This window comes from Ornithorhynchus anatinus, chromosome 12 (assembly GCF_004115215.2).
Source record: "Ornithorhynchus anatinus isolate Pmale09 chromosome 12, mOrnAna1.pri.v4, whole genome shotgun sequence".
Classification (NCBI taxonomy): Eukaryota; Metazoa; Chordata; class Mammalia; order Monotremata; family Ornithorhynchidae; genus Ornithorhynchus; species Ornithorhynchus anatinus.
Genome location: NC_041739.1, coordinates 21,291,254 through 21,435,432, shown reverse-complemented (window position 1 = coordinate 21,435,432; position 144,179 = coordinate 21,291,254). Strand labels below are relative to the sequence as shown.

The 144,179-nt window shown below is 43.8% G+C and overlaps 1 protein-coding gene across 1 annotated transcript; it reads left to right on the top strand.

Moving 5' to 3' along the window:
- The first annotated feature begins 35,321 nt into the window (after positions 1–35,321).
- On the top strand, positions 35,322–138,100 carry FHIP1A (FHF complex subunit HOOK interacting protein 1A). Its single transcript, XM_029077160.2, has 12 exons — positions 35,322–35,409; positions 71,231–71,454; positions 72,352–72,978; positions 83,323–83,481; positions 85,152–85,238; positions 111,543–111,710; positions 113,489–113,568; positions 119,507–119,697; positions 121,913–123,082; positions 128,880–129,058; positions 130,038–130,176; positions 136,749–138,100. The coding sequence occupies exons 2-12, from the start codon at positions 71,350–71,352 to the stop codon at positions 137,000–137,002; spliced, it is 3,159 nt and encodes a 1,052-aa protein (XP_028932993.1). The 5' UTR covers positions 35,322–35,409; positions 71,231–71,349; the 3' UTR covers positions 137,003–138,100.
- The last annotated feature ends 6,079 nt before the right edge of the window (positions 138,101–144,179 follow it).

Below are 144,179 nucleotides of genomic sequence, written 5' to 3'. Positions count from 1 at the left end.
AATGATTAAGTAAACTGGTTATATTATTCAGTTTAACTTCCCTTCTAGGAAGAAATACTGAAAATAACATCAAAGACCTCATGCAAATCTCCATTTTGCCAAAGATTTCAATCCCACCAGTAGATCAGAACTGTAACAAAAATGAATTGATTTTTGGAAATTGAGAGAAGTTGGGCTTAAAATTTTAAGGGACTTTTCCTCACCCCTCTCTTCACTCTTAATTTTTTTTCTCCCTCTTCTCAAACTGCTCACCTGGTCATACTTTCCAATCTGTTGGGTCGGAAAGGGCAAGTCCTTGGCAGCTGGCAGCAAATCACCTCCTTCTCATTAGACTGTTCTGTGAGTTTCATAGATCAGTGCCCTTGAAATGTACATTGCCTGGCCTTAAAATTGCACCTAAAATTTGCTGTGGGAGGATAGCAAATGTAAGATAAATTGAGAAGGTTAAGGGGAAAACTGTGTTAAGAGCTTCTCGTAAATGAATTCTCATCATAAAAGCACAGCATTTCTCCAAGTGATCTATTATTGTGATCTATGCTTTGCATTTCAATGATGTTGAGTAGGGTAATTCCATTTGTGTACAGGGCAGAGGTCAGCACAGAAACTGATTCAACTTTCTCGTTTTTGTTTTGCATTTTAAAAACAAAAGCTACTCAAAGCTTTATATGTGGATATTTCATTTATCTTCATTTTGCAAATGCAATGTGATGTAATTCAGCTGGTAGCCAGTCATTATTTTTTGAACCAACTTGGAATACAAAGAAGTATGTGTGCTGGAGTCTGCCACCTGAGGTTTTGGAAAAAAATATCTGTGGATGGAGAAAAGTTATAAAAAATATCTGCAGAAAGTTGATCTTCCAGGAAACAACTAGGGACATGGGGTTGGGAGGTCTAATCAGAACTTAACTGCTAACACACTGTCTATTGAATGGGACTAATACTCAGAGGCCCATGTTAGGCCAAGCCCAGGGGTTATTTTAAATGCCTTGGTGGACCAGGGGTGAGGTGTAATCCATAATTTCTACACCCCAATCTGAATGAAAGTGACATTTACTTATATCTCACCTTTACTGCTACATCAGCCTCCTCACAGACTTCCCTGTCTCTCCTCACTCCAGTCTTTACTTCACTCTGCTGCCCGGATTCTTTTTTTGTTTTTTGTTTTTTTTAAAAAAAGTTCATTTCATATTTCCCCACTCCTTAAAAACCTCAGTGGTTGCACATCCACTTCTGAATCAAACAGTAAGCACTCAGTAAATACCATGGATTAATTGATTCCGTTTTATTGGGGAAGAGAGGAGCAAAAGGTAGAGGAAGACCCCCAACTCCCATGGCTTCCCCAGGTGTCTCAGCTGGATTCCATCTGTCCGCTCATATTTTCTTCCCTCTCGAATATAAGCTCTTTTTTTTTATTTTATTTGTTAAGCACTTACAGTGCCAGGTACTGTACTAAGCTCTGGTGTAGAAACAAGCTGATCATTTTGGGCACAGTTCATGTCGGGCTCCACAGTCAATCCCCATTTTACAGATGAGGTAACTGAGTCACAGAGAATTTAAGTGACTTGCCTAGGGTCACCCAAAAGATAAGTGGCAGAGCCAATTGGAAGCCAGGTCCTCCTAACCCCCAGGCCCACGCTCTATCCACTAGGCCACACTGCTTTTCTATGGTCAAGGAACATATCTGCTAATTCTGTTGAATCATACTCTCCCAAATGCTTAGTACAGTGCTCTGCACATAGTAAGCTCTCAATAAATATCACTGACTTTTCCTCCTCTCCTGGATTTGAAGTTTTTCTTTGAGTAAACACTCACAGTCTATTCAAACTGCATTGGCAACTTCACATTTTTTTGAATTTGTTGAGCAATTACAGTTTCTGAAGTAGTCTGGTAAATTTTGATTGTTGATCTGATCAGTGTGAATCAGGAAACATGGTATGCCCAGAAATCTATTAAAAGAGTACCTGTGAGCATTTACAGGGACCTCTAAAGAATATCTTTGTCCAAAATCTCACATGTAGGATCATCTGGACTAGCAATTCTGTGACCCACACCCTTTATAAATCCTATTTATTGTTGTGGTACTTGTTAAGCTCGTACTATCTGCCAAACACTGGAGTAGTTATAAAATAATCAAGTTGGATGCATGCCTTGTCCTACCTGGGCCTCACAGTCTAAGTAGGAGGGACTAGGATTTAATGCCCATTTGACAGAGGAGGAAAAAGAAGCCCAGAGAACTTAAATGGTTTGCCCAAGGTCACACAGTAGGCAAGTGGCAGAGCTGGGAATAGAATTCTGGTCCTCTGACTCCTAGGCCCGAACTCTTTCCACCAGTCTATGCTGCTCCCTTTCCTCCGTTCCTCCTTTAAGATCTCTTTCCAAATTACTGATTCCTTGGGTACAAATTTATGTAGATTCTGTGTTTACCTGGCTTATCTCCATATTTGATTGTAAACTTCTTTAGGGTAAGGACTATGCCCATTGTTTTATTGGGGCTCACAAGTGCCAAAGACCATTAGTACTGTGCTTGCACAGGGGAAGATAAATCCTTGTTCCTGTACCAAATGAAGACTCATTCCATTTTATATTGAAATGTAATCTCCTGAAGTCGGGTTCTCTATTGGATCTTTAAAAGTGTGATTTTAATGTAGTTTGGATTTCGCATTTCCAGAAAAGATCATCTTTTTCTTTGACCTCGTAACTGGATTTGTATTATAAGCCCCATGAATCTTTAGAAGGAGATGGGGGTGGCAGATAAAGAGATGTTTCTTGGTTCAATAAACTGACAGAGTGTAGGGTCTGTATGGCAGCAAGCTTGAGACAAGACTGAAAATTTGTAGAGCAGTGGTAAACTCCAGTTGTAGGGCTGTGAGATCTAGATGTATCAGAAATGCTAAATTAACTCTTAAAGCAGTTCTGTCAGGGTCACCTACCTGCTTAATATCAAACAGCAAGATTGGGTCATAACCACAACAAAATTGTGAAATGCAGCCAGTCCAACATCAAAGCAGTATTGCCCTGCCACTATTTCAACATGTCTGTTCTTGTGAGAATCGATGACCAGCAGATACCCAAGCAGCTGCCCTGTGATGAAGTGAAATGGAGAAATTATGATTCAGGAGGGCAGAAAATATATTTTAAAGACATAATGAGACAACGTCTGAATATGGCCTAAACGTAGACAGCTGGGAAATTGTAACAGCACACAGACCAAGCTTGCATCCAGAGCCTTTAAAGAATGGGGAGTTGTTCTTAGAACAGAGGCTTTGAGGAGGGGTTTGGCAGAGAGGCTGAAAGGCTGGCTAGAAACCCCGTGAGGAGAATCTGCCCATTCTGTCTTTCCTGCCTTTAGGAGTAGATTAATGGTAGGGCACACAGGAAGTAAAATCGGGACCTTGAGTTTTTGAACCAGCCAACCCCTAAAATCACACCACCTCTTGAGCTTATCACTATAGTAGCTGGTGTATCATGATGGAGTTCTCCCAAGACCACTTCTGGGCCTGCATGTCCCCAATTTATGGTTGAGGAAACTGAGCCACAGAGTGGTTAACTGGCCTGTCTAAGGTCACTCAGCAGGCCAGTGGTAGAGCTGGGACTAGAACATAGGACTCGACTCTCCGTCCTCCACTCTTTCTACCAGCTCATGGCCTTTTGTGGTGACTGATGGCAGGCAGTTTGATATCTCTCATTTGCCTCTTGGTTTGGCAATGACTTTGTTTTGCTCTAAAAGTATCATTATAATAAAGCTCATTCATTCACTCATTCATTTATATTTATTGAGCACTTACTGGGTGCAGAGCACTTTATTGTTGTATTGTACTTTCCCAAGTGCTTAGTAAACAGACACATTCCATGCCCACAACAAGCTTACATACTGGTCTCTGCTAAGGGGCTTGAGCAACTTGAAATGGAGGAGCTGGTCTGGAAATAAGTATTGGGTTGATTTTGGCTAATGTTCAACACTGTAACAAGGGAAACAATGAATTTGTTTTTACAAATCACAAAGTGGATGTGAAAGTTACCTTTTCCTTTTTTTGCACAGCTAGATCAATTTCCCCAAACTTTATACACATTCCATTCATTTTGGGGATGAAACTACATGAAGAGAAATATTTAGAAGGTCATAAAGTACAGGGAGAAGTACAAGATGTAATAAAAATCCTCTTGCACCATAATCAAGCCATTAATTGTATTTATTGAGTGCTTACTCAAGCAGAGCACCGAATTAAGCATTTGAGAGGGTACATACAACAGAGTTGATAGATATGTTCTATGCCCATAAGGAGCTTACAGACATGAAAATAAATTGTGGATATGTATATAAGTGCTGTGGGAGTGAGGGTGGGGTAAATATCAAGGGCTTAAAGAGTATAGATCCAAGCGCATAGGCAACACAGAAGGCAGAGGGGTTAGTGGAACTGAGGGTTTAATCAGAGATGGAGACTGTGATTTTAAGAAGACTTGCAAAGTGGGGGAGAAGGAGTTCCAGGCCAGAGATGGAGCTGGGCAAGGGGTTGGTTGTGAGGTAGATGAGATTTAGGTATAGAGAGTAGGCTGTCCTTAGAGGAGCATTATAAGAGCAAAGTGTGCAGGCTGAATTGTAATAGGAAGTTAGTGAGGTGCAGGAGGAGTGGATGATCAGATTGTTTTACAGCTGATGGTGAGGAATTTCTGTTTGCTACTGAGTTGGATGGGTAATCACTGGAGGTTCTTGAGAAATAATGAGGTGTGGCCATAATGGTTTTTTGTAAAAATGATATGGGAAGCAGAGTGATATCGGAACCAGTGTGTGGAGAGATGGGTGGCAGTAAGGAAGTTGATAGAGTAGACCAGGTCGGATATTGGATCAGCACAGCTGTTTGGATGGTGGGGAAAGGGCAGATTTTAGCCATCTTGTGAAGGTGGAATTGACAGGATTTGGTGACATGGAATAAGTGGGTGAAGTGAGCTTAGTGGACAGAGCATGGACCTGGGTTCCAATCCTGGCTTCATCACTTGTCTGCTGTGTGACCGTAGGCAAATTACTTTATTTCTCTGTGCCTCAGTCACCTCATCCGAAAATGGGGATTGAGACCAAGCCATGTGGGACACGAATGGATTGTGTCCAAGTTAATTAGCTTAGCCAGGCTTTTTTAATTCATCAGTTCATCACCCTTAGTTATACCCTGATGGCAAAATTACTGTTCAGTGCTTCTTGCATTGTAACCAAATAGCACATCATGAAATGCCAAATTAACCTATGGTTTGAAAATAGAGAGTTGAAATGAGAACACTTTTCAGTACAGCCTTCAAATAAGAAATCTGAGATGTGGGGTGGTTTTTCACTTTAGTTTCAGGTTTGTGGGTGGGTCAGGTCATTGTTAGGGCAGGGGCGGGTGGTAGAGTTTAACCTCTGGGCAGAACTCAGATGGCAAACTCAGTAGTTTTGTTGCGTTCTGGGAGTTGGCCAAGGGAACACTTTGTGATCAGCTCTTTTAGAACAACCAGATCCTGGGAGTCTCAACCTTCCTGTTCCTGCCCCTCCCCTTCTCTTCCCTCCCCCTCAGCACACATACAAAATCAGACCTAATAGGCCTCCCCACCACTTTTGTTTTTTAGAAACAGAATCCCCTGAAGTGGAGTTTCTTAGCCTGGAGGATTAGGGTTCAAGATGGGGCAATAGCAAGATCATCGTGAAGTACTTAGTACCAGGCTCTGAATGTAGTAAATGCTTAGTAAATATGATTGATTGTTGTGATACTGACCCTTCTCCATATGGAAGGAGGAAGATGGGGAAGGATTTGAAGCAGGAAAGGGCGGCAGAGGTGCCAAAGAGAAAGAAATCACTGCAAAATCAGGAAAGAATACTGAGTAAAGCAGGAGTGTTTGTTGGCCTTCTATAAAGAGAAATTCCATTCTAAGTAAGATTCATGAACTACATTTAAAGTCCAAGTATGCCGATAGAACCACCAGTTGGGAACAATAGATATTCCTCTGTCTTGGGACTTCTGTGCCAAGAATTTACACAGAGGAGTTGATTATAGTGCTAATGGCTTGGTTTCCAACAGGTTTCCAACAAGGCAAGGAATGCAAAAAGTAAGCTGGTGGGCAGGAGTATAGCACACTGCACCCCACTGCACATGTGGTCTTCTCCCAAGATAACTGGCTAAAAGCTGGCAGAATTAGGACTAGAGCCCAGGTTTCCTGGCTCCCAGAACCATGTTCTTTCCTCTGGACCAAGGTCAGGGCTCCAAGTGTGTTAAAAAATTTGGTCATTGATTAATTTAGTCTGGGATTGATACTTCTCCCCAAATCTCCTAATTTTATTGATGCTGTACCTTGTGGAGATGGGGGAAAGGAAATATGTGTGATCAAGGAGAGAATTTCAGAGAGAGAATGGAATATGAGGTTTGCGGCTTCAATAAAGTAAACCAATCATTAGACTAAAATAGTTTTATGGGGTCGGAGGTGGAATCAACTGAAACGACTCGGTGAGGTCTGATGATTATTTCAGGCAGACAACTTATCAACCGAGGTGCTATCATTAATAGAAGTAATAATAATAATAATACCCTAAGGTTTTCACATCTGTCATCTCAATTATCTTCATAGGTTCTTTAATTAAAGGTTTTACAGGAGCAACTTGCCAAATATGTATGTAATAAAAATATGCTATAAAGCAAAATGTTAATTTGCATCATTCCCTGATAGTGTGGGGATTATGTTCTTGGTGAACCTTGCCCGATTTCAGGTAACCTTCTTTTGCAGTACATGTGCCTTAGCCTCTGCTGAGTAGAACTGTTTCTTCCAAGATCTCATCTTATTCTAGGCAGTCACAGACACCCAACCCTCATATTCCCCAACAATGTGCTATCCAAAATGTATAGTGAAAACTTGCCTTGTGGGAGAGGTAAGTGCAATGTTTGGATTTATGGTGGCACTATGCCCATTTTATTGCTGGCAAAATTGAATCACAGCAGTTAAGTGACTACCAAGCCACCAGGCAATTGGTCGCTAACAGAATGGGCTGAAAAGCCGGTTCACTGTTTCTTCCACTAAGCCTCCCTGATGAGCTGCTATCAGGAGAATACTGACTGCTCTCCAGACTGTCAGTATGATCCTACACAGGGGCCTCTGGAGTCTCCTGTGGCAGTTTACAGCCCTGACCTGTCGCTCCTCCTGGGTGCTCTGAAGTAGATTCTGCTCTCCCCTTTATTCTCTACACTCGGTTCCTCTTAGTTGGGACCCAGTGTAGGAAGAAATGAGAGTGTTGGAATGGCTCACACAGTCTGCTGGTGGCCAACCTTGCCCCTCCCTGAGGATCCCAGGGCACCCATGGAACGCTGCTTCAGCCTGGGGAAGGATTTGACTAGTGGCGACTCTTGGGCTGGCCTAAAAGTCTCCTTCTCTGACCTTTAATCTGAGCCCTGAGAATCCTGAAATCCTGCTGCTTTTTTTTATGTTTGCATCCTCTTTGTCTTTTGCATTTTCATTTGCCTTTCCTTGCTTATGTCTGTCACCAATACCACCAGATCAATTAATTGTTCAGGAGTACTTACTGAATTCTTACTGTGTTTAGAGTACTGTACTAAGTGCTTGGAAAAATACAATACAGTAGAGTTGAGACTTTCAGCTTTCAGTCTACAGGGGGAGACAGACATTAAAATAAATTACAGATAGGGGAAATAGTAGAGTATAGGATTATGGATATAAATCCATGGGGCTGATGTGAGAATCATTCTTAGATTGTGAGCCCCTTGGGGGTGGGGAGCTATGTCTAAATAAATATCAATATCAAATATCATTCAATAACATTTATTGAGTGCTTACTGCACACAGAGCACTGCTGTAAGTATTTGGGAGAGGACATGAGTTGGTAGGGACAATCCTTGCCTTCAAGGAGTTTATAATCTAGACAGCTCACTTGATTGACTGCCTGAGGCCTTCTCCGAGTGCCATGTAAAACAAGGTGCAATGGGGCTGACCCATCCGTGGCCCAGCCAGGCACAACCCCGCCCGGGGTCTGACAGTGTCCAGGCCGGCTCCTATGCCCACCTCTGCCGTCCCACCCTGGCACCCAGCTGATCACTCCCTCAGAATCTCAGAGTCGGCAGTGTGGAACCCCTGGCTCAAAGCCACCCGAGGGGAGGTCTGTCACCTGAAGGATGGGTCCCTGGGCTCCATGCTGCGAGTAGGAGGGCCACCGGGCAGGAAGCACATGAGCCTTCTCTAAGGCTGGAACCAGGAGGCCCTGCCCTTCCTTCGCCTCCCCTCACACTCTGGAGGGAGCAGAATACACCAACTGGTTTCATTGTTCATCGCCCTGGGACCCAACAGGGGCAGAGCCACTTCAGCATCTGGGCCAGCGGACAAGGCTTCCTTGTTTGTACCCCTCACCCCTCCCACCCCAGCACTGCCCATGCCATCACCTCCTGTCCCCCTGCCTCAGAATGCCATGCTATACTCCTCTTACTATTATTCTAAAATCAGTGTTAGAAGGGGGGATGGTGTGCGCGCACCTCAATCAATCAGTGGTATTTACTGAGCACTCACTACGTACAGAGCCCTGTACTAAGCACTTAATAATTTTGGTATTTAAGTACTTCCTCAGTGCCAAGCACTCTGCTAAACACTGGGGCAGATATGTTACAATTAGGCATAGTCCCTGTTCCACATGGGGCTCAGTCGAAGGAAAAAGGATAACAGGTATTTAATTCCCATTTTACAGATGAGAAAACTGAGACACAGGGCAGTTAAGTGCCCAAAGTCCCACAGCAGGGATGTGGCAGAGTTGGGATTAGAACTCAGGACTCCTGACTCCCAAGCCTGTGCTCTTTCCACTGGCTTTTCTGGAACACCACAAGGAAGAAGAGGAAGGAATGTGGGTCAGCTCCATAGAGTTTCTGGCAGGCCACTTTGTTAGAACCTAGTGGGGAGCTGGGAACTGTTGGAAGGTAAGTTGGAGGTTCTCCTGTTGACCCTAGAGGTTGAATTTTCCAAGGGGGTCCTCCCCATCCCATGCCTTTTAATCCCTCTTTCTCATCCCTTGGGTGAGTTGTGTGTAGTGTCAGACCCCCCACCACTGCTTCTGATTTTAGAGTGGCTACCCTCAGCAGCATTGAGTTGGATTTCCCCATTCTAGGTTCAAATCCCGGTTCGGCCATTTGTCAGCTGTGTGATTTTGGGCAAGTCACTTAACTTCTCGGTGCCTGTTACCTCATCTGTAAAATGGGGATTAAGACTGTGAGCCCCACGTGGGACAACCTGATTCCCTTGTGTCTACCCCAGCGCTTAGAACAGTGCTCGGCACATAGTAAGCGCTTAACAAATACCAACTTTATTTATTAGACTAGAAGCTCTTTTTGGGTGGGGAGTATGTCTGTTTATTCTTACATTGTCCTCTCCCAAACTCTTAGTACAGGGCTATGTGCACAGTACTTGCTCAATAAATATGATTGAATGAGTTAATGAATCACACTGACATTAGTGAACGATCTGGGGTCTCAATCAATCACCTAGTCATAGTCAAGTATGAAAGTAAAAGTACTAAAATGGCCTAGTTCCAGCCACTGAGTGAATAATGCATGGCAGAATTGACTAGTGGTTCTTAGACAACACACCCTGATTTTTGTTGCCCAACAAATACTTCTGGTTCAAATTATGCCAGCTAGCAACTCATCTGAAATCAGTGCAGCCATGGTCTGAGTAAACCTCTGCCATATGGAAATCAGTGTAGATTTTCAGCTTTATATTTCAGTTGTTCCATTGATGCGACCCATGTGAAACACTATTGCAATGAAGAATTGTGAAGTCAGAACCTAACATTTATTGATCTGAAATGAAATGGTCTTTTAAGAAGAATGGCACTTTTCTTGGGAGAATGGAAAAGAAATATTTAGGTCCTTCTACAATCGTAGGGGAAATACAATGGATTTATCAATCAGTCAGTGCAGAGCAACATATTGAGGGCTTAAGAAAGTACAGTACGATAGAGTTGGTAAATGTGATTCCTGCCCCCAAGGAGCTTATAGTCTACAAGGGGAGACATATTAAAAGAAATTATTTATACATATGTAAATCGTCAACCTGAGGACTTTGTCATCATAGCAGTGTTACCTTGAGTTTCATTCTGGGTGTTAGAGTATGCGAATCAAGAGAGATGGAGTTTTGATAATTTTCCTTCTGGGGACTGTGGTTCAGATAGATAGGAAACATACTGTTGCCTTATGCCCATAAGTGTGGACAGCTGGAAAGGAGAGACGGTAATGGGCAGTGTGATGGAAGGAATGTTTCTCATGAATTAGGGATGACTTTTCATAGTACATGAGCAGCAACATGGAGCAGTACTTGAAATCACCAAAAAGCTTGTGGAAGCAATCTGTAATTTGTAAGAGGCAGATAGGAGAGTCCTTACACAGATACGCTATACATGTCCTTGTTGTGGACATCGTTTGTATGGAGAGGAAGGGCCAGACTGAATTGTTATTGGTAAACCAGCAAGTCAAGAATTTGGAAGTATATCTAGAATTGGTGGAAGGAAAGACATACAAAACTGGAATAACGGTTTTCTGTGCTGCCTGTGAGATCTCAGTTTACTCTCAGAGTTTCCAGGACTTAGGGGAAATTTGGAAAAAACCTGACTGATACTTTTTGGGAATTCTGGGAATTGTTTTGAATTTAAATCAAGTTCCCTATACAAAATGTATAGCAAGTACTGTCATTCTTCGGCCATGTCACATCACATTATGGTTATGTAGAGGTTACATCGTCTGTGAGGACTGTTCCCAATCTGGAGGAAAGCCCACCTCAGATAAGATACACTCCATAGTGACTGGGAGTGGGAGAGAAGGAGGACAAATTTGAGGTCAGTATTTGCACAATATTTAATATCTGATGATTCCCCCCAGTCTAAAATTTTGGGAAGTAGACTTCAGGGGATTTCCAGCTACACAGTACAGTCCTCCAGAAATCTCTTCCACTGAGGCAGCCTGCAACATTTACTTCACCCCTTCTCTCTGCCTGCCTCCTTCCACCCCACTCTGCCCCATCCAGCAGTTTGGTGAGGCTGTCTTTAATATGAGAGGACAGGATTGCAGGTAATAATCCCCCTTTTCTGTCCACTTTTTCATATGCCTTTCATGATGCTAAGCTACTCGCTCTATTAAATTCTTTTCTTCAGTACCTGACACTATTTTGGCTCTTCCTTAAGAGGCTGTTCCTCAGTCTCCTACTTTCGTGTACTGCTGCTTTTTGATGGTTTCATTAAGTACAAAATTTTCAGATCAAGTCAATATTTTCTTTGTTGATTTCAGTTTCTTTGAAAATATGCAACTTCAGAAGCAGTTATTTACACAAAGGATGAGAGAGGTTCAAGCAGTTATGTGCATGTTGAGAATTTCCTGATAGATATTACTAGCTTGAAATTGAATACCAGATATCATAACGTTGTGTCTGTTTGAAATAGCTCACTTTTTGCTCTGCTTTGTACATTCAAGTGCCAAATATCCAATTTAAAACAAATTCATTCATTCAATCAGTCATTTATTGAGCACTTACTGTATGCAGAGCATGGTACTAAGCGCTTGAAAAGTACAATTCAGCAACATATAGAGACATTCCCCAACCAACAACGGGCTCACGGTCTAGAAGACAGATGGCACTGCCTTTATTGTCCTAGCGCAGTGTTTGTTACTCTGATTTGGAAGGGGGCGGGGTGGGAAAGGAATAATTTAGGTATTTAGGGCTTCTGGTTCTATCTCCAGGTTTACTTTTAATCCCACTGATATCCAAATCAGGGAGTGAATTTGGATACATCTTTTTATCCTGCTGTTGTCCACCACATGGTAGCAATAGTACTTATTGAGCATCCACTGGGTGCAAAGCACTGTACTAGGCGCTTGAGAAAATACAGTAGAAGCACAAGGCACACTGTGAGAAAACAGATGGAAAGTCCTTCTGCCTATACACTGGGAAATTGAGAGGTTGTGAAATAATGTTGGAAAGATGCTCTGAAATCCTGAGGTGAAGAGTACTTATATAAACATGAAATAAAATTGTGATTTTTAGTTGCATTCATACTCCCAGGTGATCTGGGCTCATTTGTTGTCATTTTACTATATGGCAGACTTGTATTAAAAAATGTTTATACAATTTTAGAGAATTTTATCTATACTGTATGTTACTTTAATCATTGAGAACATATGTAGAAGTGTTTTGGCATGTTATATTTAAAGTTTATATTTAAAGTAGAAACAATATTTAAATTAGTATTAACCGTAGAGTTTTGTTTTCTCTAGAAATACATAAATTCAAAGGACAAATAATGCATCAGTATTTTTCAGGGATTTCATTATGTACATCTTCACAGGATGTGCAGGAAGAGTGGGAAAATAGGAATCGTGAAGTGAGTGAGTTTGAGATCATTTTAGTGGAACTCTGATGTATAACTTCTCTATATATAGAGAGAAGCAGCGTGGCTTAGTGGAAAGAGCCAGGGCTTGGGAGTCAGAGGTCGTGGGTTCTAATCCCATCTCTGCCTGTGTCTGCTGTGTGACCTTGGGCAAGTCACTTAACTTCTCTGTGCCTCAGTTACCTCATCTGTAGAAATGGGGATTAAAAAATATGAGCCCCACGTGGGACAATCTGATTACCTGTATCTACCCCAGCGCTTAGAATAGTGCTCTGCACATAGTAAGCGCTTAACAAATACCATAATTATTATTATTATTATAACTTCGCAATGCTTCTATTGAAGTTGAAGAGTTCAGTATGTGCCAGTTGTGTGTCTTGTTCAGTTTAGGATTTTCTCATCAGAGTTGGGGCTTTTTTGGTGTTTTCCTGGAAACCACTGTGTGGCAAAACGAAGAAATAAAGGTCTGCTTTGGCAAGGGAATGGGAGTTTGGGGGGCGTTTTTTGTGCCCAAGCACTTTTTTTTGGTCATGGAGTAGAGAGGAGCTAGAAGGATATAAAGAAGCTCTTTATGGTATAGATGGTGAAAAATCCTAAGGCTCTGAACTTGATTCTAATAACGCTTAGTGGAAAATCAGTCCTTGGAACAATATGTGAACATTGTCCAAAATGAAGTTGTGGCAACAGACGTAATTATTGGCATTCTGGGATCCTAATGTAGTGGGGCCCTCTAGTGGATGGTAAAAGGCAACTCTTTGGGGGTTAGGCCCACTTCACAACCAATATGGAAACAGTGGGAAGCCACCAGTGGTTATGAAAATAACCATTTTCAAGCCATAACCAGATCGGTGGCCTAGTGGGAAGCTGAAGGGCCTGGGAGCCAGATGACCCACGTTCTAATCCTAGCTCTGCCACTTGCCTGTTGTGTGACCATGGGCAAGTTATTTAACTTTTTTTTTAAATGATATTTGCTGAGCGCTCTCTTTGTGCCGGACACGGTACTGTCTTGGGGTAGATAGAAGATAATTGGGTTGGATACAGTCCCTGTCCCACAAGAGGCTCACTGTCTTAATCCCCACTTTACAGATGAGCTAACTGAGGCACAGAGAAGTTAAGTGACTTACCCAAGGTCACACAGCAGATAAGAGGCAGAACTGAATTAGAACCGAGGTCCTCTGACTCCTAATCCTGTGTTCTTTCCCCTAGACCATGCTACTTCTCACTTCTCTGGACCTCTGTTTCTTCATCTGTAAAATGGGCATTGCATACATACCCATTCTACCTTTTACTTGTATTCATTCATTCAATAGTATTTATTGAGCGCTTACTATGTGCAGAGCACTGTACTAAGCGCTTGGGATGAACAAGTCAGCAACAGATAGAGACAGTCCCTGCCGTTTGACGGGCTTACAGTCTAATCGGGGGAGACGGACAGACAAGAACAATGGCAATAAACAGAGTCAAGGGGAAGAACATCTCATAAAAACAATGGCAACTAAATAGAATCAAGGCGATGTACAATTCATTAACAAAATAACTAGGGTAACTAAAATATATACAGTTGAGCGGACGAGTACAGTGCTGTGGGGATGGGAAGGGAGAGGTGGAGGAGCAGAGGGAAAAGGGGAAAATGAGGGTTTAGCTGCGGAGAGGTAAAGGGGGGATGGCAGAGGGAGTAGAGGGAGAAGAGGAGCTCAGTCTGGGAACGCCTCTTGGAGGAGGTGAGTTTTAAGTAGGGTTTTGAAAAGGGAAAGAGAATCAGTTTGGCGGAGGTGAGGAGGGAGGGCGTTCCAGGACCGTGGGAGGACGTGACCCAGGGGTCGACGGCGGGATAGGCGAGACCGAGGGACGGTGAGGAGGTGGGCGGCGGAGGAGCGGAGCGTGCGGGGTGGGCGGTAGAAAGAGAGAAGGGAGGAGAGGTAGGAAGGGGCAAGGTGATGTAGAGCCTTGAAGCCTAGAGTGAGGAGTTTTTGTTTGGAGCGGAGGTCGATAGGCAACCACTGGAGTTGTTTAAGAAGGGGAGTGACATGTCCAGATCGTTTCTGCAGGAAGATGAGCCGGGCAGCGGAGTGAAGAATAGACTGGAGCGGGGCGAGAGAGGAGGAAGGGAGATCAGAGAGAACGTTGACACAGTAGTCTAGCCGGGATATAACGAGAGCCCGTAATAGTAAGGTAGCCGTTTGGGTGGAGAGGAAAGGGCGGATCTTGGCGATATTGTAGAGGTGAAACCGGCAGGTCTTGGTAACGGATAGGATGTGTGGGGTGAATGAGAGGGACGAGTCAAGGATGACACCGAGATTGCGGGCCTGAGAGACGGGAAGGATGGTCGTGCCATCCACGGTGATAGAGAAGTCTGGGAGAGGACCGGGTTTGGGAGGGAAGATGAGGAGCTCAGTCTCGCTCATGTTGAGTTTTAGGTGGCGGGCCGACATCCAGGTGGAGACGTCCCGGAGGCAGGAGGAGATGCGAGCCCGAAGGGAGAGGGAGAGGACAGGGGAGGAGATGTAGATCTGCGTGTCATCTGCGTAGAGATGGTAGTCAAAGCCGTGAGAGCGAATGAGTTCACCGAGGGAGTGAGTGTAAATGGAGAACAGAAGAGGGCCAAGAACTGACCCTTGAGGAACTCCAACAGTTAAAGGATGGGAGGGGGAGGAGGCTCCAGCGAAGGAGACCGAGAATGATCGGCCAGAGAGGTAAGAGGAGAACCAGGAGAGGACAGAGTCCGTGAAGCCAAGGTGAGATAAGGTATGGAGGAGGAGGGGATGGTCGACGGTGTCAAAGGCAGCAGAGAGGTCAAGGAGGATCAGAATGGAGTAGGAGCCATTGGATTTGGCAAGAAGGAGGTCACGGGTGACCTTAGAGAGAGCAGTCTCGGTAGAGTGGAGGGGACGGAAGCCAGATTGGAGGGGGTCTAGGAGAGAATGGGAGTTAAGGAATTCTAGGCATCGATTGTAGACGACTCGTTCTAGGATTTTGGAAAGGAAGGGTAGTAGGGAGATAGGACGATAACTGGAGGGGGAAGTGGGGTCAAGAGCGGGTTTTTTTAGGATGGGGGAGACGTGGGCATGTTTGAAGGCAGAGGGGAAGGAGCCCTTGGAGATTGAGTGGTTAAAAATAGAAGTTAAGGAAGGTAGGAGGGCAGGGGCGATGGTTTTAAGAAGGTGAGAGGGAATGGGGTCCGAGGCGCAGGTGGAGGGGGTGGCACTTGCGAGGAGGGAGGAGATCTCCTCTGAGGATACTGCAGGGAAGGATGGGAAAGTAGGGGAGGGGGTTGGTGGGGGCGAGGGGAGAGTACTGTGAGCCCCATGTGGGACAGGCACTGTGACCAACCTGATTGTCTTGTTATCTACCCCAGCGTTTAGAACAGTGCTTGACACATAGAAAGCACTTAACACATGATATTATTATCATCATCATTTTTATTATTATTAATAATATTGTTATCCATAGGGAGGAAGACAGGGAAAGGGATGAGGAGGGAGTTGAATGTGTGTACTGCCATAGAGTCCCTTTAGTTCAGTGTCAGGGAGAGAGTGCCCTCCTGGTCATGTTCTCTGAGACTCTGCCCAGCCTCTCAGGGGGTTGTGGCTATGAGGAAGGGAGAAGTCCCTTTTCCTTTTGAGGGAGTGAGGAAGAACCTCGATTCTACTGGGACTTTTTCTTGGGCCCCCTGCAGGACCCTAATCTTAGCCGCACTGTGATCACTGAAGGGATTGGGGTTGCCTTAGTGACTGCATTTCCAAGACATCGGCAAAGTTGTAAAGTATGTTCAGGTGGTTCTCTTGAGCCCACCTCAGCCTGGTCTCTTGGGCAGCAGGAGCAGAGAGCTTTAACTGATCCCCCCTGCTGTTTTGGGTAGGGGTGATGGATGGGATGGACTCCAGGCATTCATTCATTCAATCGTATTTATTGAACGCTTACTGTGTGCAGAGCACTCTACTAAGTGCTTGGAAAGTACAATTCAGCAACAAATAGAGACAATCCCTGCTCACAACAGGCTCAAAGTCTAGAAGGTGGGAGACAGACATCAAACCAAGTAAAAAGGCATCAATATAAATAAATAGAATTATAGATATATAAAAATCATTACTAAAATAGAATTGTAAATATATGCATATAGGTACAAGTGCTATGGGGCAGGGAGGAGGGTAGAGCAAAGGGAACAAGTGAAGGCAATGGGGAGGGGAGGGGGAGCAAAGGAAAAGGGGGGCTTAGCACTCATCGCAGTAAGATCACTCAATCAGACATATTTAGTGAGCTCTTACTGTGTGCAGTGCTTGACTTAATACAAAATAACAGAGCTGGTAACGAGGAGTTTACAGTGTAGAGGAAGAGGCAGCCATTAATAGAAATAAATAAATTACAGATTTGTACATAAGTGCTGAAGGGCTGAGGGTGGGGTAAATAAAAAGTACAAATTCAAGTGCAAAGGAGAGGGAGTACAGGAAATGAGGGCTTAGTTGGGGAAGGCCTCTTGGAGGAGATGTAATTTTAATAAAACTTTGAAGATGGGGAGAGGGGTGGTCTGTTGGATATGAAGTGAGGGGGAGTGCCAGACCAGAAGCAAGAGCATGAAGAATCAAGCTTCGCCGGTGCTGGACCTGCTGACAGTGCGATGGGGAGTTGAAGATCAGGTTCTGGGCATGAACACAGCGAAGTTTCATGGGGCAAGAAAGGGGAAAGGATTGTGTTTCCCAACAATACTGTACTCTCACATGTGCTTCATGCAGTGTCTCACAGTAAGTACTTGATAAAGACAGTCGATTAATTCACTCCTAAAATTCCTGCCCCAGCTTACTGCTGCTACTCTTAAAGTGGAAAAGATGACCTCCCTGCTTTAACTGCTGCACCTGGGCCCTGGAACATTTACTAGTAATAGTAATACCATTTGCTAAGTACTCACACTGTGCTGAGAGAGAGTGCACAGGTGGAAATTAGATATGGTTCTCAGCCTTCAGGTGACTCATCTAAAAATACAAGAGTGGGGGCCTCTGGCGACAGACACATAAGGAAAGTGAAACAAAATACTAAGGCAACATAAAACTATGCATAGGTACAAAAATGAAAACAAAGATCAGTAGGGTACTGTGGTCAGAGGAGCAGAATTTCAACTTGGCCACATTCCTTAGATTTTTTTTGCTTCACATAAAAAATGCATATTATGCTAAGATATGTGCAACTGTGTAATGCAGCTCTGGGCTCTGCAGCAGCAGGAAAGATTAATTACCTAAATCACCAGCAGGAGGAAAAGCCAAAACAAGGTAGAAGTTTCGATGCACATTTGACCCCTTTCTTTCCAGCTGCCCTTTGCTGCTCACCTGACAGGCAGCAGGAGCCCAGCCAGAGGTTGTCCAACTGGGCCAAACTGATGTGACCTGGCCACCAGGCTCCCACCCTGCAAGGGGGATTGGCTCATTTTCATTTTCACTGGGGTTTGCATATTAGGGGTCTCTTTCTTCCGATTTTTACCTGCTATCTCTTGGTCCCAGGGCGTTGATCCTTAGTTATCCTACTGAATGGTCAGCTCCAATCCAACAGTGGTATCTGTGGAGCACTTACTATGTGCGGAGTTCTGTACTAAGTGCTTGGGAGAGTCCAACGCCGAAGAATTAGCAGCAATGTTCCCTGCCCTTTACGAGCTTACAGTCTGCCCGGTCTACAGTCCCAGAACTCATTGCCCATTGGCTCAGACTAGAGAGGTTCCTTTGCAGCTGCCGCCTCCCTTCCTTCACCTTTCATCCCCATCTTCACAGTCCCCCCAGGGAACTGGAAGGGTGGGAGGGAGGCTCAGCAGGGGACAAGATGGGGATCTGAGAGTTATCCATAAGGTGAGAGAGGGCACTCATTCTTTGCTTCAGCCCAGCAAAACCTAAAATTGATCCTACCCAGCCACTATCTACAACATTTCTCTAAATAAAATCTGCGTGGTTGAGTGACATTAAGGATGCCTATCCTAAGTGGACCGGGCTCATGAACTCCCTCAGAAAAATTTCTGGGTGGATAATCACAGGACTACACCATGATACAGTATCTTCCCCAAGGTAATGCAATATCTTCCCCAAGGTAAGCCTGTAATCTGATCATTTTAACTGGTAGTTTCTTCATATATATATATTTTTTCCATTTGCTCCCACTGTGACTTGATACATGGGCTTATTCTCCTGAATTCACTTACCAGAGTCCATGCTGATCTGAGATATTAGCTAGTTTACCACTCTAAGCTTGGGCCATTAACATTCCCCTCCCCTCTTGAAAGCTCAAGTGTTTTGTCTTTTTTTCCTGGAATCATCCAAACAACCCAAAATAACCAAGACATTTATCAAAAGCTCAGGTATTTAGCAAGGGAGATTAGTTGTAGGTGGTAAACTCTGAGGCAAGTATCTGCTTATACCTGTCATTTAGCTTCTGTAAAGTAGCATGTACAGTTGTTGATAGTGTGGTATAAATATTTTCATTATTTTTGAGAACTGCTTTAAATAATACAGTCTGTGAAACCAGCCAGTGACTAAAGCAGCAGCAGAGGGACTATGAAGCAAAGTATATTTTTGATCTGAGAAGAAATTAGACAAGGAAGAGATATACTTTAATATTTAGAAGAAGGAAGGTGTTACACAGGGAGTTTTAAGGTAGTTTGGAGCATGAAGAGAGGCTTACAGAATCATATTAAATTCTTGGGATGACAGGACTGTCTTAGATAAACATCTAAGGGAGACTTGCAAAATTCGGTATGAATGGAGGTGGATAAGTGAGTTGAGAATGTAAAATACAGTGTGATGTGATAACATGGTTTTTGAGCATTAGGGAGAAGAAAAACAAAATGATATCTGCCCATCTAGGTAGATTCAAGAGAAAGTCCTGGGCTTTCTGTATAGTGACCTGAGGGGACAATTGGAAAGATATTTGGAGCAGTAGGCTTGGTTAATTATAAATCCTGAAACCAAAGGAATTAGGTACTTGAAAATGTGAATGCAAAAGGCAAGATATAAGCTGCATCATTGAAGACAAAACCCTTGACATGTAAGGCTATGACAGAGAAGCAGCGTGGCTCAGTGGAAAGAGCACAGGCTTGGGAGTCAGAGGTCATGGGTTCGAATACCGGATCTGCCACTTGTCAGCTGTGTGACTTTGGGCAAGTCACTTAACTTCTCTGTGCCTCAGTTATCTCATCTGTAAAATGGGGATTAAGACTGTGAGCCTCATGTGGGTCAACTTGATTACCCTGTATACCCCAGCGCTTAGAACAATGCTTTGCACATAGTAAGCGCTTAACAAATACCAACATTATTATTATTATTATTATGACATGGGTGGAATTTGACAGCAGAATGCAAAGAAGTGCTTCTTGGGACACTGATAACTTTCATGATAGGGAACTACAAAATTTGCAGACCCACCAGACCATGTTAGTCCTATATCTCTAGACCCTGTTCTGGCTTTGGGACTACTTGGAGTCTGAGTGGACTGCATAATGTCAAACAGTTTCTCTGGGCAGGCTTCACAACCCAGTCCATCCGGGTTGAGACACTCAGAATTTGATTGTGGTTCTTCAGGGTTTCTTTGTCTGGAGCCATCTCACTCCTTGTCATCTAAAATTCTTGTTCAAGTAGTAAGGTTGGTAGCTTGGTTAGACTTTGTAAATATACAACAAAGGGCTGAGCATTTTTTTCAGCAGGTGATTGCGTGTTTCCAGGGATGTAACCTGGAATATTCCCAGAGCAACTTTGCATGAAGTTAGTGATCCATTCCTTTGCTTTTAAAATATAATTTTTTACTAGTGTCAAGCAGCCAAAAGGAAATTATGGAGATTTTAAATATCTGAATAACAATAATGATTGTGGTATTTCTTAAGTGCTTATTATTTGCCAAGCACTGTACTGAGTGCTGGGGTAGATACAAGGTTATCAGGTTCTGCATGGTGCTCACATTCTAAGTAGCAGAGAGCACAGGTATTATATCCCCATTTTACGGATGAGGGAACTGAGGCACAGAGAAATTAAGTGACTTGAGCAAGGTCACATAGCAGACAAGTGGTGGAGCCGATATTAGAACCCCGGACTTCTGACTCCCAGGCCTGTGCGCTTTCCATTAGGCCACATTGCTTCAATCTGGAACACTAAACACCTTCCAAGTACAGGGGACTGTACTAACTTCAAGCACCTAATAGCATATTAGGCCCCTGTTGAAATTGGATAAATATTGTTGATATTTCTTGAACATTCAGAAAAGGTATGACAAGAATATTTTAATTTTCAGCTATTATTTTATTATTCTTTTAAACATCTAACACTGAATCCTTAATGCTGCTGCTCTATTTAAAGAAGAAAAGGAACTGCCAATGACCATGTACTGCAGTTTCTGTCACATTAGACTTACATTTCTATGTATTTATTTGGAGATGTTTCTCCTTGGCAGCTTTGCAGTAAATGCAGCTTTGTCAATTGAAACAGAGCAAATTAAAATCTAATATGTCCCCTTTCACTGTCAAAGTAAACCACAGTTCTCACCTAAAAACAGAAGCAAATCCAGTGTGAAATTCTGAAGCCATCTGACCCAGGGTTTTTGGGTTTGAGAGTAGCTTCTAGACATTAGTGTCACCTTTCAGTAGGTTGCCAACTTTGCAGGGGGATGATTTTGCCCGCTGTAGCTGGAAATGTATTTCTCATTTATCAGATGTGTTAGGCAGACACCAAGAAGTCAATGATTGTATATGGATTCTTGGGAATGAGTGCTACTTCAAAGAGGTTAAAAATGATTTCTAGTTTTGCTTATCATTCGGCACAGGAACTGAAACTCTCTTATAGTACAGAGATTGAAGATTTACAGAGGAACATAAGGAATGCCGTTTCCTTTGGGATTTAGGTATTAGTGATGCCAACAGCTGTTACAATAGAAATGCGGATCCAAACTAAGGTCACTTTTGGAAGAGAAAAAAACTAAAAGAAAATTACCATTCTGTATTCACTGCTTACCTTTCTTTGCCCAGTTAAGTGCTGTAAATACTCCAAGTATAAATGTGTAAAGATTATTTAAGATTTTCTTTCCCCATAGGACAATTACAATTTCAAATGAATGGAATTTTCCAAGTTGCTTTCCCAAAATTACAAAGATCTTTGAAGATTCGTTTTTCTTTTATTTTCACTTTCTGTGTGTGTGTGTGTATGTACATGTATAAACACAATGGTAATGATAGTGCTGTAATCAGACCCAATACCCAGTCCTCATCCCCCTGGGACTCATGGTATGAGAAAGGGAAAACAGGTATTTTATCTCCATTTTAGAGATGAGGAAACCACAGCACAGAGAAGTTAAGTGTCTTTACCGAGGTCACACAGCAGACAAATGGCAGAGCCAGGACCCAACTCTCCTGATTCTGACCCATGCTCCCTTCACTAGGCCAATTGTAAACACACACACACACTCTCTCTCTTACACACACACCACAATAAATTTATTTCTGAACACCTGTAAAAGGTTTTTCAACATCTTAAAATAGTGCAGGAAACTTGAAATAAACCTAGTGTTTTAGAACCAAGATAGCATATATCAGTTTTATTTACTGAGAGCATACTATATTCAGAGCACTTTACCTAGTAGATAGACCCAGGCTTGGGAGTCAGAAGGACCTGGGTTCTAATCCTGGATCTGCCACTAGTCTGCTGTGACCTTGGACAAGTCCCTTAACTTCTCTGTGCCTCAGTTACCTCATCTGTAATGTAGGGATTAAGATTGTGAGTCCCATGTGGGCCAGGGACTCTGTCCAACCCGATTTGCGTGTATCCATTCCAGAGCTTAGTACAGTGCCTGGCACATATAAGCACTTCACAAATACCACTAAGTGCTTGGGAGAGTACGGTATAATGGAGTTGGTAGACAGGATTGCTGCTCAGAAGGAGCTTGCAATCTAAGGGAGAGATGGATATTAAATTACAGAAGGAGAAATGGGAGAGTATAAGGATTTTTGTGTGCTGAAGGTGGGGTTTCTATCAGGTGATTATGGGCTCCAGATCCATGTGCATAGGCAATACAGAAGGGAGGATGTAGAGGAGAAATGAGGGCTTAATCAGGAAAGGCCTCATAGCGATGTGATTTTTAGGAGGATTTGGGAAAGTGTAGACTGTAAACTCATTATGGGCAGAGAATATGTCTCCCAATTTTGTTGTAGTCTCTCAAGCCTTTAGTACAGTGCTGTGCACATAGAAAGTGCTCAGTAGTTACCATTGATTGATCAATTGACTGGTGATCTGTCTTATTTGAAGGGGAGGAGTTCTGGACCAGTGGGAGGACACAGGTAAGGAGTTGGCAGAGAGATTGGTGAGAGCGAGGTACAGAGAGTAGGTTGTGATAGGAGTGAAGTGTATGGACTGGACTGAAGTAGGAAATTGGTGAGGTAAGGTAGGTGGAGGAGAGCTGATGAGTGTCCCAAAGCTGATGGCAAGGAGTTTCTGTTTGATGCGGAGGTGGGTGGATAACCGTTTGAGGTTTCTGAGGAGTGGGGAGGCATGTGAATTCTTTCCTCAATAAAGTGAATTCCTTACCACCTCTGAAAATGGTTTAATTTACATATATCACCCAAATCTGAGAGCTACTTGACAGAAGATTAAAAAATAAATAAAAGGAGGAACAGGTGCTCCATTGATCTTCAAAATATTTATGTGGTTGGTCTCTACACAAGAAAAAAATTTGATTAATACTATTATCTATGACATTTAGGGGGTAATGACTCTGTGTTTGTGTGTGTGTGTGTGCGTACGTGCGCTATTTGTGCCTTCATACCTCCAGTCTTGTTGTTTAAGCAGACACTGATGAATTGTGTTGCAGGAGCACTCACTGGCAAATACTGCTTCTGTCAGAAACACTTCCATGAAAGCATGGGATGGCAGTGTTGTCTAGGCTTGGGTTTATCCTAGGGAAAATGACATGTTAAATTCACACTATCCTTAGAGCTTGTCTGGAAGAATTCTTTCCTGATAGATAATGGAGCTCAATCTTCGAAGATCAAATGAGGAAGAGTGGCAGTTAAGACGTGACCATTTCAGAAAAAAAGGGAAAAATAATCGGAATGAAATGTTGACAAATTCCAGGCAGCCTGGTATTCATTTTCAGGCAGGCATGGCTGTCCCCAAGAGGGATTCAAGGCCTGGGACATAATTGGCTGGAGTGGGGCAGGCAGGGCTGGGTGTCGGGGAGAGGGTTTAAAGACTGGATCTACTTCCCGGTGCCAGGGCGGCAGTTCCGTTTTCCCTTACCCCAATTGAATCCATGAGCTATTGTTTCTGGGGGCTGATTCAACCCTGCACTGGCTGAGGTCTTTTCGCCCGGGTGGCATGAACAGGTCCCTGTGAACCCAAGACAATTGCTCTGAGTTGACCGATGAAAATGACGATCCTCTATATGATAATAGAAGCTGTAGTAGACAAGACGCTGAGAGATTTTGTTTCCAGTCGTCTTCCTTCTGTCGACTCAACCATCTGACCCCATGGAAGGTTTGAATTTTCATAGTTAATGATAGTAATAATGATGGCATTTGTTAAGTGCTTATTATGTGGCAAGTACCGTATTGAACCCTGGGGTAGATACAAGATAATTAGGGCAGACACAGTTTCCATCCCACAGTCTCAGATGTAGATGAGAAAATTGAGGCACAAAGAAGTTAAGTGATTTTCCCAAGATATCAGAGCCAATAACTGGCAGAGGGGGGATTAGACCCCAAGTCTTCTGACTATCAAACCTGTGTGTACTCTTTCCATAGGCTACACTGCTTCTTGTTCTTGTAAAATGGATGGAACTTATAATGTCAGTACCTTGTAGGGTTGAGAGGTGCTCCAAGATCATGTTTGTAAAGAATCTTGTTTTTTTTTAAGCAAAAGAGTCATACACCACTCTTTCATGGTAGTGCTACTGAATTTTACTTTGGTTGAAGCACTTCCCTTCCCCCTCCCTTTAAAATATTTTGACAAGTGACTGAAACACATTTCAGTATAGCCTTTGATAATGACATCTATGTAGCATAAATAATGGCGAATTTCTGGTTTGTAAGCTCAAGGTGCTTTTTGCTTGCAGAGGATGTGAGAGATTGCAATTTGAAAATTAAGTACTGCATTTACCAAAATGTCTAATTCAAAATCTTTCATTATTGGCACATATTTACATTGCATCTTCATCTTGTTTCATCAGTGTAAAATATATATGTATATCATTTCATTCAATTTTATGCTTCTTGGGAACATATTATTACACTTAACATTTGCTTAGTCAATCAGTCATATTTACTGAATGCTTACTGTGTGCAGAGCACTGTACTGAGAGCTTGGGAGAGTACAGTGTCACAAAATAACAGACACATTCCCTGCCCACAATGATCTGATAGTCTAGGGGAGGACACGCATTAATATAAATAAATTATGGATATTTACATAAAATCTCGGGGATAGTGAATAAAAGGAGCAAGTCAGGGTGAAACAGAAGGGAGTGGAAGAAAAGAAAAGAGGGCTTAGTCAGGGAAGGCCTCTTGGAAGAGATGTGCTTTCAATAAGTCTTTGAAGGTGGGGATGGTAATTTTATGTTGGTTATAAAGAGGGAGGGTGTTCCAGATCAGAGGCAGGATGTGGGTGAGGGTTCAGTGGTGAGATAGACAAGATCAAGGTACAGTGAGTAGGTTAACTCTATTTTCTTGGAACTAACTAAGAAAGAGCATTAATATTAAAATTATACACAGTAGATGGTACCTCACCTACATGTTTCTGTACTTTATGTTTATCTGTGTCTATATATTTAAGCACTGGTTTGTTCAATTGTTTTAAAGTATAAGAGTCTTGAGCACTGGCACAATGTCTTGTTCTACCTTTGCCTGGGATTAAGAAGAAATTGATTAGCTTTAATACTCTAAATGTTAATATCATTAATGGACTGGCCAAAATGATCCTTTCGAATTTCTTTATTCTAAAGATAGAAAGTCCCATCCATTGCTAAGATGGAACTCTTGAATACTCTTCATTAATAATAATAATATTAATAATGATAACAAAATGTGTTAAGTGCTTACCATGTGCCAAGCACTGTCCTAAATGTTGGGGAAAAAACAAGATATTCAGGTTGGACAAAGTCCTGTTCCACATGGGGCTCACAGTCTAAGTAGAGGTAATGCAGTGAGGGCAATGCTTAGTTGTCAGAAACTTTCGCCTGCTGTTCAGGGTTTCAGACTGTCAGTATCTATTCCCTGCGAGTTTGCAAAGGGCTGGAAAGAAAGCTGTCCTGGGTGAACTCTGGTGGGGAACGTAAGGGTCCTGGGTCTTTGCCAGATGCAGGTCACTTCAGGAAAGGCCCAGCCATGGATCTACTTCTATAGATGAACTCACATCTCAGCCTTTCAACTTTTGAATGCACATTTGTTGCATGCACACCATGGGCAGTGAACTATATAAAGTGTAGTGGAGAATGAAGGACAAAAAGACGCAAAGAATCATGGTCACTCACCTGGTATTACCTTGTGAGGCAGACAAACCCAAATACAGTTACATCATCAACTCTAACAAAACCCCCGGGAAATATACATATCCAGTTGATGTGCTTGGAATGATTCAGGACAAGTGGAATTAGGCCGGACAAGCTTCATGGAAGAGGTGAGTTTCGAGCAGTGTTTTTGGAGGAGGCAAGACTTTAGAGTATGATTTCTAGTTAGGGATGAGAATGCTGGTTTTCAGACAGCCAGGAGATAAATATTGACCCTCTAGCTTTTAATCAGCCATAGAACTCTCTACTGCCTTCGATTTAGACTGCATATATTGGACTGTCAACATAAGTGCCCTTTGACAGTGATCACGGGATTTACAAAGAGGCAAATCTTTCCTTTCCCCACCTGCCACCTGCTGTTTTCAACCTGGAGAGCCCAATTCTGCCTCCTCTCCAGGGGGTTGGGTTGTAGACTTGTAAAATGTTCTTTAGAAAATTTAAAAATTTTGAGAATAACAGCATCCAAGATTTTTAGAATCAATCCATTTATATTGTTACACTCTCCACTCTCCTCCTCGTGGTGCAAACCTTCACGAGGCCTTCTCTGATTAAGCCCTCATTTCCTCTTCTCCCACTTCCTTCTGCCTCAACCTTGCACTTGGTTTTCCTCCTTTTATTCACCCCTCTCTCAGCCCCACAACACTTATGTACATATCTGTAACTTATTTATATTAATGTCTGTCTCCCCCTGTAGGTATAAGCTCATTGTGGACAGGGAACCTCCCTACCAACTCTGTTACACTGCTATATCGTACTCTCCCAAGCACTTAGTACAGTGCTCTGCACATAGTAAGTGCTCAATAAATACATTTGATTGATTCTTCTTGTCAAGTAAGACATAATCAGAAGGAAACATCCAATTACAGAATAATAGAAGAAGGCGAAATGCAGTAAGCCTAAGCCTCTTTCAGTGTTTACTGGGCATACATATTCACCAGGGATATCCTTATGGCAAAGGTTGAATGGAAACATGGATGATATTCTTCTTCTTGTTGTGATTGGATGAATGATAATGATAAATGATTTAACTCAGTCCATTCCTGTTGTGAACTCAATAACAGGGCTCTCAGTTCTTTTAATATGCAGTGGATTGACGACAAAATTGGCTGTTGTTCAAGGCCATCAGATAATAAACTCAGTAGCCGGGAAGGGAAATCTGTTCTTGTGCAGGATCCTTGGCTCAGAACAATTTGGGGCTTCTAAAAATGTTAACCAGTTTAATAGCCTTCTGAGCTTTAGGCCATCTGTAAACCAGTTTAATTTTTCTAGGGCTGGAGGCTGAGAATATCCACAGTCACACACTTGAAAAGCTCTCTTGATAAAGTAGGACAGATTATGCTGTATTCCACAAGTTGAAATCCTGCCAGATTTGGTCAGCTCCCATTACTTAAAGGTATTTTACTGAACGGTTACCGTACAGAGCTAAAGGCTACATCTCAAATTTCAATACACGTCTCCATTAGCAAATAATTATGTTCTTGAACTGGGGAAGATGTTATCTCTATAAGGGAGGGAATTTAACCAGGCTGAGGATTCTCTTTGTGTGATTGGCCATGGTATATTAACTGCAAAATCTTCCGATTACTGCCTAAGCCCTCAGTCTTCCTGACCTCACACAGGGTAGGCCAGGTCAGAAATCCCCCTGAAGAAAACAGACTGGGCTCACCTTTTCAGGATTTAGGGCTGCCAGTTGGTTAAAGTGAAAACAGTTTCATAAGCTCTTCTTAGGCACAGAGCTCAGACTCTGGAATTTATTTAAACAGACCCATGGATAAATAGGTGTAACTTTTCCAACCCAATGAAAATAATTCCATAGTTTCTGGGTAACGGGTAGCTTGGGTGGTCACTCAGAGATGCTCTGTATTACTGGCCTCTAGCTGGCCCATAGTTCTGACAGATTAATTGCAGCATTATCACCTCAGCTGATGTTATTACTTTTGGGGAGGGATGGAGAAGAAGGAAAGGAACGTCAAAATATGTTGTACAGCATTTCTGACAGCCAGAGTCCCCTAACATCATTGCCTCCTTCCTCCCATTCTGGGAGCTAATGTCTATTCATCAGGATTTGTAGCTCTATTTTCAAAATGATATAAAATTGATCTGTGTGTTTATATTTTCCTCTGACTGCCCATTAAAGTGGGTCTTAAATCACTTGGGATTGCAAAGAGTGCCTGGTTCGTAACATTTTTTTGAGTACCAGTGGGAAAAATGAGGAGCTCTCCTGGATGGCACAAGGAAAAGTTGAATATAATAGGGATTTTTAGTAAACCTTGAAAACCTTATGTTAGCCCTCCTTTTTCTTGGCAGAGGTTGTAGTTCCCTGTTGGCAACATAATTTTATCACTAGGGCGAAGGTATAAATATGAGAAGAGTGTTGGTATGATGTTAGTCGGTGGCACAAGGTGACCCAACTGTGAAGTAAAGCTGGATGTGGGCAGTGGAGAGAGGTAAAGAAAATAAAGGTGAAATACATATGTGGTGAAAGGAAAAAGTTGCGCAGATTTAGACATTGGCTGAATGCATGTGAAAGCATCAGCTGGGTAAAGCTTGTCCTTAACCTTGTTCTCTAGGGCAGAGAACTGGGGACACATTGGTCTATGGGGAAGAATCAACCCTTTCAGTTCAGCGGCTCAGTTCAGTATCAGGTAGAAAGAACATTTGAGTCACTTGAGCCCATTAGGAATGCTTCAGTGTGTGTCACCTGAACCCAGACTCTTGCAGCCCAGAGAATGTAGCAGAAAGGTTACCCCGTGGAAGTCCATGAAATTTTCATTTCTTCATTATTTCTCATCTAGGGAATTCAGGATTCTCTTTCAATTCCAGGGCATACAGGGGACTCTGGTAATCCAGTGAAATTTTGTCAGACTCACAGGTATGAGTTTTTGTGCCAGAAGTGCTGGTGTTTATTCACAGGCAAAATTCTTTGTTTTTGTGTTTCACTTACATCTATCATTCTATTATACCCACAGATGTGTGCTTGCATGCAAATCAGAGGATTGAAAGTTAGAATTTGACATTTGATCAAATATTTTATGGCATTCAATCAATTAAATGAGACCCTTTCCTGACTCTGCCACTTGTCTGCTGTGTAATCTTGGGCATGTCAAGACTGTGAGCCTGTTGCGGGATTGGGACTGTGTCCTTCTTGTTAACCTCGAATCTGTCCCAGCACTTAGAACAATGCTTGGCACTTAGTAAGCACTTAACTAATACCTTAATTATTATTCCTCCTTTGCCTCCACCCCTATTCCTGCAGTGGAATGACAAGAGCAGATCATCATTCATCCACCCAATGAGACAGGTCTGGTTCAGCGGATCCAGCCCAGGGCTAAAGGTTTTGGGGTAACCTTTCTAATCCGGAGCAGGGAGGGTTCACCTGACACTGGTCATTTTTGGTTCCCAGAGGATCTAGGCTCAGGGACCTGGGGTCATTCATTCACTCATTCATTCAATCAGTCATATTTATTGAAAGCTTACTGTATGCAAAGCATTGTTCTAAGCACTTGGGAGAATACGATGTAGCATCAGACATATTCCCTGTCCACAGCGAGCTTTCAGTCTAGAGGGAGAGACAGACATTAATATAAAGTCATCAAATACATACATTGGCTGCAACAGAATAGAAGTTCATGATCAAAAAAAGTTTCAAAGGAAGTGTTTCATAAGAACTACCTTCCACTTCCTAGTCCTAGGAAGAAGTTGATGAGGATGACCAATATCAAATGGAACACAACAGAATGCACACAAGTCACCACTCTGTGCCCTGACATCTCTCCCAAAGGCCAGTCCACTTCCAGCTGAGCACCACTGATCCTGAGGAGCTTCGGGAGGCTGGCCCAGACACTGGAATAATGTAGGGTAGGAATGATCCCAGAAATGAGAACTGTTTCAGGTCTGAGCCAGTAATCTTAGCCACACTGAGATCCCCAGGGCTATTTCCAGCCTTTCCTGGAATGACCCCAAGTCCCTAAGCCTGGATCCTCTGGGAACCCAAAATGACCAAGGTCAGGTGAACCCTCCCTGCTCTGGATTAGAAAGGTTACCCCAAAACCCTTAACCCCGGGCTGGATCTGCTGAACCAGACCTGTGTCATTGGGTGGATGAATGAAGAGCTGCTCTTGTCATTCCACTGTAGGGAGAGGGGTGGAGGGGAAGGAGGAATAGTAATTAAGGTATTAGTTAAGTGCTTACTAAGTGCCAAGCATTGTTCTAAGTGCTGGGACAGATACAAGGTTAAACCACTGGAGATTTTTGAGGAGGGGGGTGACATGCCCAGAACATTTCTGTAGAAAGATAATCCGGGCAGCAGAGTTGAAGTATAGACTGAAGTGGGTAGAGACAGGAAGTTGGGAGGTCAGAAAGGATGCTGATGCAGTAATCCAGTCAGGATATGATGAGAGATTGTACCAACAAGGTGACGGTTAGGATGGAGAGGAAAGGGCGGATCTTGGCGATGTTGTGAAGGTGAGACAGGCAGGCTTTGGTGACGGATTGGATATGTGGGGTGAATGAGAGAGCGGAGTCAAGGATGACACCAAGGTTGTGGGCTTGTGAGACAAAAATCTGGTAGTGCTGCCCATAGTGATGGGAAAGTCAGGGAAAGGATGGAGTTTGGGAGGGAAATAAAGAACTCTATCTTGGACATATTGAATTTTAGGTGGAGGAAGAACATCCAGGTGGAGATGTCCTGAAGGCAAGAGGAGATGCGAGCCTGAAGGGAGGAAGAGAGAACAGGAGAGGAGATAAAGATTTGGGTATCATCCACATAGAGATGATAGTTGAAGCCATGGGAGCGAATGAGTTTGCCAAGGGAGTGAGTATAGATGGAGAATAGAAGGGGACCAAGACCTGACCCTTGAGGAACCCTTACATTTAGGGGTTAGGGGTTACAGTTAGGGAATGGGAGGAGGAGGAGGAACCTGTGAAGGAAACTGAGAATGAACAGCCAGAGAGACAAGAGGAGAACCAGGAGGGGACAGAGTCAGTGAAACCAAGGCTAGATAATGTGTTGAGAAGGGGATGGTGGACAGTGTCGAAGGCAGCTGAGAGTTTGAGGAGTATTAGAATGGAGTAGGCGCCATTGGATTTGGCAAGAAGTAAGTCTCCGGTGACCTTTGAGAGGGCGGTTTCAGTGGAGTGGAGGGCAAGGAAGCCAGATTGGAGGGCATCCAGGAGAGAGTTGGAGAAGAGGAATTTGAGGCAGCAAGTGTAGATGACTCGTTCCAGGAGTTTGGAAAGGAAGGGTAGGAGGGAAATGGTAGGAGGGAAATGGGACAATAACTGGAGGGGCTGTGGGGTCAAGGGAGGGTTTTTTTAGGATGGGGGAGATGTGGGCATATTTGAAAGTAGAGGGGATGAAGCCATTGGAGAGTGAGCAGTTGAACATGGAAGTTGAGGGGAGGAGGGAAGGGGAGAGATATTTTTATTAGGTGGGAGGGAATGGGGTCTGATGCAGATGTGGAGGAGGTGGCACTTGAGAGAAGGGAGGATAGCTCTTCTGAAGATACTGCTGGGAAGGATGGGAAAGTAGACGAGGGGGTCAAGAGGTGGGGGGATGGTGGAAGGGAAGGGGTGATTTTGGGGAGTTCAGACTTGATGGTGGTAATTTTCCTAATGAGGTAGGTGGCCAGATTGTTGGGGGTGAAGGATGGTGGGGGGGTGGAGGGAGGGCCAGGGGGCCTGAGGAGGGAGTTAAGTGTCCAGAACAACTAAGGAGGGTGATGGGCATGGGTGTCAATAAGGGAAGAGAAATATTTTTGCCAGGCAGAGGAGAGGGTAGAATTAAGGCAGTGAAGGACAAACTTAAAGTGGACAAGGTTTTCTCCAGCAGCGTTCAGCAGCTCGAGCATAAGCGAAGGAGGTGGGCAGTGGAGGTGATCCAGGGCTGAGGGTTAGTGGTGCAAGAACAGTGAAGGAATAGGGGAGCGAGTGAGTTGAGTGGAGAAGAGAGGGAGTTGAGAGCATCTATTTGGTCATCAAGAATGGGTAAATAAGTGATAAATGTTATTTTTATGACAGGTGGGAAGATTTAGTGCTCATAATCACTCTTAAAAGTCCTACAGTGAAGCATGGAACCAAGAACATTCAGTTCTCCTTTTCTCCATCCTTTCTAAGAGTACAGGTTTCATTTGTGATCCATTTAGTTGTCAAGTATTTACAATTTTTTTAAGAACTGACACTCACAGCTAATGAATGTGATCATTTACACAGTGTCACTGTGGTATAGGCATGTTAAATAATTTAATGGGTTGTGGCAGGTAGATAGCTGTGCATGTAGTGTCTTTGTTGCTATGGTAATGCATTTGGTTAAGGCAAAAGGTTTGTCATTTGCAGTGTGTGAATCTGTAAGCACATGACATTACTTTTGGGTGGTTGAAGGAGGCGGAGAGGAAACCCATTTAGGAGGAGGTAGATTTTGGAGTAAATTTGTAGATATTTCTTTAATATTAAGGATTTTTTCTTCAGATCTGGCCTGATAGGTTTTGTTTTATCCTTTTCTAGAATCTTCATCATAAATCATGACCTGTAATGCAACTGATAATCTGAGATGAGGATGATGCGACTTGGAGTTGCATGATAATCTGTGGTGAACATCCAGTTTTCTCAGCAGCATGCTGACCTCAGTACTTATAACCATGAAATTCTACATAATTATGTAGAAGCAGCATGGCCTAGTGGATAGAACATGGCCTGGGAGTCAGAGGGACCTGGATACTAATCCTGGCTCCACTACCTGTCTGCTGTGTGACCCTGGGAAAATCACTTCTTTGTGCCTCAGTTATCCATCTGTAAAATGGATATTAAGACTATGATCCCATATGTGACAGGGACTGTGTTCAACCTGATTTGCTTGTATTCCCCCCCCCCCCCAGTGCTTAGTACAGTGCCTGACACATAGTAAGCACTTAACAAATGCCACAGTTATTATTATTATCTTCATCGTTGAAGTGGTGGAAGTTAGGATGGTGAGGAAGGGGCGGATTCTGGAGATGTGAAGAATGGATAGAATTTTGTGACTTAGTGTCTGAATATGAAAGAGAGAGAAAAGTCAAGGATAATGCCAGGGTTGTAGGGTTGAGGGATGGGGAAGAAAGTGGAGTTGTCTACAGTGGTAGGAAAATTAGAGGTGAGGATTTGGGAGAGAAGATGAGTTCAGTTTGGGCATTTGGAAGTCCCAGTGGGACATCCATGTGGATGTATTCTGGAGACAGAAGGAGGAGGGAGATAGAGAAGGAAAGAGGTCAAGACTAGGCAAGTATATTTGGGAGTCTTTCACATAGAGGCAGTAGTTGAAGCTCCCCTTCATGAGAATAATCAAAAATGAAACATATAGGTTTTAAGATGGATCAGTCAATCAATTGATGATATTTATTGAGCACTTACTGTATGCAGTGCAATGTATTAAGCTCTTGAGAGAGTACTTAGCAACCGATTATTTTATGGCATTTGTTATGTGCTTGCTATGTGCCAAACATTCTACTAATGTGAAGCAATGGGGTAGATATAAGATAATCAGGTTGGACATAGTCGGTATCCCACATGGGGCTCATAGTATTAATCCCCATTTTACAGATGAAGTAACTGAAGGACTGAGAAGTTAAGTGACTTGCGCAAGGTCACAAAGCAGGCAAATGGTGGAGCCAGGATTAGAACCTGCCTTCTCTGACTCCCAGGTCCATGTTCTTTCCAGTAGAACACCTTGCTTCTCAGAGCGACAGAATTGACAGACCTGACCAGTTTTAAACATCCACAGCAAAACCAGTACTGAAGCTCTTGGAATCTGTCTTCAGTTTTAATCACAAGGATGTTGAATTTACATTTCCCTTTAATTGTCTCATTATCCTTTATCCACCCTAAAGAAGAATAACTTCAACACCTCCCCCCACACCCTCAGTTTATCCCTTAAAAATTCTCAAAGTAGCTTTGAGTTTTTTGCTGCATAACTATTAAATATGGGGAGCATCCATTTTGCTAGTAGCTTTCTATAAAACTGCATGTACTGAAGTAACTTGTGGCCTTGCTTCTTTCCCATGCCCTAAAATTCACATTTAAGACTCAGCCCTGCTGGAAAAATGAATTCTCAAAGGTCAAGATGGAAAATTTGCTGTGCTTTCAGGATGCCTGAAGAGTCAGAATACAAGCTTTGCAAGCTGGAAAGCATTTCTTAATGAACTCATTACCTCCGGTGCTAGCTTAAACACTTCCAAGGTGCAAGGGAACTAAATAAGTTTTAGAAGTGGTGAAATAGTAGGAATGCTGGCTTTGAAGATTTCATGGGCTACATGATCACATCCAGTGAAGCTTCTTGGGATTTGCTGCTATATCACTCCAGAGTCAGGAAGCATGGAATTCCATGCCCTGAAAGAAGCTGGGCAGCTCAACACAATCATCGTTATTTTTGGCCTGCTGGTTTGACTTAAACCAGTGTCTTATGTCTTTGTTTTCTATCCAGAACCCCACTCATACAACTTGAGGGCAGGGAACGTGCTTACCTACTCTGTTATATTGTACTCTCCCACGTGCTTACTACAGTGCTGTGCACACAGTAAGTGCTCAGTAAATAGGATTCATTGATTTGAGTGATTGTTGGGACAGAATCTGGATGGGAGATCTGTTTTGTTGGTAGCTGGAGTTTCAGTCCCTCACCTGTAGTGCTTTGGAGATTTACAGTGCTCAAGTACAGTGTGACATCTAAGTAAATCTGGGTAAATACTAATTTAATGTGTTAGATTATGCCTTTGCCTCTGCAGGTTTGATAGATGCAGTTCTTTTCTGCTTCCTCTTTCAATATAAAGCGAGCAATTCTGTGTTCCACGCAGATTTGAGAGAGGCAGTGAAGCATTTGCCTCTGAAAGGTACACCAGAGTATGCACTAAATTCCACTGTCCATGCTGCTGATATATAGAACTCTCTCTCATTTAAACTAGAAACATGAAGTGGAACAAATTGTGTTGGGAAGTGGGTGATAAAAACAGGTGATAAATGGATAGGGGACACAAATGTGCGTCAGAAAAGTTGGCAGGGGCCAGAGGGCTGGGCCAGGGAGTGGTGGTTGTTGAAGGAAGGCTGCAGTTAATGGTCCATACATGATTTAGTTGCCTCGTTTTATCCACTGTCATTTTCTAAATGTGCTATTTTTTGGATGCAGGGATTTGAAAAAAACATAATCTATTTTGTCCTTTCACAATCTATAATGGAAGCTCAATCATAAGCAGCAAATCTTCAAAAATATGGCGTCATTGTAATCCCAAATACCTGGATGGTATTAATTTTTTTCTGTGGGACATCCAGATGATGGTATATCTATACCATCAGCTGGATTTTATTTAGGAGTTTCAATTCTATGGAGGCAGTTTATTAAATGTATTTTAAAATTTTAGTGCTGATTTTTATTAATAAAAGTAACATTTTATTTCCATTAGGGGCCAGAACAGCAGAAGCACCAGTGGCAGGAAATTTTTTCTCGTGGGCTCGTGATTGGCAGTTATCAAATCAAGGTTGCTTCCTTTTATGAGGTGAGTCATCTGAAATATACACTGAGTTCGCCTAGCCCATCGCCACCCGCCTAGGGACTGAAGTAGAGTTAACCCAAAGCCTATCCTTCTTTCATGTGCCCCAAATGGCACCTTTTACCCCACATTTCAGCTCCTTGGCACATGCATCTGCTAGCTTTCTTAGCTGTTCCCATTTTTCTTATTTCCTTACCTCCACCTTCCTCACCACGTTCAACCAAACAATAAATAAATTGATGGTATTTATTGAGCATTTATTGTGTGCAATCAATTAATCATTATTATTGAGTGATTACTATGTGCGAAGCACTGTGTGAAGTACTGGGGAGAGTACAGTTAAACAGAGTTGATAGACCCATTCCCTGGCCACAATAGGCTTATAGCCTAGAGGAGATAATGGGGGTGGGACACAGTCCCTGGATAAGGCAATTGAGGCTTAGAGAAATTAAGTGATTTGCCCTAGGTCATACAGCAGAGATGGGGTGGAGCTGGGATTAGAATCCAGGCCTCTGAGTTCCAGGCCTATACTCTTTCCACTAGGCCATGCTGCTTCTCAGAGCGCTGTACTAAGTGCTTTCGAGAGTGTAATAAAAGATGATCCCTGCCATCAAGAATCATAATAAACCTCTTCTGCACCCCTGCTGAATTATGCAGGGAGATCTCTAGGAAGCAGTTGGGTCTCAGAGCTATGGCCAGTGTGGGGTGGCATTTTGGCTTCTTTTCTCTGACATTCCGAATTCTTTGTTCTGGCATTCTGGGTTGTTTGCTCTGAGTTGCTCTGAGTATATCCTTCTGTTAACCACTGTGGCTGTATTGTGTCTTAAGGGAAAGCCCAGAATGACGGAAGAACAGGGGACAACCCATGAAGGTATCTCCTCATCTGCCCACCTCCTTCCCAGTGCCACTGTACCCAGTTTCAAGATTGCTGGAGGCTTCTGACACCAACCCCCGACTCTTCCCTTGCTTGTTCTGAAAATCCCAGTTTACTCTGTTGTGCAAAATTGTCATTCCCTTTTCATCTCTCCAGTGACTCAATGAACCGAGCACTAATTTCTGGAGCTTTGTTAACCCCGTGAACTATAAGCTTTGGGAAGAGAAAGGAGAACACAAAGGCTCCTGGCATTTTCCATCTGACTTTTTCTACTTGGATTACTTTTCGTTTTTTCCTTTTCAGGGAAGTTAATGCTTCTTATTCCCAAAGGGGGAGCTCTTATCTTCTAAACTACCGTAGCATGGTAATGAGTATGAGTCTGAATATCTCTCTCTCTCTTTTTTTTTTTTTGGTATTCGGCTGCCATCTGCGTTTCAGCATTTTAAGTGTTTAAGGCAAATTCATCCTTAAGGTCGTTTTCATGGTTTAAAGTAGTTGGGAGATAAGGAGCAGGAGGTAACATTGCATTCACAACCTTTCCAAATTGAGTAAAGTGTACATTTTAACTTCTTGGCTGTTTAGCCATGACTAGAGATATTTGGAACACACAGGAGTGGTGCCTATGATGAAGCAATCATGATTGAGTGATTCTGGGTCCCACCTTCAAGTCTGACAGCATTTTAGAGTACATGCCTCTTAACTACTTGTAACAGTAATAATAATAATAATTGTGGTGTTGCTTAAGTGCTTACATACCAAGCACTGTACTAAGCTTTGGGGTAGAAACATGATTATCTGTCCCTCTCCTGCATGGGGCTCACCCCCTAAGTAGGAGGGAGAATATGGTACTTAATCTCAATTTTACAAAAAGGGAAACTGATGCAGAGAGAAATTAAGTAATTTGCCCAGGGTCACAGAGCTGAGATTAGAACCCAGCCCTCTGATTCCCAAGCTCGTGCTCTGTCTACCAGGCCACACTACTGCTTTTGATTCCATTGTAATAATGTTGGTATTTGTTAAGCGCTTACTATGTGCAGAGCACTGTTCTAAGCGCTGGGGTAGACACGGGAATCAGGTTGTCCCACGTGGGGCTCACATTCGTAATCCCCATTTTACAGATGAGGTAACTGAGGCACAGAGAAGTTAAGTGACTTGCCCACAGTCACACAGCATATAGCATATAGTGCATATAGCATATATAGCATAGCATTTAGCATATAGCATATAGTGCATATAGCACAAAGCCAGCTGTGAGACCGTGCTGATATTCTAGGTTTAAGCAACACTTTCACCCCCCTCATCTCTGTTGAAGAATTTATTGAATGGAGATTTTTTTTTTCCCGAAACAAAATGTTAAATCCACTTGCTAAGTTATGTAGTCCAAAGGAAAAAAAATTCAATAATTCTTCAAATTAGTCATTTCAACAGTTTAAACATTCCCAAAGGGTCTCTATGTGGAGTTGGACCTGTGCCCATGTGCAGCTTTTATAACTATAGCAAAATATATGACTGAGATCCCCTTTGAGGTTATGTTGTTTAATAATGATGGTATTAAGGACTTACTATGTGACAAGCGCTGTGCCTTGCACTAGGATAGACGCAACAAGATAATTAGATCAGATCCAATTCAATGCCACACGATGCTCACAGTCTAAAATGAAGGGATGGCAGGTATTTTATCCCCATTTAACAGATGAGTAAACAGAGGTAAAAAGAGGTTAAGTGACTTGCCCAAGGTCCCAGAGCTGGGAATAGAACATGGATCTCCTGACCTGCAGCTCCATGCTCTTTCCACGAGCTCATGCTGCCTCCTCTGGAGAGTTCCCTCAGGGCCAGTGCTGACCTGGGGGGCTTCGGTTCTTGATCAGAGGGGCTGCTTCACTCCCAAGTCAGAGATCACAAGAAGAGAAATTGGCTGGCACCATCATGGGCTGCATTTTTGGAGCAGAATTCCCCTCTGCACAAATGGAGCTATCAGTGGGCCCTGGGTCATCCCAGATGCCAATTGATAGTAAAATAATCTGTGATGGAGTAGACCCAGGGGTATGGGATAAAGGAGAAGACACAGGACAGAGGTGAAAAGGTCTAAGGAAGGCATAAACTGGAAAATGCAGTAGCAGAATAAGTGGATAAACGCCCAGCAGCCACATAATATAGCACAGCATAATTCTGTGTCTGTGTTCACTGATCTGTCAAAATGGAAGCACTCTGTGGGGGACTTGCTTAACCTTTTTGTTAATGTAACATCTAAACCTTTCCGCAGATTTGCAGACACTTATGGCTCCAAACAAGCTTAGTTTTTATTATTTGAAGTCTGATTTTTTTTTCCATATTCAGATTTCCATTCACTGCCTTGAGATGCCACTAATTTTAAACCCCGATACTGCCTAGTATTACAGCTTTAGCCATTCCAAATTTGTTCTCCTCTCCTTACCAGTCTTGAGGACATTTCCATCTAAGCAGCGTTTGGAATTTTGTTCAAATTCCTAGAATCTCCCCACTAGGAGATTCCTGAAGTTACCATGGTAGTGGGGTGGGGGAATATCTCTACTAATAATTATGGTATTTAAGTGCTTACTATGTGCCAAGCACTGTACTAAGCACTGGGATGGATACAAGCAAATTAGATTGGACACAGTCCCTGTCCCAAGTGGGGCTCACAGCCTCAATCCCCATTTTACAGATGAGGTAACTGAAATACCGAGAAATGAAGTGACTTTCCCAAGGCCACCCAGCAGACAAGTGGCAGAGCTGGGATTAGAACCCAGATGCTCTAATTTAGGCCTGTGCTCTTTCCACTAGGCCAAACTACTTCCTTAATAACTTCGCCAGTGATAAAAGTCCTAGCCAGAAAACTCCTTGTTAGTGATAGAGACTTGGAAAGGAGGAAATGGCAAAAGTAACAGGAGGAAGAAGAGAAAGAGAAAGAAGGTCAAGGAAAGAGCAGAGTTCAGTGAAGAATTTCCTAATCCTCCTCCTTCAGGTGATAGGGAGGCCCAGCCAGCCATAGAGGATCTGGCTAGAGACTCCTATAATCTCTCTATTTCTAATTGAGTCTGTAGGAAGACCCTTTTTCCCCTAAATCAGAACTTGCCTAATTTGTGCCAGGCTCTGAATATTGTAAAGTACTGGCCCCTTGCCCAGTGTCTCCTTCTGGTTGAAAGTTTGAGGAGTTGGTGGAGGTTTTGATTTGAGGAGTGGAAACTCTTCCACTTCCCGATCCCTGAGCAGGGAGCTTCTCTACTTCCAGGTCCATGAGCAGGGAGTGGTGAAGAAATCTCTGGATTTAGACATGTTCCTGCTGAGCTGCTCTGGAGGTCTTGGGCCTCTGCCTATAGATTCCGGCACAAAGTCAGCTCTGCTACTGAGAGGTTGTGGGTTGCAGTTAACTGACACCTCAAGCATTCAATCAGTGGTATTTATTGGGTGCTTATTGTATGTAGAACACTGTACTAAACCCTTGGGAGAGTACAGTACAACAAAATTAATAGACACATTTCCTGTCCACAACGAGCTTACAGTCTAGAGGGGAGACAGACATTAAAATAAATAAATTATGGATATATTCATATGTTCTGTGGAACTGAGGGTGGGGTGAATACCAAAGAGTGCCCAAAGAGTAAACAAGTTTTGGTCTGGATCAAGACTGTCCCTAAGACTCTAAGTCCTTTGTGGGCAGGGAACATATTTGTTATATTGTTAAATTGTACCCTTCCAAGTACTTAGTACAGTGCTCTGCACACAGAAAGCTCTCAATAAATATGATTGACTGGATCAAATGTTCAAATTTGGGGGTGTGATTCTGGCTTGATTCATTACATTTTATTAAATGATAAAAGCAGTTCAGTGACTTGGACTGCTGAGAGTCTGTGGGAGAAAAGAAACTGGTGAGGAAAGTTTAAGAGCAGAAAAACAGACACATTTGACCCCGATGTGATTGAACATGCAACCTTTTGATCTGGAGGTTACTCTTAGTATTGCTCCAAATGATTACTGTTAGTATCCGCTGTCACTTGTCTCCGGGTCAACTTTTTAATTTGTCCATGTGCCCTCTTCCTAATGCACCCAGAAACCTTTCATTATTATTAGTATAATACTAATATTAATTGTAGCTTTATATGCTATTTGTTGGGCACTTACTATGTGCAAGGCACTGTACTAAGCACTGAGGTAGGTAAAAAATAGTCGGGTTGGATACAGTTCCTTTCCCACAGAGGGCTCACAGTCTTAATCGCCATTTTTACAAATGAGGTAATAGGCACAGAGAAGCTAAGTGACCAGCCCAAGGTCACATAGCAGACAGATGGCAGAACCAGGATTAGAACCTAGGATCTCTGACTCCCAGGCCTGTGTTCTTTCCAGTAGGCCACACTGCTTCGTTATTAAGCACTTACTATATGCCAGCACTGGGCTAGGCACTAGGGCAGATTCAGTCCTGTCAGGTGTCCCACTTGGGGCTCGCGTTCTGAGAAGTAGCTTGTAGTCAGCCATTCCTCCACCCCTGAGCTGGATGTAAAAATCCTTGCTACGGAATGTAACTGAAAGAGTTCTGATTTAGAGATCTTCAATGCAGAGCCCTGATTTAGGCAGATCTACATCATCGTATGTACATTTTGGCTCAGAGATTTAGAAAGCTTATGCTGCAGGTGGCTGTAGTGAGACAAGTGAACTGAGTGGCTTGATGAAGTCAACAATTAATGAAAAAGTGGGAGTGTTTTGCCCAGAATAAATAAGCCATGACCGACAATTAACCCTTTGGTAAAGAATTTATATTTTAAATGTCTTGTCATGTTATAACCATTTGGTTCAGACTATTTTTAGAACTTAGACATTCAGTAATTACTTGCTGGGTGAGGTCAGAGTTTTACTATCCTGCATTAATATGCTCATGTTAGCGATGCTTACTAAAGTGTCTGTGCAGCAGCACGTGATGCCTTTTAATTTGAAGAGAATTCCAAATTCCTTGTGGCAGTACAATTGCATATTATAAGCCATAGTTTATGAAAATGCTTAGAGGTTATTACAAATTGACAAATGATACCATCTCCAAGTTCAACCTGTGATTGTGTTTCCTATTTTATAAGGCAACAGGTTTGAAAGCTTAATTTATTAAAGAGAAACATCCAGAATTTCCATTTTTATCCATTGACCCAGTTTTCTGATAGTTCACAATAGCATCCATACTTCATTTTAGTTCAAATTTGATGTCTTGATCCTGGAAGTACCACATAAACATCATTGCTCCTAAGAGAACTGTGTGAAGGAATATATTACCTTCCACATGTGAGAGAAGAACCAGTCACATGGAAATCAATTTTTGTTTTCTGGTGAGCAACATCTTACTGAATTGATAAAGTGTAAAGTTATATCTGACTCCTACCTGAAACACCGAAAAAGTCAGCATAGCGCAAGCCTGAAGAAATTTAGAGATGGGAAGGAAAGGAAGTGCTTTAGAAATGTCATTCCCTTCTCTTCATATAGATTTTGAATAAGTAGCTTTTTGGATAAGTAACATATGTACCTTCAGGAGATGCTGTTTGGTAATTTCACACATTTTTTGGCATTGTTTTTCTTTTATGTTGCTTTCATGAAAAACTCATTCCTGCGAGATTGAAGCAGGATGTCCTAGTGGATAGCGCATGGGCCTGGAAGTCAGAAGGATCTGGGTTCTAATTCCCACTCTGCCACTTGTCACTTGTCTGCTCTGTGACCTTGGGCAAGTCACTTAAACTTCTCTGTGTCTCAGTTACCTCATCTGTGAAATGGGGATTAACACTTTGAGCCCCATATGAGACACGGACTGCATCTAATCTGATTAGTTTGTATCTTCCCCAACATTTAATACAGTGTATGACACATAGTAAGCACTTAACAGATACCATAAAAAAATGGCTTGTGTTCTGTCTAATAATATTTATCGTCCCCCTCTTGTTAAGCCCCTCCTACCCTGATTCTTTTTAATGAGTGAATATTTGGACCAAAAGATAAAGCTTTCATGTGACACTGTTTCATAGTTGAAGGAGTAATCTGTGAATACACATCATTTGGGCCCATTATTTATCTTGGTTCAGAAGGTTAATAAGATCAGTCCTATTTGTTGGCAAAATATGTGCTGTATTTTTGAACAAGACCAGTTTGCCTTTGTGCTTGGTGATAGCAGAGCTGAGCCATTCTGCAATATTTACAAATAGTTTAGCCTTTATCTTGAGTCAGTAAATAACAACCTCAGTTTATTCTGTGACTATTTATGTTGTTTAATTGCTTGATGGCATTATCTTCTCCCTGAATATTTGCTACAGAAGAGAGGTTTGGTGCTTTGTTAAAATGGGCTTAACGATTAGGTTTGCTGGACAAAACTTTCTTTGAAAAAAAGTGTATACAGTGATTATAGGCTTTGAAAGAAATGGTGAAATCCTCCCCTAAGCTGCAGAATTGCTGCCTGAACTCTGGTTTATCAGTCAGTGGTATTCATTGAGCTCCCACTATGTGCAGAGTGCTGTACTAAGTGCTTTTTTTAGTGGCATTTATTAAGCTCTTACTACGTGCCAGGCACTGTACTAAGCACTGGGGTGCTTACAAGCCAATCAGATTGGACACAGTCCCTGGCCCATATGGGGCTCACATTCTTAATCCCCATTTTACAGATGAGGTAACTGAGGCACAGAGAAGTAACTGACTTGCCCAAAGTCACACAGCAGTCAGTGGCCGAGTGGGGATTAGAACCGAAGTCCTTCTGACTTCTGGGACTGTGCTCTTGTAACGTGGCTTAGTGGGCTCTAAGCCTGGCTCCGCCACTGATCAGCTGTGTGACTTTGGGCAAGTCATTTGACTTCTTTGTGCCTCAGTTTCCTCATCTGTAAAATGGGGATTAAGACTGTGAGCCCCACGTGGGACAACCTGATTACTTGTATCTACCCCAGTGCTTAGAACAGTGCTTGGCACATAGTAAGTGCTTAACAAATACTATTATCATTATTATTATTATTATTATTTAACCCACACTGCTTCTCTGGCCATGCTGGTTTTCTTGGGAGAGTACAATACAACCAAATTGATCGACATGTTCCCTGCCCACAACAAGCTAACAGCCTAGAGGACTGTCAAATCATAGACAGATATAAGGTGGATGCTCTCTTTCCATCTATGTGCCCAGCCCTCTTCCAGGAATTGATTTTGATCCTGCCTGTTGCTAAATATGCCCGTTTCAAGTCCAGCTATAGGTCCATGAGCCACCCGAAGTTTTGCTGCCTAACTCTGTGGGATTCAGTAAGGGAGCAGGTGAGAGTTTGGGAGGGAGGGGACGTCCTTGTATGTTGCTTTATAGTAGCTACAATTAACCAGGTCACCACAAAGGAGATGGTAGGTGACTGTCATCCAGCGATGCATCTCCTGCCTGTGGGTACCTATTTCATGGGGGGCAATGGCCTTTTGAGCCTTTGGGCCTCGCTCATCCCAGGTTTCCAGGAAAGCCTGAGAGTTTACTCATCCCCACTAAATTCCCCGCTCCGCTGCCTCCACACTTAAAATGAAAAGTTGGTATCTACACTCCAGGCCTAAACTCTTATCTTTTCTCTAGTCCTGAATTTTTTGCTGCCTCTAGGACACGTATACTTAGGTGCCTTGCTTCATTCTAAAACTAAACACGTTCATGTCAATGGTACCATTACCTTTTAGTCTTCCAGTTCGTAGATTCTAATCCCGGCTCCGCTACTTGTCTGCGTGTGTGACCTTGGGCAAGTCACTTCACTTCTCTGTGCCTCAGTTACCTCATCTGTAAAATGGGGATTAAGACTATGAGCATTATGCGGGACAGGGACTGTGATAAACCCAATTTGCTTGTATCTACCCCAGTGCTTAGTATAGTGCCTGGCACATAGGTAAGCACTTGACAAATATCATTACTGTTGTTCCACATTTGTAATCTCGGTATCACCTTTGACTCCCTTTTGTCCCCCTTTGTCATTCACTCATCATATTCCATCTGTCTCCCATTCCTGTTGCTGCTTGATAAATTATATTTCTCAGGCTTCCCTTCCTCCATATTAACTCAGCCCTGACCCTGACCTTAGTCAAGGCTCTATGACCCTTCCTCATGGCTTCCCAGCTGGATTCTCCCTGGAATCTCCAACTGGATTATTGATCAGAAATTTCAATTCTCTGCATGTTGGGAGATTGATACATCAGGACAAGAAGGGAAGATTAGGTTCTTAGATGGGATAAATGATACTTTTCTGGACCCATTAGTTTTTAGGGAACCCAGATGGAAAGATTACCTGCAAAGCTTGGTGTTTTCAGGTTTGATTTGGGGATTATGGTAGGGTTGCATTCATTTGTAAAACGAGGTACGTTTTAAAATCCCAAATGGGGTTTATTTTAGGTTCTATTTTTATGATCCTCATATGACAAGAGTTTCTTCCATAGCTTTATCTTTTATGGCATTTGCAAATGACTCAATAAATCAATGGTATTTACTGAGTGATGACAGTGTGTCAAGTACTCTATTAAGAACTTGGGAGAGCGCCATACAACAGAGTTGGTAGACACTGTTTCCTGACTGTAAAGAGCTTACTGTCTAGAGGGGGAAAAAGACAATAAAGCAAATTAAGGGTACATACGTTAACATAAGTGTTAGGGGGCTGAGGGTGAGGTGAATATCAGGTGCTTCAAGGATACAGATCCAAGTCTGTGAATGATGCAGAAGGGCAAGGGAGTAGGGGAAAAGAGGGGTTAATTCGGGGAAGGCAAAATAAGTGCCTAATATAGGGCATCATACTCCAGTGTCAATCCAAAACTTTACAATATGCCATACTTGGTTTTGAAGTAAAAGCTCCATTCAGCAGACCACTACTCTACCCATCCAAAACCTTTCTAAAAAAATCACATCTCCAAGAGGCTTTCCTGTTAACTCATATTTCCCCATGCCCTACTACCACTTCAGCACATCTGTATTACCTCTGCACTAGGTGCTCACCCCCTAAACACTCATCCCAGTAACATATATGTACGCACTTTTTAAACTCTGTTGCTTCCCCCTACCTGTAATTTATTGGTCTCCCCCCGCCCCCCGGCTATATTGTAAACTCCCCAAGGGCAGGGATTATTTTACTAAATCTACTGAATTTTTCCAAGCCTTGACGGTATGTGGCACAGAGTCAGCTCTCAGTCAGTCAACCAATTAGTCATATTTATTGAGTGCTTACTGTATGCAGAGGACCGTACCAAGCACTGGAGAGTACAGTATAAAAGAGATGGTAGAAATGTTCACTGCCCACAACGAGCTTTCAGTCTAGAGGGGGACACAGATATTAATATAAATTATGGATAGGTACATGAGTTCTGTGGGCCTGAGGGAGGTGTGAAGAAAGGTTGCAAATCCAAGTACACGGGTGACACAGAAGGGAGTGGGAGAAGAAGAAATGAGGGCTTAGTTAGGGAAGGCCTCTTGGAGTTGTGCCTTCAATAAGGCTTTGAAGGTGGGGAGAGTAATTGTCAGATATAAAGAGCGGGGACATTCCAGGCCAGAGGCAGGTTGTGGACGAAAGGTCAGTGGCAAGGTAGAGTGAGTAGGTTGATATTAGAGGAGTAAAGTGTGTGGGCTGGGTTGTCTAAGGAAATCAGCGAGGTAAGGTAGGAGAGGGCAAGGCGATTGAGTACTTTAAAGGAGTTTCTGTTTTAAAGTAGAGTTGGATGGGCAGCCACTGGAGTGTCTTATGGAGTGGGGAAACATGGCTTGAACATTTTTCTAGAAAAATAATCTAGGCAGCAGAGTAAAATAGGGACTGGAGTGGAGAGAGGCAGGAGGCAGGGAGGTCAGCAAGGAGGCTGATGCAACAATCAAGGCGGAATACAATAAATGCTTGGATTAATGTGGTAGCAGTTTGGATGGAGAGGAAAAGGGATTTTAGTGATGTTGTGAAGGACAAACTGACAGGATTTGGTGACAGATTGAATATGTGGTTGGATGACAGAGATGAGTCAGTAAAGGCTTTTGATTGATTGATTAGTTAAATCTACTTGACTGTGAACTAGGGGGAATTCATACATCAATTTAAGTCTATTTGGGCAGTGAAAATGTCATTCTTAAAACTGATATGTCTGATTTCATTTTCCTGGAGTGAATACCAGATCCCACCTCCAATCTGTCTGGGATTGGATCGCCCCATGTTCTTTCTGGCAGTTTGCAAAAAGTGAATGGTTGGGGTGAGGATTGCACTACTGTCAGGCTACTATCCTGTAGTCTGAAGGACTTGACAATGTCCTGGTCACCCAGAATGAAAGGAAGGATGGTGAGATAGGACTTCTCAAGGCTAATTCTGCCTAACAGGGCAGTCCCCACTATTGTGCTTGGCTCCTAATGGGAGTTTGACTCCAGGCACTGTTAGGTAAAGAATGAAATTTCTACCAATAGATTCGTCCTATGCTTGCCCGATGCAGACACAGTCAGTGAATTGAACAGATTGCATTAATGCTTTTATTTTCAAGGCAAAGTTTGTCTCGGGAGGAGAAGATGGAGCATAAAACCAATCAATTTTTGGTGTGACTGCTGTTGCCATCAGGCTGCGATGTATATCTGCAACCTTTACTCCGAGCCATCATCTGAATGCAGTCTTGCTTTACAAGTTCAGAGATGTGGAAACCATTTAATGCCCACGAGCATAAGCCGTCCTTTTTGTTCTCACATTTCATTTAAGAGAACTCGCTTTTTCCCGAAGGTCAGGGCAGCTTAGAATAATACGTACATGTCATACATATAAATAATAAATAAATAAATAGCATGAGGAGAAAACTCAGTGCAACAGATTTTGCCTTTTGGATCTTTCTTGGTTACTATGATTGCCATAAAATTGCTAGATGCTTCAAGTTGAAAGCACTTGTTAAATTTCAAACTCACTACCATATGGCTAGATTGAATCTTCCAAGGTGAAATATTGTCCCATTTTTAATAGACCAGAAAAATCAACCCACTATTATTTTTTCCTAGTTAAAAAACCTTTGGACTGATTCTGCCAATTGGAATTCTGTTGGGATAATTAAAAATCTCTCTTTACAACAATCAGGATGCTGGTTTTAGGAAGGGTGGGTTCAGATGTTCCTCTGATAATCTGAGTCCAAATCACCCCATGGAGTAGGACCTCAGAATTCCCTTGGTGAACTCATTCGCTCTCAAGGCTTTGACTACCATCTCTAGGCAGATGACATGCAGATCTACATCTCCGCCCCTGTCCTCTCCCCCTCCCTTCGGGCTCGCATCTCCTCCTGCCTCCAGGATGTCTCCACCTGGATGTCGGCCCGCCACCTAAAACTCAACATGAGCAAGACTAAGCTTCTCATCTTCCCTCCCAAGCCCGGTCCTCTCCCAGACTTCCCTATCACCGTGGATGGCACGACCATCCTTCCTGTCTCTTGGGCCCGCAATCTCGGTGTCATCCTTGATTCGTCTCTCTCGTTCGCCCCACACATTCTATCCGTTACCAAGACCTGCCGGTTCACCTTTACAATATCGCCAAGATCCGCCCTTTCCTCTCCACCCAAACGGCTACCTTACTGCTACGGGCTCTTGTTATATCCTGGCTAGACTACTGTGTCGGCCTTCTCTCTGATCTCCCTTCCTCCTCTCTCGCCCCGCTCCAGTCTCTTCTTCCCTCCGCTGCCCGGCTCATCTTCCTGCAGAAACGATCTGGGCATGTCACTCCCCTTCTTAAACAACTCCAGTGGTTGCCTATCAACCTCCGCTCCAAACAAAAACTCCTCACTCTAGGCTTCGAGGCTCTCCATCACCTTGCCCCTTCCTACCTCTCCTCCCTTCTCTCTTTCTACCGCCCACCCCGCATGCTCCGCTCCTCCGCCGCCCACCTCCTCACCGTCCCTCGATCTCGCCTATCCCGCTGTCGACTCCTGGGCCACGTCCTCCCGCGGTCCTGGAACGCCCTCCCTCCTCACCTCCGCCAAACTGATTCTCTTCCCCTCTTCAAAACCCTACTTAAAACTCACCTCCTCCAAGAGGCCTTCCCAGACTGAGCTCCCCTTCTCCCTCTACTCCCTCTACCGCCCCCCCTTCACCTCTCCGCAGCTTAACCCTCTTTTCCCCCCATTTCCCTCTGCTCCTCCCCCTCTCCCTTCCCATCCCCTTGGCACTTTACTCGTCTGCTCAACTGTATATATCTTCATTACCCTATTTATTTTGTTAATGAAATGTACATCACCTTGATTCTATTTAGTTGCCATTGTTTTTACGAGATGTTCTTCCCCTTGACTCTATTTATCGCCATTGTTCTCGTCTGTCCTTCTCCCCCGATTAGACTGTAAGCCCGTCAAACGGCAGGGACTGTCTCTATCTGTTGTCGACTTGTTCATTCCAAGCGTTTAGTACAGTGCTCTGCACATAGTAAGCGCTCAATAAATACTATTGAATGAATGAATGAATGAAAGTGTGAAAATTCTGTGTGCCCTTTACCTGGAGCATATGATGAAGATGGGATACTTCCCAGTTTATCCCTTCTCAGGGACGATCGAGCACATCATTACTTTATCATTTACCCCTTGTGAGTGCTCTCTATCCATGCACCCTCTTTTTCTTAAATCTTAATCCTCTGAGGTTGGATATGCACACAACTGGGGAGCATTTTTTTGAGTCTTAAATAAGGTGTCAGCTTCACCCTGTTTCGTCCATCCCATCTCTATTCTTTTCTTGCTTGATTGCCCATTCCAATTCCAGCTCTTTGACAGTCTTGCTTCTCCTGGCCGCTAAGGTGGCCACTGACAGCCACACTTTGTGTTGTACAGGCTACACAATTGTAATTACAGTTTTTATTAAGCACATACTAGGTACTGAATAATAATAGTGTTGGTATTTGTTAAGCACTTACTATGTGCAGAGCACTGTTCTAAGTGCTGAAGGAGATACAGGGAAATCAGGTTGTCCCACGTGAGGCTCACAGTTAATCCCCATTTTACAAGATGAGGTAACTGAGGCACAGAGAAGTGAAGTGACTTGCCCACAGTCACACAGCTGCCAAGTGGCAGAGCCGGGATTCAAACCCATGACCTCTGACTCCCAAGCCCAAGCTCTTTCCACTGAGCCACGCTGCTTGGTAGGTACCAGGTACCAGTTCAGACAGTAGCTGTTCCATATGAGACTCACAGTCTAAGGTGGGGGGAGAAGAAACATGGCCTAGTGGAAAGACCACAGGCCTGGGAGTCAGAGGATCTGGGTTCTAATCTCAGCTCTGCCAATTGCTTGCTATGTGACCTTGGACAAGTCACTTAACTTCTCTTGCCTCAGTTCCACTTTTCTCCTTCCTACATAGATTGTGAGCCCCATGCGGAATAAGGACAATGTCCAACATAATTTAACTTCTGTCTGAATAGACACAAGTGCTTAGAATAGTGCTTAGAACAGTGTTTGACACATAGTAAGCATTGAACAAATACCATATGGATGATGAAAGTGAGGCCCAGACTGGCTCAGGGGCATGCCCATGGTCATACAACAGGCCAGTGTCAGTGCTGAGGCAAGAACCCCAGTCTCCTAGCTAGCTCTATGACACCATCCTCTTTCCATTTCTTCTGTGGTCTTAAGAAATCACACAAAATTTAAAATCTGCAGAACCCAGAGGAAATCACAGGGGGAATCTTAGCTCCCCAGCTCTTCTTTGCTCCAGCTGCTGCATTCTCCTTTCAGAACCTATAATCATGATCACTGCTTCCAAGCCATGAGACTTGGCGGCAGGAGCCAAGACAAAGGCAAGCTGGGCATTTAAAATAGAAATACTGGCCATAAAGTGTCTGGCAGTATATCAATCTGGCAACTCCTTGTGGGCAGGAAATACCAACTCTATTATATTATACTTTTCAAAGCACTTATTCATTCAGTAGTATTTATTGAGTGCTTGCTATGTGCAGAGTACTGTACTAAGCACTTGGAATGTACAAATCGGTAACAGAGACAGTCCCTGCCCTTTGACTTAGTATGGTGCTCTGCACACAGTGAGCACTCAATGGATACCACTGATTGATAGATCAATATCAGACAAGAAGCAGACCAAACTGATATAAAACAGACAAATGGAGTCCCTAACTGTAGAACAGGCCCCCTTCACCTCAAAATTGTAATTGCTCCAAAGCAAGCCCAAACTGGTTCTAAAGTTACCTGGAAAGGGAGCTGTGTTGTGTACGATTTTACCCAGGGGCAGCCTTGAATGCCCTTGGAAGGGAATGAATATTCAGCTGCTTTCTGGCTGGTGCTATGAGCTCACCCCTTTAAGGGGAGGTGAACAAGGGCAGTGGTAATCAAGATATTTGTTGAGCACCCACTGAGTGCAAAGCACTTGAAAAAGTACAACATAAGTAAAAGACCAGTACTTAGTACAGTGCCTGGCACATAGTGAGTGCTTAATGAATACCATAAAAAAAAAAGACAGGGTAGGTGAGAAGTGAAGAGCTGTTGGAGTCTGGTTGGGTTTGGTTTTGTGCCAACTCAGTCCTGAGAACTCAGCTCCCATGAGGTCAAGATGATTTGATCCAGAAATTTTGGGGACAGTCTCACATTTTGCTTTAGGTTTTTGAGACACAATTGTGTCACGAAGAAGTTTTAGAAAATAGTTGGCTGAATTGTATGTGCATCACAGTTGATGAGAAGGCTTGACCATGAGATTTGCACCTTTAAAGGGAAAGAGGGCCAGGAGTGGAAGGGTGTGGTTGGGGGTGGTTGTAACCACACCCTGCATAACCCAGGCCTTTGGCTCTCATGGCTCTCGTGGCTGCAGTTGCCTTATGGGAACTATTTAGATTTTTCTGAATTTGTTCAGGCCTATCATGTCTCTTATGGTAAGGGTAGAAGAACTTCTAGAGGACAGTTGGAGAAATTCAGGATTCATATAATATAGTTACCTTTTTCACATCCATACATGTGCGCATGTTTATGAAAATACACCAAGTATGGGAGAGAGAGACTGAAAGGTGCCTTAACTGTCATTTGGTCATAAGTGAGTTGAATATTGATCTCTCTAAGTCCGTCCCTGGTGGCCTGTCTTGAAGCATGTAAACTATTTTTAAAGATTTCTGGAGCTAGTATTAAGGACTGTCACTTCCTGGCATCAGCTTCTGGGAAAGAAGTAAAGAATCCATGGGCAAAAGGACTGTATTTTCTGCGTTTTAAAATGGGCTTCCAGAGAGAGAAGGAACACATAAAAACATGGGTTGGTAGGGGACGGGGAGTACAAGAGAAGGGAGAAAGGTGGTCAACAGCGGGACAGATCCACAGAGTGGGAGACCCACATATCTATACTCCCTCAGACATAATAATAATAATAATAATGTTGGTATTTGTTAAACGCTTACTATGTGCCGAGCACTGTTCTAAGCACTGGGGTTGACATAGGGGAATCAGGTTGTCCCACGTGGGGCTCACAGTCTTAATCCCCATTTTACAGTTGAGGGAACTGAGGCACAGGGAAGTTAAGTGACTTGCCCACAGTCACACAGACGACAAGTGGCAGAGCTGGAATTCGAATTCATGAGCCCTGACTCCAAAGCCCGTGCTCTTTCCACTGAGCCACGCTGCTTCTCCAAGCATGTTCTCCAAGACATACATGTTACAACATGATCTCACCCAGGCAGTCATGTTTGATACAGAGATAGGTGCAGCAGTAGCCAAATACAGCTGAGGGCTCCCCTGCTGCTTGGAGTATAGGGTTTTCAGAATTTCCCATAGGCAACGCGGTCTGAAGCTAGCAAAGTCCAGAGCCCCGGGTAGTTAGCAGCAGTGGAAGCTGCAGTCTGTCAGTCAATCATATTTATTGAGCGCTTACTCTGTGCAGAGCACAGTACTAAGTGATTGGGAGAGTACAGTCTAACATAACACTAATTACAGCTGTTGTTTACTTACTTTAACTTTCAAAGCTTCATTCCTCACTTGCCTCTCTACCACCACTGCCCTTGTTGTGGCCGAAACTGAGGTTTGTGAGCCCTGATGGCCTTTTGCGAGGTGGCCGAACTCAGGGAAAATAATCTGGTGCTGTCCCAGCAGGGATGGGGCAGGTGACGCTATTAGCCATGGACCTCAGGGTGCGGTCCTGGAGGTTTGGGAGATGTGAAATCAGGTTCCAGATTTGAATCTGAATTTGGAGTTGTGGGAACAGTCACTAAATCTGTCCAGGGGATTCACTCACAAGTCTGAAATGAGCCAGTCTGCATCTTGCCCTAGGAGAGACTCAGACTGTAGGCTCAGCATCTGATTGTAGTCCAGCCAGGCCATAAATGATTGGAGGGGATCAGCCACAGATGTGAAATGACCTCTTAAGGACTCATTCATTCATTCATTCAATAGTATTTATTGAGCGCTTACTATGTGCAGAGCACTGTACTAAGCGCTTGGGATGAACAGGTCGGCAACAGATAGAGACAGTCCCTGCCGTTTGACGGGCTTACAGTCTAATCGGGGGAGATGGACAGACAAGAACAATGGCAATAAATAGAGTCGAGGGGAAGAACATCTCGTAAAAACAATGGCAACTAAATAGAATCAAGACGATGTACAATTCATTAACAAAATAAATAGGGTAATGGAAATATATACAGTTGAGCGGATGAGTACAGTGCTGTGGGGAGGGGAAGGGAGAGGTGGAGGAGCAGAGGGAAAGGGGGAAAAGAGGGTTTAGCTGTGGAGAGGTGAAGGGGGGGTGGTAGAGGGAGTAGAGGGAGAAGGGACTGTGGTCCCGGTAGCCAAGGGGACGACTGTTCATGTGCAAAAATACCTGCAGAGAATCCCAGTGAGCATGGGCATGTTTCTGGTTTGGTAATGCCTCCCGTGTGGTGCTGTAACCACTCCTTCCCATCCCAAAACCCCTTGTGGGGGAGAGGTTGCAGAGGTGCCCTAGGGGCACCAAGATCCCTGAACCCAACCAGTTTGACTTTGTGCTAGGCCCAAGGCTAGGCCTATCCTGTGCTGGCCACTACTACTCTTTTGGAAAATTGGAAAAGTCAGTTTTTAAGAATAAAGAGCCTGGTGTTTTCACATGTTGAAAGGGTGTAGATTCAGTGTGTTGGATGCTGGCAGTATAGGCACATCACCTCTGCCTTCAATTTTTCCACCTACCGTATCGCCTGGGTCCATGTTATTGAATTTAAATACCCTCCAGAATATGGGAAAATTGAATCGAATGTTTGCAAAGATTTGATATCCTTAGATGGAAGGTGCTGTCTAAGCACCAAGTATTATTAGAAGTCTGGCAGGTGCCCCTGAGACATCTCAAAGATTGTATTTCCTTTCCATTCCATTCCTTTCCACCAGCTATTTATATAGGGCACGTCACTGAGGCACCCAAGTGTTTTCCAAAACAAAGTCAAACACAACTCTGGGAGGTTAGTATCGGCTAACCGTGTAGTGAAGCATTGCTGATGATGCTAGATTCAACATATGCTACTCTCCATGCTGTTAAAAAAACAAGACTCCCCTCAGTTTGAGAACTACTAGGCCATTTTTTTCAACTGTCAAGACTGATTGCAGCACACTCTTGTTTCTAGGAACTGAGCAAAAATAGCTTACAGTGTGTAACAGTGAAGCAGGCCCTGACATTGAGTGACTTAGCCTATCACCGAAGGAGAAATTTTATGCTAATTGTAATCAGTGCAGAAGGGACTTGTAAGCCTTGGAAAATCACGCATCATCCTCTTCAATTATAAAGGAGATAAGTAAATATGTGTATATGCTCTACTTATATATCTATAACCTTAATGAAGCTATGGGGCGCTTTTCCCTGAAGGCATTTCCCAGAATAGAATTCTGCTCCCCGCATTAACAGGGATGTGAGAAGCAAGCAGGAGGTTCTCGAAACCTGTCAGCAGCAGTAAACAGATGCCCAGCAGTTTGTCATCTGGAAGGCAGCAACCTGATCTGTTATGCCAGAGCAGCAGTGGTGGAGGTGGATTTTAGTGGTTTTTGTAAACTAGTAGTTGCTTCTTAGGAATATTGCCCATAGATTATAGAGTGTACCCCTGGTGCGGTGGTTCAGGGGGAAGATCCAACAGTAAGATGTAAGCATTTGGAATTTGTTTGAGACAGTAAGATCCTTAATGGGCATAGAGCCTATCTACACACTTCTTTTGATGAGCTCTCCCAAGTGCTTAGTAGAGTGCTCTGCACGTGGTAAGTGCTCAATACATACCATTGATGGATAGAATGTTACCGCAGAAAATAACTGGAGGCTCATGAAAAGTCCAGATGAAATCATGCATGTGAGGGCTATGAGAGGTTATCAGAAGAAAAGTTAGTTAAAAGAAATTAATCATGAAGACAGTTGTCAAGGAGGGTATAACTATCTCACTGTCCTTATTCATCCCGTGTCCACTGTTGGAAACCGAATAATGACATTTCTTGTGTTCTTATGCTGTCCTGCGGGAGTCTCCTCAACTCATAATGTGGGCAAGTCACTTAACTTCACTGTGCCTCAGTTACCTCATCTGCCTCATGTGGGACAACCTGGTTACCCTGTATCTACTCCAGTGCTAAGAACAGTGCTCTGCACATAGTAAGCACTTAACAAATACCAACATTATTATTATAATGATCAGAGCAGGCTCTGACCTGGACGCCAATAAATATCTCTATATTTATTGTAGGATAAAAGCACACATACTACAAAGTAGAGAACATAGTGGAAAGAACATAGGACTGGAAGTTGTCCCAGCTCTGCATCTGGCCTGTTCTGGAACTTTGGACAAGTCACTTGACCTCCCGGGGTCCCAGTTTCCTTATTTGTAAAATATGAATAAAATCTGCCTATTTTCCCCTGTCTCTTAGATTATGAACCTCACTTGGGATGGTAACTGTATCTGATTATCTGTCTCTACCTCCAGTGCTTATCATAGTTTTTATCACATAGTAAATACTTAAAAGCTATTGTAATGCATATGTGCATGTAGAGATAAAAGTTTTTTGTAGTAATAATACTTTTAGAGGTTTCATATTTTTGGTGAATGCATAGAGGTGCCCTGAAGAAGTCTAGAAAACCTGCTCGAAATATAAGTCAAATTAGTTGGTCAAGAGCATACAACACCCATCAAAAATAGAATGGCTGTATATCAGATGCATTTTTGGTTTTTGAAATTACTACCAATCAATCAATCAATCATTTATTGGGCACTTAGTGTGTGCAGGTCATCTGTATGTACTAAGCATTTGGGAAAGTACAACACAGTATGACAGACACATTCCCTGCCCAGAATCAAGCTGGGCAACCCCATTTTAGTAAACCCATTCTCTACACCAAAGATTTGACCTTCTCTGGAAAATCAGAGTGGTGTTGTTGGCTGTTTCTTGGGAAGGCATTCCCATAAAAGCAAAAGCTAACACAGTTATGCAGTAACCTGTGCTTTCATTATATATTTTGTATAGAAGAAAATTAGGGCATGTTTTTCCTACGGAGACACCTGCCTGCATTCAGTATGATTTGGTGTTGGAAGAAATGGCTTTGGGTACGCACACAGCACTAGTCAAGTTAGGTACTGCAAGGCAAATTTTCTGTAATGTGAAGCTCTTGCTGTAGTGTTCTAGAACAACTGAATATCCATTTTTAAAAATTGAGTACCAGGCAAACTAGAAATATTGGGAAAAATATTACACCTTCAAATGGTTTTCATCTCAAATCCATGGCCATGTAGCAATCACAGAAAGTCCTGTGTGTCCCATTATACCCTGAGGCTGACTTTAAAAACTGTTCAGTAAAACAGAATCACCTAAATCTGGAGAGTTGGAGTGGGAACTGTGTCCCAGGTTAAATTCATTCTGGTAATATTGGAACTGTAGTTGCCTAATAATTAATTGTGGCACTTAGTAAGCACTTACTCTCTGGAAAGTGCTGGCGTAGATACAAAGTTATGAAATTGTACTTAGCCCTTTTTCCACACGGGACTCACAACCTCCTAATTCTATTTTGCAAATGAGGAAATGGGCCCGGGAAGGTTAAGTGACTTGCTCAAGATCACCCAGTAGGCCAGAGCAAAGCTGGAACTCAAATTCAAGGTCTTCTGACTCCCAGTGCTGACCTTTTTCCCTTAGGCCACACCTCTCTAAACTGTCCCTTTTTATTATTTTGAACATTTCACTTTTGTGGGAGAATTTTTTCCCCTAATTTCTTTGTTCCTTAGGCTGCAATTCAATTGCCTTAAATTGAGTGAAAGGGCCGATTTTGTTGTTTAATTGTAATCTGTGTAATTTAGTGACCAGAAAGTGATGAGATGGAAGAGAAGATAATGAAATGATCCTCATGTGGTGCGTATGTGCATAATATTATTATTATGGTATTTGGTAAGTGCTTAGTATGTGTCAAGCACTTTTCTGAGTGTTGGGGTAAATATAAGTTAATCAGGTTGGACACAGTCGCCGTTCTCCTTGTCGTTTACTGTCTAAGTAGCAGGAAGGGCTGGTATTTAATCCTCATTTTACAGCTGAGAAAACTGAGACAAAGAGCAGTTAAGTGACTTGCCAAAGCAATTGACAGAGCTGGGATTTTACCCAGGTCCTCTGACTCCGAGGCTGGTGCTCTTTCCACCAGCCCAGGCTGCTTCTGTGAAAACACTTACTGAAAAGTATGGGTGCACGCTTCTTGCTCACTTTATAATGATACGGAAGCCTATAGTTTGCTTAGAAGTTTTTTGCTCATTAAAAATACTCGTGTTCCTCCCGCTCCTAATAAAACCCAAACAAACCCTGTATATATTCAAAGAAAATTGTGCCCCAGTTTAAAAGCTATGGAGAACAGGAAAAGCCCAATTAGCTCATTTTAAGAAGTATGACCACTAGAAAGACATAAATCATGAAATGCATAAATTCAACACATTTATTTACTTTAAGACTCCAACTTAAGGTGTGCACACTGTCCTGAAAACAGGCAGATTTTCCTTTGGGAGGTTGAAAATATATATCCCAGGTTGAGGCTGTTATGCTAAAATCCTTGAGCTAGATGTCCCCACATCCATGTAAGTCGATGATGGGGAAGGAGGGAAGGGAGAGCTATGGGTAGGAGGCACCGAAACTGTTAGTGGTGGCAGGCAAAGGAAAGGCGATCTGGGCCCATCTGGGTCAACCTTCCTGACGAGTTTTTGGTGTGGTAAGAAGAGGCAGGGACTGCTGTGGTGCTGGGAGAGGGGAGAACCAGAACTAGGCATGTCAAGCCCAGGAATTGGTTGGGGATGAGTTAGAGACGGATGATAGGCTCAGGCAGGGGTTGAACCAGGTGGGCAGCAAGACATGACAAAGGCAGATGGGTGCCAGGGCAGACAGCTGAGAGCAGGCCAGCCCTAACTGCAGGATGCAGACGGCCAGAGCCAAGCAATTAACCCATGATATTTACTGAGGGCTGCTCAGTACAGAATACTGTCCCAGGCACCCATGAGAGTACTACAGAAGTAGAGAAGGCCCACTCATTGCCCACAGAGGGCTTTCCATTATCACCGGGGCATAGAAAAAGAGGAATGAAGAAGGTACAGGGAGGAAGGAGGTGAGGGGCAGATGCAGATGGGGAGGAAAGAACCGTAGAATGCCCCAAAACATTTCACAGATCTGAGCTAGTTGTCACGAAACACAAGATTTATACACATTTATCCATTTCGTAATGCGATTTAGTCTAGGGATAAGTTTCAAATATGAGTAGATCAAAATACCTTAAACCATAAAGAGTCTTGCTGAGGAGCAATTTGCAGTGTTTGTGCATGAAATGCATATGACTTGCCTCGCACCCATTTTATAGCGCTGCCTCACAGGAAATAACTAGTTGATCCTGCCAAAAAGTGTAAAGCTGGGATCAATGTGAACTAAAAGCTAATAAAGGACTGCGACTAAATGGATCTCCTGCCCTCTCTTCAAGAAATGAAACTACATGATTCATATATAACATTTCATAAATAATGACCAGGAAAAGCATAGGCAGCACATCTTAATTTGCTAATTTAAATTGTGCATGAAGATTTTATAACATATAAACAACTGAATTTATAGACTGCTGTTCCATGCATTATTGATCAGCATAGGTTGCATGCAAGGAAAGAAGGAAAGTAATCAAAATGAGCATTATGGGTAATGTGTCTCTGCAAAATACTTTACACCCCCATTATTAAAGACAAAATAATGAATTAAGATAACTCGCTGCCATATTTATGTCTAAAAGCTTGTCTCCGACAAAATGGCTGATGGATTAGATAATAAAATGATTTTTTTCCCCATGGGAGAAAATTAGCTTGTCATTTGAGGTTGGAAAATCATGCTACTGTTGGTGAGGCAGTTGGGATGTTGCCTAGGGGATGCCTGCACACACACATGGGCTAATCCTACTTGGATAATAATACATCTTCTTATCATTATGGTGTTTGTTAAGTGCTTACTTAGTATGTGCCAGATGCTGGGTTAGAGTCAAGCAGTGTGCCTTAGTGAATAAAGCATGAGCCTGGGAGCCTGAGGAATTGGGTTCTATTTCCAGCTCCATCACTTGTGTAACTGGGTGACCTTGGGCAATTACTTCACTTTTCTGGGAACGTGCCTGCTAATTACGTTGAATTAGCACTCTACCAGGCACTTAGTACAGTGCTATGCACATAGTAAACACTCAGTACCGTTGATTCTCTGTGCTTCAGTTTCCTCAACTGCAAAATGGGGATTCAGTACCCATTCTTCAACTTGCTGAGCCCAACATGCAATAGAGGCTCAATCATATTTGAGTGCTTAACTGTGTGTAGAGTGCTGGGGGAGATACAAGGTAATCAGGTTGTCTCAGTTGGGGCTCACAGTCTTAATCCTCATTTTATAGATGAGGTAACTGAGGCACAGAGAAGTTAAGTGACTTGCCCAAAGTCACACAGCAGAGAAGTGGCAGAGCTGGGATTATAACCCATGACCTCTGACTTCCAAGCCCGGACTCTTTCCACTAAGTCACACTGCTTCTACAAAATGGTATTTGTTAAGCGCTTACTTTGTGTCAAGCACTGTTCTAAGCACTGGTAGACACATTCCCTGCCCACCACGAGTTTACAGTCTAGAGCGGGAGCTTACAATCTAGAAGGGGAATATGATTTGCCCTGAAGAACTGAAAGTGGAAGTCTGGACAAATGTGAAATTTTGGGATGTTCCCATCTAAATCAGGACATCTGGTCACCTGAACTTGATTTTTTTCATTTTCCTCTGAATTCTTCCCACCTTAAGGCGTTTCTATTTTGTGTTGATTCTTCTGTGTGAACAACTGAATAGATAACATAATGGAATGCTACTTCTTGAGCAGAGAAGATAATCAAACCAAGGACTCTTGTTAAATTGCCAGCTTAATTAATTTATTTTGGCAGTTTGGAAGCCAGTTATTTAGTACTTCATTGTTTAGTCCTGCCATACGAATTGCTTTCATTAGAAAATTTTTTAAAAAGTTGTCCATGTCTAGTCATGGGTAGTATGTGTAGATAATCTGAACATCTTGTCTCTGTTAACTTTCATTACATAGAATTATTTCTGTTTAATGACTTTAAAAAATTCTTCCTTTAGGGGAAGACTCTGACTAGTTAATTATTTTTTAATAACTTTTTTAGGCAAAATTTTCTTCTTTGTGTATTTTTCCCCCTGCTCTCTTCAAACTCAATGCACAAGACTCCTTCCTTAGGAGAGGAGTCATAAGGGGATCTGTTCAGTGAGTTCCTTGTTTGATTCCCCCCCGAAGGTAGTAGCTCTTTGATCTCTTACTAGTGGAGCTAGTGTGATCTTTTATTCTGAAAGGTGTTTTGTGTGTGTGTGTGTGTGTGTGTATGTATGTGCTTTTGATGGATGTTTTACTAACCCAAGTAAATGGAAGAAAAATCTCTCCAGTTAGTAAACATATTGCATTACATGTTCTTTGAAGAAGCACACTTTTCTTGAGTTGGAACACTTTATAGGTATTTGGTACTAAATCAACAAAGTTTTAGTGTTTAGTGGAATCTGAGGCAGTGAGAGTCTTGACTTCTCTTTCTTTTCTTTTCTGTTCACAGAAAATGATTGGAATTCTAGTGCTCATTTTTTTCCCCACTACTTCTTGTGTTTCCCTTTTATCATGTCTTTCTCATTCCTTTCCCTCTATTTTTTTTGTTCTCTAGGGGAAAAAGCCTTGAGATTTAGGGCAAAACAACACATAGAAAATAAGTGAAACCACCAGGGAAATATTCTAGGGAGGTTTTGGAACAGATTCTAAGAATTTCTGTCTCTTCATCAGTGGATTCATCACTTCAAAACCAAGTCAGGTACCTAGTTAGATTTGGCAAGGAAGATGTCTGAGATGCATTTTTGAGATAAGCCTATATGATGTCTTGCCACCTTTCCCCTAGGCTGGATAACTGTCAAAAGGGGCAGAGTGGTAACCTAATGGCATTCTTTTTTTATCTTCACTTGATATGATTGATTGGGTGGCTGTTGACCGGATGACATTTCCAGGTACCTGAAGTGGTTCAAGGTCTTCTATCGCTAAGCTGTGAATGCAAGGCAAAGGTAGATGTCAGCTGTTCAGTTTGCGCCCAGGAGCTTCTTGGATCAGAACTTCTAGGGAGCAGGTGATAAAATGGTGGAAAAGAGAGGGTCAACCAGCTAAATCCAGTGATTCAGCCAGAGTTCCAGAACTAGGACTGAGGAGTGGTGAGAGACGGTCAGAGCCAGAAGTGGAGAATAGGCAGAGTTGGGATGGATAGAAGGAGCATCTCTCTAGTTGGATGAGTCCATGTCACAGTCTGGGGCTGCAGGCTGGACTTGGGGGGAGCCAGGGTCAGGGTTCCTCTCTGGCAGTGGGCCCTGGTCAGGCTATCACTAGGGAAATAAGAAGCTGGGTTTCCACTGGGGGAATTGATGGTTTCTGGCCTTTTACTTCACTGCTGTTAAGTGGGGAAGGTTACTACTAGGGCAGGTGCTTGGCCAGGTTTCTATAATCCCATCCCAACCCATAAGCAGACATGCCAGCAGTGACAGGTGTATTGGTAGAATTCCACGTGCAGGTGGCATAGCAAAATTTGCCTCTGTCCCTAGCAGCCCATAGCTGATTTGGGGAGGTGGAAAACAGTGGCACTGTAAGCTATTGTGGGCGGGGAATGTGTCTGTTTATTGTTGTGCTCTCCCAAGTACTTAGTACAGTGCTCTGCACACAGTAAGTGCTCAGTAAATATGATTGAGTGAATTCAGCTAATTAGCCAAAAGTAACATTGTTCCATCACCCCATGGAATTTGTGTTCTTATGGCCAAAAGATTTCACTCCTAATCCAGATATTGAACTATGCATAATTTTGGGTGGTATTTACATTTTTTATGTAAATCAGAGTTCATTTAGCTGTTAAAGTATTGTGTAAATTTTAATCATTTTTCAGTCAAAATAATTTTTCATTTCCATTTAAATAATTGTTCTTGGAAGCCCTCTAGACTGTAAACTCTTTTCTTTTAGTGGTATTTGTTAAGTGCTTACTATATGCCAGGCACTGTATTAAGTGCTGGGGTAGATACAAGATAATCAGGTTCGACACAGCCCATGTCTCAAACAGGGCTCACATTCTTAATTCCCATTTAACAGATGAGGTGACTGAGTCAGAGAAAAGTTGTGATTTACCCAGGATCACAGAGTAGACAAGTGATAGAGTTGGGATTAGAGCCCAGTTCCTCTGACTTCTGGGCCTGTGCTCTTTCTATTAGGCCACACTGCTTCTCACTAGGGCAGCTCTTGTCAAGAAGGGACCATGTCTACCAATTCTCTTGTATTATACTCTCCCAAGTGCTTAGTACAGTGCTCTGCACACAGAAAATGTTCAGTCAATGGATTACTGTGTGCTGTACTAAATGCTTGGGAGAATATAGTCAATTAATACCATTAATTGAGTGATCATCCTCAGAATTAGATAAGGTAAGATTTGAGGTTTTAAATTATCTTTAAACACCTCATGAAGAAGGCCTGACATGTCATATAAAACCTTTGGTTGAGAGAGGAAGCAGCCGAAAAAGTTGAGGCCAGAATTTGCAGCCTGCACTATGGCTCATCAGTTTATCTTCCAACATGACATGTCTGGCAATGAGTCCTATAACTAGAAAAATGTGGGGAGAATGGACTGTTATTGTTCCCTAGGCCCACCTCAAGACATCTGGTGCCCTGGGGAAAAGGCAGGGGGCATGGGAGACTGTTAAAACATGAGGGGAGAAACAAAAGTTGGAAGGAGAAAAGAGACAATTAATTCTCCTTCTCTTTTTCAGATCTTTGAGCAATCCATCCAGTAAGCCTCAATGCTACAGTTTTATAACCCCCTATAACACATTTTTCCTTCTATCTGTGGTTTTCCAAGACTCAAAGTGAGAAGGGTGACACTGGGGATCTGCAGGCGAAAGGTCTAAGTATTCCCTGAATTTATTTCTTGAGGCTGATTCCATCTCTGCCCAACTGCCATTTCTCTGACTTGTCTCTAAAAAACAGTGGACTCAGGCCCAGTGGTTTACAAATGTTAGTTAATGTATTGTTTACTGAGTACTCTAGGTAACCTTCACTCTCTAGATTGTAAGGTAGTTGTGGACCGGGAACATGTCTACCAACTCTGTTGTAGTGTACTCTCCCAAGTGCTTAGTACACTGCTCTACACACTGTAAGCACTCAATAAATACCTTTGATGATGATGATGATGATGTTGAAGAAAGAAAAACCATATAAATGATGAGTTGTGGTTATTAATGGACCAGATCCTCATTGGTTTGATACTGTAGCATGCAGAATAAAAGCAGGTACCATTGGATGCTAAATCCACCTCTCTTAAAATATCTTACTTTTGAACAAACAAATTTCCTCTTGGAAAATAGTCAAATACAAGTTTTTCATTAAGGCAGAACTCTTACTTTAGAATATTTGGTTAGTGATTTGGCCCCTTTCCCTTCTGTTTATTCTCCCACTCCAAGCAGCCATGTTGGCACACGTGTCAATCCTGTGGAGAGGAATTTTAATTAAAGAGATGTTAGGCAGACTTGAACCATGGAAGTGCATGGCAGTCACTCTAGAGGCAAGTATGGAAGAAGTGAGTCAGAATGTGAAAGAACTATAATCTACCCAGCTGCTTTTATTTGTTTCTAGATAATTAATGGCAACCAACCAGTGAAGAGAGCCTCTCTGTCTGCTTGCTCTAAGAGTCTGGCAGTTATGCAGCCAATAAGTCCTCCCTGCTGGGTCAGAGGTGGCATTTAATATGTTTTTGAAACTTCTTTCATTGCCCACCGAAGAGCTAGACTTCGAAGTAGAGGGTCAGTATGTCTGTGTGTGTGCGCCTGAGTGTAAGAGAGAGCAGCTGGTAAAGAAATCTTCTTTCCAGAGGAAGCCAACCTTGTTGACAGGCAATTTGATTTCCCCAGGGTTCAGCTCCACAAGGTGCCGCTCCTAGGAAAAAAAAGTGTTTTGCAGCTTTGGGGATCAGCAGTGCCTAGGAGTTAATGATTCATACTAAAAGGAAATTCAAAATCGATGTAGAAATGAAGAAGTCGTTTGGGTTTCGAGACCCGATCTTTTTGCTCTGATGGACCTCAGTGGTACTGCAGTGGGGCAGAGAAAAGAGCAATCCTGGATTCACAGGTAAGTAACCCCAGGTTACAGTTGGTATCGAGGTGAGCGCAGCTTCTGCATTGTCAACAGCAGCTTGTCAAGGAAGAAATTTATCTCTCTATTGGGGAAATGAGATTCCCTAAATTGGGAATTTGAGCAAAAGCTTCATTTTAGCAGTGCTGGACTCCTGACTAATGAGGTGATGTTTGCTGGACACCGATGGAGAGTCCAAAGCTAGGTAGTAATAGTGTTTAATCAAGCAATTAGTTGGTGCAAAGCACTGCACTAAGCCCTGGGAAGGGAATGCACGGATGAAAGTAGATATGGTCCCTGGCACTCGAGGGACTCACAGTCTATGAATCAGAGGGGAAGAGTTGGTGATAGACATGTTAGGGGAAGGGGAAACAGCCAAAACAGAGAAACAACATAAAAGCCTGCCATGGAATATAGTAGTAGTAATAGGATTTATTAAGGGCTTACTACATACAAGGCATTGCACTAAGCGGTAGGAAAGACTACATGAGTGGAAATTATGGTCCCTGTCCCTGCGGGGCTCACAATCTAAAAATAAGTGCGGGGAGGAGACTGGTGACCGTTCCCTAAGGAAAGGTGAAACAAAACATGAAGACAAGGGGAAAGATTGTTAGGGTACTGTGGCTAGAGGAGCAGATTTCAGGCTCCTCGTGACAGTCTTCACTCCCCACTGCAGCCATGGTGACCTGGGAAAGCAGTATGGCGGTTCTGGCTGCCAAGGGTCACGAGAGCCCCGTTTGGAGGAGGCCCTTGCATTTCTGATGGGGAAGTCTGGAGCACAATCCCAAGCGCTTAGTACAGGGCTCTGGACTGCACACAGTAAGTGCTCACTAAATATTATTGAGTCATCAGCAGTAGCTTAAATCTCCCCGGGTGGGCACCCCCACGCCTGTACACAGGGCATGGCTGGGACAGGGCTGCGAGAACCACAACAGAAAGGCTGCCGGTACCGAGGGGACATTGAAAGCCAGCAGAGGCCAACTAAAAGAGGATAAAGCACAGGACTGGGAATCTCCAGAGGCAGGTGATCTAGTACCAGCTCCAACACTTACCTTCACTGGGGCTTGGGGTGAGTCATTTCTTGTGCCACAGTTTCCTCATCTTTTAAATATCTGTTCTCCCTCCTCCTCAGGCTGTGAGCCCTACGAGGGACAGGGGTCAGGTGTAATTCCCACCTGTGTATTTTCTCCCAGTGCTTATTTCAGTATTTAGCACACAGTAAGCACTTAATATATACTATTACTATTACTTTGTGACCCTTGTAGGGCAGGAACTGTACCTAATTTGATTGTAGGTACCCCAGTGCTTGGTGCAGAGTAAGCACTTAGCAAATACCGCTGTTAATTGCTTATTCATATCAATAATAAAAAAATATAAGGACATCAATGAGAATAAGAAAGCATAACATTGCAGTTTTGCTCTCCTCTGTGTTCAGGCGATGTTGTTTAAGAGTCCAGCGGTCACAACAGCCAAGTTCACCCCAAGCCCGATGCTTCTTCCTGTCTCTCCCTGCTCCAGTCTATTCTTCATTCTGCTGCCCGGATCATCTTCCTGCAGAAACGCTCTGGGCATGTCACTCCCCTCCTTAAAAGCCTCAAGTGGTTTCCTGTCAACCTCTGCATGAAACAAAAACTTCTCACTCTGGGCTTCAAGGCTCTCCATTCCCTTGCCCCCTCCTACCTCTCCTCCCTTCTCTCTTTCTACTGCCCACCCTGCATGCTCCGCTCCTCTGCAGCTTACCTCCTCACCGTCCCCCGTTCTCGCCTATCCCACCGTCAACCCCTGGCCCACTTCCTCCCGCTGTCCTGGAATGCCCTCCCTCCTCACCTCCGCCAAACTAACTCTCTTCCCCTCTTCAAAGCCCTACTGAGAGCTCACCTCCTCCAAGAGGCTTTCCCAGACTGAGCTTCCCCTTTTCCCTCTGCTGCCTCACTGCCCCCCTTCACCTCCCCTCAGCTAAGCCCCCTTTCCCTCTCCTCCTCCCCCTCTCCCTTCCCTTCCCCTCAGCACTGTGCTCATTTGCTCATTTGTATATATTTTTATTACCCTATTTATCTTGTTAATGTGGTGTACATCCCCTTGATTCTATTTATTGCTATTGTTTTTGTCTGTCTCCCCCGATTAGAGTGTAAGCCTGTCAGTGGGCAGGCATTGTCTCTATCTGTTGCTGAATTGTACATTCCTAGCGCTTAGTACAGTGCTCTGCACATAGTAAGCGCTCAATAAATACTGTTGAATGAATGAAGTTTTTAACCTTTGGAAGGAATATTGCTATTTTCTGCCATGCTGGAACAAAGCAAGATGGGATCTTAGTGGTGTGTGGGAATGGTAACTGCGGTGTGACTTCTAAGCCATGGGGGCTTGTACCTCCAGGTCAGGGAAGAGCCAGGTTTATGGACAAGTTGGAGGAAATAGCTGGAGATAAGGACAACTAAGTCAGAAATGAAATTAGGTGTTTGTCGATCATTGCTCTTAGAGCTGGAAATTGCTCTATGCGATGGCAGTGACTCAGAGAATAAAAATTGGGCCAGGGGATTAGCAAACAGAGAGGATTCAGATGTAATACGATTTTAGTAGTCTTTCACCAAAGGTTGTCTGAGGCCATTTGATCTTCAATGTGTCTCTTCCCTAGCCATTAGCTATAATTGGGGTCACAAGACTTTTCTCCCCTCCAGGGTTCTTAGCATTTGAAAAGACCTCACCTTTCAATAGATGATAAACATGTATACAGTAATAGAGTTCTGATGCATTTATTGTCTTGTCAAAGCAGGGCGTTCCAAAGTGAATTCTAAAATAGTAAGTGTGCTGCTACTTGATTACTGAAAGGGTGACCAGATGAGCAGACAGTCAGTAAAACCTGCGTCCTGCTTTTGGGATTATGCATAGAAATAGAGTTGGGGTCATTTTCTACCCTCTCACCTATAAGACACCAGTGAGGCTGCCTATTGGCTCTAGTAGATGTTTCCACTCCCACTGTCGTAAGACTTTGGTTTATAGGCGTTAGCCAGGGGAGGGAATGGATATTATGCTCCCAGCACGATACACACTTGGCTTGTTTTTGCAGTAGTCATGAGGCACTAGTCGCTGAGCCAGTCAGACTCTTTTATCGGATCCCCCGGTATCCAGCAGCAAGCACTGGGAGACAGCTGGCAAGAGAAACAGGTGCAGTCTGACACCTCTGGGCCTTCCTTTACTTCATAAACTATTATTGAGGGAGGCACGCATACTGACTATTTGTTGGGCTGAAGTTCTTTGTCACAAGCTGATAAAATCTTCCACCAGCCCAAGGTTGATGGGGGATTTTTTTTTTTTGCCCCTTTTGGAATGAGGTGATCAGTTAATCAGTGATGTTTATTGAGCACTTACTGTGTGCTGAGCACTGAACTCAATGCTTGAGAGAGTACAATACAGTTGGTACACACTGTCATTACCCACAAGGAGCATACAAGCTAGTTGGGGGAGACAGTAAAATAAATTAAAGATGTGGGAAGCAGCAGAATATAAGGATATGGACGTAAGTGCTGTGTGGGTAAGGTGAATATCAAAGTGCTTGGGAGCATGAACTCAAGCGTATTGGCGATGCAGAAGGGAATGATCAACAGGATGGGGAGATGAGAGGTTAGTCAGAGAAGGCTTCCTGGAGAAAATGTGATTTGAACAGGGCTTTGAAGATAGGGAAGATGGTGGGCTGCTGGATATAAAGCGGGGAGGAAGTTCCAGGCAGGAGGGAGGGTATGAGCAAAGGGAAAATGGCTGGAAAGAGATTGTCACCATAAGCAGGATAGTGTTAGAGGCGCAAAGTGTGCAAGATGGGTTGAGTGGAGATAGGCAGGAGGGAGAGAGCCAAGTGAGTGCTTTGAAGCTGACTGAGAGGAGTTTCTACTTGGTGTGGAGATGGATGGGCAACCACTGGAGTTGTTGGAGGAGTGGGAGGATGTGCCCAGAGTGAGATCAAGCTGATATGTTTGGAATTCTCTCATTTCCTGCATCTCTTGGCTTGGTTCTAAAGGCTAAGGCCCTATTCTTGTCCTTGGAGGGTGCTTATTCTGTCAGTAACATGACGAAGAGCTTATCGTGAGCTGGGTGTGCATCATTCAGATCCAGTCTCTGATCCACAAAGGCCTTACAATCTCAAGAGGGGTTATGCTGATGACCATTTCCTACAAAGTAATACTCTAATTATTCACACACAGTGCTGTGCAGCACAGGCCCTGGATCTCATCAACTGGAACTGAAACTCTCCCTTTCATACACTGATGAAGAATCAAGGAGGCATTTCTCCTGGATCCTAAACTGGCTCTGGCTAGAACGGAGGGTGTGTGAAATCATTGCAGGCTTCCCATTTCTTCCACTGCTGCTGTAAAAATCACTGTGACATGCATTTATTATTACTTATTATTATTAGGGAAGCAGTATGGTCTAGTGGATAGAGCATGGGCCTGGGAGTCAGAAAGTCATGGGTTCTAGTCCCGGATCTGCCACTTGTCTGCTGTGTGACCTTGGGCAAGTCACTTCACTTCTCTATGCATGTTACCTCATCTGTAAAATGGGGATTGAGACTGTGATCCCGTGTGGGACAAGGACTGTGCCTAACCTGATTTGCTTGTTTCCAGCCCAGCTCTTAGTACAGTACCTGGCACATAGTAAATGCTTAACAAAAACCATCATTATTTACTATAATTATTATAGTAAGTGCTTAACAAATACCATAATTATTATAATTATTATTATGAATTCCCCAGGGAAGGGGAAATTGTCTCTTGGGTTTCTAAGCACATTTTAATATTTTGTAAAAACCAACTGCCCCATTCCACCCCAGTTCCCATCAGCAGCACAGACCCATGGAGTAGAGGGGGAGTGGGACGAGGGAAGCAGCATGGCCTAGTGGAAAGGTTTTGGCCCTGGTAGTCAAAAGAACCAGGTTTTAGTCCCAGCTGTGTCCCTGGCCTGCTGTGTGGCCTTGGGCAAGTTGCTTAACCTCTCCATTCCTCCATTCCTTCATTGGTAAAATAAGGAGATAATAGATGGTCAGCCTCTGTGTCTACTCTCAAGACCTAGTATGTACCCCAACGTTTAGCGCATAGTAAGCACTTAATGCCATAACTATTATATCTCTTCTTCCTACCTCTTAGATTGTGAGCCCTATGTGGGAAGGGAACTGAGTCCAACCTGATTGTCTTTAATCTACTCCAGTACTTAGCTCAGTGTTTGACTTTGAGTCAGAACATGGGTCTGGGAGTCAGAAGGCCATGGGTTCTAATTCCGGCTCCACCACTTCTCTGCTCTGTGACCTTGGAAAAGTCACTCACCTTCTCTGTACCTATGTTCCCTCATCAGTAAAATAGGGATTGAGCCCTATGTCCTATATGGGACAGGGACTGTGTCCAACCCGAATATCTTGTATCTACCCCAGTGCTTAGAACAGTGCATGGCACATAGTAAGTGCTTAACAAATACCATAATTATTATTAGGGTAACTCAAGGTCAGGGAGAGACACTTTAGCAAGCATGGCTTAGTGGACATGCGCCTTGGAGTCAGAAGACCTGGATTCTGATCCTGGCTCTGTCTGCTCTGTGACCTTGGGTAAGTCACTTTACTTCCCTATCCTCAGTTCCCTCATCTGAAAAATGAGGATGAAAGCTGTGAGCCCCATGTGGGACATGGACTATGTCCAACCTGATTATCTTGTATGTACCTCAGTGCTTAATACAGTGCCTGGCACATAATGAGCACTTAATAAATACCATAAAACAAAAGGAAACAAACTAGGGATAGACCCTCCTACTTGTTCCAGTAAGATTCTTGACTCCTTAACGCCCCCCGGGGAGCCCAGAGTCTAAAACAGACCACCCTGTGATTGACCCTGTGCTACCCTGTGCTACCCACTATTGGTGAACGAACATTCACTCGTAAGAATGGACGGTGCCCAACCTGATTATCTTGAACCTACCCCAGCACTTCGTACAGTCCTTGGCACAGAATAAGTGCTTAACAAGTACTATACTTCAGATTTGTAGTTCCAGGACCCTTAAACTGGGACCAGAAGAGGGAGGTAGGTTGGGATAGGTGGAAGCTTCTAAGACCCTGTTGGCAAGGTCTGTAAAAATAACAATTAACCAAATAATATCAGCCCATCTATTCTGGCCTAAATCTATTTTGTTCCGCATGAGGGAGAGGGGCCTGCTAAGAATTTACAGTTGTGGTATGGTTTAGAGTTAAATGAAAAACCCAAAATTGTCAGCAAAAAGTAGGATGTGGCAAAATGCAGAGAATGAATTGGAAACTTAGGTGCTTGAGGAAATATGTTCTCATAAGTCTCTCATCAATATGGATATACATCTTTTTCTTTCACTTTTACATTACCCTAGAGATATTCCAATGCTTTAGCACTCTGATAACAAGGGAATAGAACAGAAAGTAGAAAATAGGCACATCTTTGGTCTCTGTATATGGCTCAGAATTTTTGATTTATAGATTATTTAAAATGACTAAATTTTTTCCTCGTTAAAACCCAACTTGCTCCTCTCCTCTTTCCGAGTTTCCTTCACATTAAGCTGCCCACCCTCAAACATTTAGGGGTCTGCTGGAATTCTCCTGTCTCTGAAGGTCATGTGTGCTTGCGCGTGCATCCTCCCTCCTCAATCCTACAGATAATGATTCTACCCGCCTTGAAAGCCTTATTGAAAGCACATCTCCTCCACGAGGCCTTCCCTGACTAAGTCCTCCTTTCCTCTTCTCTCTCTCCCTTCTGCTTCACCCTCACTTGCTCCCTTCATTCACCCCACCTTCCAGCCCCACAGCACTTATGTACATCTCTGTAATTAATTTATATTAATGTCTGGTTCGCCCTCTAGACTGTAAGCTTGTCAAGGGCAGGATTTGTGTCTGTTATGGTTATACTGTACTCTCCCAAGCACTTAGTACAGTGCTGTGCACATAGTAAGCACTCAAATACGATTGACTGATTGATCCTAAACCATCATCACCAAGTAGCTTTATGTTGAGTACCAGGTTGCCAAGGTGACTCAGCTCTTCCACTGTGCTGTGCTGGAGGTTCTCTAGCATCCGTTGAGGACTATGCCAGGGCTGGTTGTTGGTGTTCTGTTGCCCATTGTAGGCAGGGATTGGGACTGTTTATTGCTGTATTGTGCACTCCCAAGTGCTTAGTACAGTGCTCTGAACACAGTAAGCGCTCAATATATACGATTGAATCAATGAATGAATGAAGGAGTGGATGCTCCCTTCATGGTTGGGCTGTCTGCAGAGCTTCTATGCTTGGGGTGGCTGGATCTGAGTATAATGGGTTTCGTATATTTTTCAGTAAGAACTTCCATAATATGAAATTTTTTGTTGCTTTTGTCATTACAGGTTTCTGCCCGTGACAGAGACATGTCAAGACATGTGTGACACTTGAATAATAGTGACTATACCCCAAGTTTTCAACCCAAAATTAAATATGACTTAAAAGCATTAACTTTGGAAACTTTATGATGTCATCGGTTGCTAGAAACTGCAAAATCCACCAGGCTGTTAGCCTGCAAGGAGTTGACCCAGAAACATGCATGATAGTGTTTAAAAATCACTGGGCACAGGTAAGGAAAATACAAACTTCAGGAAAATACAAGCATTTGTATTGGTTAAAATAGTTGGCAATGGGAGGTGTACAGCATAATACTACTTTCACCAAGTAGAGTATAAATAATACAGTCACCACTTTGCCAAAAAATCTGTTTGCTTCTTGCAGTACACTTCAAACAGTGTGAAACAGGCTATTATTCCAAGTTAATTGTTCTAAACAATTCAGCCTTGCAAGCAAGCACAAAAAATTTAGCCCAGAAAGATTTTTTTGTACCAGTCTATTCTTCCTTCAACCTTCCTCAGGTAGTAAAGTCAAATCAGCATTCATTGCTGCCTGCCTGACATAAATCATTATTCTCCTCAGGTGAGAGGGTGAGAGGCTGATTACCTTACATCTTCCTGATGTGTGGTTCAAAGCGTTAGTGCCAGGAAATCACATGAGAAAGAGGTGACATATTTTAGATGGAAAAAAATGAATAATATCAGTTCTCTGCAGTTTGGGGCTCTTGTGCATACTATTATCTTTATCATCTGAATATAGCTTATTACCTTAATCCACCTTAGTACTCTTAGAGTTCATTTTAGAGATAGTCCTTGTTTTTTATTTACTGTCCACTCTAGCCACATCTTTCAGATGAAACTAGATTCCATAATTTCTCATGCTCGATGGTGCTTCTGAGCCAGTGGATAAGAAATGTTATTTGAGAGCAGAAATTCACAGTGTTTAAAGCCAGAGATCTAACACTCTTTAATGGCATAGAGATGAAGGGCATGCATACCTTCTGAGGGGTCTGCTCCCGGATCAAGGTAGGGTGTCACCTCGACTCCTTGAAAATGTAAAAATTAGAGTTCTGCTGCGTAGATTTGTGTCCACGACTCAGATGAGCGACTCCCATTTGATTTTGCTGCAGGTTGTGAAAATCCTAGAGAAACACGACCCTCTTAAAAACACCCAGGCAAAATATGGGTCGATTCTTCCAGATGAGGCCAGTGCTGTGCAGAACTATGTAGAGCACATGATATTCCTGCTGATTGAGGAGCAGGCCAAGGATGCAGCAATGGGACCCATCCTGGAATTTGTAGTTACGGAAAACATCATGGAGAAGCTATTCCTTTGGAGCTTAAGGCGGGAGTTCACCGAGGAGACGAAGATCGAGCAGCTGAAGACGTACGAGATGTTGGTCACCCAGTCTCACCAACCCCTGCTGCATCACAAGCCCATCCTCAAACCCCTGATGATGTTGCTGAGCTCTTGCTCGGGGGCCGCCACCCCAGCTGTGGAGGAGGAGCTCGTCGTCCTCCTCAACCAACTGTGCTCCATTTTAGCCAAAGACCCATCCATCTTGGAACTCTTCTTCCACACCAGCGAGGACCAAGGTGCCACCAACTTCCTCATTTTCTCCCTTCTGATCCCCTTCATCCACCGGGAGGGCACGGTGGGGCAGCAGGCCCGGGATGCCCTGCTCTTCATTATGTCCCTCTCGGCAGAGAACAGCATGGTGGCAAACCACATAGTGGAGAACACCTACTTCTGCCCAGTAAGTCTCCCCTACCTGCTCATGCTTCCTCTCTGCTGTTTGCCCTTAATAATAATAATAATAATAATAATAATATTTATTAAAGACTTACTAGGTGCCAGGCATTGTACTTAGTGATGAGGTGGTTACAAGCAAATAGGTTGGAACATAGTCCCTCTCCCACATGGGGCTCACAGTCCTAATCCCCATTTTACAAATGAGGTAACTGAGGCACAGAGGAGTTAGGTGACTTGCCTGAGGTCACACAGCAGAAAAGTGGCAGATCTGGGATTAGAACACAGAGCCTTCTAACTCCCAGGCCCGTGTTCTGTCTACTGAACCATGCTGCTTCTCTATCCCTGCTTCCCCTTCTGCTTCCCTTTTCTTGCAGCATGACTTAGTGGAAAGAGCCCCGGATTGGGAATCAGAGGTCATGGGTTCTAATCTCACTTCTGTCACTTGTCAACTGTGTGACTTTGGGCAAGTCACTTAACTTCTCTGGGCCTCAGTTCCCTCATCCTCAGTTCCCTCATCTTTAAAATGGGGATGAAGCCTGTGAGCCCTATGTGGAACACCCTGATTACCTTTTATTTACCCCAGCGCTTAGAACAGTGCTTTGCGCATAGTAAGCACTTAACGAATGTCATCATCATCATTATTATTATTAGATAGGGCTTGGTAAAGTCACAAATAAAATCGTTTCTCCACACATTGATGGCCAGTGAATTGAGGTTCCAAAGCACAGGCTTTAATTAAAAAAAAACAACACTTTGTAATTTCCATGCTGCCTCTTATTCTGTGCCTCAGAGAGAAATCGAGTGTGAAGTTTGTCTAGGAAACTGTAGTTTTGAGGTCTCAATGCAGGTTCTCTTGGAAATGTAACTCCACAGGACTTGACTGCCTCACTGCTCTGGTTAGTGCATGGACTAAGTGCCATCAGCAGTTTCCTTTCGGGAGAGGAAACCTGCTTTTGACAGATTTGCTGCTTGCTTCAGCTAAGTCAGTTGCCCAGGGAAACAAAAATGGGCATCCCTTGCTTTTAATGAACAGATTTGTTCCTCAAAAGAGGTTTATTAAGCAGAAGTCTTTGTATGAAGTCCCATTGGCTGCCAGGATATAATCGATGGCTTCCTCATAGGAAGTCACTGTGGTCTTGTGGCGAGAGCATGCACCTGTGGGCCGGCAATCTTGGGTTCTAATCCCATACCTGTTAGTGCCCTGCTGGGCAACTTTGGGCTAGTACCTGTGGGCTTCAGTTTCCTCAACAGTGAAATGGGAATAGTATTTACCTCTCTTTACCCAGCAGGGAAGAAGTTAGGTTAAAATGAATATGGAGGTGAAAGAACTTCTTTAAAATTAGAGAAGCAGCACAGCCTAGTGGATAGAGCATGGTCCTGGGAGACCGAAGGACCTGGGTTCTAATCCCAGCTCCACCACTTGTCTGCTCTGTGACCTTAGGCAAGTCACTTAATTTCTCGGTGCCTCAGTTACCTCATCTGTAAAATGGGATTAAGACTTTGAGTCCCCCGTGGGACATGGACTATGACCAACCCGATTAACTATTATATACCCAGCGCTTAGTACAGTGTCTGGCACATAATAGGCACTTAACAAATACCATTAAAAAAACACAAAATTAAAGAAAAAAGCAACCACAAAAAAACGAGACGCCTAAGCAGAAGGGCTGTGACAGCGTCACACTGCAGCTTGCTGCTGCTGCTGTCAGTGCAGCGGCAAAGTAATAAATGATAGAACATATGCGTGTGGTCTGCCCAGCAACCGAAGAGCAGCCTGTGGCTCCCCTGGATCAGGCCAACCAACAAATGCAAGTCAAAAGACCCAGACACACTTTCCCTACTTAGGGAAGGAAAGCAGTCCAGTTGGTGCTAGAAGTTTGTGGTGCGTTGTAGAAAGCAGCGACAAATGTCTCGGTTTTTTTTCTAATGTCCAGGGCGACCCCTGGGTCAGGGAGTGACAGGGCAGAAGTACAGTGGGGATCTCCTTTAGCTATGGGATTGCTGAGTCTCTTTCCTTTTCTTGCTAGGGCAGTAGCAGCAGCTTCCCTCAGATTTAAAGTCCAATAACTAAAATGTATGTTGCGTGTGTCCAATTTTTTCCCATACTCTTGTAATATTCCCATATTTTCCTACCTTACAATGAGGCATACATACCTATGTGCATATTTGTTCATCAGGAGCCGCTGTTCTTTAATATAAAGCACACTGAGACATCTTGGGAGAAGCAGCTTGCAAAATTCACATTAATAAATGAGCTGGCTCATTAGTTTCTGTTATCATCATCATCAGTGGTATTTGGGTGCCTACTGTGTCCTGTAGACACTAAGCCTCACTGTGGGCAGGGAACATGTCTACCAACTCTGTACTCTCCCAAGTGTTTAGTATAGTGCTGTACACATAGTAAGCACTCAATAAATATGATTGATTGTGCATCACTATACTAAATGCTTGGGGGAGTAAAAACAGAGTTGGTAGAAATGTACCCTGCCGACAACAAGTTTATAGTCTGGAGGTTGAGACAAACTTTAATATAAAAATTAGAAGCAACATGGCCTAGTGGTGAGATGAGGTAACCGAGGCACAGAGAAGTGAAGTGACTTGCCCAAGGTCACACAGCAGACATGTGGCAGAGTCAGGAATAAAACCCACATCCTTTGACTTCCAAGCCTGTGCTTTTTCCACTAGGTCATGCTGGTAGGATGGACTCCATTCACTGCTAATTGGTCAGTGATATAATTTAGCATTAGTTCAGTCTCTTCTGAATAATAACCAACCCACTAGGTTTCTAAGGCCCAGGTTTCCAGTCATTCTAGACCTTTTGTTGCTGCCATATTTCATCAGCCTTTTCTACTCATAATGGCTGGGGAAAACAAATTTAGGAAAGGGAGACCCATGGCTGACAGTCATTTGAAGAGCTATTCTGTGGTTGTATTAAGTTGCCCCCCACCCTCAACCCTCCTAGGATGGAGCACGTAGTCTGATTTGTACTCTGGTTTCCATAATTACATTTGACACTTGATTTAAAGAGCCAAGCTTGTTATAAGCAGCGAAGATAAAAGTTAACTCAATTAGCCATCTGATGGCAGAGGACCATCATTGCCCAAAAGCTTTCTGTAATTAGCATGATTACAGCAGTGGGTTAGAATCAGGCCTTTTGGAGAACAGTGACTCCAGTGGTAAATAAAGCGTGATCAAATTATTCTCTTTTCCTGGGAAAAACATGAGTCTCCTTAGGATGGAGCTGGAGAAGAAAGAGCAGAACCTAAAAGTGGGTAGGGTCAGAGTGGAACTATATAGGGAAGAGAAAAGGGAGAAAGTGGGAGAAAAGGAAGAAAGTGAAAGGAGAGAGGGGGGAGGAAGGGAAAAGAATGGCTGCTCCATGGCTACCATCATCAGCCAACAATCCTGATTCCTGCAGCAACTTTGGTCTTTAGGTCCCAATGGGCCAGTGGAGCTGGAGCTCAACGGATCTGAGTCCTCAGGGTCTGGAGCTCAGGGGCTGTCATGGTGGCTCTGAAAATTGGGTCCTTGGAAAGCTGAAGACAAGGAACCCAAGGGATGAATGTATAGAACTGTTGTGGCAGTCCCAGATTACATAATTCTGGGTGTCTAGCTAATAAGGGAGCTCTGAGCCCCAGATCTCTTAGAATGTGGTTCATAGAATGCTCTTCCTTCCCACCCCTGGGCTCTTGCCCCCCGGCTCCCACTTCCTTTCCTCCCTCCCCACACTTCATTTTCTCTCTTCCCTGTCCCTCGATAAGGAGGGTGAATTATATCAACATAGGTGTACATTCTCTCCCCACATCACTCTTCCTATCAGATGAAATGCCCATTTTCCTCAACTGGCCTTGGTCCTTTTTTAAAAAATAGGTGTCTCAATACGTTTTGGGTATTTTAGGGTGGGAGGATGTGACATGACGATTGAGTCTCCCATCCCCCATCGTCAATCACAGATGAGCCTCGGTCCAGTCAGGAGGACGCTGGGACCAAAAGCACATCTGATGAAACCAACTTCAGTGCACCTAGTTGCGTAGCACCGAATGGACTCTCGTCCCTGTCAGTTGTGTTCCCGCTAGGACTTGGAGAGCAGTGAATGAGTAGGCGGGCAGGCCAGAGATTCAGCCCATTGTGAAGTGTGTGTAAAAATTCAGTGTGCAAAACCCATTTACAGCCAAAGTACTGCCTCATAATAGTGATGCTGTTCCGAGACCCAGAGGCAAGTTACATTGGTAGCCACTAGGGTCATTGCCATCCCGTAGGTCAGTTAATTGCAGGATTCCTGCTGAGCCGATCCACCCTGCGGGGTACCTTAGGTAGTTCTCAGGTCAGAAATATTTACTGTTGAAGAAGAGAAAAAGGAGGTAGTTATTCTCTGTTACAGAGTGTGTCAGCGCCCTTCAATCCAACCACTGCATTGCGGTGAGGTATGGGTCGGGATGTGCATAAATGTAACCCGAAGTAATAGCAGTAATAGTATTGAAAAAACAGCATGGCCTAGTGGACAGAGGACCTGAGTTCTAATTCTGGTTCTGCCCCTTTCTGTTGTGTGATCTTGAGCAAGTCATTTAACTTCTTTATGCTTCAGTTCCCTCATCTGAACAATGGGGATTCAATACCTGTTCTCCCTCCTACTTTGAGAGTCCCCAGTGAGAACTGAATTATCATGTATCTATCCCAGTGCTTAGCATAGTACAGGACACATAGTAAAACTTAAAAAATACACAACTATTGTTATTGTTGTTGATTAATTGATTGTCCTTGCCAGTGGACTCTCAATCAGTGGTATTTACTGAGCATTTACTGTGTGCAGAGCACTGTACTAAGTTTGGGAAAGCACAATTCAACAAAATTAGTAGATGTAAAATGATGCATCCCCTGCCCATAAGGAGATTACAGGCTAATGGGGGTGACAAAGACACAAATAAGGCATGAAAGACCCTTAAATTTCAGGAATGTCTTGCTAAAATTGGGATATTTCATAACTTTGGTTTTCTAATGATATTAGTACCACTAGTACCACCATTAATGATATTATTTCATGGTCAGTCAGTCAGTCGTATTTATTGAGGGCTTACTGTTTGAGGAGCACTGTACTAAGCATTTGGGAGAGTACAATATCACAATCAACAAGCATATTCCCTGCCCATATTGAGGAATGTCTACAGTCTTGATCCTTACCAAGAAGAGGCTAGAGTATGCACGGAGCATTTCTGAGCAACAGGTAGGGAACTAGGGCAGCCTCTTGGCTTGATTTTTAATTCCAGTGTTAAGGCTTTAGGTTTGCCGTTTTTGTCTGTTTTACTCAGAGATAGAGAAAGGTACATGTAAATCATGATGTGAATAAAAGTATATGGTTTCTTGAATGTAAAGTTGGATGATCGAAGTTGTTTACCTTGATCCTGAAGTTTGAGGCTTGGGGGTGGGGGGGTGGGGGAGTTGTGCCAAAATGTTCCCCACCAGGTGTTGTGCTGCCAGCTTCAGATGCAGCCATCTGCTGAAAATGTTTGTGCTGTCTTGCTATAATTAACTGGGTTCAATTAGACCTTTAAAGTTCAAGGACAAGGATCCAACCAACAAAGCAAACATGTTACTACAGTAGATAGATAATGGTTCCTTCCTCTTCCTCCTCCCCCTTGTCCGCCTCATCATAATGGTACTGCTTTTACGGATGAGAGCATACGAGATTATGAATTGTGTAACTGGTTCAAGGTAGCGAACTGGGCTGTAATAGGGAAGGGACGTAGCACCTCAGCAAAATAACTACCCACATCTGAAAGGTGTCCCAGCACCCACTTCTTTTCTCCGGAGAGTTCAGGAATTCTTAACACTCAGATCACTCCAGCTTTCCCTATTTTACTTCTGTGGAATCTAGGTGCAAAATATTTCCCAGTTCTCTAGCCTTTTACCTTGCAGCAGTGAAAGTGGTGTAAGTCATGCCATCTGTATATGCAATACTATAACAGTGTTATGCAGTCATATACCTGTAAATCACATAGTGAGAGGAAGATTTCCCTGTATCCCAGTAGGGGAGACAGAAGGTTCTCTGACTCCCTCTGCCTCCTTGAGGTACAGTGATCGATCACACTAGCACATGCATTAGGGCTCTCGGCTGCTGCTAGAAAATAACAAACACGGTTTTAAAATGAACAACTTTATCTCATAAAGTAGATATTCTTCTGGCAAATTTGAAAGGTAGTTAAGTCACAAAAAATTTAATTCTGGATGGTGTTCAGGTCCCACTGTGACTATTTAGAGATGTTCCAGTCGTTTGAAAAATGAATACTATCTTTAACCTTAGATGGGAATTCAAAAATCAATGGGAAAAACATTGGTGATGGTATTCTGCCCTTCCTTCGTTGGGATTTGTTGTCATCTTGTCTCCAAAGCTCTTGTTTAGAACATGGATTTTGTTTACATATGAAGAGATGTTAGCCAAATTGTAGCTGGTGATTTAGGACAACCCCTGATTCTGAACGGCCACAATACATAAAATCCAGAGGTATGGCCTAGTGGGTAGAGCACAGGCCTGGGTGTCAGAGGACCTGGGTTCTAACCCCAACTCTGTCACTTGCCTGATGTGTGACCCAGGGCAAGTCTCTGTGCTTCAGTTCCCTAATCTTGAAAATGGAGATTAAATTTTACAACCCCTGTGAGCCTCATATGCGACAGGGATTATGTCCAACCCGATTAACTGGTATCTGCCCCAGGAGCTTAGAACAGTGCTTGGAACATAATAAGTGCTATTATCATTATTATTATTATTGTTTTTATTGTATCAGCACGAATGGCTGATACAGGCTGGGATCTGTAAGCCCATTAGACCAAGCCAGTGAGGAGCCTCTGCCCTATCTATTCCACCCCTATTCTGCTTTGTCTTCAGCCTAAGTGGGGAAACTCTCTCAATGCCCCCCCCCAACCCCGTCACGCTGAGCACCCCCTCCTGGCTCCTTCCTAATCTGCTCCCCGCAGCATCTCAGACTATATCTTTTTTTATGGGGTGGACAATGGGAAGGGATGAGAAATGCATAATTGGCTAGTCCTATAAGCTTCAGAATAATACAATTTTTAATATAATATCTGAAAATTTTCTTGTTAGGTTACTTTAAATGAAACTTGTAAAAATTTGGATATGGTTGTGCTAAAAATCTTCCAAGTGCACTGAATTTGGTGTGGGCAGACATGAGAAAGACTAAAGAAGAGGTGGATTTTATGTATTTTTTAAAATGTGTTGGATAGGTATAAATTGTTTTTTAATTGAGAAATCCCTCTGAAGACAAGACCTCTTTACAGATTTTAATATTCATTATAAATAAAATGTCTCATAAAGCTTTATGCTACTAAGCCATTTAGGCTCTTGATGACTCATAGATTAAGCTACCAATATCCTTTCCATTGCTTCCTGAGAATAAACCAGGAGTTCTATTGAGTTGAAGAATCATGGGAGGTCATAAATTAATGTCTGTCTCCCCCTGTAGATTGTAAACTGTCTGTGACAGGGATCATGTCTAACAGCTCTGTTGGATTGGATTGTACTCTCTCAAGCACATAGTAAAGTGCTGTGCACTCAATAAATAGCATTGGTTGTCTCTGAAACTATTTGTTCCTGAGACCCCTGCACAATCAAACTTGTGCACTGATCAAATTTGATGAAAATATTGCCTGGAAATTAGTGATTAACAGGTGATCTGCTGGCTGTTCTGCTTCTGTTCAAACCTCTTGCCCAAGACAACATTTTCAATTTGTGTGGATGAGAAGTGTTGATTTTTCTTAAAGAGTAAAATCATAGAAGCAAAGCACCCGTGCTGAGCTGGAAATGTGAGCATTTTTATCAAGATTCCAGTTTTTCTCTTTCCTCTTTTCATTTTACACTGTAATCAATTCTATGTGACCTTATTACATTAGCATGTTGATGGATCATATTAATCCTGGATCATCATAATTTGATAGAATTAGTGATTGCTTTCTTCCTCTTCCTCTCACCCTGGGCCAAAGAGGTAGGCCTTAAGAAAATTGATGAGGCTTAGCTCCAAGAACTACTCCTCTATGTCACTTGTTAGGAATTGAGGTATAATTAGGATGGACAGCCATTTGATTTTACATTGGACAAGTCTGGTTTTCAGCTAGTCTGTCCCCGTCTAGTATTGTTATAGAGCTGGATGCCTGTATATCCAGTATTTTACTTTTAAGTGCTCCTTTTGCCAAGTTCTGTGGCTTGGAGCGGTGGCTGAGTTCATGTGTACCTGAGAAGAGAATATGACTCTGGAGCTGGTGGGAGGGAGAGGGAGGAGTCAGAATATCCCAGAGAAATGCCGTAGATTTGGACAAATTCATCCTGAAGCAGACAAACTTCATCACTTACATTCATCATCACAGACAGACCAGTGTAAATATGTGTGCTGACACGTGTTTTTGGGTCCAATATTTTTTTTAAAGGAATATCTCTGGTCACCCTAGGAATGGACATTTTTATCCCCAGACTAGTTTTTTGAGTATCTGAGGTTGTCAGCAGGTGCGGGAAAAAAAGAAAAAGGCAAATAGATGATGCGTTTCACAGGCCAGAAAGGAGACGCTCCTAAAGACCTTCCTGAAAGTTTTTAAAGACTAAAGTACCAATCTGTGTCAAGACACCTCTTAGAGCTCCCTTCTCCCTCAGCTTTACTCATTTGAGAAGCAGGGTGGCTTACTGGATAGAGAATGGGCCTGGGAGTCACAAGGACCTAGGTTCTAATTCCGCCACTGCCACCTGTCTGCTGTGTGACCATGGGCAACTCACTTAACATCTCTGTGCCTCAGTTACCTCATCTATGAAATGGGGACATGAGTATGAGCCCCATGTGGGACAGGGTCTGTGACCAATCAGATTAATTTATATCCACCCCGGCGCTTAGAACAGTGCTTGGCATAGAGTAAGTACTTAACAAGTTCAATAATAACAGCAATAATAATACTTATTTGGAATTAGAATTGTTGGTTACCTTAAACTTCAGTGGTTTCTGTTTCTGTGAGGGTTGATGTTCCAATTTTGGGCAGTAACCAGAGTAGACAAGTACTGAAAATAGAAGTAAGGTTTTGAAACTTAGAATCTTACACTCATTGAAGATAGGAGTCTTTCAAAGCCATATGGAAATGTCTTAATGTTAAATACTCTTTGTTTTTTTTAATTTGAATATTAGGTATGTGTTTTTTAATTACTGTCACTGATGTATGTAATTTAAAAATTAATGTTGCTCTAATTATATTGAAATCGTGAGTTGTGTTTCTCAGCTCCTTAGACAAATTATGTCTGTCTCTATAAATCCATCTTCAAAGCTTTAAAGTGGTTATGGAATTGAGAATATGCAGAATTAAAGCCTTTGTTCTGTGGTTAATTTAGCAGGAGTTAGCAAATGTAATTGATTAAAGTAATGTGGCTTCAAGGCTAGAGGTCCCTGAAGGACAATTCTTGGTTTTTCTTCTCTACTGTAAGAGGTTTTAAATTTGTAATAGGTAACTCACTCCAGGTTATTTTCAAAAGGGAATTTCAAGGCTACTTCTGTGGACAGTGAGGAAACCACTGGCAAGTCCTGGCTGACTGAGAGCTACTTTGCTTTGTTCCCAATAGCCAAACTGTACTGTGGGTTGTTTGATAAAATTGTCAAGGAAGACATTTTGGAAATAAGGACAATTATCTGAAATAATCCAAACATAATACTTTCTAGCTTAATATTTCTCCAAAGAAAATGGTCACAATTTCTCATACAGTGAACATCAAGAAACTTTAAAAATGTGTGCTTCTACACATTAAGGTAGCATACGGTTCTGCCATGTCCTGTTGGGTTTAGACTTGCCAAGTTTCCTGCAGGTTAATTTCCACTGCTCGGGAAACTGCTTTAGTTGTATCGACTCTGACCATGTTTACCCTGCACTAATTATTAAAATTATTTGGCAGGCAGCCAAGCAATTATATGGCCCTTGCACTACTGTGCTGCTGTTCTCAATATCTCATTAGTGTTTAGAGGTATTATGTGCAAAGGGGTCAAAAAAGATCTAGTTGCATCAAATTTAATTTGAAACATCGGAAAATCCAGACCCACAGAGGCAAGTGAATGTAATTCTGTTCCCAAGTTAGACTTTTCTCAGAACCCTGTTACTTTGAGGGCAATCATCCAAACCCACTGGGATTGATAGAAATGGAGTTAGTGGTTAAAGTGTGGGAACCAGGTTGCTGCCAGCCCTTTCAACTTTAGTCATGATTCCTGGGTTCTGGGGGCGACCCAGTTAGTACTTTGACTATCAATTGAGAGAGGGAACACCATCCCCTAAGCAAGAAAGATGGAATCATCATGATTGCTTTTGTGTCTGAATACAGGTGCTAGCCACTGGCCTGAGTGGCCTCTACTCCTCCCTGCCCACGAAGCTGGAAGAGAAAGGAGATGAGTGGCACTGCCTTCTGAAGGATGATTGGCTTCTCCTCCCAGCTTTGGTCCAGTTCATGAATTCCCTGGAGTTCTGCAATGCAGTTATTCAGGTACGGGAGCCGCAGAGAAGAAGTTGTCATGGCTGCCCTTCTTGAAAGACAAAATTGCATCTGAAGATGAGTTTGTTTGACAGAGAGGAAGTACCAGAGGATTTAGAAATTTCAGCCTGCAAGATGATTTTGAGTATAGTCAAAAAAATAGGTTTTCTTTTTTCCTTTCTTATTATACACTATAGCATTGGAAGTAAGTCCAATTACTGTCCTCATTAGGAGGATATTGTTAGCCAGTCAAGAATTTCAACATATACCATTTTTACTTCAAGGTTTTCATGATAGCCTACAAAGAGAAACACTTTATTTTGCTTAATGATGCATACTATATAAAGAATGTTGTTATCCCAATTGAATTTAGGAGGAGTTAAGCATCTTCTTAGCAACACAAATTAAATTTCTTTCAAAATTGGTCTGCTTGGAAAAAAACCTTCTCTGTCTATTTGCCTTCTTGATTAGATTTTCCCCTTCAGATTTCATGTTACTGCTCTTCTTCATCCTGCAGATAAAATCAGGGCTCACATCCCTATGGATATAGAGGGCTCTTTTACTGAAAATGGTCTATTTATAAGTAGAATGTCTTCTTAGGGTTTGGGATTGTTTGGCAAATCAGATTCTTCTGGTGTAGGGTGACAAATGTTATTTCTAATCTATCTGACCAAGTGAGGAAACAGCTTCTGAAGGAAAAAAAAGTGAGTAAATGAATTTCATTCCCATCTCATTATTATTACTAAACTCGGGAAATTTTCTTTTTAAGATAAAAGGAATATTTGTAAAATTATTTTTCTCATGTTGCATTCCATCAGTATTTTGTTTTAGAAACCTGTAGGAATGAAAGGTGGAATTCTAATTTTTGTCTCCAAAATACACTCTGTTACAAAAAATATTAGATTTTAAGCCCAACCTCACTATGATAATTGCTTTTTAGGAAAGAAGTCTAATGGGAATTGTTAGGGATGGGAACCTGTACCTTTTCTAATTAATTTTCAAATTAAAATCAGAACTTTTGGTAGATGATTTGTGCCTGTGTAAATATGACTTAAAATGACATTAACAGTGGGTCAGCACCACAAACTAACGTTTTGAGAGAAAAAAAATGTGGAAACTCTTGCAGCTTTACTCAAGAACAGAGAGTTTTTTTCTAAACAATCCATGAAGATTATATAGCTACTTAGCCTGATCACAGAGTTAGAAACTTCCGGAAGCCTGAAAGAGGGTATGTTTGGGGGAGGGAAAGGGAAGGGGAGAGAAAAATATTCCTGAGGAACTGAATGCCTTTCGAAGGTCAAGCTTTGTTTTAACTGTGGCTGCTTAGAGAGTTTACTCTGTGCTTGTTGTCTCATCTGAGGCTCCTGGGGGAAAAACTGTACTTCTCAGTCCAGGTTCTTGTTGAAGGGTAGGCACATCAGTTGGTCCCTCTAATCTTCTATGGTCTCTGATCTATATCCTCTGAGCCAGGGTTCAAAAACTTCTCCTTTCTGAATTGCTAATGTAAAGCAGAGGACCGACACTGTCATTGCTAAGGATGATTGGAATTTTTGTCTGTGGTTGGAGCTGGGAATGTTCTCTTCTTCTAAGGGATCAGAATGCATGCAGACACACGCAGCTCTGCAGATGAGTCTGATGATTCCATCCAATTTTTAATCGTGACTGGAGATTTCTTTCCTTAGGTGGCACATCCCCTGATTCGAAACCAGCTTGTGAACTACATTTACAATGGGTTCTTGGTTCCAGTCCTGGCTCCTGCTCTCCATAAGGTCAGTTCTTTGATGATAACAATCGATAATGCTGATGAAAATGGGCACATTGCCTTTTGAGGAGGGGAAAGGCTGCTGCGATGCCTTCGATCCTAGGTCGTCACTCATTGTTTATATGCTCTCTCAGCACTTGACAATCAAATAGGCCAGATGGGTTTGTCTTTTAGGCCTTGACTAAACTATGGCCAAACCTGTTCTGTGCTTGAAGTCACATTAATGGGGTTGGGAGCACCGGGATAGATAATCAAGTACAGCCAGACTGTTTCAGTGAGAGAACTAAACAGCTTTGAAAACCATGATGAAACCAAATCCAAGCCCAGGTAAAATCCACGCCATCACAAGCACCTTGTCTAATTGTGAACTCCCCAGACAGAATCCTCTTTTCACCTTCCTTTGCTTAGAATTACATTGCTGGTTCTCAAATTCTTGAAATGAAATATTGCTCCATAAAAGTCATGTTAAGCCTTTAGGCCAGTGTATGCTGAGGAAATTATGCCTGTGTTTAAGCAAGTGTCTTGGAAATGAGTTAATCTGCATCTATAATAGGCCAATGACTCTCTCTCATGATTAGTTTTGTTGTTTGTTTAGCCAAAGATATTATTTATTCATTAGGAAATATGACCAATCCATCAACAGCAACACCGGATTGTTCCGGTTCATGTTCCAAAAATCATTAGCATCTGAGAGAACAGTAAAAACTCAATTATCTGGAATGCACATAGCTAAGTCCACTCTGGTTAGGTTCAAGTTTCAGAGAGTTGAGTTTTTCTCATTTTAGCATGACTCCCTGCTCTTGTATTTTATTCTGATGGATGTTTCAATCATTTGGGATTTACAGAGAAGACTTAACCTGACTTGGTGGTTATTTGGGCACACTTCCCTCCCCCATTGTTGATGGAAATCATATTTTGATCATTGAAGCCTCAAAACCTAACAATACTTTTCAGGACTAGATCCCCTGGGCTTTAACAGTCTGTGATCAGTCTTGGTAGTGCCCTGCCATCATCCTTCATCCCCCTCAGTGGTGTTTGTGGAGGACAGAAGAACTACTGAGAACCTCACAGCTCTGGTCTGAAGGCTCCAGGGCAGTCAAAACAGAGTTTAGACTCCAACACCTGGAAGTGTATTTTTGAGGCCTCTTTTAGGTGATCAGAGTCTTGGCTTTTAGCACAGTGATACTACTGTGGAATGAAGTGACTGACTTTCAGATTCTTTTTGGGAAGATGGATTAGGGGGATTTCATTTGCGTAGAAACCCAGTCTGTTCTCTCTAACGAAATCCTCGCTGAAAAAGTAAATGAAATTGGTGGACTGGAACTCCAGCTTTATTTGTTTTGGGGCCTATCCATACCATTGAATTTATTTTGGAATCTTCTGGGATTGGTGACTCCTTTAATTTATGTGCCCAGGACTGAAAAATGAAGCACAGGCTGGGGAGTCAGAAGGACTCTGACTTTGGTGTGTATATATCTATGATTCTACTTATCTATTTTGATGGTATTGATGCCTGACTACTTGTTTTGTTTGGTTTTGATATGTCTCCCCCTTTTAGACTGTGAGCCCATTGTTGGGCAGGAATTGTCTCTATCTGTTGCCCAGTTTTACATTCCAAGAGCTTAATACAGTGCTCTGCACACAGTAAGCGCTCAATAGGATTGAATGAATGAATGACTTGGATTCTAATCCTGACTCCACCACTTGCCTGCTGTGTGACCTTGGGCCAAGTCACTTAACTTCTCTGTGCTTCAGTTACCTCATCTGTAAAATGGGGATTAAGACTGTGAGCCCCATGTGGGACAGGGACAGCATAGTAAATGCTTAACAAATACCATCATTATTAATGAAGAGCTGGGTCTTTTCTTGGAACAGTTGAGGATTGAAATAAAAATGCCATGAGAGACTCCCTAAATGCACCAGGATTGCACCGTTGGTTCCATTTGGTCAAAGTTTCATGGCACTTTTGCTTTCTTGGGTAAGTCAAATAGAAGCCTAAAAAAAAACTCTGCCTTGAGAGGATGCCACTGCCTGCTTCTCTTCCGATCTTTCTACTTCATGGTCAGTAACAATATTTACTGAAGACCTGGTATTTATAGAGCAAACTGTTAGTGTGTAAAGCATCATAGTGGTAACTGAGGAAGGAAAAAGAATGTAACCTACTCTTGAGAAGCTTGTAGTCTGAGGAGGAAGATGAGACAACGGTAGATAGAACTACAGTTGTTTTTAGCTCAGTGCATGATACAATACAAGGCCAATAGGAAGTGCTTACCACATACCACAGTTGTTATTGTGACTCTGTTATAAAGCACTCCTTTGGGTTCAGGTCATGCAGCTGCATTGAGGTGGGCTGTGTTGTACAGGGCCTGGCACATAGTAAGGGCTTAAGTACCATTTTTTTAAAAATAAGGACATTGCTGGAGTGATAGGAGTGAGTGACTGGCCCCAGAGAGATTAGTGTGGAAAGGTGTCACAGAGTTAAGGAGTCCCAAATTGTATTTTGGGATAGGGGAAGGACCTAATCTAATGGCTAGGAGAAGAGATAGCATATGCAGAAGCTTGAAGGCTGGAGCGGAACATGTTAGGAGCTGGGAAAGGTAAACAGGTGTGGATGGCTGCAGTGGAGAAGATATGAGCTAAAACAGGACTTTGGCAGGTGGAGGCCCTGGGCCCCATTTTGTGGAGTTTTGTGCCCTTTCCCCATTGGCCTAAAGAAACCCTGTCAGTGCAGGGTCAAAACTACTCATATTGTAGTAGATTTATGTCTGTCCCCCCCACTAGACTGTAAGCTCATAGTAGACAAGAAATGTCTACCAACTCTGTTTTATTGTACTCTCCCAAGCACTTAGTACAGTGCTCTGCGCTCAGTAAACGTTCAATAAATATGATTGATTGATGGATGGTTTTGCAGGTTTATCTGATTTGGGTTTTTGCATGGACATTGTTGGGAGCACAGACGGGTGGCTGTAGGAGACAAACAAGAGGCTGGTCCAGAGACAGAGAGTCCCAGCCCTGCTGATTGTGAAAGGCGGGAAGACAGCGATCCTCTTCGGAACCTCGAGATTTTTTCAGGAGCCATCCACACAGTTGCCTCTTGCTCGATAAATAATTTCAAGTAGAAAATGAGGAGAAATAGCCGACCCATAACAGAAACCTGACTTTTTCCCCACCTGTCCTTTGCTAAAACTCTGCTTCAGCTGTGAACATGGTTGGAATAATTTCAGCCATTTATTTTGAGGCAAGTGAACCTGGGCTAGAACAAACCACCCAGGAGCCCATTTGTTTTACTGTCTTGCCTTCTGGATGTGCACATGCATATTCATGAACTAGAGTCGATGCACACTCAAAAATGCATGGTTTATTGATTTAGGTAGATGGATAGATGTTTGTTTTGGGCAGGAGACTAAAAATGGGGAAAACAGGGAGGCTAGAAACCACAGCACCCATGTACAGCACAGACACCTTGTGTTGATCAGGAAATATGCTTATTGGTGGGAACCAAATTAGAGCCTCCCTAGAAGTATCCAGTAGCATATTTTCCATTTTCTTGGTCTTGGTAGTGGTAATAACAATAGTATTTATTAAGACTTATTCTGTGCAAAGCCCTGTACTAAGTGATGGGAAAGGAATACATTGATGGGGTACAGAAATAGTCCCTGGCCTCAAGGAGCTCATAACCTATGAATGGGGGAGAGTAATATTTTTTTTGTAAAAAAACCTCATGTCTGAATCTTTGCAGTCAGAAGGGAAAACAGAGCCTGGAAATATGAAAATGGGACACTTGGTATGTCTCTATTCTCTCATCATCATTTTACAACACTGATTGAGCACCTGCTATATGTCTGATCCTAATCTAAGGGCTATAGGTTGGATGGCTAAGTAAGGAATTAAGGAAATGACAAGGCATCTGTCTTTCTGAGCATCATTCTTTCAGGAAAAATAAAGCTGACAGACACACAGACAGGACACCTTTCATGTTGATACAAGAACAAAGCTGCATGAATGGGATCTTCATCCCTAGAGAAGGTAGTCAACTCACAGACCAGTCTTATATCAGCCTGTAGCCTAAGGATCAAACCGCACCACTCCTGAAGTCCTTTCCAGCCCTACAATTCCATGAAAAATAAATACACAAAATTTTAGAGTTGCAAAAGGCTTTGAAAGGTCATCTAGTCATCTTCTTCCCCATTTCTACCTTCTGTCATTCAGTCAAAATTATTAAGCTCTTCCTGTATGCAGAGGCTTTGGGAGAGTACAGTGTAACTGTGTCAGTGGACACGTTCCCTGGCCACTACAACCTTAAAGTCTAGAGGAGGAGACGGACGATAAAATAAATTACCTATATGTACCTAAGTGCTATGTAGGGCTGAGGGTGGAGTGAGCAAAGGGTAGGGCACCTTTTCTCTTTCTTATCCCTGCTTACAGGCCAACACTTCTGAGCCCGAGGGGCTTCTCAATAAGCCGGTCTGAGAACCTGTATAGAAACAGGGGTAAAGAAAAAGCAGGAGGTTGTGGAGAGGCCTTCTACAGCTTGTTCTGCACCATGGCCATTATCTAAGTCAAAGGTCACGAGAGGAGAGGTGAAAGAGGGTACTTAAGGTAGGAACGGGAGGACTGTGGTGAAAGCAAATCATCACTCCAGCTGTACTTAAAGACCGAAAACCCAGGGGTTGTAGAGAGGCGGATCTAATAATTGCCGTCAATAAGCACAGCTGACTCAGGTAATTAAAGGCCCACTTCTCTAGCAGGGCCTGCAGCAATGTAACCTGGAGGGGCAGTGATATTACTAGCCCTCTTTGAACAGTAATATTAAATAGGCCAACACCAGGCAGACTAAATTAATAATTGCACTGCCTAGTGAGAACCAGCTATCAAATAGGCCCAGAAGGGCCTCGAAGAACCTATAAAACAGTCAAACCAAGGAATGCTGAATTTGTTGGTTAAAAACCAAATTTCTCATTGTGCTGGTTCAGAGAATTGCCCCAAACTTTGATTCCCTTCTCTGTTCTCCTCTCGTAGGATCAAAAGGTGAGTTTGCCCATTATCTTCTGAGCATCCTTTGGAATGGTTGTATGTCTCATTTGGAAATTAGGGTTGCCTGAGGAAAAGTTGGGAATGCATAATACTCTTCCTCACCATGCTCTTGGTTTGTTCTTCTTTTGTAATAATAATAATAATCCTGGCATTTATTAAGGGCTTACTAAGTACCATGTACTGCACTAAGCACTGGGGTAGATACAAGATAAGGAAGTTGGACACAATTTTGTTGAATTTAAATGGTTATTGTCAAGTTTGTGTTGGGTTAAGCATGTGTTTGTACATAAGAAGAAATTCTAATTCAGCTTCCATTGGTACATATTTACATTGCTATTTAATCATGCAACTATATTGTGGTTTTTAATTACAGTTTTAAAAATAGATTTATATTGTCTTGGTCTATTTTTGGATCTTGGGAATTCATTTCCTGTGGTAAGCTATATTTTTGTTTCATGCTCTTTTGCTTAACATTATATTTTCATGGAACCAATTAAGATCGCTAACCAGAGTATAGCTGGAGAGGGAAAAGTTAGGGATGGGATATCCCTAGCCATAAGGGTGGAAGTCACAGTGTTCCTTCAAACATAGTATTGCTATTGGGCTGGAATGGTCATTGACCTGTCCCTGAACTGATACTCCTTAGGTTCCTATGGACTATTGATATGGATATTTTCTGGGGTTTCATCTTAATGCTCAATGACAGATAACTCTCAATTTCCAAAGAGCTTGTTACCTTGGCTTTCTGATTCTCCCCCTTCCCATGTCTGTCTGCTTTTTGGCTTTGTGATGGTACAGTAGGCTATCTCGAATATAGATAAGGGGGAAAGAAAATCTGCTGAGTCCTCAGCATCCCTTCCAGGGATAGGCAGTCATTCTTCCGTCTACTTGAGGCTGCAGTACAGCTCATTTGGTGGTCAAGACCTATAACTAAGTAAATTTTAGCTATCTGTTCCTAACAGATGGGAATTGTATGGCCTGGTGGATAGAGCTCAGACCTGGGAGTCAGAAGGACCTGGGTTCTAATTCGGCTCCACCACTTCTGCTGTGTGATCTTGGGAAGTCACTTAACTTCTCTGTGCCTGTTACCTCATATGCAAAATGAGGATTAAGACTGCGAGCCCCAAGTGGGAAATGAACTGTGTCTAACCTGATTAGTTTTTATCTATTCCCATACTTAGTACAGTGCCTGGCACATAGTAAGCATTTAACAAATACCATAAAAACAACCACACAGAAAAAGCAGGTTGAAGCAGCATGGCCTAGTGGAAAGGGTATGTTTCCTTTTGGGGGACCTGAATTCTCATCCTGGCTATGCCAGTTTTTTGCTATCTGGCCTTGGGCAAGTCACTTAACTTCTCTGTGCCTCAGTTACCTCATCTGTAAAATGGGATTAAGGCTGTGAGCCCTATTTGGGTCAGAGACTGTGTCCATACTGATTATCTTGCATCTACCCTGGGGATTAGTACAGTGCCTGGAACATAATAGGTGCTTAACAGATAAAATAAAAAAAGGGAAAAAGTAATGAAGGCCTGACGTATGTGTGTGTGTGTACCTGCAAATTCAGAGAGTTTACAGTTGCAGGGTATTTGTCATTCTCCCCTCAGTCTCTGTAGCCAGCTCTTAGGATGCATTCCAAGTTAGCTGAACTCTAGATATTCCCAAGCTATGGTGTTTACAAATTTACAAGTCCCAGGATGCTGGTGGCAAACTACTTTCTTGAGGTACACTAGCATGGAGCCTCAAGAGAGCCCCAGCTGTACATTGCCATGGGCACTGGGCCCCTGGAGTTACAACCTCAAAAGTGACTAGAAACATCACTGGCTGTTTCTTCAGTCAGCACAGGAGGGCCAGTAATGTCTTCGTATTTTGCGACACCCCTGATCCAAGTTTTATTGGGAAAAGAATCTGACAGTATTTAATGAAAATCTTGGTGCTAATTATGGTTTTCATTTCTCTGCCGTCTTCCCCAGGAGTACTTCAGGGGAGAAGAGAGGGAGAAACAAATTGAGAGACAGTTGACAACAGGGAGAAACAGAAGACAAAGGAGAAAAATCAGGAAATACACAGGAGAATAGGCCCCAAGAGAAGGGAAAATAGGCGCAGTGAAAATGAAATGGGAAAAAAGACAAAGAAAGAGAACAAGGACCGGAGGTGTTGGAGAAGCAGAAATCAAGAGGGAATATAGATTTAAAGAGTGAGTGGATGGCAAGTGAAATAATGGATGAGTGGGAGAAACTAAAGAGTAGGTGTGAGATTGCTTAGCTGATTAAAGAGTAGCTTTTCTGAATTCTAGAATCATTGATTGAGCCTCAACAAGGAAAAAATGCCAACCCTGGTTGTTGCCAGGGTTACCACTGCAGCAGAAGGTTTATGTCCCACAACCTTGGCCTAAAGAAAGGGTCCCAATAACCCCTGCCTCGGGGTTTCTAGAGATAGCGGGGCAACAGCACCCCAGATATGCCCTGCCTAATGTGAGATAGCTGATCCCTTGAGTTGTGCAGGTTTAATTACTACTATGACGGTATCCCCAATTTAAGTACATTTTAAGTAAATTAGAGAAAGCAAGCAATGTGTCTTTGCCAAGATGATTTTGCAACTGAGTATATACGTTTAACTCTACACATAGCCACTTCCACAAACATATTCAGCAAACTCTTTTATGAAAAGTTGAAGAAAGACTAATCACATCTGGTGGTGGAGAGGAAAGGAAGGCTTTTATTGCGTTCTTACTTGGGATGGGATAAGTCTTTGGGCCCATTCCAGACAGAAGCAGGACTGGGTTTTTCCTCATTGCCCTGCAGCCTTGGGCACCGGCAGAAAATATGCTGAAATTATCTGCTCGGAGTACAGGGCTACAGGAGTGATTGGGTACTAGAAGAAGCCCATTCCAACCAACGGGTGAATCAAGGGATGTGCACATGCTCCAGGGTGACCCCAGACATTTCCTCCCTCCTCAGCACCTAGTTTCTTCTGGGAGGGGAAATGCAGGGGAATATTTCAGGTAGTTGAAAATGCACGATTTGGAATCTGGATTTCTAAGAATTCTAAGAATGTTCTGAGAAACCTGGAGTCAGAATGTAGAAATGATTCGGTTCATGACCAAATCAGAAATATAAAAAAGGGACAATAATGTTATTCAATAAACAAAAATGTCTGTCTTTTTACTGTGTTATGCTTTTGTTTATGTTAACTTGCTGAGGTGATGCAGGAATGTGGTCTAATTTCATATCGTGCCAAGAGATCTCTGCAGGCCTGAAATGCTTTGGCATTTTTGTCCCGTGTCCCAATCCTGCCTGAAAAATACAGTTCAAATCATGCTGTGTTACAATAGCTTAGTACAGGCGCAGAAATTGTGCAGGTGAGTCAGGGACATTAGACAAGGGACACAATCGATGCTTGATAGAGGAGCCCAAGGTTTTGTCACTGCCATGAAGCTGCTGCCGGGAAGAAGTGGGAGAATGGAGGAAGTTGGGAGGCGGACTGGGAAAAGGTGACATGACGGGATCTGTAGCTGACCTTCTCCCTGGCCTTGTGGGCAGTTCTGAACTCTTGCCCCCTTGCAGCTCATCCTTCTTCCAGCTTACAGACACAGAGATCCGTTGGCAAGGTATGGGAACGTGAGGCAGGTGGAAACCTGCAGCCTTGTAGAAAGAGTACAGATAGGAAAGATAGGTGCTACAGGAGCACTGGAGGAGCCTTGGGGATAGGTGATAGAAGTTCATTTTGAGGAATATGAAAGAGAAATAAGTGGCCTTGTGGAAAGAGTATGGGATTGGGAGTCAGGAAACCTGGGTTAAGTTCCAGTTCTACCACTGGCCTGCTCTGTGCTTAACTTCGTTGCGTCTCTTATTTGCATCTGTAAAATGGGGATAGATACCTACCTCTCTCTACCACCTAGATTCTGAGCCCCATGGGAGTCAGGAGCTTGTTCAGATCAGATTACCTTATATAATAATTAATATTACTATGGTACTTGTTAAGTGCTTTCTATGTGCCCAAGCACTGTTCTAAGTGCTGGGGTAGATACAGATTAATCAGGTTGGACACTCTCTCTGTCCCACATGGGGCTCAATTCTTGGGGAAGCAGCGTGGCGCAGTGGAAAGAGCCTGGGCTTTGGAGTCAGAGCTCATGAGTTCGAATCCCAGCTCTGCCACCTGTCAGCTGTGTGACTGTGGGCAAGTCACTTAACTTCTCTGGGCCTCAGTTACCTCATCTGTAAAATGAGGATGAAGACTGTGAGCCCCACGTGGGACAACCTGATTCCCCTGTGTCTACCCCAGTGCTTAGAACAGTGCTCTGCACATAGTAAGTGCTTAACAAATACCAACATTATTATTATTATTATTATTGTCCACATTTTTCAGATGAGGTAACTGAGGCACAGAGAAGTTGTGACTCATCCAAGGTCACACAGACATGTGGCCGAGCTGGAATTAGAACCCAGGTCTTTCTGACTCTCAGAACTATGCTGTATTCATCAAAGCACAGTCTATCCTGGAGTTTTGGCACATAGTAAACACTTAAATGATACTATAATTCATTCATTTTATGGAATTATTACTGCATGGCAAACTTTAAAATCTAACACATACCCTTTCAGTATATTTCCTGACTTGGACCCAATAGAAACCTTGCATGAGATCTCTTGGGATTAAGAAAATTAACTGGTTCCCTATTTTATTTCCCTCTCAAATATAGTCTCTGATAGCTTTGTAACTTTTCAAGAGGGTTCCAATTCTAACCCTTGCCAGGCTGCACAACAGCCCTATTGCTTTTGAATGCTCTGAGAAGAATTGGGATATGTATTCTTATAATACTGACAAACATGGTCCCTATCCTATGGAATACAGCGCAGTGCGTGAATGTTTATGTATTGTGCCTAGTAGAAAGAGCATGGCCTGGTAATCAGAGGGCCTGGATTCTAATTCCAAATCTGCCACTTATCTGCTGTGTGACTTTGGGCAAGTTACTTAATTTCTGAGCCTCCGTTTCCACACCTGTAAAATGGTTGTTAGATCCTAGTCCCTTGCCCTGTGTAGGACAGGGACTGTGTCCAACTTGATTACCTTGTAGCTGCCCCAACACATAGTTTAGTGCTTGGCACACAGTAAGCACTTAGCAAGCTCCATTATCATTTTTATTATTAGTTAGTAGATGAGTACCCAGAGAAGCAAAGATTTACAGATGCGTATGTATATGTACACACACACATCTCTTCATGTCAATAACAAGCATATTTGAGCAATGCCAGATTTTATCTAAAGTGATTGATGTTTGGATTGAAGATAGAATTCTTCGAGCACTGTCACTTTAGATATGCAAAACTCCCAATCACATGGAATTATATTAAAATTGTTGTCGTCGTGATGCTATCATTTATATTTGCTTCTGCAAATTCTCTGCGCTGCAGTGCTTCAGTCTGGAGCTCAATGCTGAATTCAAACTGAACATTTATTCTGAAATATTTTGCATGTCCAGGTGTGGAGTCTCATTCAAATCAGGTAAAGAGGGCTAGGGTAGTTGAGGCTGTCACTAGGGCACACGTACCAACAGTGATGATGATCAGAGGCTAAAAGGCATGAACTTTGCTGGGCCCGTGATTTTCAATGTTTCCATTCAGCAGACAGCTCCTCTTTGCTAATTCGCCATTAGATCTCTGACTTCTTTGCCAGGCCAAATAGATCAAACACATGTTTTCAGGATGAAATTTTCACTAAGATCCTGATAAGACCGTCTTAATATAAGAAAAGAGTTGGGGCATCATTGTTGTCATCTTCCAAGGCCCATAAGCTGTTAGTGTTTTGCTGGGCACTGAACACAATAAGTTGAAAACTTAGCCTCTATTCTCTAGGACAATTACAGTGTAAATGGAAAACAGTGACTTGAACAGACATTTATTTGGACAGTCAGATGTAGGCAGCAGCACCAACATTCAATAAGTAAATATTGGTAGTATGTTTAAGCTTTATGGCAAATTATTTGTTCTAGTGGTTGAAGGAAAAACAAACACTTCATTTCAGTTGGTCAGGGAGGCTTTGCAAGCGAGGTGGATTTGCAGAGCTCTTTGGATGTAATGGGGGAAGAAGAGTTTTTTTAACATTTGGGAATTTGTGAGAGATGGTTCAGTGAGTGGCACAGGACATCAGATAACGGTTTGCCTTGGGAATACGGAAGGGAGAAGGGAAAGGCTAGGGGAAAATGGAAAATCAGAGATAGTCTAAGGAAAGGCTTTAAAGCAGAGGTTGAGAATTTTAGAGGTAGTGGATGTGGATACTAATATGGGTAGTGTAATTTGTTGGGAGAAGGACAGATTTTGTAGGGATGATGAGTAACTTTGTTAGTTTAATATTGCCAAGGTCATGATTTATTTCAGAGTCAGTTGGAGAAATATTTCAGGTTTATTGAGACTTCTGCAGAATGTCTGTCTAAACCTAAAAAAATCAGCAAAACTATCATTTTAAAAGATTGCTGATAGCATTCTGAATGGCTGTGAGAACAGGTAATAGGTTTTCCAACTTTGCTATCTGAGCCTTTCTGAGATATCAAGAAGGTATATATACTGAGGATGTATTTTCCTTTCTGCCTGCAATTCTTGCCCAACCTGTCCTGAATGATTTCAGTGAAATTTGCCTGAGGCAAAAGTAAAATAATTAATAGAAACCCACATGTCCACTCTATGGTTCCCGTAACTTATAGATTTAGCTTTTGCTTCACGTCTCTGTGGGTCTGACTGAAAAGGAGAGATTGCACCATCTAGTGGATCTCAGAAGTGGCTCTAAGATTCCCTCTTGGGTGGACCTACCTTGAGAAGGAGGCTGGCTAGCTGAATCTGATGATCATTTCTCAACATTGGCAGATTCCATTTTGGTTTCATCCCAGTAGTCATGTTCATAGCAGAGAGTGGTCAAGCGATTACACTTTAAAAGTTACTGTAGCTTTTGCAAAATTACTAGCCTCCTGTAAGATCTCACTGCTAGCTCAAGAGCATAAGTGATTAAAATTGATTTTGAGATACAATAACTTGTTTGCTGTGGCTATATTGCATTTTATTGTTCACTATTTTTAAAAAGTTATTACAATAGAGACTCTAAAATTCATGAGGCTTAGTCATTTTTTTTTTCCAGGAATCCTCTCATGTTCATTTTGAAACATTCAGTGTATGTAACCGAGTTATTGGAAATTGGTCTTCTGCCATCAAATGAATATGGAAACTCAATAAAATGTGTTTATTTAGACTCTAGACTGTGAGCTCATTGTGGGCAAGGGACTTGGCTGTACAGTAGTCTCCCAAGCACTTTGTTCAGTTCTCTACACAGTAAGCACCCAATAAATACGACTGATTGATCTTTAAGATCCTCAAGTATATTGTTATAATGAATATCTATTAGATCCACAGAGAACCACATGGTCACGCACTTCCTTTGCTCCCTCTCTCTATTATAGAGGCACAGGACCCACTGAGAGAAGTAAGATGGGCCATGGCTTCTTGGTCCTAAGAGTTCCCGGGGCACAGAGGCCGAGTCGTGCTATCTGGCCAAAGGGCTGCATCTCTAGAATTACAAATCCCAGGAACACTTGCCAGGGTGGGGAGATGACAGCAGTGACAGTAACCTTTTGCCTTGACCACTGCTAGTCAATCAATCAATCGTATTTATTGAGTGCTTACTGTGTGCAGAGCACTCTACTAAGGACTTGAGAGAATACAGTAGAACAGAGTTGGTAGGCCAGTGGGTTTCTCTGCCATGGATTAGCATGTACCACTTCTATACTGGAGCCTGTTTTGCTGTGGAATGTGGCAAACAAGCAGGGTTGTGCAAGCTTCTATCCAGCCAGTTATTGACCGCCCCCCCCCCCCCCCCCCCACTATATCCAGACTTCACTTACAGTGCCAAATTTGGTCACTGTGATGTTGAAGTCTTGGAATTATTGCTGTTCAGCAACATGGCATGTTGTCGGCTTCTTTAACCCTCTCAAAAAGTTTTGTTCATACATTTTGATGGGTTTTGTAGACTGGATTATCCTTGAAATTTTTTCTTGTGTCTTGTAGGGATGGATATTTCTTAGTTTCTTGGAAATCGAAGAGGACATCAATTTATTGAAGTTGAGAAGTGATTTAGGCAGCATCATCATCTAAGAGTCGATACCTAGCTCCTTCCTTCTGGACTCAAATAATAGGAGTAGATTTGCCTCAGATAGCTCAGCAAGTGGGTTTTAGCTTCTGACCTGCACTGGCGCTTGCCATTCTTACAGTTTATTCATATTCCAGAGGTGCACTCTACATCCATTCTGGATCACGTGGCATGCACATATGCGTGCATACACACATACTCACATTCTTGTCATCTCCCGCCACAGATACTCAAGTGACAAAAATTGAGCCACTGTTATAATAGTAGCAACTTCCTCTTATCAATTTCCCAACTTATTCAGTCAGGAACGTAATGCTTGGCACCCAGATAATAACTATATTCATGATGCTCCTTGATCATAGCTTTGGTATATGTTAAGTGTTTACTAATAATAATGGTATTTATTAAGTACTTGCTATGTGCCACGCACTGTTCTAAGTGCTGGGGTAGATACAAGGTAATTAGGTTGTCCCACTTGGGGCTCACAGTCTTAATCCCCATTTTACAGATGAGGTAACTGAGACACAGAGAAATGAAGTGACTTGCCCAAAGTCACACAGCTGACAAGTGGTGGAGCCAGGATGAAAACCCATGACCTTTGACTCCCAAGCCTGTGCTCTTTCCACTAAGCCACACTGCTTACTATGTGCCAAGCACTAAACTACGTGTTGGGATAGGTACAACGTTTGCAAATTGGACACAATCCCTTTCCCACATGAGCATCAGAGTCTAAGGGAGGAGGGAGACTATGTAGATTATGCTCATTTTACAGATGAGAAAGCTGAAGCACAGAGAAGTTAAATGACTTGCCCACAGTCACACAGCAGACAAGTGTCAGAGAAAAACCACAGTGTTTCTATAGCTGAAGTAAGGAAGTTGCTACTGTTACAACAGTGGCTTGATTTTTGTCACTTGAGTAGCTGTTCAGGGAGATGACGTATATGTGTGTGTGTGTGCGCACGCACACGTGATTCAGAATGGATGCAGAATGCATCTCTGGAATATGAATAAACTGTAAGTATGGCAAGCAGTAGTGCAGGTCAAAAGTTAATGCCTTTATGAATGGCAACTTAATGTATTACTTGCATTGTATTCATCCGAGTGCATTGAATCTGAATTGCTGGCTATTGTCCCAGGGACCCCTTGGAAACTGGTATTTAAGTTACAGCACTTTTTCTTTCACTGGTTTGATGATAAATTTTTGTGGGTTTTCTCCATCCTTAACTCGTTCCCCCAGAGTAGGATGCTAAATGTGTCCAATAAACAAACTGTTTCTTGGTTTAAAGAGAGGGGTGGTAGAAGTCATTATGGCTTGTTTATATCAGCCTTGTGACATGCTGGATCTTTTCTTAACAATAATAGCTGCATCATTTCTTTCTGGGTCATTTATTCTTTTGGCTACTGCTTCCCAAATGAAAGCAGGTTTTGTCCATACTGAACTTGAGATGTCAAAATTTGTTATGTTATCTAACCTGTGCATTAGTATTTACAGGTCATTCCTTCTTAAATCAGTGTAATTACAGAATAATCATGAGAAAATCACCATGATTGCTCAGTGACTTGAGAGATAATCTAAAGGCCTGGTTTACTGGTCAAGGGTAAAGTTGGTTGACAGTGTTTCATTGAGTTATAGGTTGTTGAGCTTATCTAACCTTTTCACTTGGAAATTTAATATTTTTCTACCTGCCTCATTGATTCTTTGGACATATAACCTCATTGAGTGTGAAGATTTTTTAAAATCGTCTATATAGGAACAGTGACTGTGTATCTCCAATACGTGCACCTTGCCTATTTTGCTGATATATTAGTTCTCCTCTTCCTCACTCCTCCCACTACTGCAGGTTTTTTTTTTGGCTCTTTAGTAACTTGTTCTTTTTTTTCTTTCCCTTTCCTGGCCTCCCCTCATCTCATTCCACTCAAGTCTTTTCACTCCATCACCTTGGTGTTTCTGGCCACCTGATGGTTGTCTTCCCCAGATCAGGCCATTTTCTTTGCTTTTTGACTCCCAGTGGACTCTCTTCTGCTCTGCCCAGGCATGCTCCGAGACAATTGTTTCATATTTGAAAAGTGATGTCATTGTTGTCGTGCCACTGCAGAGCAAGTTGCCTCTTGGGAATGGTTAAATAAGAGGCAGAGAGTTCTATGAAGAGATGCTGGACTATGGTAGATACTTTATGCTTTACTTTTTTGCGTTATATTTTACATTTGTGCATTTACTCCCTTCGCTCCACAGAGACTGCCCTCTCAGAGGTTACCAATGATCTTGTCAAATCCAACAGCCTTTACTCCATTCTTATCTTCCTCAACTGCTCAGTTGCCTTTGACACTGTGGACCATGCTCTGCTCCTGGAAACATTACCTAACCTTGGCTTCACTGACCCTGTCCTCTCCTGGTTCTCATCTTCAGGCTCATTTATGGGCTCCTCCTCTGCATTCCACCCCCTAACTGTGCAGGTCCCTCAAAGCTCCCTTGGAGAACTCATTTGCTCCCACAACTTCAACTACAGTCTCTATACAGATGATTCCCAAATCTACACTTCCAATCCCAGTCTATCTCCTTCTCTGCAGTCTTGCATTTCTTCTTGCCTTTAGGACAGCTCTACTTGGTTTTCCTGCCGACACCTCAAACTCAACATTTCCAAAACAGAACACTACTCATCTTCCCACCCCGCCCTCCCCTTCATTTTCTCATCACTGTCGACAGCACCAGTATCCTCCCTGACTCACAAGCCCATAGACATGGCATTATCCTCGGCTCATCTCTCTATTCAACCCACATATTCAATCTGACATTAAATCCTGTCGGTTCGACCTTCACGACATCGCCAAAATCCGCCTTTTCCTCTCCATCCAAACTACGCTTTGCTATTCTGAGCACTTATCCTATCCCACTTTGACTACTGTTTTAGCCTCCTTGCTGACCTTCCTGCCTCCTGTCTCTCCCCACTCCAGTCCTTACATCATTCTGCTGCCCAGATCATTTTCCTAAAAATCTTTTCAGTTCATGTTCCTCAGTGCTCAAGAACTTTTAGTGGTTTCCCATTCGCTCCTGCACCAGACAGAAACTTCGTTCTGTTGACTTTAAAGCCAACTCATTCATCTTGTCCCTTCCTGTTTTACCTTACTGATTTCCTAGTACAACTCAGCCTGCTCGCTTTGCTCCTTTAATGCGAACCTACTCCCTGCTGTACGTTGATGTATTCTATCTTGCCACTGACCCCTTGCCCATGTTCTACCACTTTTCCAGGAGTCCCTCCCCATTCCTATCTGACATATCATCTCTCTCCCCACCTTCAAAGACTAATTAAAATCACATTTCCTCCAAGAGACCTTCCCCAACTAATCCCTCATATCCCCTACTCCATCTCCCTTTTGTGTAGCATATGCACTTTGATCTGTACCCTTTGGACACTTGATATTCATCCCACCCTCAACCCCTCAGGACCTATGTACATAGCTGTAATTTATTTTTAATGTCTGTCTCCCCCTCTAGATAGTAAGCTCCTTATGGGCAGGGAACAGTCCTACTAACTGTTTTATTGCACTCTCCCAAGCACTCATTGCAGTAGTCTGAATACAGTAAGTGCTCAATAAACTGATTGATTTTTGTTAATTTTTATTAACCAATGATATGAACTTCTAGGATGTTGTGCTATTGAAGAATAATTATAGACCAAAAAGTACATGGAAGTTTAAATGTTAGTATTTCATAAAAATTGAGTTGTCTCTCTTTCCACCTACCTCTTGCCCACACTTTTCCCCTGCCTGGTACTTTCTGCCTTTCACATCTGAAGACCACACAGCTATTGCTGTCTTTAAAGTTGTTTTAAAATCACACCTCCTCCAAGTGGTCTTCCCTGATTAGACTCTCATCTCTCTACTTATATGCAAATGCCACTTCAGCCCTTCTACCACTGAGCAACGTTCCACAGCACTTATGTAAGCATGAACTCTTGTACTTATCTAGAACAGTGCTTGGCACATAGTAAGCACTTAAATACCATCATTATTATATCTCCTTTTCCTTCTGCCAATCTGTAAATCATTTTAGTGTCTAATCTCACTACTAGATCGCAAGATCTTTGAGGGTAGGGACCATGTCTTAATTCTTTTGTACTCCCCCAAGTGCTTAAACAGTGCTCTGCACAGAGGAAGTGCTCATTACTATAGTTTGATATTTTTATTAATTGAAGAGAGTTTTCTGTACAAATCTTTAAACTGTATGAGTAGCACTTTGTTCCATGAAAAGTGATTTCTGAATATTGCATTTGGCCACACCACATAGTCCAGGGACAACAGGCAAATACTAAGAATGGGAGATAGTTACCACTTGGGAGCAGATGTCACAGGCTTGCAATTGCAATCCACAGTCAAGGGAATAATCAGTGTAGCCTTGGTTATGTTCCCACAGTCTTTCCCTGAATATGTTGCTGATGGAGAGAAACTAGAAAGAGTCTCTTCTTCCATGAAGAATCACCACTATCCTAGGGCTATTTCCAGGCCTCCAATTCTGGACTTCCCTTTATGCTAGGCACTGGGCCTTTCCTTTGAAGGAGGTAGAAGGTAAGGTATCTGGGAGGTAACTCTGCCCCCCCATCAAGAGCACAACAAGTTTAATCCTGACTCTGCTCCTTGCCTGCTGTGAAATCTTGAGCAAATCATTTAATTTACTTCAGTTTCCTCCTCCATAAAATGGGTATTCACTACCTGTTTTGGGTCTTTCATGTCATTCCAGGAAGCAGGGAGCCCAAGCCACCAACTCAGGTATTTTCCGGTAATCCTTCCGCCCAAGCTTCCTCTGTAGATGGCAGGGGCTATCATAGGGACATCAGGAAAATTGGCATAGTCCATGGAGTTCCTGGGGTGCTGTTTCCTGTCAATTTCTTCCTCTCAGCAAAAATGGACCAGTTTGCCCAGATATCCATGTTGCCAAGGGCTGGAAAATGAATGTCCTACCACCTGTGTTTTAGAGAGTGTACATGCGTCATTTCTTTCCCACCAAACCTAGCCCAACTCATTTGGCCTCCTATCATTCCCTTTGTAGGAGAAGGAAATAGAAGGGTTTAAAATTGCATCCTCATTTATTTTTGATTTAAAGTAGGATCCTCCAGGATTTTTTCTTTTTTCAACTTGTGCATGAAGAAGATAACTTGGTTTCAAAAGACTTGGTACTAAAGAAGCATTGGAGTTATGCAGAGATAGGCAGTGTGCCAGAATATCAAAAAGCCTTCCTTATCTGGGACAGCCAGGTGGCATTGTCCTGTAGGCAAGGATTTACCCAAAAAAAAAAAAAAGCCAACAAATCTTGGTGTGCTATTTTTTTTTAAATCAATACTTGGAATAAACATGCGGCATAATTCAGCTTTGCAAATCATTTTTAAAAATCACTAGGCTGCAAAAATGCAATTTGGCAAACAAAATGCATGTTGGTTCTCTGTACCTTAACCAACCTACCCCTCATTAAATGCCCATCTACATTTCCTTTTAAAGTTCCTCAAGCACCTGCTGCAGCAGATACACAGATTGTAAACTCCTTGTGGGCAGGGAACTTGTCTGTGAACTCTCAAGCACTTTGTATGGTGCTCTGCACACTAGAATAGCTCCAGAAATACTACTGATTGATTGATGGAAAGGTGGTGTAGCATTTCAGATCATAAAAGCAGAAGAGAGATTACTCCTGTCTTAAATCCAACTCCTCAGAATTACTAGAAGTGTTACCTCTATTGGCTTTAACACCATAAAGTGCCAGCAGGCCTTTTGCCCATTTCAAAGAGAGAGCCATTACCTTTCACCAGGCTAAACTTGAATCTTGGTTTCAGAAACAGGGATGAAGGAGGGAGGAGCGTAGTTTGTGAAGGGTTTCCTTTAAGTCAGGGATTGTGTCTACCAACTCTATTGTACTGCACTTCCCCATAGTCCGCCCCCCACCCCCGACCCTTTTATGATATTTGTTAAGCCCTTATTATATGCCAGGCACTGTACTAAGCACTGGGGTAAATACAATTAAGTGTCCCTATGGAGAAAATCTGGGTCTCAGAAGAAGGAAGTGCAGAAAAAACCTACTTGCCAAGCCAAAATTTGTGTCATATTTTATGTCTGCCTCTCTGGTTACTGATTTATTGCTTAGATTTGTTTTCCCTTCTGGAATGCGCTCCACCCCTCAGTTTCATCAATTAATAACATCTTGGCATTGTACAGCACTTTTTTATACTTTTCAAAGTAGAAACTTTCTTTCAAAAGTAAACTTTTAAAAGTATATACTTTTCAGTGTTTAGAACAGTGCAAGCGCTTAGAACAGTGTTTGGCACATAGTAAGCGCTTAACAAGTACCATAAAAAAGGTGTTTTTATTTTGGTTATCTGATTGATCCCGTCAACATCCCTGTAAAGTAGGAAGAGACAGGTATTAATCTCCCTGGTTTGCAGATGAAGAACTGAGATACCGAGAGCTTAAGTGATTTGCCCAATGTTCTGTAGCAGACCAGTGACAGAGAGCAAGGGATTAGATTAAGTCCTGCAGATTTGCAGCCCTATGTTTTTTCCTCCAGACTATTCTTCCCTTCTCCCAAAGCATCTTTTAAAAAAAAAATCACTTCCCCCAGGGGGCCTCCCCTAATTAGCATCCCCTCCCCCCCAAAAAAAACTGTCTTGTTGAACCATTAAACACTTTTTGCTCTGTGCACAGAGAGGTGCTTAACAAAAGAAGCAGTGTGACCCTGTGGAAAGAGCATGGGCCTGGGAGTCAGAGGACCTGGGTTCTAATCCTGACTCCACCACTTGTCTGCTCTGTGACCTTGGGCAAGTGACTTTGCTACTCTATGCCTCAATTTCCTCATCTGTAAAACGTAGTTTAAAACTTACTCCCTCCCACCTAGACTGTGAGCTCAACTGGGGACAGGGACTTGTGTCCAAACTGATAGCCTTGGATCAACCCCAGTGCTTAGAACAGTCCTTGGCACATAGTAAGCACTTAACAAATATTTCTTTTTAAAAAGTGTTTTGGGTACAGGTCGTGTTCTAGAACAGCTGGACCTTGATTTTCAGTCACTTCTGCATTCTCCTGTTGTCCGGGCCAGGCATGACTCAAATGCACAGAGAGTTCTGGGTCCCAGTTTAACCATTTGTTTAACCCTTCTTGCCCACCCACATTAGACCAGGCCTCCTAGCAAGCAGCAAAACGACCTGGAAGGAGGTTTACCTTCTTCACTTCCTGCTCCCAGAAGGATTTCTGAGTGTCAAATTGGCCAAAGGGTAGGCAGCAGGAGGGTAGAGGACCTGGAAAACTAAGGACCTTTGACCACAGACTGGATAATAGACCTCTCAGTGACCCAGAAATGACTTCCTTGAATTTGGCTGCAGGATGGAGGAAGTTATGGACCATGCTCCTCTTGTTTTTTCTCTTGGAGCTCCCGAATTTACATCCAAGGATTCCCATCTTGTGTTCGTTCTGCAAGCACCCAGGACCTGTGTGGGAGGCAGGGACCTAATGCTTTGGTCATTTTAGGTGACTCAGTAATAACTTGAGTTGTTCCCTTTTACCCCCTCATGGTTTCTGCCAACCAAACTAGTTTGAGTTTGACTGTTCCCAAACTCTCCAGTTAAGGTGCCCCGATATCACTGGATGAACCAATGGTGAACTCATTTCCTCTCTGAACACAGAAGGCCCAAGGCAGGTCCAGGTTCTTCCTTCTTGGAGAGGAACAGGCAGTCCCTGCCCTCAGGGCGTACCACCTGCCCAGGCGACAGAAGGCAGGACCCATCTGCCTGGAGCAGTGAGGTTGGATCACAGAAAACAATTAGCAGGAGGGAAATTTGTTTTTCAGGACACACATAAACCTGTCACCCCAAGGTGATTCTGTTGCTAATTTAGATGCAAATAGAGTTCCCCAAATAGTGCCGATTACAGGAAGGTCAGGCGGGCTGGTGTGTAAGCTCAATTTCCCTCTGATGTGGCACACTGGGCTGAAGTGGCACAGCTTTTGTGGGTTCAGTGATCAGCCATTGTTCCAGCTGTTACTTTTCCCTTTTGTCTTCCTCAGGACAGTGGAAGTAAATGGTGAGGTGAGCTTTTGTTCCCTGTTTAGCAGGGAACCACCAGGCCTGACACAAAGTCACAAAGGAGGTTTTGGAGCTTTAGCTCCTTTTAACTTCTCCTGACAGCCTCAGCATCCCCTTCTGCTACCTCTCTAACCCCTAACGATCTTGGCGAGAGAGAGACCATCACCTCTCCTCACCTTCTCACAGTTCTCGTGCTCCCCCCTCCACTTTCTCTTCCTTCCCAGCTCAAGCGTCTCAAGAAGAGGTTTCTCACCTGCCCTCAAACCCAGCTACAAATGCCATCTCTATTCTCTTAAACATCTTGCTCCCTTCAGTTCTCCTTCCATCATTATATTTAATCTCTCACCCTCTTCTAACTCTTTCTCCACTCACTTCATACATACTCAAGACTCTTCCATGCTAATGCCCATTACACCTCCAGTTATCTCCCCATTACCAAGTGCTTAAGCACTTGATAAGTACCATCCCTTATCCTGTTCCTATATACATCTGCTCCCTTCTCCACCAACTCTCTTCCCTTCCCCCCTTTTCCCTAGTTAGACCAGGCTCAATAAGGTCTTTAGTGACCTCCTTTCAGTTAAGCCTAATGGTCTCTATTCTGTTCTAATTATTCTGTATCTCTTAGTTACTTTCAAAAGTTGCCCATTTCCTGCTAGATATCCTCTCTGGCTTTGTACTGAACTCTCCAGGTTCTCTTTGTACCTTCCTGTTCTTCGGGCTCCTTCACTGGCCCTTTCCTCCCCTCACTCTTTAACTGTGGGTGCCCCATAAATGTACTATAATCTAGGTCTTTGATTCTTCTCTGTAATTTCATTCTCTCAGGGCATCCATTCACTCTCTTGGTTTCAGCTATTACCTCTACATGGAAGGCTGCCAAATCTACATCACTTGCCAGGACGTCTCACCTGCCTTACAGTCCCGCAGTTCCCCCTGCCTCCAGGACATCTCCACATGAATAGCCTGCTGGCATCTCAAACTCATTACAGGCCAAACTGAATTCTACACCTTCCCTCCTCTAACGTTTCCCATCATAAATTACATCATCACCATCATCCTTTTCCCAGAAACTTGCAACCTTGGTCTTTGATTCCTCTTTCATTTCCTACCTCCTACTTTCAGTCTGAATATACATCCTGCTGGTTTTTCCGCCACATTATCTAGTGGACCCTCCCTTTCCTGTCTTGGTTATGGCCACCACCATGGTTCAAGTTCTCTTCAACTCCCGGTTGAATTATCACATCAGTTTTTGTATTGGTCTCTCTGCCTCCTGTCCCTTTTTTTTAGCCTGTTCTACACTCTGATATCCATATAATTTTAAGAACACGTAACTCTCCTCCTCAAAAATGTCCATTCATTCATTCATTCATTCATTCAGTGTATTTATTGAGTGCTTACTGTGTGCAGAGCACTGTACTAAGCGCTTGAAAAGTACAATGCAGCAATAGAGACAATCCCTTCCCACAGCGGTCTTACAGTCTAGAAGGGGAGAGGCAGACATCAAAACAACTAAACAGGCATCAATATGAATAAGTAGAATTGTAGATATATACATATATACATAAGTGCTGTTGGGGGAGGAGGGAAGAGGAAAGGGAGGGAGTTGAGGTGACGTGGAAGGAAAGGGGAGCTGAGGAAAAGGGGGCTTAGTGGCTACCCATTTTTCTCAGTACCAAACAGATATTCCTGAACTCTGGATTCAAGGCTCTCCACCCAACTGACTTTTTTCTATGGTGTTAAGAGCATACTATGCACCAGGCACTCTACTGAATGCTGGGTAGTTACAAGCTATTCAGGTTGGATACAGTCCATGTCCTACATGGGGCTTACAGTCTTAATTCCAGTTTTACAGATGAGGTGACTGAGATACAGAGAAGCTAAGTTACTTCCCAAAGCCACACAGCAGACAAGTAGCGGAGCCAGAAGCTGGCTCCTCCCTTACCTATGCCCAACCTGATTTGTTTGTATCTGCCCCAATGCTTAGTACAGTGCCTGGCACATAGTAAGCGCTTAACAACTACCACAGTTATTATTACCTTTCCACTCTTCATCTGCTCACACTTTTCACTCTTCATCAGCTAGCCTTCTAACTTCACTTTGCTCTCTAACCCAGTGCACCTGCCCTTCCCTTTGCCTGGAACTTCTCTCGTCACCTCTCCCCTTTACCGTCTTCCATACTTCTTCTCTCCCCACCTTTCTGAAGGGTACCTTTCTGAAAGCTACCCTCCTCGAAGGAACTTCCAATTAATACCCACCTCCCCGGCCCTTTTCATCTCGCTAGCAGCCCCTAACACTTATGTGCATATTGGTTTACTTATTCTGTTGATGGTTTTATTGTCTCAATTTTTTCTGTAATGAGCTGTACCTATGCTTTACTTCCAGGTACCACTTGTGTATATAGTTTGTGTCAATCTGTCTTCCACATTAGGCTGCTGGTTGCTCAAGGGTAGGTACTTTGCTGGGACTTAGGTTATGCTGCCAACCACCTAGTTCAGTCTTCTGTGTATAGTACCATAGTCTAGTGGATAGCGCACCAGCTTGGGAGTCAGAAGGACCTGGATTCTAATCCCAGCTCCACCACTTGTCTGTTTTCTGACCCCAGGCAAGTAACTTCACTTGTCTGTGCCGCAGTTACCTCATCTGTAAAATGAGGATTAAGATTGTGAGGCCGATGTGGAACATGGACTGTGTCCAACCTGAATAGCTTGAATCTACCGCAGGGCTTACTTAATTCATGTCTGGCACATAGAAAGTGTTTAACAAATACCATTAAAAAAATAGTAGGTCCTCAAATACTAATGAATGAATTTTACAAAATGGTCACTAAATTAATTTGACCGTCCACTGTGGGAACAAATTCTGCTTAGTCTGTTTACCGCCCTTGCCAATCTGTCTTGCGTCTGCGATGAATGAATGAGCTGAATGGAACTGGTGTGCAGAATGAAGGATGGAATGATTGCGGGTGGTTCTTCGGTTAAGTGAAGTGAGCTGAGGGAGTCAGTGAGAACGGGAGGGAGGGATCCTTCTTTCAGAAGGGGTTATGGTGGTCCAAACCTGAGAAGCTGATTAATGGCAATCAGTGCATAATGGTGCTCAGGGATTTCATGTCCATGTCAGGTGCTGCAAGTGCTGGGTGGAAGGCAGTGTGTATGGGGAGAAGGTGGTCATACTGGTGGTAGGATGCTGAAGGAGGAGAAAGGGCTTTTTAGGGTTCAGTGAAGAGGACAGAGGAAACAGAGTTCCATGGTTTGTCTTATTAGTTTAGAGGTGAGTGTGACCTCAATTCATAAAAAGAGACTGCAACACTAAGGCTTCTCTACGTGCAGCTCTCGTGCAAGCTTAATGGAATTGGGGTTTTAATATTTATAGCACGTTATGTAAATGTCACCCCTCTGAGTGCTTTCTTAAATCCTCTGAGCTTATAAATGACAGCCTTGAGATTTAAAAGAAATAAAACCAGTCTTTTCATTTATCCAGTTAGGGTGGTAAACAATAGATGGTTAATGCTCCTTTTTCATGCTGGCTTCCATAGCTGAAGCCTACATTTTTAAGGGTTTATCATTGTACCTTTTAAGCGTATTAAGGTCATGTGCAATGTAAAAAAAATAATAATAACAAAGCAGCTGACTGTGCAGTGTGGTCCAAAGGCAGCCTTTGGAATCCTGCCTGACTAACCAGCTCAGCACTGCTCAGGGGGAATGTTCAAAAGGCACACGTGTGGCCCATTTTGAATTATTAGCCCCACTTTTTTCAGGGATCAGGATTGCTAGAAAAATAGGCTTTAGTCAGTGCAGCCTGTAGGTCAGCTGCAGTAAAATGAAAAGCCCCTGCTCCTGGCCTAGTAGAGCACAGGCCTGGAAGTCAGAAGGACCTGGATTCTAATCCTGGCTCTGCCACATGTCTGCTGCATGACCTAGGGTGAGTCACTAAACTCTTCTGTGCCTCAGTGACTTTATCTGTAAATGGGATCAAGACTAAGAGCCCGCATGGGACATGGACTCCCTCCAACCTGATTTAACATGTATCTACCCCAGAACTTATACAGTGCCTGGCACATAGTAAGCACTTAACAAATAGCGTTAAAGAAAAGAAAAGAAAGTGGTCCCGGTTGAATCTCTGCAGGATAAACGTGCAACACCTGCTTGCATGTTGCATGAGCAGTTTCAAAAACATCATTTCCTCTAATAGTTCACCCCTGCCTAAGCTCCTGTATTAGGGAACCCACATGTTCTAAAAGGTAATTTAATTCCATCAACCATCATAGAATGGCCTCCACCTAGCGGGGTGTTAGTGTGGAAAGACAGGATCGAATCAAAGCAGCAGGGAAGGAAGAGGCTTACTTCAGAGGCAAGGGATATCCATCAACAAGTCTGTCCTGTAAATACCATTCCCGTAAAGATGTTTTTTTTCCAGCTGCTCTACCATTTTTCTGTATTAGGATATGTGAGCGGTGGGTCCTCTGAAGGGAGAGGGATGATAGGATACTCGGAACTTGTCGCAGTTCAGAGGGTGGCACTGGGGAGAGGTGGCTGGGAACATTTTCTGGTCCCATGTACCAGTCGTAAGGGCATGGTGATCCTGACCCTCTCCACCCCTGTCATTATGAAACCCATTCGTTCCTGTGGGATCGAGCCCTGGGAGCCAAATGGAGAACAGCGGTCAAAAGGCAAACTCCCGGCAACCGGTACGATTTTTGTCTTTGAAAAGCACAACTGCAACATTTGCGGCTCACGTGAACGGTTGTGTCTGCATACGTCGCCCCGTCCTCCCAACTCTCGGTTCTTTCTCTGGTCATTTCACTGAAAGTGATGAAGGTATTTTAACTGCAGTTGAAGTTGATTAAGCCTTTTGGGCCACCTAAAGAACTTCTGGAAGTCTTTTCCTTTCTGTGACTGAATTAAAGTGCTGCAGCTAGCTTGAGGTGGATTGGGATACGAAGAGGTCAGGGGCTTCAAATAAAATCGTGCGGTCCACACTCATAAGAGCCTGCTCTTTCCTTGATGGGGTCACTGCAGATGCAGCGGGGAGCTGCTGCCCTGAGAACGCTGTTTGCCTTCAGGGGTCTGTGTTCACTCCGTCTTTGGTCACAGGTGACAGTGGAGGAGGTCATGACCACGACTGCATATTTGGATCTCTTTCTGCGCAGCGTCTCAGAGCCAGCTCTTCTTGAGATCTTCCTTCGTTTCATCCTCCTGCACCGGCATGAAAATGTCCACATCCTGGATACGCTCACGAGCCGAATCAACACCCCGTTTCGGGTAAGGAGAGCGGCAGGGAATGTGTCTAGCAACTGTGTTATATCTCCTCTCCCAAGTGCTTAATACAGTGCTCTGCAGACCATAAGCACTCAATAAATGCCATCAATGGATTGATTTGATTGAATGGGGAAAGCTCTCTGGTGGTACTAGGAATGAGAAGTGTAGTTCTGTTTGGCGGGGAAAGTGTAAAACATCTCTTTTCCAACTCCCACCTGCCCCCTTCCCCACCTCGTCTCTCCACCTCTGCCCCGGCTATAACCTTTTTGGAACAGATTTGGCAGGAAGTGAGACTAGTTAATATGTTTTGCTGGCAGGGGGTCGACGCTCACTGGATTCTAGAAGGTATTTTTCTAAATCTGTCCAGGCTGGCACTCTCTTCTCCAGAACTAGCTTAATGTGTTGCTTCTGAGGAGGTAAAATGCAGGGAAACATATGTACAGGCAGTGCCAAGGAGTCGGAATGAACATTAAGTTTGTGTATTAGGGACAGTATCTCTATCCACAAGTGTTTTGAAATGGGAATGTGTGCGGTTGTGAATGTAGGCTATCATTACTCAGCCCGAAGCTTCTGATTAACTTTGGAAATCCCCGTGCAGCCTCAGGAGCCAAAAAACACAAATGTTGTCTCTGTTGCATCGCAGTGATTGCTTCCCAGGCGAAGGAAATGGGCATGGTGAAGAAATCTCCATCCCTAAGCAGCTTGGGGTCCATGTCAGCGAGCTTCTCTGATAGTAGATGAGCTTCCTGCTCTGCGGTGTGGCCAGCTGCAGAAGCCAAAACTGTAGTCCTCTGCGGGCTCCTGGGATCAAGAAGCCTCACTCATTGTTATTTCTGAAAAGGCTTTATAAAACGTTGACAAGATTCAATTTGCAGGCATTTTGGAGCCAGTGTGTGAATGCAGAACCCTTCCTGCTGCCCAGCTCTGCTCTGTGAACTGACAGATTGGGGAGAGGAAGACTGAAGTGCACCTGTGCCAGCTCTGCCCCTTGAGTATCTGGGTTGGGTCCTGCAGGCCTGGGATCTCCTCCTGGCTCCACCACATGTCTGCTGTGTGACCTTGGGCAAATCACTTAACTTCTCTCAGCCTCAGTTACCTCATCTGTAAAATGGGGATTAAGAGAGTGAGCCCCATGTGGGACGGGGACTGTGTCTGACCTGATTAACATATCTACCCCAGTGCTTAGAATGGTGCACATAGTAAGCACTTAACAAACACTATTATTATTACTATTACTACTACTAACTACTACTACTACTAACAATAATGATGGCATTTGTTAAGCGCTTACTATGTGCAAAGTACTGTTCTAATCACTGGAGAGGATACAAGGTGATCAGGTTGTCCCATGTGGGGCTCGCAGTCTTCATCCCTATTTTACAGATGAGGTAACTGAGGCACAGAGAAGTTAAGTGACTTGCCCTAAGTCTCACAGCTGACAACCAGTTGAGCTGGGATTTGAACCCATGACCTCTGACTCCCAAGCCCGGGCTCTTTCCACTGAGCCGTGCTGTACTACTACCAGGGTCTCTGGGTTTTCCGCCTCTGTCACGGAAGCAGGTGTCAGAACGAGCAGCGTGGCCAAATGTTGAAGCGATAAACGCTAACCAGCGATGGAAAGGGCAATCGGAGAGGAAGCTCAGTGCTCCGACCCTCCCAGCACCGGGAGTTCGGAATTGTTGCATGTGGGCAATAATGAAGTACACCTGCAGGGGTGGGGGTTGTGAGCTAGAACTATCACCCTGCAAGAGCAAAGACTCAATCAGTTTATCACTTTTTAGCTCTGCGTGGTGTCTCTGGCGCTGTTCAGAACTCTCATTGGTTTACATTGTGAAGATGTGATGCTGCAACTAGTCCTAAGGTAAAATGTCTTTTTCATTTCCTTTTGTCTTGCCCCACGATGACTGTCCTTTGAAAACGAAGCCAGGTAGTGTTTTTCCTTCTTAGAAAGATCAGACTAATACTCCCCGATTTATATTTTGTGTTGAACCCAAGATCGATTTTAAAGTTTCTCGCTCAACATGTGGCAACAGCTTGTTAATGAGGCAATCACATCTACGTGGAAAAATTACTGAAACATTTAAAAATTTTCATTAAAAACCTGAAGTGCTTAGGTATGTCCTGTGGGCTCTCAGTAAACGTTGGTTCCTAATGGTTCTGACTAGTACATTTTCTCCAAAATACAGCCAGCTCTCCTGTAAGGTGGAGGATTTTTGCAAAACCTTGCCCTAAGGAAAACTGATCCAGACCCATCATCTCGCTTATACTCCCAGCTGTTGGTTCCAACAGCAGTGTTCAGTGCTGTATCCAAACAGCCTCACAACAGAGGAAGAATGGCCCCTCAATCAGCCAATCAGTCATATTGATTGAGTGCTTACTGTGTGCAGAACACTGTACTAAGCACTTGGGAGAGTACAAGTTGCACTTGGATCTGTGGCCTTAGGACATTTAATATTTGCCCCACCCTCAACCCCACAGCACCCAAGTACATATTTTCAAAGTATTTTATAAATTATTTATATTAACGTCTGTCTCCCCCTCCAGACTGAAAGCTTGTTATGGGCAATGGAATGTGTCCGTTAATTCTGTTGTATTTTACTCTCCCAAGTACTTAGTACAGGGCTTTGCACATAGTAAGCACTCAATAAATATCGATTAATAAGTACCATTGATTCATTACAGTATAGCAGAGATGGTAGATAAGTTCCCTGCTCGCAAAGAGCTGACAGTCTAGAGGGGGAGGCAGACACATAGAGGTAGAATCTCTCTCCCTGGCCGTTGTGGTTCGTTAAAGGTTTAGCCAGAGAAAATTTCTGCTTGTTTATGGATAACCAACCACTGATAGCAGTTGTTTGGGAATCATAGCTCTTGTCTCTTTTTCTTAAGTATGAGGAAGAGTTTCTGCGCTTCCTTTGTATTGGGTTCAGACCAGGTCACTGGTAATCTGGAGGCATTAGCAGAGAAGACACCAGATCATAAAGAAGAACTGTGGGCAGGCGGGAGAGAGCATTAGTTATCTGTCCTAAAAGGATTACATTAGCTTCCCATCTAGTGTCTGTGGAAATGTCAGAACGTATTATAGTGCCTAGGTGAAATCCAGATGTAACTTGGTGGAAGAGACTTTTGAGTTGCTGAAACAGGTCCCTCCTCCGACTTCCGCATGGCCTGAATTTATTTAAACATCGCAAGTGCCTGGTTCGGATTGGGCATCTGCTGATTCGAAAATCAGTTGTTTGAAAACCAGCCGAAGTCATAGTGATACTTGTAATGGTATTTACGGGGCCCCTTAATAAGTGCTTGGTGAGTACAACAGAAACCTGAGACACTTTTCCTGCCCACAGGAGTTGACAGTTTAATGAGACAGAGAGGAATATTTACAAATAGGCTAAATAGAACAAATAATTGAATGTACAATTATAGTCATACATAATACATATATGCACACACACCAGTCATATACTAGGCTTAAGTCAGGGTGGAAGAAGGCATGATAGTGCCCATGAGAGATGGAAGCTCTCTGGTGCTCCAGGTATGATTTAGCTCAGACTCGAGGTGGCTGAAAGTCTGCTCTTCCTGGTTTTTCAGTGACTTTTTGTCTGTGTTTGCCATCAGCACAGTGGTGACTGTAGTTACTGTCCTCCCCGTTGGTCCTATTTATCAATCTCGGTTGAGGTCACGGGCCAAGGGCCAGGGATTGGACAGTTGTGAAAGTGGAACCCCAGAACAATCCCCCCTCCGAAGTGGTCCTGATCATTCAAAGGTGAAGCTTTCGAGAGGGCAGCACAATAGAGATTCTCTGAGGATTAATAATGGTGGGTTTTGGTTGGTCTTTCTGTGTCTTGAGCACTGAGGAAGAAACAAATTGAATCGGGTCAGACATAGAACCTGTCCCACACTGGGGCTCACAAGTGGGAGAGAATAAGTATTTAAACCCATTTGACAGATGAGGAAACTGAGGCATGGAGAAAGTAAGTGACTTGCCCAGGGTCACCCAGTAAGGCAGTGGTAGATCTGGCATTAGAACCCAGATCCTCTCACTCCCAGGCTTGTGGACTTTCCACTAGGCCACAGAATATTATAATTGCCAAAGCTAGGGCTGTTCTTTTCCATCGTCGTCATCTATATGTATTGAGGAGCTGCTGACAGTAGAGTATTGTCTTAGGGGCTTGGGGGCATAAAATAGAAGTTCAAGTCATGGGCCCTGGAGACAGTTAAATACAAATTTCAACCAAAAATTGGAACATGAGTTATAGGAGAGATATAATAGAATAAGAACAAAAGTAGGCAGTGAATTCATAAGTAAGATAAACAGGGCTTCAAGAGAAGCAGTGTGACCTAGTGGAAAGAGCACAGAGCTGGGAGTCAGTGGACCTGGGTTCTAATCCCAGCTCCACCGCTTGTCTGCTGTATCACCTTGGGCAAGTCACTTCTCTATGCCTCAGTTACCTCATTTGTAAAATCAGGATTAAGACTGTGAGCCTATTTGATGCAGGTACTGTGTCCAAACTGATTATCTTGTATCTGCCCCAGTGCATAGTATGGTGCCTGGCATGTAGTGCTCAACAAATAACCATTTTATTGTATTTTTTAACAAATGAATACATGGGAGTGGTTGACGTTTGATACATGAGCAGGGAGTTGGGGTTAGTGACTGGGTAACTTTAATGAGTAGACAGTTGATATCTGGTTCTCTAAAAAGTTCAGAAATCCAGCACCCCCTCCCTTCATCTCAAAAATATGTACCCAAGCCCTTTATTTTTGTTTTTGAGAGTGAGGGGTTTGGGTAGGTTGAGGAGGGGAGCGGCGGGGGGGAAGAGGGAGCAGGACACAGCTTTTGTGGTTTGTGTCTTTCTAGCCCTAGTTCTATTTATCAGTACAAAAATTCTATCTTTGGGGTATGTTTGTTTCTAAAATAGGGACTTGTAATCCGTCTTCATTCTCAACAAAATAGAAACAGCACAGCATTTTATAAGACCGTAGATATGCTATGCAGCAAATCAATGGAAATTAGCTGGATTCTTTTAATGAATGTATTTAGTTCTTCATTTATGGGGTAACAGTTTATATCTAAATGCCAGCTCGCTTGAAAAGTTCAGCTCTACCCTCGTTGCTGGGATTGCACAACCAGTGAAGGTTTGTCTCTGTTGGTAAGGAAACAGGGAGTTCTGGTTGGACTGATTAGGAAATGCCCCTGGAAGTAGGCAGATTTGGCCCAGTAGCAATCAAGGAAGAGAAAATACGTGGTGACTTATAGCACTGAGGCACAAACCGTGGTAGAGCCAGCAAGGTGATGCTTTATTGCAGGTTCTTGCCACTCAGAATCAGGACCCAGTAAATTGAATTCTTTGCTCTCCAAATTCCATTATTGAATATGTGGCCAAAGTAATTATCAGAAATTCAAGACTCTGTAGATATTACCAAAAGCCCAGGCCTCCGAATTCAGACATAGCATTCAGGGAGCGTGGAAGTAGATAGTAGAGAAGGACTGGTTCTGGAGAGAGTGGAGAACAAGGTCACTTGAGGGGAATGTGATCATGTGAGAAGTGTCAGCTTAGTGCCAGTACAGGGCTTTCCTCAAAATAAGTGCTCAGCAAATACTGTCAACACATCTTTCTAAGGCAAGTTATCTTAACCTCATTTTCCAAATTTGCCCCATTGCATTTGCTCTTGGTCACCTAGCCTAATGCTTATCGTATTGTCTTTGTCCGCTAGACTCTAAACTTGCTGTGGGCATGGATCATGTCTACTAACTCTGTTGTACTGTACTCTCCCAAGTGCTTAGTACCAGGGTTCTGCTCACTGTTAAAATTCAAACACCATTGATTGGTTGTCTAGACTGTAAGCTCATTGTGGGCAGGGAATGTGTCTGTTTATTGTTGTGTTGTACTCTCCTAAGCTCTTAGTACAGTGCTCTGCACACAGTAAGCTCTCAATAAATATGTTTGAATGAATGATTATGCCACCTAATATTGTGGGAGCTTTACTGTTAGGACATGGTTGATGTGCCTTGACAGGAGGAAACAATTGGGTGACTGCAAATTTTCTGTCTGTCCTCACCACTTTAGGAAGGAGGAAGGCAGCGAAGCCACTGGGCTGGTTCCTGCCCAGCCCTGAAGCTCAGAGTTGCGAAAGGTCATCGTTTGGGACTTCCTGTACTTTAACTGCTCGGCCCATTTCTTGGGCATCTCTTTTTGCAGAGTAGCACTTGCCAAATAGGCCAGTAATCGAATGCATTTTCAAACCAGCCACTGGTGGAACATGCTTTCATGAGAAGAGGTCTAAGGGCCCATATTTGCCGCCTAGATGAAGTGGACCAGAGTGGAGAGAGCCCATGTATATAATCTCATATCAGGATAACTTTTATTTGAGTTTCATTATCCTCAAAGCAGTCATCAGACACCCACAGCCTGAAAACATTGAATAATTTATTTTTTTAATTATTCATGACCCCAACCAGTATATCACAACTGAACTGTGATTGCATTGGTTTAGCAGTATCAGTAAAGGAGTGCTATTTGACTTTGGGCCCAACGGGGTCCTGGAGTGGAGGAAATCTGGTAAAGGTTCAGTGCTGTAATACCATCTTGCTCTTCCCATTGACCATCTATCCAGCCTTTTCTTCCATTTGGAGAACACGACATCTGCCTTTGTTCCTCTGTATGCTTCAGCCCCCTTAAACAAATCCCATCCTGTTTTAAGCAGTTTTCACTCTGTTAAAGTTGAGCAATAATCAGAACTTGGCATTTCTGGGCCCCAAATCTTAGCTGGCAGCTTAGAAGCAGCAGGGCCTAGTGGATAGAGCACGAGCTTGGGAGTCAGAAGAATCTGGGTTCTAATCCCGACTGTGCCACTTGTCTACTGTGTGCCCTTGGGCAAGTCACTGAACTTCTCTGTGTCTCAGTTACCACATCTGTGAAACTGGGATTAAGACTGTCAGCCCCACGTGGTCCATGGACTGTGTCCAACTGATTAGCTTGTATCTACCCCAGCTGATAGTATAATGCCTGATGCATCGTAAGTGCTTAATAAATACCATTAAAAAAAAAAGTTGGCAACCAAAAATTTAGGTCTGGCCCTAATAGCTAGGATCTGGGTTGGGTTGGTGTGGGCCCGAGCACTACTCCTAGTTACCAAAGGGACGCCATGCATACAGCATATGACCCACATGCAGAATCCCTCAATATGTGTCAGAGATTGGGTCTACCAACTCTCTTGGACTCTCCTAGTTGTTTAGTATAGTGTTCTTGCACACAGTAGGTATTCAAATACCATTGATTGCTTGATTAATGGCTGGATGGACATAGTAGCTTCCGCTTTATGGAATTCACAAGATTAGTTGATTTTTGTGAAATCAGAGAGCACTTCTTGAGGGACTCCTTGTGCCAGAGTCTTTATGTTCTCCTTCCAGGTCTGTATGAACTCTGCCATCATATCTGAGCCAAGAAACTTGGCAGCAAGAATTGTGGCAGAGGGAGAGCTCGGTGTGGAAAATTAATATAGAAAATATATTGGAACCAGCTTAAAGCTGGACTCCCTGTTGTAGTCCATTTAGGGCAACTGGTCACCCAAAGGCAAGGCACTCTTGTCCTCTCTCAGTGCCCAGTTCACTGCTGTACTTCATTGGAAGTGGGATTGAGAAGGGTTGAATTCCTTCTTTGCAGAGAGGTAGTCACTAGCTAGAACTGGGGAAAATATCAACTTCCGAGAATTCTCAGAAAGGGGAAAGCACAGAAGAGCTATCTGTGTAAATGCAAAGTTACTTTGGGATGAATTCCTGACCATGATTCTTTTGATTCCAGGTACCTGATTCCATGCAATCACATGATGATGAGTCAAAAATTAGCTGTGAAAGAACGAGATTGCTACTCTGTCTCTGCTGCTAAACTACTTGCCTTGACCCCGGTCTGCTGCTCTAGTGGAATCACTCTGACACTTGGGAACCAGGAGCGGGATTATATCCTTTGGTCCAAATTCATGCACAATAAAGCAGGTAGGTGCCCCTGGGGCATTGTCTGGAAACAAAAGGATCTTAAATTCATGTTTCTCTTTGAAGAGTCTGCGCTATGTCCTGAAAGGTGAAACCTGGAATCAGTTCAGACAAGGGAAAGCCTCTTTGCTTTATGAATTAACCTTTTCATTTTTCAAAGTATTTACCCTTTTTTTTGAGTTCAAAAATGATAATGATAATTTTCAGCTTCTACCAAGTGTTAACAAAACAGGACCAGAATGATAAAAGGTTCCATGCTTGCTTTTGCTTTTGGGATATCACTGTGGCCCAGTGGAAACCAGGAGCAAGCCCCATACTTTAATCCTTGAGTGACCTAGAGATGGGTCATTTGATTTTCTAGATTATGTGTGCCACAGCCTAATTCTAAATTCCTGGAGCATAGAAGAAGGCTTATGCTTTCCAACCCTCATTTCTTGTGGACCTCTGTAACGCTCTCAGGTGCAAATCTGGATGTGATGGTTTTGCACAACACGTAATCTGAGATTTCAGAAATTTTATGTTGAGTAAAATCGTGTTCTCTCAGCTCCTGCACACTCTCCCCCTGGCTGATGGCCACACTCCTTCCTAGTCCTCAAATGCCACAGACAAACTATTTTGTTTTTTGAAAAAGGCCTTCTATGAACCTATAAGGTGCTAATTGATGGCTTCAGGTGTGAAGGTAGGAAAAAATTGCATTGTCTTATGATTTAGGGTATCAAAAATGCTCATCTCGGACCAGGGATGAAGAACGGGGTGGGAGGAGTAAAGCAGAACAAATCATTGACAAATACTGCACCCAGGCATAGATCCATCAATCCTGAGGACTTCCTGCATTTTTAGACAGTAATGTAGAGTTTCTAGTTCACTAAATCTCTAGTTGCTCCTCTACCACCAGGAATAGCTTGGGCTAGACCAACCTCTTTCCAGATTTTATTTCAGAGTTTCTCTTAACCACCTGCTTCAAGCCACCCAGCCATTCCTCAACTTTGCATAAAATGCATTCAGCAGCCTGAAAAAAATGCAGCATATTTGGAGTAAATAAATGTTTAGAAATGCATGGTTCTCTATTATTTCTTGGTCTTTATATCAAGAATGATTTAGAGTGTGTGTGATTTAGTAATTTTAGGCAGTGTTTAGTTACCCAATGTATCTTCTGGAACTGTTTTTTTTAATTAGTTTTTTTTCACCTTGCCAGTTAATATTTCACCTATTTGCATCTAACTTTCTCTGTTCCCCTCAGAATTGGAGTTTTATTTTTTCCATAAACATTTCTATTGTCCTTTTAATTAAAACCCTCAGATCGCTCTTCATTGTTCACGTAGTTGGGAAAAATGGGAAAAATGGATGATGTACGAGAGCCTCCTCAGATGGTTGAGATCACTAAGCTGCCCCTCCCCGAGTATTATATATATGGGCCTGAGGAAGGCTTGGTAGCTCTGTGGCTGATTGGGGCTTTGGGAGCTTGACTGCAGTAGACATGGCCTTCATCTTGAGGGCCTGCTGAGCAAGCTGATTGCCACTAGCCTGGCCCAAGGGGTCAGGGTCGTGGGGTGGAAGCGGCGGAAGGGAGATCAACAGCCAGAACAGGAGTGGTGCACCGGTTGGGGCAAATCGAGGAGAAAGAGCAAAAGGAAAGCAAATGGAGGTTCCAGAAGGGCAGTAGAGTGCAGCCTGCTGACAGATAGTAAGCGCTTAATCAATCTCATCATTATTACTGTGATTATTATGAAAGCATCAAGAAAGGTGGGGAAAAAGAAGAGAGGCAAAGGCAGACTGTGGAGAGAGTCTGACTGCAGTAGGGGAATGGGAGCAGGTGCAGAGAGAGGTATGAGGGCAGGACTCTGGGGTCACTGTGCTGCTTAGTACATTACTACTACTAATTGGTGCCCAATTGGCCAGAAAGAGAGGCTGTGCCTCTCTAATTGCCTGACTTATTACGAGCTAAGGACTTAGGCGCCGGGAGAATTGGCATGCAGACACCCAGCGGGCCGCCTCACTGATTTAGTCCCAGCCTCTGTGGGACAAGGGAATTTACCGAGTCTGGGGCTGATGGCTGGGGAGCTCCTTCCTGAGGAGCCATGGTATCCCAACTGCCTGTCTTGTGAGCAGACGATGCCTGTTCTTGGGTGTTTTTTTATTTTTTGTGTGTGTGTGTGTTTGTGTTTTTCTATTGTGAACCAAGATCATAGTGTTTAAATCCTGTCGCATTTCATTTCAGGGCCCAGTGAGCAGTCTTCCTGCCTGGAGGTTTCTCAGTCAGCCTGCATTGTGGAGCGCGGGAAGGCATTGGACGTGAGCTACCTTCAGTACCTCTGGGAAGCTCATGCCAGCATCAGCCACTGCATGAGGGACTGCAGGGTTTGGTCTTCTCTCTATGATGGGGAATCTCCAGATCCGGATGGCTTGCTCCGCAATCTGGCCGAAGAGAACAGTAAGAACCTGGCCTACCCCATGTTCAGGCTGAAACAGAAGCCCCCTAATAGCCCCAGTTCCTCTCAGCAGGTGCGAGCGAGAGAAAAGAGTCCGATGGAGCTAGAGTGGGATGACAGCTATGACACAGGGATCTCCCCCGGGTCAGAGGCCAGCCCCTCTCAGTCGCATGAGGACTTGGAGAACGTAAACCCCACACCCCCGTCTAATCCCCCCAAACACATCCAAGAGATGAAGAAGAATGCCATCATGCTCATTAAAGGGTCGTACATAGAAGAGTCGGACTTTCAGGATGACGTTATGGTGTATAGGTTATGTGCCGAGAAGGATGCTCAGGAAACTAGTGACTTACAAAAGCAGGAGGAGGAACTTCTTGGGCCACCAGCAGACACCCAAACTGGGGTTCAAAATGACCCCATGAACCACGGGCCACTCCCTAGACCCGAGCCAGAGGCCTGCTCTGAGGAGGAACAGAATGGGAAGAATTCAGGCTTGGCTCAAGATGAAATCAAGGAAGAACAAATCATCCACAATGTCCCTGAAGCAGCTTCCCCGCCGGCCCTGGAGTTTTCACTGTCTACCCTTGAGGAAGACCAGAATTCCAGTATAACAGCCCTCAACACAGACAGTGAAGATTTCATTGCACAGTGTGACAAAATCATTAGAGAATTGGATTCTGGTACTGAAGACGTGGAGGAAAAGAAATTGCTCACATCCAATCCTGTGTCTAGCATAATGGTCGAGGAGGATGAGGAAGAACAGGAAAAAGAACAGAGGGAAGAAGAGAAGGAAAAAGAGGCAAAAGATAGAAAAAAAGAGGAAGAGGAGGAAGAAGATATCTTAAACAATTTTACAGTGGATTCTCCCTCTGTGGAAAGTCTCCCATCTCTATTTGGGCCAAAGGATCAGACTATCTTTGCCAGTTACCAAGGAAGGCCTCAAGTTGCCCCATTTACAGGTAAAAATTTCCTTTATTCAATCAATGGTGTATATATAGAGCACTTACTCTTTGTAGAGAACTGTACTAAGCTCATGGGAGAGTACAATCCAGTACCTCCTCAAAGATCTCACAATCTAGTGGGGCAACATTTTTATTGTTTTCCTTTAAGTGGAAATCTTGAATTATGGGGTGGAAGTGGGAAGGAAGCAAGGTGGAATTGGTGCTTTTTTACATAACATAAATGTACCCAACATTCAAATAGGAGCAGTATGGTTTTCTTCTTTATTGGAAGCAGCGTGGCTCAGTGGAAAGAGCCTGGGCTTGGGAGTCAGAGGTCATGGGTTTGAATCCCGGATCTGACACTTGTCAGCTGTGTGACCTTAGGCAAGTCACTTAACTTCTCTGTGCCTCAGTTACCTCATCTGTAAAATGGGGATGAAGACTGTGAGCCTCACATGGGGCAATCCGATTACCCTGTATCTTCCCCAGCGCTTAGTAAGTGCTTAACAAATACCAACATTTTTTTTTAATGGGAAATTTGCTGTCTGCCCATTGTCGTGCCAATGAAAATGACCAGCAGCAGTTACTTGGAACTTGAAGTGATGGGTATGCTGAGTATGGTCAATTGAAGTCTGCTTGTAGTCTCTCTTGACCTTTCACCTTCCTCTTCTCCTGTCTCCATAACTGCTGTCTTCCAGATGAGTGCAGTCTGGGTAGGACTCCAATACCCAAGTGAAATGGGCAGAATCACGTCATGAGGCAATCTAAAATGAGTCACGGTGCCAGATGGAGAATGGGAGAGACCCCAGCACTTAAAGATTTAACTTGATTCTGTTTATTGCCATTGTTCTTGTCTGTCTCCCCCGATTAGACTGTAAGCCCGTCAAAGGGCAGGGATTGTCTCTATCTGTTACCGATTTGTACATTCCAAGCGTTTAGGACAGTGCTCTGCATATAGTAAGCGCTCAATAAATACTATTGAATGAATGAATGAAGTAAAGAAGATGGACACGTGTCCATCCCCAAGATGAAAAAAAACAAAAGATAAAAGCCAACCCAACCCCCCCCAAAAATAAATACCCTGGCATTTACATGGGGTCAGTGGGGTCAGGGGGAGTAACATACAAATTGTGATGGGGGGTTGGGGAGGAAGCTGTCCATCAGGAGCAGGTATTCATTCAATAGTATTTATTGAGCGCTTACTATGTGCAGAGCACTGTACTGAGCGCTTGGAATGTACAAATTGGTAACAGAGACAGTCCCTGCCCTTTGATGGGCTTACAGTCTAATCGGGGGAGATGGACAGACAAGAACAATAGCAATAAGTAGAATCAAGAGGATGAACATCTCATTAAAACAATAGCAAATAAATAGAATCAAGGCGATGTACATTTCATTAACAAAATAAATGGGGTGATGAAAATATATACAGTTGAGCAGATGAGTACAGTGCTGAGGGAATGGGAAGGGAGAGGGGGAGGAGCAGAGGGAAATGGGGGGAAAAGAGGGTTTAGCTGCAGAGAGGTGAAGGGTGGCGGTAGAGGGAGTAGAGGGAGAAGGGGAGCTCAGTCTGGGAAGGCCTCTTGGAGTAGGTGAGCTGTAAGTAGGGTTTTGAAGAGGGGAAGAGAATTAGTTTGGCGGAGGTGAGGAGGGAGGGCATTCCAGGGCCACGGGAGGGTGTGGCCCAGGGGTCGATGGCGGGATAGGTGAGAACGGGGGATGGTGAGGTAAGCGGCAGAGGAGTGGAGCGTGCGGGGTGGGCAGTGGAAAGAGAGAAGGGAGGAGAGTTAGGAGGGGGCAAGGTGATGGAGAGCCTTGAAGTCTAGAGTGATAGAGGTATCACAGGGCTTTGAAGGATGAGCAGTCATCCGTAAAAGCCTATTGAGTGAGACTTCGTCTGAAGGCTGTGAGGTAGATTTAATGCTGTCACTACTGCAAAAGGAAGCTGCTTAGAAGTTGAAGTGATGAGCTTGAGCCATTGATTCCTGAGACAGAGGTAGCCAAGAATACTCCTTTTTTGGAGAATTTGCATTTATCTCACTAATATCCACTCTGCCCTTCCTCCTTCTGTTTTTACCCTGGACATACATACCGTGTGAGTCATCTGTAAGCGTATTTGGTCATTTTAAACATTCTTCTGAAGTACAGGTTAGAAACTATCACCACTGCCCCATAGGATAAGATATTCTGTCAGGTAAAGCCTTTAATTGCCAGTCTTTCTAGTCTACCATGAAGCTGTTTTCATTCATTCATTCAATTGTATTTATTGAGCACTTACTGTGTGCAGAGCACTGTACTAAGCACTTAGAATGTACAATTTTCCACAGTAATGGGTATCAGTTGGGAGTGTTTGAGTTATTAAGGGCAGGTGACTCACAGACACAAAGAGAGGACTGGAGTTTGGGTAGCAGTAAACTCCATCACCAGGGCTTGGGGAAGGATAAGTCAATCAGTTGTTTTTACTGCGCATGTACTTTGTGCAGAACACTGTCCTAAGTGCTTGGGTGAGTACAGTGTAACAATATAACAGACTTGGTAGACACAATCCCCGACCACAACACGCTTACTGTCTAAAGGGGGGCAACAGTCATTTAATATAAATAAATTACAGATATGTACATGAGTGCCATGGGGCCGAGGGAGGGTGACTGGAGGAAGCAAGTCAGGGTGATGCAGAAGGATGTGGGAGAAAAGGAAATGAAGGCTTAGGATAGGTTTCTTGGAGGAGATTTGCCTTCAATAAGACTTTTAAGGTAGGTAGAGTAATTGTCTGTCAGATATAAAGAGGGAGAGCATTCCAGGTCAGAGGCAGGACATGGGCAAGAGGTCAGTGGTGAGATAGACAAGATTGAAGTAATAATGTTGGTATTTGTTAAGCGCTTACTATGTGCAGAGCACTGTTCTAAGTGCTGGGGTAGACACAGGGGAATCAGGTTGTCCCACGTGGGGCTCACAGTCTTAATCCCATTTTATAGATGAGGTAACTGAGGCACCGAGAAGTTAAGTGACTTGCCCACAGTCACACAGCTGACAAGTGGCAGAGCCGGGATCTGAACCCATGACATCTGACTCCAAAGCCCGTGCTCTTTCCACTGAGCCACGCTAACTCACCTCCCCAGCATTTGTTTCTGCTCCTTTAGAACATCTTTCCTATGAGACTGCTTAAGAGACTACTGAAGGCAGAGTCCTCAGAGTTTGAGTTTTCTCTTTAACTGCTCGGAGGCAGAGTCCTGGCCAGGAGGTACTCTGTCCTGCAGTGAATAAAAAAGAATCCTGGGGTCCTGGCCATCTCTTTGTTCCTCTTCCCTCACTGGTTTGCCCTTCCTCCTGTCTGGCCTGTTTGACAGAGGGAGGGCAGGCAGGGGCAGAAGTGCCAGAGGGAGAGATGGGGCTGATCCAGGTCCCCGGCAGAAGTTCTCTGGGCAAGCAGCAGCCTGTTCTCCAGAACCCATGGGGTGGTTGGGGTGAGGAGCGGGATCGGAGGCATTTCAAGGTTAAAGTAGATTCTCAGCCCTTGTTGCTGTGGGAAGATCTGGAGTGATGACCCCCCAAGGCTCAGTTTGAATTTAGAAAGTCATTATTCACCTCATCTCCTGTCACTCCTTCCATTCTTACTAGGTTAATCCAAACTGATACCCATTACTGTGGAAAACTGCTTCATGGTAGACAAAAAAGGCTGGCAACAAGGGGCCATATTGCCTGACAGGACAGCAGAAGGAGGAAGGACAGAGTGGAAATTAGTAAGATAAAGCAAATTCTCCACAAAGGGAATATTTTGACTACCTGTTTGTCTCAGGAAGTAACGCCTCAAGCTCATCACTTCAGCTATTAAGCAGCTTCCTTTTGTAGTAGTGACAGCATTAAACCTACCTCATAGCCTTCATACCAAGAAGAAGAGCAGTGGTAATAGCTTCTAACCTGTACTTTGGAAGAACGTTTGAAGTGACCAGGAAATGCCACCCAGAGATGGTGAAGTTAAGGTTGCTGTGCTCTGGGTACCAGCAGTGTTTAGCACCTTAAGCGACACGTGAGGCTGGACAGGTGCAAGAGTGGAGATTGGTGAGAAGCAGAGGGGATCCAACTCTGGCGTTAATGGAGGGAGTTGATGAGGCTGACTGATCTAGGGACCATCACTCTCCCTGCTTCCCACCCCCAGTGGGCCTCTGGGGTTCCCATTTCTCAAAGCCCAGTCCACCGATCCTGAACTTCCCAGAGAGGTCCCTGGGGCAATTGCCTCTTTCCTGTCAGGTTTGGCCCTGGATCTGGCTATAATTTGTAGTTTTTCTTTTCCCCTTTCATCAGTGGTTGGTTCTGAACTGTGGTCTTAACGAAGGAAGCATCTTGCAGTGAAAACTGTTCTCACTGTCTTTAACTCATATTTGTGGCGGCAAAGTGTCCTTAAGGTTCTCACATTCATCAGAGGTTATGTGTTTTCATTACAAATAATGCTGGGGTTTAGTGGCACAATCAAAAGCCACCCTGAAAACAAACGAATGCACAAACACACATTATTATTATTTACTGTGGCATTTTCATGGTAAAAATGTAAAATATCTACAAGTAATTTTATTGAAGCTAAATCTCTCTCGATTTCCTTGTCTTGAGTGAACTCAGAATGTATAAATCACTAGTTTTCAGGAGGCACAAATTATGGGAGCATTCTTCTGTTAATTTTTATGGACTGAAGTTGTAATCACTGAGCTGCTGTATGGTGTGCAACTGGGAGGGCTCAGGCCAACTCGCTTTTCCTTTTTGGCTGCTATTGTGAGCAGCCTTCTCGGTCTCTTTTCCTGCCCCTGCCTCTCCACCCAGCACTTTGATGCATGATATGTGACAACTGAGAACCTTCGTCACCTGTATGACAAGACGTTGACATTTTGTCCTAAAATGAGTTCACTTTTCCCATCCTCTAGCCTCACGCAGCTCTGGGCAAAGGGGGCTTCCAGTTGGCCATGCAGAGAAAATTCCTTTTCCCCCTCACACCACATTGTGTTGGAGAAGTGCATTCCCGGAATCCCTTTCTCTGGCCCATGCTAGGTTTGCTGAAGGGAGCCCCTTTCTACTGAGTTCATTATTCATCTCATCTCCTGCCACTCCCTCCATTCTTACTAGGTTAATCCAAACTGATACCCATTACTGTGGAAAACTGCTTCATGGTCAAGAAAGACTGGCAACAAGGGGCCATATTGCCTGACAGGACAGCAGAAGGAGGAAGGACAGAGTGGAAATTAGTGAGATAAAGCAAATTCTCCACAAAGGGAATATCGGGGGGGGGGGGGCACAAATCAAAAAGCACTTCAGGATCCGAGGATAGGGTTCTCCCATGGTGAGTTTTCTTTCCAGTTTTTCTTCAAATGTATTTGTGCCCACATTATGGTTTCTCTTAGGAGAAACCTAATTTCTTTTAAGTTTGTGGACCTGAGGATCAGGTCATTCATTCATTCAATCATATTTATTGAGTGCTTACTGTGTGCAGAGCACTGTACCAAGTGCTTGGAACAATTCAGCAACAAAGAGAAGCAGTCCCTGCCCACAGTGGGCTCACAGTCTAGAATAGGGGAGACAGACTGCAACAGGTCGAACTGCAAGGCTGCATCAGTTTGATGTGAAAACTGTTGGAATTAAAGCTGCTGTTACTATCGGCTCCCTCTGACCTCTTTGTTCCTGCTGGCATTAATTGGCAATGTGGGAAGCCCGGAAGGACCTGAGTGGATGTGGGGAAATCCTTCTCCAATGGTTCACCTTGTTGTAGGGGGAAAAAAAACCGTTATACATATGTTTTAACTAATATGGAAGCCTTTGTTTTTTCCCACAGGACCATTTATCAGTGTGGTGCTGTCAAAGCTGGAAAACATGCTGGAGAACTCCTTGCATGTTAATTTGCTGCTCATAGGAATCATTACTCAGCTGGCCAGCTACCCACAACCTCTTCTTCGGTCCTTTCTGCTCAACACCAACATGGTCTTTCAGCCGAGTGTTCGATCTTTATATCAGGTAGTTCTGCATTTGAACCCAGTGATACTTGTTGCCGGGCTTGTGGCTGAGGGAGAGGAAGAGGGTTTCTTTCAAATCTGGTTCCTGTCTCTCTGTTTTCTTTGTGTTTAACCTGAAGGCTATTTCTCTACACGAGCCTCAAAGCTTCATTTAATATGATGCCTTTGGTTATCTTCTTGGAAATTCAGGCATTAACAATGAACAAGCAGTCAATCAATGGTATTTATTGATCACTTATCATGTGCAGGAGCACTATATTAAATGCTTGGGAAAGTACAGTGCAATAGAGTTGGTAGACACGAGGAGGTCTCAGGCCCAAGTTAAACAAGGTCTTCTATAACACGGGTTAAGTCCTTGCAAAATACCCATGTTTAATAATGATTATTATTATTATGGTGTTTGTTAAGCGCTTATGTGCCAAGCACTGTTCTAAGCGCTGGGTTAGATACAAGGTGATCAGGTTGTCCCACGTGGCACTCACAGTCTCAGTCCCCATTTTACAGATGAGGTAACCGAGGCACAGAGAAGTTAAGTGACTTGCCCGAGGTCATAGAAGACAAGTGAAGGCGGAATTAGAAACCACGACCTCTGACTCCCAAGCCCATGCTCCAGTACTCGTGATGTCAGACATTGCGTAGATGCCCATGAGCTATTCTGATCCCATGAGAAGCTTTTTCCAACATACTTGCATTGTTGGTTCTATCGGTCTTATTAAAATGTACAGTGAGAGCAATGCCTTGTTTTTTTAAATTATTGCTAATAATGTCAGTGGTATTAAGAGCTTATTAGGTACTAAGCACTGGGATAGGAACATGATAATCAGATCAAATACATCTCTCCCTCCCTCCCTCCTTCCCCACCCCGCAACATGAGGCTCTCATAGTCTAAGAAGGAGGGAGAAGGAGGCATTTTGGATGACAGCTCCTGTGATTCGATTGTGTGGAATTAACATGGAGACCTTTTTAAAAATTTCTGGCAGGTTCTCGCCTCAGTGAAAAATAAAATTGAACAGTTTGCTTCGATAGAGAGAGATTTTCCAGGACTCCTCCTCCAAGCCCAGCAGTACCTGCTTTTCCGGGTGGACATGACCGATGTGAGCGGCGAGTCATTAGCCAAAGGTAACATCAGCCTCTTCAGAGCGACTTGGAGGAACTGTGGAAAGCAGTTGATTGCCAGCTCCTGCCCTCCACCGCTCTCCTCCTCCCGTTTTTTATCACACTTCTGGGAAGGGAAAAGGGATCACTGCCGTGCCAGTTCAACTGGAAGAATTTCTGCTATAATCTAATTGAATGGCTAATGATCATGATTTTTAAGCCAGAGTCACGATCCGTGGTGACGGCTCGCCAGCCTGGACCTGCTTTGAGGGCTCAAGAGGGCACTTGGTGTATTTACAAAAATGGCTGCCCAGAAGGGGCTAAACTGTAGTTCACTGTCAGGTCCATGAGTGTGACCGTGTGCCAATCCATTTTTTGCTTCCCAACACAAAGGGGAACGTTCTTGGTGGTTCTCTGTGTTTTCGAATCGCTCGCTGGCCAATCAGTGAACGTGCTTTAGCTAAACTCCTAGTTTGGGTGAGTTGGGTCCCAGTTTATTTTTAGTCTAAAGTTGTCATCATCATGATCATCATCAGTGACATTTATTGAGTGCTTACTATGTGAAGAACACTGTACTAAGCACTTAGGAGAGTACAATACAACAGAATTAGAGCAAGCCTGGCTCCAGCAGAGGGCACCTTTAAGATGGGGAGCCCGAACGATTCTGGCGACCTTCGGAATGCTTGTCACACAATGGCGGCTTTGTCTGTGCACGCCACCTTATGTGCCCAAAAGGTTCAACACCTGGAACGCTTGATTACCTCCTCTGACTTTTCTGAAAAGTGTGCCAAGTTGATTGGCTCTCATCCTTCCCAAAGAAAACCCCAACTCCTAGGAAGAGACCTTTTCCTAATTGCTCAGAGCTCAAGGCCAAAAGGGAGTACCCAGAAGCCAAGCTGGCACAGGCCATAGTCAGAGCCCAGCTTGCCACAGTAGTGCCAAGCTGGTCATTCCTGAGGAGTGGGTAGCAGTCAGCTGGAGCCAAAAGATCGCGCTCTCTCTACAGAAGAAGTGCCAGAGCTGCCCACAATGAGAGGCCAAACCACTGACCAACCACCGCCACAGTCTCTGGTAGGCGGGGCTAATTTGACCTGGTTAAATTGCTGGGGATTGCTGGGATTCCCTCCGCCCCGGCCCTCCCGGGGCCTGTTGGCAGAGGCCTGGCATCCGTTTGCTTCGGAAGGAAGCCAGCCTGGTCTATGGTGAGCCAGGAGATTTGCAGCCAGTAGGAGCCTTGGTGTCCTGGAAGTAATAATAGTACTTACTAAGTACAGAGCACTCTACTAAGCTCTGGGAAAGAATACACTGGTAGGAATTAGACACAGTCCTTTTCACTTAGGAGGCTCACAATCTAAAAATAAGAAGGGGAAGAGGGGACTGGTGACAGATGTGTACGGAGAGATGAAAACAAAACACTTAGACAACATAAAGACAGAAAACAGAGCTCAGTAGGGTCCTGTGGCTAGAGGAGCAGGATTTCAGGCTCCCCCCATCTCGCTGAGAAGGGAGGAATCAGTGTAAAGGATACAATTTGTTTGCTGCTCCTGATGATGTTTTGCTGGCCGCGGGATTCTTGAAATCATGCCTGGTGGCTTTCCAAAGCGTCAGGTGGTAGGGTACTACTGTGTGTGTGTGTGTGTGCGCACGCGCACAGGCGCATGCATGTACGTGCACACTGGCCAAAGAACAGACTCCATAAACAGGAAGACTGACAAATGCCCCATTCATTTTTGTATTTGTCCAGACTGAAGATCTGGTAGGATCTGTGGGACATGTGTGGATCCAGGAGCTGCATAAGTAGGAGTGTCCAAAGGTTCTGGATTTCCAGTGTTTGTGGAATGTGTTACAGAGTTTCTAGGGCAGAGTCGTCCTCCCAGTTCTTTCTTATGAATAAAGGTTGATCTTTAATAAGTAGAACTTCTGCCTGAAAAGCTGCTTGCTGAAGCACCTGTGGGAAGGACAGGTGACAAATGAAAAGTTCATCTTGAAGGGCAATGGAGTTTGAGGATTGGGGTCCCAATCCCATCAGTTACAAAGCCCTCTTTTCAGGAGGCAAGAGTTGGCAGAGGCCGGGGGCCTTAGTGGTTAGTCTGCTATGCTCTTTTCAGGAGCTGTCAATGCAGTCGTATCATTATGTTCCTAACCCAGTTTCTGGAATCTTTTCAGTGTTGGGCTCAAAATCCGTCAGTTGTAGTTTTGCGGGCCCAGTGAAATGTTTCAGGAACTCAGCCACCAATCTTGACATTTTCTTTATACTTTCCTTCTTTATCCCCTTCTTTCTCTAGTGAGCAGAGCATTCTCTGAACTCATCTGCAAGGGGTGGGATTCAAGAGCCTGTACCCAAAACCGGTCCTTCTTGTAGGCTTTGCTTATCTCTCCACTCGGTAAAGGTCCTGGTTAAGAAAGAACTGTCTCTTTGATGCTTCAAAATTGACGTTAATGTTCATAATTTTTCATAAGTGACGCAGCTCCGGAGGCTCCATGAGCTTCCCAAGCCAGTCCATCCCCTCACTGGGTTCGAGCCTGCTCATCTCCCAGGTTGTTGATGCACCCGGATGTTGCTTTTCGGGTCTGAATGCTCTCAGGATGGTCTATCGACTGTGGCACGTTCGACTCTGCCGACTGCCCCCCGGGTAGCATGGAAGCCCATGGATATTACAGGTCTTGTCGTCCCTTCCTGTTTCCTCCCTGTCCAAACTTGGATGCAGGGTTGCAGGCGACATCCAGTCTCCTTGGTCTTCCCTTTCATGATGGTGGTTTGTGCTCTTTTGTTCCAGGATACAGGTTGGATAAATTGACTGCCGGCTCTTCACTAGGGAGGATCAAGGAGGAAACCTGTCGGTTGAAGGGATGGGAATGTGCAGAAAAGAAAACTAAAAATGAATTGTGAGCAGTAGTGGGGGCTGAAGAAGGGGCAAAGGAAGGGAGCAGGGGCCCAACGATGCCACACCTCAGAAGCTGCTTGTTTTTACTAACTCCCTTGCCCTCTCCCCTGTGCTTAATACTCTGGGCTTGGTGCAGAACAAGTGCTCAATCAGTGCTATCAATTGATTGATTGACTGTATCGGGCTTACAGATCCCGGGCCTTAGAATGCTGCCTGTCTCCAGTCTGAGATTGAACTGACCCCATTTGTGGCCTCGATAAGATGGTATAACCTTGGTTACCTTCAGCTGCAGGGGATCTTGCTCCCATTGTTTGAGTATGGAGACTTCCAGGATTTTCCCTGAAAATTTTCATAAGATGGATCATTGTAATCTTGAAACATTTACCCCAAGCTGGGCTGCTTTTTACCTTAATGTTTTTCTGCTGTGAGACAGACCCAGGCACATTTTCAGCTAAATTTTCAGTTGACCGCTCCCAGCACAGGGCCACAGCTCCAGTTGCGCTTTTGGTCTGGGGATGATTTTATGCTGTGAAAAGGGCCAATCTACATACACACACACAAAATGGGGTAATGAGAGACGGGAGGGGCTGAGATTGCCAGATCTGATTAGAAGTAGAGTCAGGTTTCTCCTGACCAGGAAAATGTTGAAAAATGGGATGAGATTCAAAAAGCAGTCAAGATAATTAAAGAGTCTGGGACTATTGATTTATTAGGAGTGATGAGAAGAAATAAATATGTACGGTTGGTCCAGAAAGGAACAAAAGAGGGTGTAAATAATGTCTGATCGTGTGTACGGCCCAAAATGCTAAAGAAGTAGATTAGTATGAGGGGGTTTTTAACCACTGAACCTGGGACAGAAGGAAAGCACAGAGCAAGTTAGTAGGTCACATTGCGGCCGATGTTCTTTCAGAGTCGGGAAGTGGCCAAACCAGCTGCCCCAGGGTGCTGTGTCTACTGGTTTTCAGGCTTGGGGCCAAGAGTCTGAAGTGTCGCCGAGTTAGATGGGAGGTGACCAGGGGAGCCTACTTCATTCAATCAAATTTATTGAGTGCTTCCTGTGTGCAGAGCACTGTACTAGCTCTTGGGAGAATACAATAAAACCGTAAACAGACACATTCTCTGTCCACAACAAGCTTACAGTCTAGAGGGGGGCTGATTTTGCTCACTCCCCATTGCTTTCTTTTCCCATCAGCATAACCTCAGGGAAGAATCACAGGCCTAAGAATCTGAGGACCTGGGTTCTAATCCCGGATCTGCTCTGTGATCTTGGGCAAGTCACTTAAATTCTCAGTTCAGTGCCCCTGTTTCCTTATCTGCAAAAATGGGAATTAAGATACCCGTTCTTCTTCCCTTAGACTGTGAACCTTATGTGGGATAGGATTGTGTCTAATCTGACTACCCCAGTGTGTAGTACAGTGCTTAACGCAGAGTAAACACTTCACACATGCCACCGTTACTATTTAGCTCCTCCCTCCCACCACTGAACTGCCTACTTTTTTCACCAGAAATCCTGCATCTGCCCGATATGTTTTACAGTGGGGGAGGGTGGGCAGGGCGGTTAGTTTTGGGGCAATAAGAGAGAGAGGAAGTTAGATTGAGGGCCGTTTGTGGTGGGGTTGCGTGAAATCCAGCCTTGAGCTATCAGCTCCTTGGTGGAGAGCCTCAGTGTGTCACCTGACAGAGCCTTCTGGGAGCCACGCTTTAACTGGAGAGCCCCAATTTCTCCCTCTCATTCCCACCTCTAAGAGCAGCTCTGTAAGCAAAACTCTCCTAGGGCCTAAGCAGAACCCTGGGCTCTAAGCTTAGTCATCTGTTGGGGTTGCAGTCACTTCCTTGGTGAAGTAGTTGGTCCCCTCGCAGATGGAAGAGTGTCTACACCTCCCCAAATATCTATTCCCAGGGAGAAATTTATATCTGACTCGTGCAAAATACATTCAGCTAACGCTTGAGTCTCTGGGCTCGGAGTGGCTGAGATAGCCGGCATGAATCCAGCAACACGAGTTCCCTCCTTTAATGTAATATTGTTCCCATAAGGTTTTTTTTATTGTTGTTTTTACTGTTGTTGTTTTTGTTTTTAATGGTGCTTAGTAAGTGCTTATTATGTGTACTAAGTGCAGGAGTAGATAGAAGATAATCAGGTTGGACGCAGTCCCCGCCCCATAAGGGGCTCACAGTCTGTCCGAGGAAGCAGGATTAATTCTCATTTTACAGATAAGGTAATTGAGGCGTGGAAAAGTTAAATGACTTGCCCAAGGTCGCATAGCAAATGAGTGGTGGAAGCAGAATTAGAACGCAGGTCACAAACACATCAGATCACAGCAGCTCAGCTCTGGTCATGGGGATTCACACCCCGGGACTCCCCACCCATCCATTTGTCCTGAGATTGAGGGCAGGGGAGGAAGAGGAGAGAAAAGGGAGAGGGGCAGAGCTCTTCTTCTCTCCCAACGTCTCCTCCTGGCAGAAAGCTGGTGGTCTGGTGGTGGTGCGTAACATGATGATGATGATACTAACTGTGGTATTTGGTAAGTGCTTACTGTGAGTCAAGCAGTGTACTAAGCACTGGGGTAGATACAAGATAATGAGGCCAGGAACCTGCTTCCTGAATGGATAGCAGGGGAGGCCAAGCCTCACGAGCCAGGGGTCAGCTGCGGGGGCAGTGAGAGGCCATGACGAGGGGGGAGAAGGGACGGAGAAGTAAGAAGCCCTGGAAAACCAGAACCCAGCTGGCTCTGAGGGCTCCCCTGTGGCTTGAACTGCCAGGGTCTCTCTGACCAGGTCAGAATGCCGGGGCTCTGCAGCAGAGAGAAATCTGTGGGGCTCATGTCCGACGGTTAGCCCTGCAACAAAGCAGTTGGGCAGAGCTCCTATCGTCCTCCCTCTAGGTGCACGGAGAAAGCCCCACCTGCCCAGACTGTTGGTGATTGCCTCACTAGGTCCCGGGGCCCTGTTCGGTCAGGAGAATTGGAGTAGGATGTCGGTGTCCCTCTGGTCCCACGTGGAGATGGGTCAAAATCCCAGCATCCTCCAGGGTGAAGGCCCAATCTAACCATGGGAGTGCTCAATTCTGCAGGGCAGAGGGCGGTGAGGAGACATCTGGGGAGTGTCGGGAGGAGCAAGCCCAGCAGGTTGTTATCGCTCTGCTGTGCCCGGTTTTTTGACTTGAAAGTCTCAGACTTTCATTCTCATATCTGAATCAGATTCTCCTACCACCACTAGCTGCAGTCCTAGACAAGACTGACAGAAATGATTGCATTTTGGCCCAAATAGGGAATACGGGCCAGGGCCCGGGAGGCCCTGCAGGAAGTCTGGCCGTTCGAGGGTGCAGGCCAGATTGGGGCTGAGAGCTTGTGGGGTCCCCGGCGTATGGCCACATGACATGACTCATGTCAAAGCCTACTGGGAAGGCAGCATGGCCTCATAGAGAGAGCGGAGATTGGGAGTCTGGAGCCATGGGCCAGTTGGGTGAGTTTAGGGCAAGCCATGTAGCTTCTCTGTGCCTCTGTAAAATGGGGATCCGATATCCACTCTCCCATCTTAGACCATGAGCCCCTTGTGAGATAGGTTGTTGTGTACCATCTGATTAACTTGTATCTCTCCCTAGTGATCGTCAAATAAGCTAAGTATGCGCCTAATGGAATACTATCATCTTCGTCGACGTCGAGGTTGGATGGGACTGAGCGTGCCAATGACGGCTCTGTTTTCTGCTTTCAGAGATCGGTCAGGATCCCCGGGGGACCGGACCGGGAAGGAATCTCTCCGAGAGCTCGGCGAGCGGGCCGCAGCCCGCCACGGGCGGCCGAGCCAAGTCGCCAGCCGCGCTCCCCACCCTGCCGCTGCACGCCAGGAATCCCGTGCTGGCCGCCGCCCTCTTCCCCGAGTTCCTCAAGGAGCTGGCGGCCCATGCCCAGGAACATTCCATCCTCGGCTGCAAGGTCCTGGGAGACTTGGGGGAGTCCTCTTGTTAGCGTCAGTTTGCGGGAAGGCTTTTTCACCATTTTCCGGTTTTAATCGATTTTCAAATGCAAAGCTGCTTTTACACGTTTCTACTCTATTTCCTGACGATACTTGATTTAGGGGGGATGATCCCGGGTTCCCCGTCGGCCGACCTCACGATCAGACGATCTGATCGGCACCGTTTCGTTGACATTCATCTCCCCCGGACCTCTCTGCTCGGCTTCTCCCCGCAAACGTTCCGTCCGCGGCCCCCCTCCGCCTTCTCTCATCCTCGTGGACGAGAAGGCGCCCCATCTGCATCGGAGGGAGGGGGAGGGGGCGGGGGCCGGACTCGCCGCGTCACCCGAGGTGCCCGGGGGTACCCGTCCGCTGTCCAAACGGGGGAATGAGCTGAAACCGATCGCTCCGAAACACACGTGAGTCGCTTGCGTTGCCTTCTGTATAAAGGACCGAGTTAAAAAAGAGAAAGAAAAATGTGTGAAACTGCTACCTCCCGCTCCGACCCAAGACACGAGTCAAGCGTTCTCTTGGCACCCAAACCCAAGACGTGCTGCAGAGCAGGTGCCCCTGCTTGACACATTTTGCCTTAAGATGGGGCGGGCTGGCCCGCCATTTCAGCTGCCTATTAGGGTGGGTAGAGGTTGGGGGGGCGGGGAGGGGTGAGGGAGACGGATGTATAGGACTGGGGATGAAGAGAATCTTCTTCACGGTTCTGAGCTTTCTTGAAATCGGCCCAGGCCGGCAAGCCTTATTTGGTAAGATTGGCACAAAATCAAATGTTCCTGTGCAAGCTGTCGCCTGGGTTTCTAGAAGACGGATTCTGTATATGCTTGCTGATCAGCTAAACAAAGCTAGTCAGTGTTGGGAATGTTAGAGGGGCGTTTATTTGAGTGGTGTATGAAAAATCCGATTTCCTGGGGATGCTGCTTTCTAGTGGGATTGTTTTTGCGAAGGGCCAAGTGCTTTATGTAAAACACCGGCTCTTTATTTTTAAGTTGTGACTTTGCTTTTTCTAATATATTGCACTTTGTAGAAAAACATGTACTGTACACCTTGCTGGGTGCTGAGGTGCAAATACAAACTAAGTTACTGGAAGATTACGCACAGCAGAGTGACCACGTTTGACTCGCTGCGTAAGAAAATTCTGCTTGCTGAGTAATGGGGTTCATTAGGAGAATCCGACATGATGTATTAGTGCACCACTGCTGCATTTCAGTGTGTTCGGAGTGGTGTATTTGTGTTTCCAGTGCTACAGCTGGCCTGAGTCACAAAAGCCTTAAAGTGTTGGCCCCACAGGGAAAAACACACAATTGTGAGCTAAAAATGGCTCTGGAACACAATGATATACTTGGGGTGAATAATTCAAAGGGGAAGCTCCCCAGAAAGAAACCCCTACCTCCCTATTGATTTGAGAAAGCTGCCCTAAGTATTTCCAGGACATGATAATGATAATTGCGGTATTTGCTAAGCGCTTACTATGTGCCAAGCACTGTACTAAGCACTGGAGTAGATACAAGATAATCAGATCCCACGTGGGGCTCTCGTTCTAAGCAGGAGGGAGAACAGTTATTGATTCCCCATTTTGCAGATGAGGGAATTGAGGCACAGAGAAGTTAGTTGACTTAATAATAATCATGGCATTTGTTAAACACTTACTATGTGCCAGGCACTGTTCTAAGAGCTGGGGCACTGTTGTAAGCATTGGACTTGCCCGAGATCACAAAGCAGACAAGTGGCAGAGCTGGGATTAGAACCCAGGTCCTCTGATTCCCAGGCCCGTGCTCTTTCCATTAGGCCACCCTGGACATCCCACTTCAGGTGCCCAAATTTCAATCCTCTCCCAGACACCAAAGCCTGAGGCCTGGAGGCTGAACCCTCTGAAAGTGCCTCCAGAAAATGCCCTTTCCTGGTTTACAGAGGTGGGGATCCTGGAGGGAGAAGAGTGTCTCTGAAAAGCAATTGGAGTGTAGCTTGGATGTGCTAAATGAAAGCAGCAAAAGCTTGTGGTTATTTATTGGGGGGAGGCAAAGTGGGGGCTAAGAATGGGGACCCTGCTGGAATCAACATGGTAAAGAAACAGTGGCTATGGGATTTTGAAGAATATGGGCAACTTGGGGAAAAAGGTGAATTTAAGACGCATGATCTGGATGGAAAAATCTTGGTAATGAAAGAGAACATTTTGCACCCAGTGACCTCAGGGAGAAGAAATCACCAAATAGGTTTCAGGTACTTAGTGCTCTCTGAATGAAGACTTTCTCTGCAATGGCTATTCCTCAGACAGTGCTTTTTAAGGGGATGAGGGGAGCTTGGATGGACACATTATTTTATATTGGAGTTCTGGAAACTGCTGTGTGAATCCATGAGTAGGGGTAGCTTGGCCCCTCTGATCTTTAGGTATTGCAGCTGCCTTGTCATTAGCAGGTGTGTATGCACACCATGCTGATGGGTGAAGGGGAAAAGGAGTAAGAGAGAGCAGGACTTGGGGGGATGTGGAGTAGCAGCCTCCAGTTTTTCCAGGGAGCCAGAGACAAATATTTGCCTGGAGGATGCAGGCCTGCGTATTGTGTTTCCGTGGTGAACGTGTCAGCGCTCATTTCAGACCCTGATTGGAAGGAGGTATTCTGGATTGCCTACAAAAGGGATGGAGTTTATGATTCAAAGTTTACTAGAACACAAGGATATTTAGGGTGTTTCATTGTAGTAAACTCGTTTTGCATATTGAATTTGAGTGGCTGGGCACAGACAGGTTTTTCTTTATGCCTTCTAAGTTGGGTTCAGCCTGGAAGAGTTTTATGGTTGAATCAGTCGTATTTATTGAATGCTTACTGTGTGCAGACCACTGTACTGAGCGCTTGGGAGAGTACAACACAACAGACACATTCTCTGCCCACAGTGAGCTTACAGTCTAGACAGGGAGATAGACATTAACATAAATAAATTACTGATCTATACAAAAGAGCTGAGGGGTTGGTAGGGGTAAGTAAAGAGAGGAAGTCTGGGTGACACAGAAGGTAGTGGGAAAAGACAAAATGAGGGTTTAGGGAAGGCCTCTTGGAGGAGTTGTGCCTTCAATAAGGCTTTGAAGGTGGGGAGAGTAATTGTCTTCCAGCCACAAGCAGTGTTGAGAGAGAGTCATCTCAGAAAGTGGAGGTAGGAGCTAAGATGCTTCTTCAAGATCGGGTCCGGTGGCCATCTTGGTGACAAAAAGCTAATTCCAGAGACACCCTGGCAGCCTAGTGGAAATATGGAATTGTAGAGACAATCCTGTGTGGTCAAGGGATTTTAGCTCTCACACCGTAGATCAGTAGCCATTGATAAGCCCAGTAATGTCCACCAGAGGAGAGAAAAACTATCGTGGGCTCTGGAGGGAGTTTTTTTGGTTATTGTGCCACTACCCGGGTCCCTAGTACAAGCTACAGCTTTGCAAGGTAATTTGATCGAATCTGTTTTCAGTGAAACTACAATTTGGCTTTTCGTTTTTATAGTGATAATGATGGCATTTCTTAAGCGCTTATTACGTGACAGACACCGCACTATGAGCTGTTGATGCAGGAGAGCTGGTATTGCACTTTCTCTTCAGGTCTCAAACACAATAAACTAGAATATGGTGGTTTAGCAAGAGCCACCGCCATGTTTGGTGGTCTCTGCCCTTGCCACATTCTCCCCCATGGGGCAGTTTGCTTCGAGGAATTGAAAGATGAACCAACAGTGAGCCCTGAGATGCTAGCCACTGGGGCGGGAGCCTCCTAGCCCAGTTCCCCTTCAATTTACCAGAAACAGTTGTAGTAAAATAGGTTCATAACCCTGCCTTAAATTCAATCACTGAAGTAACTTTGTTTCAAAACAGGGGAATAAGCAGTTTTGATTGCCTCAAAGTTAAAGCTCTTTAGAAAAAAGCTCCCTGAACAATAGGACAGTTAACTGGATCATTTGTGTCAGTGACTCCACTTCCTATTCAGGCATTCAGCGGTCCATTAGCAAGAACTTACCTGCTAATGTTGGAGAGCAGGGTAAATGGCAAACTTGGGAGAAACAAACAGAATAGACTTGGAGTGGGCCACTCCTGGGTTTTAGGAGAAGCAGAGGTGAATGAGTAGAGAGTCACTTTGGCTCTCCAGTCTTCTAGTCAAAGAACCTATTCAGAGACATGAGTGAAGGAAGTGGAGTCTCCACTCTGCAGACTAGACTTTGGTATATGGCCTAAACTTAACAGTCTCCAGGGAAAGATCCACCAGGATCCTGTGATCTGAGAAGAACAATAATAATAATAGTGGTATTTAAGTGTTCACTGTGTGGCAAGCACTGTACAAATTGCTGGGGTAGATACAACAAGGTAATCAGGTCAGAAAAAGTCCCTGTCCCAAATGGGGTGCCTGGTCTAGGAGGGAAGACCAAATATTGAATCTCTGTTTTACAGTTTTACAGAGGAAGAGGAAGAACATTCAGTTGTATTTATTGAAGGCTTACCGTGTGCAGAGCACTGTACCAAGCGTTTGGGAAAGTACAATATAGCAATAAAGAGAGACAATCCCTGACCATAACGAGCTCAGTCTAGAGATAAGCTGCCCAAGGGCAGACAGAAGGCAAGCAAGTGGCAGAACCAGGATTAAAACCCAGTCCCTTGAGACCCAGGAACAAATTGCTTTGAGTGTAGAACCACCCTTCCAGTCAAGGAGTTCTTCCTTGATTACAGTTAATCTAAAACCCTAAATCCTGTTCTGTACTTAATCAGTTAATCATACTTATTGAGCGCTTACTTTGTGCAGAGCACTGTACTAAGCAATTGGGTGAGTACAATACAACAGAGCCGGTAGGCACATTCCCTGCCCACAGTCTACTTTGTAGTGTATGCCTGAGTCCCAGGTCTGTATCTATATAAAATCCCTAGAAATCCACAATAGGTTCTACTGTCCATAAAGCGAACTTCCTCATCTGCGACTCTATTTCCCATTAGCTTTCACTCAGCCCCCACTGATGTTAGGGGTGCCCTGTGCATTCCCCAGAGAGAGCAGAGAGTGGAACTGGGCCTTTGAGCTCCTGGGTTCGAAATTGGCCACTTGGGTTGTAGAAGGGAGCACATCCCTGCCATGAACCATGGCCCCGGCCTGAGCCACGCTGACCGCTAATCCCGACCCCGGGTCTACTGGCCGCAGCCACAGAGCCACAAGATTTTCTACTGGGCTTCACGTACTTGGTCACACCTGGAAACCCAGTTAGAGCGTTTTTAAGGTCATTCCTGGGGCTCCCTTTGAGAGGACTCCAAGGAGTGGCGGGGAGAAAAGCCAGCAGTTCCATGAATGCAGATTTATTAACAAGGATCAAACTTGTCCCTGGGTCCTTAGGGAAATTCTGTCTGCTGACTTTCCATTCAATGAGACACTGGTGCAACCTGGCCTGCCATATCTCATTGTTCGGCAATTAGGTTCCCTGCCTCGTATACCCCACTTCTCCGTCCCCCCGCTTCCATTCCCTGGGAGAACCACCAAGTCAGTGACCTTGGAGGTCCAGTTGCAGGGTGAGCAGCTTTTCCCTGCTTGGGGAAAAGGTTTTTTGGATTCCATCATCCTCTGACCAATTTTGGGCAACAGTCACTTTGGCAAAGGGAGATAAGCAGTAAACTGCCGTCAGTCTGACAAGTCATACATCTTCCAGCTGGAATATGCAATGGGACGTTTAATGGCAGATGTGGTTCCTTCATTTTTTACAGTCAGGAACATAATGAACTTTCTCATAGGAAGTAACCGAGGAAAACGGACAGAAAGAAAAGTCATCCTTTTCTTCTGCCTCCGTTAGGTAGAGGTGGTTGGATTGAGTTGAAAATAGCCACTTTATGGAATCCTTGTTAATAATAATTGTGGTATTTGTTGTGCTGTAGAACCTTGAGGCAGAATGGTCTAGTGGATAGAGCCCGGGCCTGGGAGAAGGACCTGGGTTCTAATCCTGACTCCACCACATCTGCTGTGCTACGTTGGGCAAGTCAGTTCACTTCTCTGTGCCTCAGTTACCTCATCTGTAAAATGGGGATTAAGACTGTGAACCCCATGTGGGACAAGGACTGTGTCCAACCTGGTTAGCGTGTATCTACCCCAGCACTTAAGTGAAGTACAGTGCCTGGCACATAGTAAGCACCAGTGAGGATGTGGTAAGATCAGGATTAAGTTTCATAAACTAGTCTGGGTGGCCCACATCCCCTCTCCACCCTGGACCAGCCCATTTTCTTTTCTAAAACCTGCAGACCATTGTCACAGTGCAGTTCTTTTTCTGAGCCCTACCTGTATGTAGCGAATGGCAAAGTCAGGATTCTTCCACCCTGCATATGAGTTTCCTGTGGGGTGCACAGTCTTAGGTTCCAGGTTACCTCAATGGGCTCAGACCTACAGCTTTTTGTTAAATAAGTCAAGGGACGGTTGTTTCCTTGGTGCCAATTCAAGCATTTTAATGAGGTTTTCTTAGACTGTAAGGTTGTTATGGGCAGGGGAAGTGTCTGATCATTCTGTTGTATTGTACTTTCCTCGGTGCTTAGTACAGTGCTCTTCACATAGTAAGCACTCAGTAAATACAATTAAGCAGAAATCACACCCTTGAAGAGAATTCACAGTAGAACTCCATTTTTAAATCTTTTTCCTTTCCCCTTCCATACCCCTGTGTGTTGTGAGATGAGAGTGTCAGAGCGTGCCCTGCCCCTGCCCCACCTCAGAGCACACAGGTAACTGAAGGTCAGGGCTGCAGCTTCATTTGGGATTTCTCAGGAGGCTTGGAGTAAACAAGTAAACAAACAGCTCCTCATTGTGAACAGGGACCGTGTGCACCAACTCCCAGGTTATACTCTTCCAAGCACTTAGTCTGGTGTTCGGCACTCAGTAAGCACTCAATAAATAAGATTAATCGAAACAAGCCTGAATAGTAACTGCTTAGTGAGCTGGTGTGTAATAATAATATGTTTGCCGTGACCCTAGATGAGATAGGTGTCAGAACTTCCATTAGGAAACTTATTTCAGGATCTTAAAACTTCGCTTTCAGGTTGTCCTGCATTTGTTGGAGAGAAAAAATCCCACTATATGGACGAGGTTTGGAATTTAAAGATGAAGCGACACAGCTGTGGATCTTTCTTTTGGAATTATCAGGACGTAATGATATGGTTTTCAAAAGCTATTTTTTTAAGTGTTTAAAAACTAAAGGCTGGATCCA

What these genes read in the sequence shown, in the direction of transcription:
- FHIP1A (XM_029077160.2), top strand. Translation starts at nt 71,350, where the DNA reads ATGATGTCATCGGTTGCTAGAAACTGCAAAATCCACCAGGCTGTTAGC. An exon ending in TGGCTCCTGCTCTCCATAAG is followed by an intron (nt 85,239 to 111,542) that starts GTCAGTTCTTTG and finishes CTTTGGTCACAG; the next exon opens with GTGACAGTGGAGGAGGTCAT. An exon ending in ATTCATGCACAATAAAGCAG is followed by an intron (nt 119,698 to 121,912) that starts GTAGGTGCCCCT and finishes ATTTCATTTCAG; the next exon opens with GGCCCAGTGAGCAGTCTTCC.